The sequence below is a fragment of the Podarcis liolepis genome (assembly GCF_965112155.1).
Source record: "Podarcis liolepis genome assembly, chromosome: 4".
Taxonomy (NCBI): Eukaryota; Metazoa; Chordata; class Lepidosauria; order Squamata; family Lacertidae; genus Podarcis; species Podarcis liolepis.
In genome coordinates, this window is record NC_139558.1 from 92,888,903 (window position 1) to 93,032,406 (window position 143,504).

General features: G+C 43.4%; 3 protein-coding genes across 66 annotated transcripts in view; 2 read left to right on the forward strand and 1 right to left on the reverse strand.

The window, feature by feature from the left end:
• Positions 1 to 5,541: 5,541 nt before the first annotated feature.
• Positions 5,542 to 72,142, forward strand: PICALM (phosphatidylinositol binding clathrin assembly protein). 14 transcript variants are annotated; one of them, XM_083499574.1, is made up of 23 exons: positions 5,703 to 6,289; positions 31,841 to 31,983; positions 34,461 to 34,536; positions 35,123 to 35,225; positions 39,366 to 39,459; positions 40,023 to 40,134; positions 42,585 to 42,691; positions 44,713 to 44,754; positions 45,387 to 45,472; positions 46,491 to 46,614; positions 47,492 to 47,628; positions 48,799 to 48,899; positions 52,087 to 52,233; positions 53,137 to 53,220; positions 55,416 to 55,523; positions 56,324 to 56,455; positions 56,555 to 56,585; positions 57,247 to 57,346; positions 59,939 to 59,962; positions 62,237 to 62,296; positions 63,552 to 63,656; positions 68,915 to 69,017; positions 70,530 to 72,142. In XM_083499574.1, the coding sequence occupies exons 1-22, from the start codon at positions 6,160 to 6,162 to the stop codon at positions 69,005 to 69,007; spliced, it is 2,139 nt and encodes a 712-aa protein (XP_083355700.1). In that variant the 5' UTR covers positions 5,703 to 6,159; the 3' UTR covers positions 69,008 to 69,017; positions 70,530 to 72,142. The 14 variants fall into 14 exon arrangements, with proteins under 14 accessions (XP_083355706.1, XP_083355708.1, XP_083355704.1 ...); XM_083499580.1 differs by lacking the exon at positions 59,939 to 59,962 and having other exon boundaries at positions 5,542 to 6,289; XM_083499583.1 differs by lacking the exon at positions 52,087 to 52,233 and having other exon boundaries at positions 5,702 to 6,289.
• Positions 72,143 to 73,599: 1,457 nt separating this feature from the next.
• Positions 73,600 to 90,529, reverse strand: CCDC83 (coiled-coil domain containing 83). Of its 2 annotated transcripts, none has more exons than XM_083499823.1 (11): positions 90,396 to 90,529; positions 87,441 to 87,588; positions 83,690 to 83,774; positions 81,849 to 82,017; positions 81,563 to 81,730; positions 81,264 to 81,355; positions 80,945 to 81,013; positions 78,097 to 78,218; positions 75,938 to 76,005; positions 74,674 to 74,852; positions 73,600 to 73,984 (listed from the first exon to the last, which is right to left on the reverse strand). In XM_083499823.1, exons 2-11 carry the CDS (start codon positions 87,557 to 87,559, stop codon positions 73,808 to 73,810), a joined length of 1,248 nt encoding a protein of 415 aa, XP_083355949.1. In that variant the 5' UTR covers positions 87,560 to 87,588; positions 90,396 to 90,529; the 3' UTR covers positions 73,600 to 73,807. The 2 variants fall into 2 exon arrangements, with proteins under 2 accessions (XP_083355949.1, XP_083355948.1); XM_083499822.1 differs by having other exon boundaries at positions 90,266 to 90,423.
• Positions 90,530 to 102,524: 11,995 nt separating this feature from the next.
• SYTL2 (synaptotagmin like 2) overlaps positions 102,525 to 143,504 on the forward strand; it is a 61,795-nt gene continuing 20,815 nt past the window's right edge. For 4 of the 50 annotated variants that reach the window (XM_083499100.1, XM_083499105.1, XM_083499146.1 and 1 more), the window contains exons 1-8: positions 102,569 to 102,725; positions 120,241 to 120,636; positions 132,227 to 132,375; positions 135,614 to 135,746; positions 138,355 to 138,436; positions 140,044 to 140,131; positions 140,801 to 141,670; positions 143,088 to 143,504. The exon at positions 143,088 to 143,504 is cut by the window's right edge and continues 3,741 nt beyond it. In XM_083499100.1, coding sequence (XP_083355226.1) covers positions 120,536 to 120,636; positions 132,227 to 132,375; positions 135,614 to 135,746; positions 138,355 to 138,436; positions 140,044 to 140,131; positions 140,801 to 141,670; positions 143,088 to 143,504 — 1,840 coding nt within the window. In that variant the 5' untranslated portion in view covers positions 102,569 to 102,725; positions 120,241 to 120,535. Of the gene's footprint in view, positions 102,923 to 106,026; positions 106,167 to 120,240; positions 120,637 to 132,226; positions 132,376 to 134,506; positions 134,652 to 135,613; positions 135,747 to 138,354; positions 138,437 to 140,043; positions 140,132 to 140,800; positions 141,671 to 143,087 lie in introns of those variants that run through there. The other 46 variants (XM_083499113.1, XM_083499124.1, XM_083499117.1 and 43 more) reach the window with 34 other exon arrangements.

Genomic DNA, 143,504 nt, shown 5'->3' on the forward strand with positions numbered 1-143,504 from the left:
AATAGTAACACTTAGAACTTGGCCCAGGAGCAAATTGACAACCAGTACAGATCTCTGAGTCCCGGTGTTATATGCTGGGTAGGCCTCACTCCTGGTGGGTATGTCCGCATTACAGCTTACTCCGCATCCACTACACTCCCACTGGGAATTTTTGAAGCCACATTCACTCTACGTTAGCTACAGTCCATACCAATCCTATAGTTTCTTGACAAATGCTGCTGTCTGATCCAATAAGAAAACCGCATGCAGTATAAGTGATGAGAACATACCCTAACAGTCATCATTGTGCGGGGGCGGGGGGGGGAATGAATGCACAAACACAGATGACAGTTAAATGAACAGGAGTTCCAGTGGGGTTTCAGGGATAGGGAAACCAAAAAGATCATATATTATGGATGAAGACGTCCCACCACCCTCTGATGCGAACAACTCTGTGCAAGGAAGCTTGAAACGCACCCGAGTGGATGTGACCTTTGACACTTTGTTAAAGATCCCTGATTTCTCCTGGGCTCCTTCTCTCCTTCCTCTACTCTACTACCGTTCCCATAATTCTCTAGGAAGAGATGATGAGTTTTAAACCTGCTTAAGTCCAGTGAAGATGATTGAGAAGAATGCCAAGCCTGAAAACATTAAAAATTTGTTCACCTTGCATAGGTCAATGACATGGTTAGCTATATACAATTCCAGTGCAATTTCATTTTTTCCTTTTGATCATCTCCCTTCCTAATTTATTTCATGTCACATTCTGTAAGCTTGTCTGACTTCCCAGTTAAAATTAAAAAGGGGGGAAGGGGCAAAAGACTAGCAGCAAGCCTAATTTGCCAAATAAGATTGGATCACTACGAAGGAAATAAAATACCCCTTTCCATTCCAGGCTTTATAAAGCCCATCTAATAATGGAAAACGTTTTGCTAAGATTGTGAATGGCTTCTGTGTCTTCAAAATGCAGTCATTAGTTTCTGGCCATTAGCAACTGTCAATAATACTTAGCATTTATATTATAGTCCATTCCAAGTGTCCCAAGTGCCTCTCATACATTATCTCCGTAATCCTTCAAACAGCCCAGTGCCATTAACATCTTCCTCCTCCACATATTATGCTCCTCTCAGTGATGTAATTCAGGCTAATATTTTCTGGAAGAGGACAAACAGAGAATGTTGTCGTGACTTTCCCTACCCTCAGGTTTTATAGGTGTTTTTGATAATGTGTTTCAATAGCCAGCTGTGTGTTGGAGCATTATCTGGTCATTTGAATCACCCCAAGGCCAGACATTATCAACTGGTCAAGACAAGAAGGCTCTGGACACATTGCCGACCTAAAACACAGCTATATTGTTCTTTTGCTCAATTTGGATTGAAGTTATAATAACTGACAAGATGAAAGATGAAAAAATATTTTGTAATAATTCCAGTGGCACCTTTAAGGTCAACTAAATATAAGCTTTCAAGGTATGAGCTTTCGTGTGTAATACACATTTCGTCAGATACTCTGAAGCAGAGGTCGCTTCAACCTTATGACTGTCGATGACTGTTATGGCAGTCGGTTTCACAGGGAAGGGCAAGGGATTTCTAAAGGGATAGATGACCAAAATTAGCTTTAGCATGTATAATGGGACATGAATCCAATATCTCTATTCAGACCAGGTCTCTCCATAGTTTTTAGTTTGGTAATGAGTTGTAATTCAGCAACTTCTCTTTCAAGTGTATTTCTAAAATGCTTTTGCAATAAGACAGCTACTTTAAGATCTTGTATAGATTGTCCTGGGAGATTGAAGAGTTCTCCTTTTGGTTTCTCTGTTTTATGATTCCTAATCATAGCTGTCAACTTTCCCCCTTTTTTTAAGGGAAATCCTATTCGGAATAAGAGAATTTCCCTTAAAAAAAGGAAAATGTTGACAGCTATGTTCCTGATGTCAGATTTATGCCCATTTATCCTTCCCAAAAGGGACGTGAGTGGTGCTGTGGGTTAAACCACAAAGCCTAGGGCTTGCCTATCAGAAGGTCGGCAGTTCGAATCCCCACGACGGGCTGAGCTCCGGTTGCTTGGTCCCTGCTCCTGCCAACCTAGCAGTTCAAAAGCACGTCAAAGTGCAAGTAGATAAATAGGTACCGCTCTGGCGGGAAGGTAAACGGCGTTTCTGTGCACTGCTCTGGTTCGCCAGAAGTGGCTTAGTCATGCTGGCCACATGACCCGGAAGCTGTACCCTGGCTCCCTCGGCCAATAAAGCGAGATTAGCGCCACAACCCCAGAGTCAGCCATGACTGGACCTAATGGTCAGGGGTCCCTTTAGCTTTTATCCTTCCCAAACTATTGGTGGGAGTGCACCGGATGCAGCGTAAATTGTAGGTCTCATCATTGCTGCACATTTTAAAATCCCAGTTGGATATAAATATACTGGGAAAGGGTCCTCCATCTTGCCAATACAGTGGTGCCTCGCAAGACGAAAACAATCCGTTCTGTGATTCTCTTCGTCTAGCGGTTTTTTCGTCTTGCGAAGCAAGCCCATTGACGGATTAGTGGATTGGCGCTATTAGCGCTATTAGCAGCTTATCGGATCAGCTGATAAGCGGCTTAGCGGCTTAGAAAAAGGGGGGAGGGGAAAAAACCCGCAGGAACTCGCAAGACATTTTCGTCTTGCAAAGCAAGCCCATAGGAGATTCGTTTTGCAAAGCACCTCCAAAACGGAAAACTCTTTCGTCTAGCGAGTTTTCCGTCTTGCGAGGCATTCGTCTTGCGGGGCACCACTGTACTTTAGTCTCAAGCTACTCTCATGGACTTAACTGCAAGAAGAAACCTAGTACAGAATGTTTGGGGCCTGGTAGGGGAAAACAAGGAGCATAATAAGATGCAGAAGATGAGTGAGAGCCAACAAAGGCATCTGGAAATGGGCTTGGTCATGGTTAGAGTAGCAGCTGAGGATAATAGATAGCAATGACAGTTCTTTGGATTGTCTGATTGCAGCCAAGTGAGTGCATGGAAGGTTCCTGAGCTTGTTACAGTAGCATCTTCACATTCTCTGAGGTGTTGGCCACCCGTACATTCTAGCTAACAACTCTGTATCGGGGGGGGGGGATCTAAGTTGTTTCAGCCTTCATGCAGCTTTCCGCCTCCAGCACTGAAATGTCCTCCTCTTTTTCAGAGCTTCAAGTTTCATAGACCTTTGCAGTTGCCCACAGAACTGTGCTGCTCAGATGCAACGCACATGACCCATTAATCCCCATTAGGATGATTCATGCCGAACAAGTCTTCACTTGGATAGTTTACCACATGGATATAATCTTTTATCATGTGGTGGATGTTTGTCATATTATGTGGTGATTCAGTTAGGGTTTTTGTCCTTAGGTCATGAGTTTTGCTGTGGTGTCTGCAACGTGCTGGTTCAAAATCCTGGTCAAGTCCATACAGTACCTGTAATCTTAAGTACAGTCAGGCATAAGTTGAACTGAAATCAATACGGCTTACCCTCAGGTAAGCAGGGCTAAGAATGGAGCCTTAGATGGGAAAGCCATACACAGTTCAAATCCCTGCTCAACCATGAAGCTCCCTTTGAAACTATAGGTTTCTACACCATACATTTTAAGCTCATGGCTTCTCCCAGAGAATCTTGAGAATTGTATATCTGTGAGGGGTAAACTTCAATTCCCAGAATTCTTTGTGGGAAGCCATGTGCTGTAAATGCACTCGCAATGTAGGGTTGCCATATTTTGAAGAGCAAAAAAGAGGACACATTTGCCGACTTTTCACTATGGACCTCTCTGATGACTCTCCTTTTACATACCCATGAGAAAGAGGACATGTCCTGGAAAAAGAGGACATATGGCAATCCTATGACTTAATGATGGTATGGATGTGACCATGCTTGCCTGGATGCATACATACTGGACATGCAGACACAGGGGTCCACCTCCTCAGTCGATCTGTGATGATCCACTGAGGGGGGCTCATTTCCCTGCCCCACTCATTAATGATCAGTCTTAAGAGCAGGGAGGGGTTATTTACATCCTCATTATTGGGCACCGGAGCTACCCATACATTCCCCCCACCCTTGCCACCACCAAAAATTAGTCAAATCTTGAAAGGGAGGAATTTGCTTAGAGGAGAAGGGGTTAGTCACCCATGCCAAAGAGCATGGACAACTACGTATGGAAGAAGCTGTTCTGTTAGGTATTGGGGGAAATAGTGAGGTAAAGATGAGCTCCAGGAATCACAAACATATCCAGCCAGTTGTGTTCCATCTTCACTGGCTGTCAATACACACCAGGCTTTGATTCAAGGTGCTAACACTTAACTATAAAACCTTGTGATGACTAAAGTCCCACACATCTCAGACAATCATTCCTTACGCATCAACTCTAAGGCTGTATACGCATTACTGACTCAAACCACAGCTAGGTTGTTCTTTTTTCCTTTTTTAATAATATTTTTTATTGGTTTTACAATTTAGTTTTGCATTCTCAAATAAGAAAAATACAGTCCAAAAGTATAGAATTCTCTGAATTCTCAGACTTCCATCCTCCCTTTCGAGGGGTCCACTAGTGATCATTTTCAGTGCATATCATATTATGCTCCATACTGTATATCCATAAATCTCTATTTTCTCCTATAGTTCTTTTCACATTGCATTATTTCAATGCTGCTAACGTTTTTAACTATTTACAGTGTTCTGTCAAATATATTACAAAATTTTTGCGGTCTTTGTTGAAGTTTTTATCCTCCTGCTTCCTGATCTTTCCAGTCATTTTGGCCATCTAAGCATAATCATGTCATTCTTTTTTCTAACTTGGGTCAAAGCTGCTTTGCAGGGAAATGCATCAAAACGTAGAATTTAATTAAAAATGAAAGGATAGACATGGGTTGTGTTCAGTGTCATGTGTGTGCACTATTTCCCAAACCAGCGAAACGTATGAGGAACAGTTGATTGAGCTGGGTATGTTTAGCCATGGAAAAGAGGAGACTGCAAGGAGATATGTAAAGGACTGACACATGGAAGGTAGAAAACTTGTTTTCTCTTTCTCAGGAGGGTAGGACCTGAACTTCAATATACTGTAGCCTTATGAGGCTTTGCCCTCGGGTGGGAAAAATATTGCGCCCGGGAAAGGTACCAATATTATGTTTTACAAAAAAACCCCAACCCCATAAATTCAACCCCGCTTCTTTATTAATCCCTCATGAGCCACGTCATCATCGCTTTGAATGCGGTAATTTCTGCAGGTGCTTGTGTACTTTGCCTAGAGTCCAAAGTAAAGGGCGGGTTGCCAGCAGAACAACAATATGGGAGGCAAGCCAGGCACGTATGGCGACAGGCCCATCTTCCCCCCTTTTGGGCGGGAATATACCGAGGCCGAGATATTCCCTCAGGCCCTGCGACGGTTACAAGCCCCCCCCCCCGGCTCAAACCGTTGGTGACCGTTGCCGATGAAAAAGAGAACGAGGGAAGGCGGGGGAGGAAAGAGCGCGTCGCGCGGCAACTCCCGACCGATTTCGTCACCGCGTTCCTGCTTGTTACGCGGGAGAAGGGCGGGGGCAAGAAAGACGCATTGCCGCGGGGTGGGTGCGGGGAGGCGGGCCGGGCGGCGAGGGGGAAGAGCGGCGGCGGCGGCGATGGAATGTCACGTGGCAGGGGCGGAGGGGGTGTGGCCCTAATTTTTTTAAAGAGCATGTCACGTGGCTAGGCGGGGGGCGGGCGGGCGATAGAAGGGAGGGTGGGGAGAGAGAGAAAGAGTAAGAGCGTCACGTGATGCCGGAGGCCCGGAAAGCTCTGAGGTGGAGCTGAGCGTCTCCTCCGTCCGCCATTTTCCTGCGGCGACCAGCTGTGCATGTGTGCGTGAGGGAAGGAGAAGGGAGGCTTACGGTGGCGGCGGCGGCCGAGCGGCAGGCCGCGGTAGTGGTCGAGGCCGAGGAGGCGGGGAAGGAGGAGGAGGAGGAAAGAGGAAGGAGGAGAAGCCTCTTCCCGGGTGACAGGCCCGGCCCTTCCGAAGGCGGAGCGCTGCCGGGCGTCCTCAGCGGCCGCGGCGGCGTTGTTGAGTCCAGCCGGGACCGCCCTCCTTTCCTCCCTCCCTCCCTCCTTCCTTTTCCTTCTCCTCCTTTCCCCGTCCCTGCTTCGCCAGCCTGGTTGAGGAATAGCAGCGGCAGCGGAGTGTCTCTGAATCCGGCACCGCCATGTCTGGGCAGAGCCTGACCGACCGCATCACGGCGGCGCAGCACAGCGTGACCGGCTCGGCCGTGTCCAAGACCGTCTGCAAGGCCACCACGCACGAGGTGATGGGCCCCAAGAAGAAGCACCTGGACTGTGAGTCGAGACGGACTTCTCCTCGCTCTTTCTCTTTCCGTTTCTCCCTCCCCCACCCCCCGCCCCGACCTTCGCCATTCTCGCTGTCGCCTTCTCTGCCCTCCCCGCCAACCTCCCCGAGCTGCCCGTCCAGGCCCGGTTTTATTCGCCGGCCAAATACTGTACTTGGATTGCAGTTCCTGTGCTTTGCTACAACATCTCAACGTAGGACCCCCCCCCTTTTTTCTACTCCCACTTTTCCACCATCCTCTCTGAAATGAGAGATGAAACGAGACGGCACCCTCTTCTGGTTTTTACTCATTTCATTTATTTAGCCTATTAGATGCTTGGTTTCCAAGCGACATACATATAATATATATATGCACGCACACGCACATATACATATGTGTTTGTGTGTTTATGTATGTGTGTATAGTACCTATATACACATAAACACTCTACCATAAGGGAATAAAAAGGTGATCATATGGTACATTAATATATCGTGTAACATGACACTTAAGAAATGTGTTCAGTTCTGCACAGCATCACCTCCCTCCCCCCCAGTTTTAATTTTTACTTTTTTTCTATGAAGCTTTATACCCCTCTTTCCCCACAGTGTTTGGCACCCTCTCATCTTAATTTAAGGAACCTGTTACCTCACAGTGTGATTTTGGCCAGTTTGGAATATATGTGTAATTGGTTTAGAAAGTAAGGGTCTATCAGTGGCTTTTAGCCGAATGGTTGCTGGCACACAAAAGTGGGGAATGGTGATTGTCTTCATGCAGGCTTCCTGGACTAGATTGGATTTTGGTTGGACCTAGTAAGACACATGTTGTGTTCTTCAACTTTGGTCCCCAATCTTTCAGTGGTTTTCTACTGTGTCATCTCTTAAAACGTTTTTGATCTCTTGGGAATCACATCATTGCATTCTCTTGATACTCCCCCCCCCCCGCAAAAGTACAGTGTCTACTGTAACCATGCCAAACCATTGAATTGTTAGTTGATCTCCTCCAGATGTTTAACCAGTGCAACTTCAATGTTAGTACATACCATTTTAGCCTATTGAAAGAAGTATAAGGATTAATGATTTAATTAGCTACAGCTGCAGCTTGTTTCCTGGCTATTTTATTTTTCTTCCTATTCTAATGGTTTGTCAGAAACAGTATAGCTGCTGCTGATAGTAACAATAATAACTCATTTACTGAATTGGTTAACTATTAGACTAATCTACCAATCAAACCAATTAAAGTTTCAGTACAACCATTATCCTTAGGCATTTTTTTCCAGTGTGACACTGAGTAGTTCACCACTTCCTTTATGAAACTTGCCTTTGTTATTTGATATGCTACATCTTTCCCTTGGCACTGTAATCTTCCTCCTAACTGATAAATGAAGCACACCTCCTGATATTTGAAATGTCTCAAACCTGCCTTCATTCTCCTGACAGTCTCTGTATATGTAATTTGAGCCTGTCTCCATTACCTTGTTACTTATTTCAGGTTTCTCTTTCCATTGTACCCCTTGTCTAGTGTATAAATCAGGGATAGCGAACCTGTAGCCTTCCAGATGTTACTGGATTACACTTCCTATCATTTGTGGTCATTGGCCATGCTGACTGGGCTGATGGGAACTGATCCAACAACTTCTGAGGAGTCATTTCTCATTCCTGCTAATAGAACGTGACTTTGGCAGCAACCACTTACTACTACTTCTGTGGCCTAGCTGCTCATCTTCAGGAAATTCTGCTCAGAAGAGGAACTGACACCATCTACTTCTGCATTCAAGTTACATTGTATCAAGATTTTAAATGTTGAAGTACATAAGTAGAGCAATTGTATCTTTAGCTTTGACAACTTTCTGAGAATAAAAGTTTTCTAAGTTGCAGTTTAGAAAAATAACAACCTTCCTGCCAGGGCTGCTTGCAGAAAATTCTCAGAATGTTTGAGTTTTGCAGACTGTATATGTCTAAGTGGACATGTATGTCTCTGTACATACATGAGAGATATCACCAGTAGCCTCTTAAATTGATTCTTCTGTACCCCTGTTGAAGTGAGAATGGTTTGGGGAAATGACTACTTAGAAGTTGGAATAATGTTTATGCCATCTTGGCACCTTTTGTTAAAGCTTGAAATATGGTCATGCGACCAAATAAACACTTAAGCACTTGAGGGTCCAGCTGTGTGATCCACTGTTCGTCTTCAAATGTCTCCATACTCAAGGAGCTTAATAAGGGACTACTAGCTGGTGACCCTTCAGATGTTCTTGCACCTGAGCTTCCATCATCCCTGACCTTTGGTCATGCAAGCTAAAGGTAATAGGAGCAGGAATTCAGTAACATCTTGAGGGTTACAGGTTAGCCACCCTGAAAATGTGTAGCCATCCATTTTGCAGGGTGGATTGAGGCAATGGAATTTCACTTTGAGTCTGGCACCTCACCCGTTGATAATTCTGGCTGCCTCTAATGTGAGATCCCCAAGGAAAAAGCTAATACGTAGTATTCCAAATGTATTCCTTGCCTCGTAGTTTCATAAAGTTGTGAATGCCGCTTTAAGGTACTTGGTTCCTCTTTTGAGGGTCCTGTCATCTGTTTCATTTCCTACTTTGTAATATGATGGAAATGTCTATGCACTTTTTAAGTTACAAGTTTGCATAGTGAAAATAAGTTTGAAGTCTTCTGCTTCTTAATGGGTGTGTGGGCTCAGTATTGAAGTTAGTGGGTTGCATGTGACTGATGGGAATCTTAACATTATGAAGCTCTTAATAGTCTGATATCACCAGGCTTTGAGCAGCACCATAATGGAAGTAATTTTTAATTCTGCTGTATTATCAGGACTGTTGTGTTTTGTATGTTTATGAAATTGTCCTATGGATGTAGAACCTGATAGTGGGTGCAAATTTTTGTACCCACTTTGATTTTTTTTTTTAAAAAGGTGAGCTTTCTGTGCTCAAGTTGCAATTGACCCCAAACTCCATGTTCTTTTATTCTATTTTCCTCTGATTCCTTGTTCATTAACCCCCCCACCCACCAGATTCTTATGAAAAAGAGTGCTTATATGAAAATATATTAGTTTCACTATTTAGTTTTTTTGGCAGTTTTAAAAATATATAATACATAGTCAGAATTTCCATTGACATTAAAGGCTGATGGAACAGCTTGGAGAGGTTCCATGCATGCTCTTACATTTGGTTTGAGAAGATTTTTTAATGTGCATCTGAACAGCAGGTGCATGATATGTTCTTTGAAATTTTCCTGTAGAAATCTCCTGATGGCAGATGAAAACAAACATCCTTATCTGCCTAGAAGAGTGATCTGCAGCTGTAGAGAGTTCCAGCTGGTTTCTTATCATTTGTCCTACAGATGTTTCAAAGCCTGGTCTCTGCTTTAAAGCTTTTGCACCAGGGGTGGGGGGTGGGGAGTTAGCTTGCTGCACCCTGCCAGTTTTAGAAGTAGAGGACAAATTGTTGGGTTTATTCTTTTGTGTTTGTCAAGCAGGTAGAGTACTCAAGTTTGTGGTTCTGATTTGGAAAGATTGCACTAACACAGGCTTCCTCAAACTTGGCCCTCCAGATGTTTTGAGACTGCAATTCCCATCATCCCTGACCACTGGTCCCGCTAGCTAGGGATCATGGGAGTTGTAGGCCAAAACATCTGGGGGGGGCGAGTTTGAGGAAGCATGCACTAACAGCTGTAGGTGTTGCATGCCATAATCTCTTTGGGAAGACCTGGTGGCTTAAATCTTGTTCATATGCAGTGGCATAGTATGGGGGAGCACAGGGACGGTTGCCCTGGGCACAATGCCACTGTGTTGCAGTGGTCCCAAAAGTGTTGCATGGCTGGAAAGGAGGTGGCTTCCTTTCCAATTCCTCCACAGCTGGGATGGATCACCAAATCAGATCCATGTCCTTTGCTTACAGATGCTGTGTACCACATGCTTCTCGCACAATTGCTGGCACTGCTGGAGCACCCAGTGGGAACAAAGGTGGCCACATGAGCCTTGATTGGCAGTGTGTTGGCTCCTGGGTTGGACTGGCAGAGCTTCTTGTGAGTGCACTATGGAGAGCTGAAGTGGCTGGTGCAGGGTGAGTTGTGGCACCTGAGGAGCTCTAGTTGAGCGGGTTGAGTCTGCATCCAGCACCTCCTGGGCAAGCCTGTACCTCAGAGTTTATGCTAAAAATGGGGGAGGAAGACCCATGGCAACATGCTATCCCCCTTCCCCAATTTTGCACCTTGCTCTGGGTGCTGGCAACCCACACTGTGCCACTGTTCATATGTAAGGTCTGAGCACTATATGTGATATTGGAAAGAAAATTTCAGCCAAGTCACATTGTTATGAGATGGTGGGAGAATGGCTACGCTTTCTTCTTAGCATGTAATTTACTGGCTCACTATTAATTCATGAATGTGATGATGTTGTACTCTGCTTGTGGCTATACTGTAGCTTTCATTGCTTAGAACAGTCTTTCTCATCCTGGTGATACTGATGCTTTTGACCACAGTTATCACCTTCCTGGACCATTGGCCATACTTTCTGGAGCTGATGGGAGTTGTAATCTCAGAAATCCTGGGAGGCAACAGGTTGGGGAAGGCTGGTTTATAGTTATCTGGAGAGAGCTGGCAGATGGTTCTGTCTTCCTTTACAGAGTTGGAAGTGGAGGAGGAAGATTTAGTCTTTTTTTTTTTACACTAAAATGTGTCATAGCAACTTCCAAAGAAAGTAGATTGCCTTTAGTCTCCTTTAGACTATCTTAGAAAACTTGTTTGCTAGTACCCGTAACTATCACTAGTAATTTCCCTTTAAGATAACTTTTAAGTACAGTGGTACCTCGGGTTACATACACTTCAGGTTACATACGCTTCAGGTTACATACGCTTCAGGTTACAGACTCCGCTAACCCAGAAATAGTACCTCGGGTTAAGAATTTTGCTTCAGGATGAGAACAGAAATCGTGCTCCAGCGACGTGGTGGCAGCAGTAGGCCCCATTAGCTAAAGTGGTGCTTCAGGTTAAGAACAGTTTCTGGTTAAGAACGGACCTCTGGAATGAACTAAGTACTTAACCCAAGGTACCATTGTATTACACAAATGAAGGCCTAGATTCTGAGTGAGGTATTCCATGCTATTTAATGAATGTGTATTTTTGGTTTCTATATTTTAAAAGCATCTTTAGTAGTGTAACTGTGTTCATGTGAAGGTTGTTGGGTCATTCTCAATAAGGTATTGATGGTATGATGAGGTGTAGCTCTGTCTAGGGTGACAAACAATACATGTCTCTGAAGTGTGTCTGACACAGGCTGCTAAACTATGCCATCTCAGAGGTAAATCTTAGTGAATTCCTTGGGTCTTACTCCCAGGTAACTGGGATTAGGATTGCAGTTTTACTAGCCCAATTAAAGTACCTTGCATTTATACATGTATTACTATTAAAACTACAAGGGAGGGTGCTCAGATATTTAGCATTCAATAAAAAGCCCACATTGACTCAGATTGGTGAATTTAGTTTTCTAAGGTTCTCTTGGCAACGAAGTAAAAACTTTATGAAGGCTTTCAAAGCTGGAATCGTGGAGTTCAAGGAGAAACATCTGGGCTTATGAATGCTTTGGACTTCCAAAGCCTGATTGCACAGTGTTCTTCCTTATTTGCTCTCTGTAAGCAGCATGTGGATACTGAATGGCTAATCCCTTAACTGACAACATTCATTTGATACTAGAAGTATTCCAGCTTCCTAGTAATGCCTTTTACCATATGGTCTGCTGCCTCTGAAATCCTGGGATTGAAAAATTCTTCCTTTGCAATCTTCCACTATACCAAGCACCTAATCTTCCTTCCTTCCTTGCTTAAAGCATAATTAGTTGAGGAAATAAAAGTATTCTTATGTGTACATTATATGTTTAGATTGTCTTGTGTCTCAGTTGTAATTGCTTTGTGGGTTGGAGTGGAAGAGGATCTAATTCTATAGGGGAGAAAAATCTCTTGTGGAGATGGTCTGGCACATACAGTCAGCCTGGCAGTGTTGTTCTCCTTTCACAGGAATTCTTGAAAGTTGGGCCAAACCTGAATTGTGTAATTTGTACAGCTGCTCAAATTGGGATTGATTGTATAACTTCAGACCTCACACACTTTAATATTTGAATTACAACATGTGGAAGTATTCCATGAAGTTTTTGGAGAGCATTTTATTTGCTGGATTTGATGCTTGTTTCCTAGAAGGCATGTGAAAACTCCTTCAGGTATAAAAAAAAATTATTGTTTCAAATTACCAATGCCAACATTGAGGAGGGAAATGGAAAGTTTTGTCTTATGCCAGGATTAGGTATAACCAGCTCCTAACCTGCATTGCCCATCTCAATGCAAATGAACCACTGTACGGTATATTCAAACATAAAGAGTAAAAAAACAACTGTTTCAAAGTGCAATCCAAAAATTACAGCGCACACTGGAGTGTAAAGTATGTGTAGACATTGTATTCCAGCAACTGAAACTCTTCATTATTCTAGAAAAAATATGCTGTTTCATGAAATCACAATCAAATGACATCATGTAAAACCTTTTTTGCAGACTTGGTTATTGACAAGTAAGGTAGCTTTGGCCTCAGTTCAGCTTAGTGGGGAGCATTGTTGCTGAGGTGTAATTATCCTAGTTTAAAAGATTTTCTGTCTTAACAATATTGCTGTTAGAATACTGTCACATGCTCTATGCTACAGGGAAAACCTGAGAGGAGGTATTGGCGAAAATTTTCTAATTCCTTTCAAACTTAAAACTGTGTTCCCTGATTTAATATCGCTCACTGTAAAACAGTTCTAAGCTATTAATATATCTGCATGTACAATGCATATAGATTAATGCTTCCTGCTGAATCCTTCAATCACAGGGCTGTCATGCATAACTGCTCTAGTCTGTGTTCATCACAAAAAGGCAGATTGGTCCACAGGATCTGATATCAAATCCCGTTTGAGCTGTGGACTAATTGGCAACAGACAAATCACAATCTGTCTCAGTTTCGAATCAGAAGGAGGAATAATGACCACCTTGTTGCTTTTTTTAAAGGCATGTGCAGCATTGTAAATCAAACATAACAGTAGCTATTTTTTTTTTTCCAAGCAGTAGCTAATTCTAAGCTCAGGCAGCTGGTCTGTTACATCAATACATCAAGAGCTTTCTGTACTACTGTATATACACCTCACCTGGCTCGTGCATAATATGTGGTTAAGGCATCAATATTTTTGTGTTTCTGGCTGTTCCTTTTAATATTCAAAGTACAATTTCACCTCACTTTAAAAAAGCTTTCTTTGAAAGCAACCTCCTCCCCAAGCTTCCGAAAAGTTCATGATCAAGCATTCATTTCCCAATACCGAAAATGTTTTGGCAGAGTATTGGGCACAAGAAATATCATTTGAAATTGCGTCGTGTAGCAAGAGGGTGGACCCTTCTGCTAGAGAAAGCGAAATTAAGTTGAAGGACCTCAGCTGCTGTAAACACAGAGAAGAGGGGAGTGCATGAGTCAAGACTTGCTACGGCTCATGAAACGATGATCAGAATTTGTGCTGGGTCTCTGTTGTAATGTGGGTGTCAAATAAAGTAACAAGATGTGCTTAATTCATTGTGGAAAATGAGGATGGTAACATGGACCTGCAACATGCCTACTTCTATTGGGCATCTGTAAAAGAACTACATTGCTTAGTATCACCATTGACACAATTTGTGTTGAGTGTCTCACATTTTAATCATTGGCAATTTTGAGGCTTTGCTGTGGTTTGCAGCACTGCTTTATTTTGTTTAAAATGTTGAAAATATTTTGTTCCATAAGTAAAACTAGCTAAAACTTCCTCTAAAATCAGTTACGACAACTAGACAGATTTTTTTCAACATCTCCCCCTTCACCATTTTTGAAATATTCAATTAACTCTTATTATTTTAGTCAGGGTTGAAATAGACTTGGATATCATCTCAAATATTTAATTTTGTTTGATTTTCTTGTAAACTGGGTTCTGATTTTTTTTTTTAAAAAATGAAAAGCAGTGTATAAGTACTTGAAATAAATTGAAAGAAATTTAAAAATGAGATTAGAATATTGTCTGATGCTATGTTAATCCAGGTATAGGAGATGAACTCATTATTTAGGTAGAAAACAATCTTATCCAACAATAGATAACTTTTGTCAGTTGCCTAGCAATAAATAAAATCTAGAATCCATCAACACTTCTTATAATGAATAAATCCCTGACAGAGTATATATTCCTTGATTAGGCACCTGTTAACATTATTGTATTGTCTTTCATGCAGCAAGGGTGTGCAGAAAAATCTGAATCCTGAATTCCTGGTTTACAGCATCTTTCAAGCCACTTGTCTACATGCTTGTTTCACTTAATACTGCATAGATAACAGACTATGTAAAGTTCCTGAGTGGCGCCCTGTGACTTGGCAAAGGGCAAACCCATTTGGCTCTGTATTCTTGGTACTTTTGGTGGTTAAGTGGACAGTACCTAGGGCATGAAGTCAGCCCAAGGGTTTAGGTTAGGTTTTAGGTTTCAGCCTGCAGCCCATGCCCATATTAGATTGTTACCCCATGGTACTGTAGAACCTTACACTTCTTTCGTACAGAGGTGCTTATTTCTGTTCTTGCATAGTATGTGTGCTACAATTTTAATTTGAGATCTTTTTTTGGCATGGCACTCAAGGGACAAGGAATACTTAAATGTTCCCAGCTTCTGAGCTACACCTTTCCATATTCAGGTCAGTGGTAGTCAAACAGGCTCATAAGTAATCTCATTCCATCTTGATTAGATATTGATGATGAGCATAATGGATGCTGTAAAACTAGTACTGAAGTATTGTGTTTAAATGTCAAGTATATGCTTATTCTCTATATGAAAACTTGGGCAAAATATGCGTACTGCAGTGGCAACTACTAAAGGCAATTTTTTATTTTTTTTAAAGGAAAACTGGGTTAAGAAAACTAGAGGCATGTTCAGGTATTTGTCTGACCATGTGAACATTTAAAGTGTGAATGCACATGCAGATGTCATCCCAATGTCCTTGTGTACCTCATGCTTCCCCGGACCCTGACCTTCACTGTGTTAAACAGGGGTCTTGTATTTGAGTTCAGTTAAATGTTATTAGGCATACAGACACATACCATAGTAGGGGTGGAGATGAGGGTCTCCGTTAAAACAGGGCCGCTGATGATGCTAGGCATTTTACTTGAGTTACTTGAGTGATAGCATGTAAAGCCCCCGACAGAGTGCTTTCTGACCCTTGCTCTTTCCATGATAGTTTTGTAAAGTTATGAACAACTTCATGCCACATGTGCTAGGATATTTTTCGCAGTGTTGGTTTTACTTATAATAGCTTTCTGCCTGCCTTGGGCCTAACAAAACTGCCTCGGTCCTGTATACCCGAAGGAGCATCTCCACCCCCATCGTTCAGCCCGGACACTGAGGTCCAGCGCCGAGGGCCTTCTGGCGATTCCCTCATTGCGAGAAGTGAGGTTACAGGGAACCAGACAGAGGGCCTTCTCGGTAGTGGCGCCGACCCTGTGGAAACCCTTCAGATGTGAAGGAAATAAGCAGCTATCCTATCATTAAAAGACATCTGAAGGCAACCCTCTTTAGGAAAGTTTTTAATATTTAATGCTGTATTGTTTTTAACACTTGATTGGGAGCCGCCCAGAGTGGCTGGGGAAACTCAGCCAGATGGGCGGGGTATAAATAAATAAAATAATAATAATAATTACAACTAAATACTACTTTCTTGTTCAGTAGTTGTTAGCTGTACAATGAGCAATCCTAAAGAGTTAATGTCATGGCAAATTTTTGTTGCACCTTGGTTTAAACAAGCAGTTAAGATTTGAGGGCTTCTTATTCTATGGATAATTTATATGGGTCAGTTAAGGCATTTGCTATCTTGGGTGTATGGATGCATGTTCTTTAAGACTAAAGTCTACAGATTTTTGGCTTTGACAGGTTACTGGTGGCTTTGGGTCTTCTATAATGGTGTTCTTGTTGGACCCGTGACACTGTCAATACAATTATTGAAGCCCTTAGACTCAAACAAAAACAGGATTTTCCCTGCCTTAAAAATCAACGCATTGTATGCCAACATGTGCCAGTTATACTCCATATGGATGGAACTACTTTCTGACAATTACGCTTTTCATGAAAGCAAAGCAATTTGATATTCATAATGCTCTGTCATTAATTCTTTGACTTACTGTGAAATCCTTGTTGCAAATTAGATATTTCAGACTTTGTACTTTGCATGCTTGGTTAGGGTATCTGGTGGGCTATAGGTTTCCCATTCTTGACTTGGATATATTTCAGATGCTGCTGCAAAGCAAAACAGTTACTTTATGCTTGAAATGATGGTCTGATTTACTACTTCTTGATGGAGTTTTTACCTGTTGAGTACTGCTCCTGCTGGATAGTATTTTGATGCAATTCTGCAGTATGCTCAGCTAAATAAAATTATTGGGTTCTGTTGCAAAATGATGCCAAGAAGGATGCAAGGAAGGTAGCTCTGTGGGCAGAATGTGGTATTGTAACATTGGAAGCCAAGTGATGAAAGACCTGCCAATAGTATTCAGAGCAGAAGCAGCATACTGCTTGTAAAACACCTTCTTAGATTACGTTTCTGTTATAGTATGTTGGTTAATTGTAATTGTCTCCTTGAAATATGGCCACACCAAATGGCATTGTTCCAGAAACCTGCTGAATCTTGGTATGCAGAGTCGATACCATCAAGGAGGTTGTACATTGTCCTTTCTCATATGCCCATAAATCTTACCATGAAGTATCTGTCAATGATTATTTAGGATATCTTGTTTTAAGGCTGGTTGTTTAACCTGTTGCATACTTCAGTGCTGCTGTGCAAAGCAATGGGTTAATAATGATCTTTAGGAAGAGCGATAAGTGATTGTATTAATATTGGAGGACTCCTGAGGCCCTGACGTTAAAGATTTGTGCAACAATACTTGATTAGCATAAGATTTTCAAGTCCTCCTTCTTTGTCAGGCAAGCCAGGGATAGACAAAATATTGATCTTGATCTGCTGATTGACTGTTTGGTTATTTGTGGTATATCAACAAGGATTTATGCCTCCCAGTTGTTCAACAAGAGTAACAACAACAACATGACTCTTCCCTGGCCTAAATTTTATAGCTGAAATGATGGAAACTTGGGATAAGCAGGAGGTTGTTTGTTTGTGTGTGTGTGTGTGGGGGGGGGGTAATAAGTTCCATTTTAATGTTGGTGATCAAAACAAATTCCTGGACACAGAATTTAATTATTTAAGTGCTTTTTTGCCCCAGGCTTTGGTTGATGGACCTCAAGGTTTTAGAAAAAAACAATCCTGATCCTGCAAGTCTGAAGTCTGCCCACCTCTGAGGCAAGCCACCTCAAACTTGGGTCAGTAGCTGCCTCTGGTATGATGAGTTAATAAAAAGTGGGGTAAGAGAAGCTGTACCTTTTAATGTTTGCCTAAAGGGCCTCTTAAATAGCAGCTTTATTCTGTTTGCCTTTCCCAGTTTTATTTATTGAGAGCTGATGCATAGTGCAGCATGTGGTAACTTTATCTCTGCAACAAGTTTTAATCATAGCATATAGTACAGCACAAAGTATTGGCTGTCTACCAGCTGATCCCTTATTTAAACCCAGAAAATGATAAATCTCCCTAGCACAATTTATAGCTTGAGATAAAAAGAATACAGCAAAGAATATTGTGAAAGTCAGAAAAGATAAAAGCAGTTGGACGTTTTTTGATGTTAATGTTGAAAAAGACAATAAAATGGCTCATCAATGTTAAAAAACAGAAATGTTTTTGAAAGGTAGACCAATGTGTGTGGTGCTTCAAAATACTGAGGAGAGACTTTGTGTTGTGACAGTGGACTACTAGACAGTGCAGAAGAGCCTAATAATAAAAAATATTAGCTGAAAAAGGCCCATCTAGTGCAGCTTCCTCTTCCTGCAATGGCTAACTATGGGAAGTCCATAAGCAGGACCAAGAGCAACAGCACTCCCTCATTCATTTTCTGATAGTGGAGGTTATAAATAGTCACCATAAGTGGGAAACATTGAGAACCGTTTTTCTCGTTCCCTGCTTTATGTAACATGGTATCTGATAAATTGTCCAACTATGGATTTTGGATTTACCTAACTCAAGATACTCCTTTGGCCTGCATTTGTACTCAGACGTTTGAACAAGGGAACAAAGCTGAGTTTACTGAGGTATGCCCCATTTTGAATAAAAGTAAGTTGTCTGGTTTTTCATTCCATTTTTTTGACAGTCTCTTATGGAAGTCAAATTGTGTACTGGAAAAACTGATTATGGTAACAGTATATATCATACCAGCAGCAAAATTACAATAGACCACAAACACATTTTGACTAATCTTACCTTTGGCACATAAGTCAGCTTCTGTCAACAATTTAAAAACCTTTTGGGAAGATCTTTAGTATTTGGAATACCCCATATTATTTAACTGCTGATGTTCACATGCCTTGATTTTGTGTTCATAGAATCATAGAGTCGGAATGGTCTTGGAGGATCATCTAGTCCACAGTTAATCACAGTTGTGGTGGCCAAGCAGCTTTATTTGTGAAGCTGGTGGTTAGGGTCCATGCAGTTCAGTCCATTTCATGTTTACTCAGAGGCACATATATTTCCAATATTCATTGTTGGTATATTTGCATAGTTGACATTAATGATGGACTTTGCTTTGATTCTCTGTGTTGCTTTCTTAGATAATTGGGTATATTTTTTACTGTTCACATACCTCCTGTATTATCATACTAAGTTGTTTCAGCAGATATGCCTGGGAATATATGTAACATTTGAACTCTGGCATGGCTTTTCATCAACAAGAGGCCATACACCCCAAACTACTTAGCTGTGTTAAGCAGTTCTTCAGTGAGAGCCTAGCTAACATGCTTTCACCATTGACCCTTGGCTCTGCAGGATATATGAAAACTTGAATGGAATTTGTTCTCTTTAGAAAAAGGCATGAGTCGGAAGAACAGCTGAAGTTAACTTTGGATCAGTAACCTACATGGCATATTTTAAGTCTTGTCACAGTTTAACTTTCTCAGCAGCCACATAAGTTTCCTGAGGCCTTAGCGCTTCATCATTTTGAAGTCTGTATGTTGTTGGGGAACATTACTGTAGCCTGTACAGTGCTACAGTTCAAGTGCTATTCATTCCTTTTATGACATCAGAGGCTCTTCAAAGAAAGGAAGTGGTTCTCATGATATTTTTGGACGCCTTATTTTCAGACTTTTTGGGTTTCAATAAACTTGATGGATGGCGGCTAACAGATTGAGATTGAATCCTGACAAGACAGAAGTACTGTTTTTGGGGGACAGGAGGTGAGCAGGTGTGGAGGATTCCCTGGTCCTGAATGGGGTAACTGTGCCCCTGAAGGACCAGGTGCGCAGCCTGGGAGTCATTTTGGACTCACAGCTGTCCATGGAGGCACAGGTCAAATCTGTATCCAGGGCAGCTGTTTACCAGCTCCATCTGGTACGTAGGCTGAGGCCCTATCTGCCTGCAGACTGTCTCGCCAGAGTGGTACATGCTCTGGTTATCTTCCGCTTGGACTATTGCAATGCGCTCTACGTGGGGCTACCTTTGAAGGTGACCCGGAAACTACAACTAATCCAGAATGCGGCAGCTAGACTGGTGATTGGGAGCGGCCGCCGAGACCATATAACACCGGTCTTGAAAGACCTACATTGGCTCCCAGTACGTTTCCGAGCACAATTCAAAGTGTTGGTGCTGACCTTTAAAGCCCTAAACGGCCTTGGTCCAGTATATCTGAAGGAGCGTCTCCTCCCCCATCGTTCTGCCCGGACACTGAGGTCCAGCTCCGAGGGCCTTCTGGTGGTTCTCTCACTGCGAGAGGCCAAGTTACAGGGAACCAGGCAGAGGGCCTTATCGGTAGTGGCGCCTGCCCTGTGTAACGCCCTCCCATCAGATGTCAAAGCGATAAACATCTACCTGACATTCAGAAGACATCTGAAGGCAGCCCTGTTCAGGGAAGTTTTTAATATGTGACATTTTAGTGTATCTTTCATCTTTGTTGGAAGCCGCCCAGAGTGGCTGGGGAAACCCAGCCAGATGGGTGGGGTACAAATAATAAATTATTATTATTATTATTATTATTGATCAAATGCAATGATCTCCTGGTTAAATGGACACTAATCCATGAGCGCTTATGCTCCAGTACACTTGTTGGTCTTTAATGTGCCATAGGACTTCTAGTTTTAGCTACCACAGAGTTAAGATGGCTCTTCCTTTGCAAAGTAATGCATTGAATGTTTTAAATCTAATTAAATAGCTTACTGTTGGTGGATCAGGGTTGAAGAGGGAATTCCTGGCCATATTGTGATACAGATTTGGAGGACAAGTAACCTATAGCATGTTGAAGCCTATATTGCTGGGAAATGCTCTTATTTGAAAACCTGGAGAGCTGTTGTCCATAAGTATAGACAGTCTGAAGCTGTCTTGCCAATCATTGCAAGAACTAGATTTTTTTTTAAAAAAAAAATCCATATAAACGTAAATTGGCCCACATCTGTGCACCTCAGTTCTGCAGAGCTGAGGAATAGCCACTGAGGTGTCCTTTGTGTGATCATACTGTAGAGCAGGGGTGCCCAAACTTTTTCCAAAGAGGGCCAGATTTGATGAAGTGAACATGCATGAGGGCCAACCAAAGTTGTTGAACTCTTTTTAGGATTGAAGTTGTTGAGCTTTTTATACAATTTTACTGCAAAATTGTTGAGCTTTTTTTTTACAGTTTTACCACAAAGTTGTTGGAGCTTTTTGGGAGATTTTACCCCAGGAAATAAACTGCCACAGGGGCCGGATTAAACTGACTGGCAGGCTGGATTAGGCCCCTGAAACAGACTTTGGACATGCCTGCTGTAGAGCTTACAGGAGGAAGGGGAGAATCCTCAGCAAGGCCATCTGGCTTCTTGTAATGTACCTGCAATGGCATTTAATTGAAGTCTGGAGAATTAAGTACCGTACTGAAATTTCTCGCATTACCATCCAACCTGTGTTATTGGCAGTACTCAGTTTATGGAACACTCTCCCAAGTGACATTCATTTGGCTCTCGTGGTAGGTACATTTAAACAGGCATTTTTATTTGTCCAAGCTTTTTGATCTTAATTGAAACTGGCTTTTATTGGGGTATGCTATAGTCACCCACTGTATCTGATTTGTGATTCTGTGGTTTTAATGGCTCTCATTATAATGTGTCTTGTTTCCCCTAGTTGATCTTTTTTGCCAGCTCTGGATTGGAGGAAGGGTGGGATATAAAAATAAATCCTAATCTTTAACCTGGTCCTCCCTATTTTATCCCTAAGTGGCCCTGTGAGAGAATTTGGGGAGAGGGAGAAACTGACTGGCCCAAGGTCACTCAGCAAATTTCATGGCTGAGTGGGCGTTTGAACCAGGGTTTCCCTGCTTCCTGTCAAACACTCTAACCATTGTGTCATGGTTTTTTCAGATTTTGTGAAAATTATGTAAACCCACCCCCGAATGTTTGCATGCTTTGAAACAAACTTGCTGCTGAAGCAGCTTTCCCCAGCTGGTGCCCTCCAGATGTTTTGGACTTCAGCTCCCATCAGCCCCAGCCAGCTGAACAACATGTTTTAAAGAGCAGTGTGGCAAGGAGGGCAACTTTAAGCAAACCTTGAATGTTGTCATTTGTACACTGAACAATTCTAAGTGTAGCTACCTGCTAGTATGGTGAAGGATGCTAGATGATGACTACCAAAAGGCTTATAATTAACACTAAGACCTACATTCCTTTTGTTTTAATAACAGGAAGAGAAGTGAACTTTGATTAGGTGCATAGTTGTCTAAAACTTCCTGGTATTTGGATTTAAGACTTTTGATGTCAAAGTCTGTCTTGCCTCTGCTTCTTCAGCCCCTAGGAATGTCTTTTGTCTTCCTCCTACAAAAGATATTTACCCAAGTGATAAGCCTCTTAGCTAATGTTGCACTTACACCCTTTCAGGATTGTCTTGTCATTAAACCGTATGGATTCCTGCATTTCCTGTAAAAGTATTTTTGGATTTGTTTGAGATACCTGCAAAGATCTGACAGGTTTTAAGATGAATAATTGTGTGTATAATTGTTTATGACTCTATGTTAACCTGAATTGACCTTTACTTTCAAATGAAAATTGAAAGCAGCCAAATTCTAGTGCTGCATCTCTCTCCCCCCCCCCCTGTCTAGCCTAATGCCAGTCAGTTTGAGTAGTTGATTCTTGATTAGCTGCTTTTGAGCTGCAAGGTACAACCGGAAGGCACATAACATATATTGCAGCTATTTTTTGCTTTGGAATCGGCTGCTCTCCTTTGGTGAGTTGTGATTGCCCCAAGAGTAGAAATGTGCAAGTATCCCTACTGGCTCATGAAGCTCCTGGCAGCTGCCATAGTACTGTGTTATCTTTCCCCAGCTAGCAAAATATTTATGGGTGCCCTGGGAGCTGCTCCCTTCCATTTATTCTCTACCTCAAACAGTGAAAAGAAATATCCATGGAATCTGGTTCTGTACACAGTTATTTTCAATATATATTCAATAAACGCTTTCCAATCTTCTTTAAACGTATGTTCTTCTTGTTCTCTATATGTTAAGTCTGCAAGTTGTGCATATTCTGTCAACTTAAGTTGCCAATCTTCTTTGGTTGGGACCTCACTCATTTTTCATTTTTGGGCTAATGAAACACAGGCGGCAGTTGTTGCATACATAGCCTTTCCTGACACCTGGGGATTTCAGTCTGAATTATCCCCAACAGAAAGGACTCTGTTTTTTTTGGTGTTGTTTTTTTTTTGGGGGGGGGGTAATTTTAAAACTTTTTCCCAATTCATTATAAATCATTTCCAAAATTCTCTTTTACCCTTTTACATGTCCACCACATATGAAAGAACATTCCCTCCACCTCTTTACACTTCAGACACTTATCTGATTCTGTCTTGTAAATCTTAGCAAGCCTACTTGGAGTTAAATACCATCAGTGAATCATTTTCAGGTAGTTCTCCTTCAAGAATAACATGCTATAAATTTTAAGTCGCTTTTCCAAAGTTTCTCCCAGAGGTTAAAATCTATATTGTGTCCTATATCTATCAGAACTGTGACAAATTCCTGTCCTACTCTCACTGGCTAATACACAAGGATGCTACTTTATTTAAAGAAAAACAGTCTGGTGTAGGATAATTGTATGATAATTCCTTGCCCTAGACTCTGTCTTGTACCAAATAAAATTAAACACACAAGCTCTAGGCAGAGCACATCTTTTACGACAAACCAATCTGAATTCTTTGTTAGATTGGTAGTATGCACCCGCTCTTGTAAGAACAAGTTTTTGTTCCAAGAAGTACATGTTATAACAACTGTCTTGTTCTAGTTAGGATCTTGGGCATTTCCATTTATTTTTTAAATGGGATGGCAGAAAAGGTTAAAGAACTATAAATAGCACCTAAATTCACCACCTTGTAGCTCTTATGGTTTCTGTAGTTGTAAGGTAGACTGAGGGTATATCTTGTGTTCCCTGTCAGAAGGAGGTAGTCAAGGTTTATTTTGATTTTAAACTAACACATGTGAAATTTGCAATGTAAGGTTCAAGCCAGCTTGCTCCCACCTCATTCTGCAAGGTGTCTAGCTCATTTGCTTGAGTAAGATATAGTGAAAACTCAGATTAGAACTCCTTTGGTATATCCCAGATGCACCCAGGATATAGGAAAAGCTAAAGGTCTTTATTTATTTATAATAAACTGGAAGAGAACAACATTTTCTCTTGGTGCTTATCTGTAAGAACATGAAGTTCTACTGCATCGGCAAAGTCCATCTAGCTTGACGTTCTGCTTCCAACAGTGAGTAATAGGATGCCTCCAGGAAGCTCAAGCGGGGCATGCAGTCAAAAGCTGTCCCTCACTGCTGTCTCTCCTTCCTCTGAACGTGGAAGGTTCCATTTAGCTATCATGGCAATAGCGGTGGATATTTAGTATACTGTTCCATAAAGCCACCTTCAATAATGTCAGCATTATAGATACATAATGCTTGACGTTTTACATGGCATGCTGGGCTGATCAAGTCCTGGGTTGTGTTTAGAGTGTTGTAGCCCAGCTATCCATGGTGTCATTAAAGCATTAACTGCATCTGGCTTAGGGAACCAGATCCTTATCCACACCCCCCCACACCCATGGGCCAACTTTGGCAGGTGATGAGGCCACCCTCATGTTCTATCACCTGACATCATGATAGCATCAAGTGGCTGATAGATGGGAAGTCCTACCCACCTGTCAAAGTTGATCTGCGGAGGAGTGGAGTTTGCTTCACCAGCACATTCCCCAGGCGGAAAGCCTCATGAAGCAGCACCCATCAGGATTGAACTCTCTGCTCAATGGCAGATGAATGAAGAGTTCAGACCTACTGGCTGCAGGGATCTACTTTCCCAGTGTCTTCCCTGCAAAGATTGAATTAGCAAAGCACACACTAGCAAGATTGTATTTTGTTCACAAACTGGTGACAGAGGGATCAGTCCTGTTGGTTGCAGGTCTGCGTCACCGGTGCCTTTTCCCACAAGGAATGCATTGGTGAAGCAACACCCAGCAGAATTGAATCCTGCCATCAGCTAATGTCTCCCACTGGTTGTGGTTTCGGGAAAGTGGCCTCCCACACCTACATTAAAATATTATAGCAAACTGTCAGTGGCATACAAAATAAATAAATAAAAATATATGAAAGCTTAAACTCAGAACAAACTTGGTTGGTCTCTAAGGTGCTACTGCACAATTTTTTAATTCTTTTTATTTATGTTGACTGCATCAGACCAACACGGCTACCTACCTGTGTCAGTGGCATAGTGTAACATTGGAAAGTGTCGATCACTTCTCCTACCGTGGCAATTACCTTTCCACATTGATGCCAAAATTCAGCGTCGCCTGAGCTCTGTGAGTGCTCCTTTCTTCCGATTGAAGTGCAGAGTGTTTGAGAACCAGAGCATTTGCAGGGAAAACAAAATGCTTGTTTACAAAGCTATTGTACTACCAACCTTGCTGTATGCATGTAAACATGGACCACTTATAAACACTATCTCCAACTTCTCAAAAGATTCCATCAACAGTGTCTCCAAAATATTTTACATATCGCTTGGGAAGAAAGGCAGACTAATGCCAGTGTACTGGAAGAAGCAAAGATCACCCGTGTCAATGCAGTGATTCTTTAAAATCAATTTCTTTGGACTAGTCACGTGCGGTTGCCTGATCATAGTCTTCCAAAGCAACTACTCTATTCCGAACTTAAAAATGGAAAGCATAATGCTGGTATTCAACAAGAGGCTTACAGACTCTCTCAAGGCAAATCTTAAAAAATGTAATATAAACACCGACAATTGGAAAACACTGGCCTGTGAGCACTCCAATTGGAGAATAGTCTTTACCAAAGGTGTCATGGACTTTGAAGGTGCTCAAACTCAGGACGAAAGGGAAAAACGTGGTAAGAGGAAGGCATGTTTGGCAAACCCTCACCATGTTAAACTGCCACCTGGAAACCTATGTCCCCACTGTTGGAAGGACGTGCGGATCCAGAATTGGCCTCTACAGTCACTCACAGGATCACTGTTCATGGTGACAATCTTACTCTGCTACGAGGGATCACGGTAGAAGTCCCTTAAAGTGGTCCACTGTGCTTGTGTTTGCAGCTGAATACCTTTAGTGAAAGATGTTACTGTTTAAAAAAACTTTAGATAAGCATGTGTTTGCTTCACATGTTTTTCCTGCGACTTTCCACACCTCACAGCAGAGCTAAGAGACCTACCTAACTTTCAGGGCGGTAACAGTACGGTAAAAGTTTTCCCCTTCGTGGGTTTTGAAGCAGAATGGTATTGGGACATGAAATTTTTAAAAAATGCTCCCTGGTGATACTGAAGCTTAAATTAATTGGAAGATGGAAGTAATGAATTTCTGAAGGGTCTACATAAAAATACTGAAACCTTATGGATCTTGAAATTTTGGGGGCTGTTAGGTACGTTTTCTTAGTGGAGGAGCACTTAGTCAATTGGGCTTCGGTGGCACGGCAACAGTGGCCCCATTAGCTAAAGTGGTGTTTCAGGTTAAGAACAGTTTCAGGTTAAGAATGGACTTAACCCGAGGTACCACTGTACACTTGTTTCCTGTTCCCTCATCAGCACTCCCAGTTAGGTCCTGTGCAAAACATGCTAAGGAAACTTGGAAATAAACAGAAAGGGGGACTTTCATCACTCCTAGGCAATTCCCTGGATGATCCTTGCTTGTCTCCTTTTAGAAAAAGTACACGGAAAAGGCAACTCCAGTCTTCTCAAAATAGTCAAGGAAGTTTTTGTTTCACAAAATTATAGTGAAAAGGCTTTGAAGGAAGGCTGTTCTACACTCGTTCTACACTGTTCTATACTTTGCTTGGCGAGGAGGCAGAAACGTGTTTTTTGTTTCTACCAGTCTTGTGTAGGTGTTGCCCTTTGGACAGTTGCATCTCTTAAATTACTTACGTGGCTAATTATCCCCCACAGAGATGAAATAATGGCCTGATAAAGATCAAGGTGAAACCAATTTGATAAGGCTATAAAGTTCAAAGGGCCACATAAAGAGGTAGACAGGTATGGACTATGTCTTACTGTTCCCCACCCTTTTTATGGTATTAATGTGCCTTTACCTCACAGTATATAAAGTTATGCATAGGGCTTATTCCCTCCTGATAATTTCAGGTCAGTTGTCAAATGAAGTAAAATGTGAAGTTAAACATCAAATTCTCTAATTCTTGTCGGGTCCCTCCCCTTAATTTGTGTGTGATGTTTCTGTCTGCAGCTTTAGGGACTAGAAACATGATTTTTAATTGAAGTTGTGAGACTCGGAAATCTGAATTCAGCAGAAGAGAGTCAGGAAGTTGGCTTTGTAAAGGAGAGTTTGGGGATGCTGGACTAGATAGGGCTCTGGTCTGATCTAGCACAGCTCTTACATTCTTAGAGCCCCAGAAGTGGTTTTTTTGTGTGGTGACGAAGGTGAGTCAGTTAGTGAGGAACTTAACAAGCTGGAGGAAAGTGGAGCTCAGTTGCTGCCCTTTGGGTCAGTCCCTAGAGCTGTTGTGCAGATCTTGCCATCAGTTTTTGAGATGCACTAAATGCATGTGACATGCTGCAGTGTCTATTAAAACAGGGCATCTTGGTTTTACAGTGGTAAAGAACTTAATTCTTTCCGGTGGTCCGTTCTTAACCGAAACTGTTCTTAACCTGAGGTACCACTGTAAAACCAAGATGCCCTGTTTTAATAGACACTGCATCATGTCACATGCATTTAGTTTAGCTAATGGGGCCTCCTGCTGCCGCTGCGCTGCGGCGGCGCGATTTCTGTTCTCATCCTGAAGCAAAGTTCTTAACCTGAGGTACTATTTCTGGTACTACTATTAGTGGAGTCTGTAACCTGTAACCTGAAGTGTCTGTAACCTGAGGTACCACTGTACTTGGTTTAAGGCTGCTTGTACCACAATAATTTATCTGCAAAATATTACAGGACTTTGTATCACCTTAACTATAAAAATAGGATATAATTAAAATTTGAATACTTTTTGTATGTCCTGTGAAAATACCTCCAAGCAGCAAATTGGCATGGGCCATTTGTTTAAAGGGACCCAAATTTCTCCTCTCCTCTTTTGTACTTAAATATCCTGGTCTTTTAAAAGTATTCTTTTGCCAGTGCTAGCTTAAAGGGTTTTGACAGGAAATGAAGCTACTCCTTATCTTAGTGTTTTGCTCTTTGAATAGCTTATTACTTAAGCATGATACATTTTTTGTTATATGTTAAATGTGGTTGAACTGAAGCTTGAACTTCATATTATGTTTGATTCTACCTCTAAAAACTGCATCCCTGTATCAAATTTCTCCTGTGGAACATTGCATAACTTATCTGTATCAGGATATTGTGCATCTGTATCAGGATATTGTGTTTTGCATTTTCCTGCCCAGTATATCATTGGCTGAGGTAAACCTTTGAGATATCACAACACTGCTAGGTGTGCTGAATCATTACAGGGTAGAAGCGCAAAACGAACTTCACGTGGATATATCATTTTAGGCAGCGGCCCTATACTGAACTTATCTTGAAAACTGCTTTTAGTCTTTGTACTAGCCCTACAGCATTGTAGAGTTTCTTCATGTTCAGAAGTCATTGAATCCTTTCTGAACAGGTGTGGAAGACCAAATGCTATGTGTGCTCTTTTTAGTTAAATTTCCACAATGCCCATCAAACCTTATGAGCTCTTGACATGTCCAGATGTGGTGTGGGGAGGGGGGCTTCTTTCCCAGAGAATGGTAGATTGGAGACTTAAAAATGCTTCCAGATTATTGGATATGAATGAGAACATTGTATGAAGTTAAACTTGGAGACGGCAATGAAAACACAGAAAATATGCAGACACTGGGCACAAAACTAATAGTTTTGGCATGTGTTTGGTCTGCAGCTTGCTTTTGTAGGTGTGAATGATGTAAGCCCCAACCAGAAGTTGAATCCAGAGAGCTTTGTGTTTCCTTTCCTATTTTACAAACCCTCGTCTTGAACCAGCACATAAGTAACACTCTCCATATGGCCAAAACTTTAAAGGTCTTTGGAAGCTAGGTGTTTATAGCCCCTTGAGTCTTGAACAAAACCTATAGAATAGTGCATCTTTATATAAAGCTGAACAGTGGTTGGATTTGTTACAATTTACTTCAGTTGACAGCAACTGGAAGCTAACATTTTAGTCAGGAAAGTTGGAGGCAGGAAACTATTTGGGCTGGTAAGGAAACAGTGAATACTACATCAATGAGTATTTTTAAGTCTTTATTTCTAAGACTCCATTTACAGAAGCTTCAGGCAAGAAGAAAACCAAGGGTTAGCTTCTGTGTGTGTTTTTCCTGTAGACTGTTTTGCTGTCTTCTGCCCTTGCCTCCTCCGTTCCCTTCTTCCTGGGCTCTCTAACATTAAAACCATTAAACTAAATCTTGGCAGCCCGGCTAGGTTAGATGACTATAATGCTGCTTTAACATTTTTAATCTGCTAAATCGCTTAAGTATTTCTATGGCTGCCAAAGATAAGTCTCTAACTTTGAAGAAAGTATTGGTGTTGAGCTTTATTCTTGCTAATGGTCAAAGCCTTTGGCTGGCTTTTGTTTTCCTTGTTTCTGTTTTATTTTGAAGGGAGAAAAGTTGGGTTCTCACATGATTCCAGCACCCATGAGTAAATTTAAGCCACTTCTCACATTAGGCATGTATTAATCTTTGGAGCATAGTATTGCATTCAGTGCTTGCATATGGAAGAGTTTAGTTTGAAGTGGCCCTAGCGGCCCTAGCGGTATACAGATATTGTTCCAAACATGACTCATTTTATGCAGCACTTCAGTAGGGAACTAGAATTGCATTTTTTTTAAAGGAAAGTTGCTGCTTGTGAAACTGTTGGAAAAGCTACTTTGGTGCCATTCAGATGTTACTCCCCCCCCCCCCCATGGTACTTAGGGTGAAATTTGCAGTGGCTTTGGGTCCACAAAGAATGCAAAATTGGATAAGGTTTTTGCCATTTTCTGCTGTGGGGAAGGAAGTATGATCATCAAAGGCAACTTCCCAATCTTTCTGTTGGTACAATCTGTCTGAAAATAAACAAATGACCTGCTTGCTATGTCTCTAGCCTGTTGAGTCTGCTTTGTCTTCTTATTCCTCCTTCAAGTCCTTTAACATGGCTAAATTCCTCATGAGTTGCATACTTGTGGCTTGGAGCAATTGGCCTTGCTATCACTCGGTCTCCAGAAATCAAGTGTGCGTGCGTGTGTGTGTGCGCGCGCACACACACATACACTGATATAGTCAACTAGCCTAATTTGGCTGTATTGGCAGAACTATTGGAGTAGCATATTGTAGGGCAGGGAGGACTAGTACAAACTGGCTTTCACAAAATAACCATTTTGATTTTCAAACTGCTGTGGCTTCATGCATGAAAGACAATCTTACTTGGCTACAAGTGATCGCCAAAGAAGAATGTAAAATTTTCCATGTACAGCTGTCTTTTGGACCTGGTAGTTCAGTAACATGTGTTGACGACTACTGTGTATACTACAGGCTTTGCTCAATTTGTGTTTAGGAACTGTAGCTGGTGCCAAATGTTGCTTCCCTGTTTTATTAACATGGTCAGATTGTAAAGTTAAGTATGCTGGTTTTGGTTTAGATATCTGATTACTACATGTAAAGATCTAGAATAGATGGTCTAAGTACAGTAAATTTGAGTCTTCTCTCATATGAAACCCCATGATTAAAGTCTTAAGAACCTTTATTTGGGGTTCTGTATAACCATGAAAATAGATCTGTGGGCACATGGAACAGCCCCTGTTTATGGCATGCACTTGATAAACTTCTTCAGGCTACATCACTTTGCAGTTAAGACATCAGTATGAACTTTTCTTGTTGGCTATATTGGGGACAGGTCTGGGTGGATTCTTGTGTGAGAAGAACGAACCGCCACTTCTAGAGGTGTCAGTGTGCATCTTCTGCATTTTATACTCTATTTTCATGAATACCATGTGCTATTTCTGTTGGCATACGTTTAAAAGACTGTTTCAATAGAGATGTTAATGAATTTCATATGTTAATTTTGCACTGTATGATGAGTAATTGCTTTTTGCTGCAGCTATCACCCATCAGTTTCACTGAATTTTGGTGTGGTGAGGATGAATAGAAACTGTTCTGCATGCTGTTCATAAGTTTTGTCAAACTTTTGTCTCCACCCCCTCTTCTTCTGAACAAATAGCTTCCAGTGCATACCTCATTCTAAAGTCTTAGTTACCTGCTTCATTTTCTCCCCCCCCCCCCAAACTGTTGCTATCCTTCAGGGAATCTGAGGAACCTTGTGCATTTGCCAGGGGATCATTGCATTGTGCAGAGGATACTGGGGCATATGCTCCAGAGTGTACTGTTACTCTTGGGTCTCAGGCTCCCTGCATCATCTGAAGGTGCCCTGGAAATCCCACACCAAATGAGCAGCTGTGTTCACATGTCATAGAAAGCCATAAACTTACTACGACATATCAGCTTGCTAGTGCACACTGCTGAATCACTCCTGTTGCTTTCTTCCCTTTGAGCTGGGAACAAGAAACTGCACACCCTGGTTTAGTGTGACTATTGGAACCCAGTCCTTTTTGTCTTTCTCACCAAACAAACCAGGTTAAACCAAAATTTGTTACTGACTTAGCAGTTCTGGTTTGTTTGCGAGAACAAACATGGTTTGGTTGTATGCTATTTTTGTAAGTTGCTTTGAGTTTTCGTAAAAAGACTAATCAGTTTAATAAATAATAATATTATAATAATGAGCCTTGGTTGACACATCATGGTTTATGGCTCCCAGCTAGATGAAGGGAGTAATTCAGCAGTGTATAGTAGTGGGCTTCTGCTCCATAGCAAATCAGTTTATGACTTAGCGTGATGTGCAAATGCAGCCAGTAGTCCATAGAATTCTCTCCTCACTCATTGAATGGAACCTGTTGCTGTTTTAAATATCAATGAGAATTTCTTTGTGTTGCAGATTTAATACAGTGCACAAATGAGATGAACGTAAATATCCCACAGTTGGCGGACAGCTTGTTCGAAAGGACAATGAACAGTAGCTGGGTGGTGGTATTCAAGTCACTCATCACAACACACCATCTAATGGTGTACGGAAATGAGGTAACTTATTACTGCAGATCACTCATACATTAGAGAAATGGCTTATTCAGTGCAACCTGGCTTTTTGCCCTGCATTGGGGATAATGAATGGCATTTAAAAACAGCCTGAGGCTTAACTAATGCATGTTCCCTGGCAAAAATTGTGAAAGCGTATTTGGATGATGTTGGTCACTTACATGCCATAAATAAGTTTGTAAGTGTCTCTGAAACAGGGATTGGTAACCTGCATTCCTCAGGACTTCAGCTCACATTAACTGAATCCAGCATGGCCAGTGGTTAGGGATCTGGTCAAAAGACATTGAGGATATAGATCAAGTGTGAACAACTTGATCTATAGCATTTGTGAAAATTGATAGTGTTAATTTTGTCTACAGCTATAGAACTGAACTATAGAAAATTCAGAAAGGGTGGGAACAAGTAATAGGGGCAGTTTAGAAATAATCAGCTTGCAATAATTTCTGAGGAGTAATGTTACTTTTTGCATTCCACAGTCTTCCTTAGGTTCCGCATCTCAAAACAGGTTTTTTGTTTTGTTTTGGTTAAATATATATCACCCCTTCAGTAAAACTATTAACACATTTGTTCAGTTGTGCATTTCCATAATGCATGTGATCAGTCATAACTTGAGAAAATGCTGAGGATAGTGTTTGAACATGAATGATTATTTTTTATTTTTCTGGCTACATATTGCCTGAATTCATTTATATCACAGAACCATAATCCTTCCTGATGAAGGGGAGGGGAGATGAAGTAGGGCATTTTGCAGAACAATGGTGCCACATCACCATGTGAAATACATTCACGATCTCATTCTTAAAACACTTCCTTACCTCATACTATGCTATTACAAAAGTTTTATTTATACTGCTCAGTTCATGTATTTGGCATTGATGAGGGTGTAACCAGAGAAGGAAAAGGCACTTGTGGGCTGGCTGATGAATGAATGGGACTAATATGAGTCATTTGAAGTCTGCATCATTTACCACATGGTTAAATTGTTTACTGGCTAAATGTCACCAATGCATGTAAGTTCATTCACTGTTCAGAGTAGGTCATAGTTGTAGTGATCCAGTCTTCTTGTCCAAATGGGATTCAATGTGTGCTAGAATATATATTTATCTTAATATATTCTTTTGCTGCTTTTTACACCAGTGCTTCCAAGTGGCTTATAGTACGACAAAAACAAACAAACAAACAAACAAAAAACCAAGAAGAAAAATATAAAAACAGCAGTAAAACAAGACCTAAAATGCTCACCCAGTATATACTGGGGGCTGTGCTTTTGCTTGCATTTCTCACCAAACTCCGCACTCCCCTTTAAATCTTACCAATCCCCCGGCTGAATGAAGGGTTGCAGCCATGAGAAAGATGGATGGTCTTCCTTTGTCCACCTTGGGTGTTTACGTTCACATCTGTGTAGTCAGTCATTATAGGACTCAGGCAAAAGGAACAACGGGGCAGGGTGTGTGCATTAACGGCAGCCTTGGAACTCTGGGGATGTTGCTTTTGGCCCAGTTGCTTCTCCTGAGGTGTGCTCCTTTATCCTACATGCTGCTGACTTATCTGCAATGCCTGGTATGTGGTGCAGGAGATAGCAGTGGATCCACATGCTGGCTGGCTGCCACTTCTGGCCATTTTCCCCATTGCCACAGTGCTGCTCTTGCATCCTGATCAGCTGCTTGGGATGTGGAAGCAGCAGATGATCTCCAGGCTGGCTGGGGATGAAGAAGATGGCCAGTAGCAGTGACAGCCAGCCTTGGACTGTGGATCCTTTGGGTAGACATCCCAGGGCTGGCAGACAGTGGAGCCAGCAGAGCAGGGTGGCTGCTGCATCCTGTTCCAGCTGTTTGTCTGAAGCTCAACTGGGCTGCCCACTCACTGCCTCTCATCACTCTATACTTCATATTGCCACTTGCTGTGACCAAGCAAACTGCAGCATGATGACACTATTACAAGTTAAATATAAGGAAATGAAAGAGAACACACTCTGCCCACCCCAGTTAAAAGGATGAGCACAAAAATATTTGTATTCAGAACCAGCCTTACATTTCTTGAGACTGTATGCACTGTGGTTCGACTTACAAGGTGAATACCTGTTTTCTACTTCCAGGATGGTATTCCTGTCTAAATAGCTCTAGCTCATCAACTTGGATAGTTCGCTTTAAAAAGCAGGCATTTGAAGTGCCTTTGGATCCGTGCGTGAGAGGCTAGCATGGGAACTGCTCTGGTTTGCTTATTTGGATTGGACAATTTGAGAAGATTACTCTTCTGACATTACGCCAAACTGTAGTTTGAGACCCAAACTGTGCTTGCTGGGCTAATGAAAGCTGTAATTCCAAAACCTGGAGGGTATCAGATTGGGGAAGCCTGGCTTATAGGCATTCTGACCTAGGTCACTCTATGTTAATGATAAGATACACAGAAAGAGCTATGTACAATTCCAGTCAAATAATCCAAAGTCTTTTTATCCCTTCTAGCGTTTTATCCAGTATCTGGCTTCCAGGAACACATTGTTTAACTTGAGCAATTTCTTGGACAAAAGTGGATTGCAAGGTAAATCATTTGGTTTGTTTCAAGTGAGTCATGACATCCTTGAAGGTGTCTTTATTGCAGCATCATTGCTTCGGGACTCAGTTATCATTCTGAAAAGTGTAACCCTTCTGGTGGAGACCTCTCCCAAGTGCTTAAAAGATATTTGGACTTCTCTATATTCTACAACAGTCTGCAGTTGAATAGTAAAATGTCCACATCCCCCCCCCCCCCGAATTAACATTCATAAGGAAATTCATTAACATTCATAAGGAAATAACAGATAACACAGACATCATCTTTAGTATGCAGCTAATGAAGCTGGCCCATAAAATGATTTCTACAGTTAGAGAGTGAGATGTACAAGTTCTAATTTAGTCAAAGGAGAAATGTGGGAGAAGAGGAAGCTCAGGGCATGTCTGTGTGTAAAATCACTTGTAAATGGAAATCTGTGCTTTTAATTTATTTGATTCTCACAGTAAGTTAGATATATTTGTCCATAGGGTCCAAATGATGATCCTGTGAATTTAAATTGTTACGTTCTTAATGTTTAGTCATAAGTGTTCATGCAAAACAGGGAGCTAATTTGTTTTGTCTTTCTCTTCTTTAGGGTATGATATGTCCACATTTATCAGAAGATATAGCAGGTATTTGAATGAAAAAGCAGTTTCCTACAGACAAGTAGCTTTTGATTTCACAAAAGTAAAAAGAGGGTAAGGATTACATTGTCTGGAATAAATTTATTTTAAGGTGTAGCTTACCGTTTATAGCTTCTGTTCTAATTACTCATAAGTTTACTTACCGTATTTTTCGCTCTATTGGACGCACCGGACCACAGGACGCACCTAGTTTTTAGAGGGGGAAATCAAGGAAAAAAATATTATCCCTCCCCCCAGCCCCAAAGAGCAACGGACAGGCTGCATGCAGCCTGTCCACTTCTCCCAGAGCTTCTCGGGGCTGCGGGGGAAGCCCGGGTTCCCCCCCCCCAGCCCCAAAGAGCAAAGAAGCCAAGACAGCGTGCAGGATCCATAGCCGCGCAACCTCTCCAGCCAGGAGCTAAACCTCTCCAGTGCAGCTAAAGAAGACAAGGCAGCAAGCGCGATCCATCCCGCTCACTGCCTTGGCTTCTTCTTTAGCCTTGCGCAGCATCTTTAGTCTTGCGCAACGGGATGGATTGCGCCCGCTGTCCACCGGGGCTGGACTAGATGACTCCTGGGGTTCCCTTCCAACCCTGCAATTCTATGACCTCGGAAGGTGTTTGGGGTCTCCACCACTGGAGGCTTTTAAGCAGCGGTTGAGGGACCATCTGCCTGGCATTCTTTAGCTGTGATTCCTACATTGTGAGGGGGCTGGGCTAGATGACCCTTGGGTGGCCCTCCCAACTCTATACAGTCCTACAGTTCTGCGGCAGGAGATCCACAGCCACTTCACACAATGCCCACTCCCAATTTTCATCTGAGAGACATGTGTCTCTCAGTACCCCCCTACCTGCCACACTTCCCCCACCCCACTTAAGCTGAGGGAATTCCTGCCCAGAGAAACTCCCAGCAATCAAGGAGGAGGAATCCGCTGCAGCCGTGAGCAGCGGAGGATCCATGGTCCCCTTCCTTCCCTCCTCCGTGGTTGCTTTGAAGGAGGAAAGTGGGAGAGGAGCTGCTTACACAAGTGTAAGCTGCCCCCCTTCCACATTCCTGCTTCAAAGCAATTACGGAGGAGGAATCCGCTGAAGCCTCGAGCAGCGGAGGATCCATGGTCCCCTTCCTTCCCTCCTCCGTAGTTGCTTTCAAGCAGGAAAGTGGGAGAGGAGCTGCTTACACGAGTGTAAGCTGCTCCCCTCCCACTTTTCTGCTTCAAAGGGAGCCCGGGAGGAGGGAATCTGCTGCAGCCTTGAGCCGCGAAGAGGATCCATGGGTCCCCTCTTTCCCTCCTCCGTGGTTGCTTTGAAGCAGGAAAGTGGGAGAGGAGCTGCTTACACGAGTGTAAACTGCCCCTCCCACTTTTCTGCTTCAAAGGGAGCCCGGGAGGAGGGAATCTGCTGCAGCCTCGAGCAGCAAAGAGGATCCATGGGTCCCCTCTTTCCCTCCTCCGTGGTTGCTTTGAAGCAGGAAAGTGGGAGAGGAGCTGCTTACACGAGTGTAAACTGCCCCCTCCCACTTTTCTGCTTCAAAGGGAGCCCGGGAGGAGGGAATCTGCTGCAGCCTCGAGCAGCGAAGAGGATCCATGGGTCCCCTCTTTCCCTCCTCCGTGGTTGCTTTGAAGCAGGAAAGTGGGAGAGGAGCTGCTTACACGAGTGTAAACTGCCCCCTCCCACTTTTCTGCTTCAAAGGGAGCCCGGGAGGAGGGAATCTGCTGCAGCCTCGAGCAGCAAAGAGGATCCATGGTCCCCTTCCTTCCCTCCTCCGTAGTTGCTTTGAAGGAGGAAAGTGGGAGAGGAGCTGCTTACACGAGTGTAAGCTGCTCCCCTCCCACATTGCCGCTTCAAAGGGAGCCCGGGAGGAGGGAATCTGCTGCAGCTTCCCCCACCTCCCGCAGAAGCTGTGTGCTCTTTAAAGGGGCTGTGCGGCTTCTCCTGGCTTTTCTGGGAGGTGGGGGGGATTCCCCCACCTCGTAGAAAAGACCGCAGGAGCCGCGCAGCCTTTAAAGAGGGTGCCACTCTTGGGGGCTTTTCCCCCAGGAGGGAGAAGGTACTGCTGCAGCCAGTCAGTCCCTTCTCCCTCCTAGAGAAAAGCCCGCAAGAGTGCACGAAGCTTGTGTGTGGCTCTTGAGGGCTTTTCCCGCCTGCCTCCCCCCTGCATTCGCTCCATAGGACGCACACACATTTTCCCTTGCTTTTTAGGAGGGAAAAAGTGCGTCCTATGGTGCGAAAAATACGGTAAATGTAAAAATGCAACTTCAAACGAATAATTGACCTCTAGAAGGTTAAGTCTTGCTACCAATGGAACCAAGATCTGTTTTTACACCACTGTGCTTTGTGTTCCAGCTAGGTAATGATTTGGTTCCCAGGTGTTTTTTATTCGTATGTTTTTTTAATTAGAAGGCTGTGTGCATATGTGTGTGCTTTTGGGAAAGGAAGAACTTTGCAGATCAGAGGGTTGATGTAGTGCTGATCTAAATAACTGCAGTGAGTTTTGCAGCTTCCACAAAACACATTTTGTCAAAACAGTCATATTAAATTTGACAATTAAAAGTGCCAAGTGACAAGCAAGTTTAATTAAGAAGTAATTCTGGACTTGAAGTTGGAAGCTCAATATTTTTTATTTTATTTTTAAGCTGGCAGCAAGGGCTTTTAAGTTGATGAAGGCTGAGAAAGGAAGGCAGTCTTCGAAAAGATCTTTGGATATAAAACTCTTAAAACTCAAAAGTATATACTAGAGGGGATCAACATTATGGAGCGTATTTGAATGAGCTTTTAAATGCTGGTATTTGTCAAGTAGTCTGGGAGAAGAAACATTCCAAAAGCTCTTCACCAGTAGCATCTGCATTTCCATAGAAGTCCAGCCCTTTGCTCCTACCCCTGTGCCTTGTGCTATCAGGCTTTTATCCTGTCTCTGCCAACCCTGCGTCTGTAATCACTTGCGATTGCAGTCAACTATGTGACTTGTTCTACACGCGCAAGGAAGCTTTAGATTTGTGTTATTTTAACAGCAATGATCTGTGCTGTGTGTCAAATTTCTTTTGAAACTTTGGAAAGTTTAAAAGGCAGTATGTGATATGAACATAAGAGCCTTGCTGCGTCAGACCAGATGTCAATCTAATCCATCATACTGCTTTAACAGTTACTATTCATTGCTTTATAGGAAGTTCATAAGCATTATTACCTAAGAGCAGAGTAGATTTGAGGGGTTGAAGGGGACAGGAGGAGAAGTTCCTTTGCACAAGCAGAACAACTCACACAGTGATTTCATTGGACACCAGCTGATACAACTTGTACTGAAAGTAGTTCAAAGGTCTTGTGACTTCTGTGTTCTTGAAAATTTGAAATGACTGACGTTAAGAGTATAAAAAAATAGAAAGATCAGTAGAATTCTGTTTTGCCATTTTTGTTCCTTTAATGGAGTCTAAAATATTTAATAGTGATGACACACCCTTAAAAACTTGACTGAGACACTTAGGAACTTGGATAGCTCTTGAGTTACTCTCAACTTAGTAATGTTTCTCTTGCTTGTTGATCTTCTTGCTTGTTTTCACAGCAAGTAGAATCATAAAATCATAGAGCTGGAAGGGATGCCAAAGGTCATTTAGTCCAACACCTGCCCCCCCCCATTCAATACTTTTGAGTTTTGAGAATCTCAGCTAAAGCTTCTGTGACAGATGGTCATCCAACCCCTGCTTAAAAACCTAGAGTAGGAGTGAGTTAAGTAGTTTAGCTCACAAATACAATCCATACGACTACACAATAATTTAAAATATTATAAAATGCCTTGCATATCTAAACATGAAGTTACCAATATCCAATAACTTAACATCCAAATGAAACTGCAAAACTTTCCAGCGTTAGCACTAAGCCCCCCTTCCCCCAAACCATTTACACCTAGAGTCAAAAGGCCAGAAATACCATGGGAGTTCTCCTTGCAGGCCCCCTCCCCCAACTCCTGGGGCTGGAAGTTGGGGCAAGACATCCAGTTTTCCCTGTTGTATTCAGACAAATTCCATGGTCTGGGCAGAGAGCAAGAGGCCTCCTATTATCCTTACCTTACCGGTCTGGCCTATTGCTTTTATGCATGCACGTAGGTTGCAGGGGCAGGGAAAAGGGGAGGGAGAAGAGCAGAACACCCTGTGTCAGCCATCTCTGTGTGCATCATGCCAAATATGTTTTGCTTACTGATGTGTTTCTCACTTCTCCTTTGTCTTAGTGCTGATGGAGTCATGAGGACTATGAATACTGAGAAACTCCTAAAAACAGTACCAATAATACAAAACCAGATGGATGCACTTCTTGATTTCAATGTAAGTGTTTTAGTTACGGCATCGATAAAGACTAGACTACCTACTCCTGGTTTCATAAAACACTACCTCCTAATGCCTTATAAATGCCCTGTTTATATTTCTGCCCTTTCTGGATAAAGGTAGTGAAAAAAATGTTAGTCTCCTATGAGGAAGAAAATGTTTGGTTCTAATATGTGTTGGTGATGCAAACGGTAATTTTTCTGAGTTGGCAAATGCTAAATATCTTAAACTATATGTTCTCTTGGGAGCGATAGACAGATGTTCTGATAGGAACCGAGAGACCAACTACAGGAGCAACTTTCCCCAGCACCTGCGTGGTAGTTGGGGGTCACTGGCACACACCCTTGTCGTTTGGAAAGCCGCTTGCGTGTTTTTAAGACTTGTGCAACTGCTGCAGAGTTCCCAAAGCCAATGAGAGCCTTTATTTCACCAGGTTGTCATGTCACAAATTTATAGTGCACAATGTCAAAAGGCAAGACCGATCTTTGCCCTCCATAATGAAGACAGGAGATAGCTGTGGATGTTTTTTCAAATTGAACTAACTTCTTTCTTCTCACCGGCAGGTCAACAGCAATGAACTTACAAATGGTGTAATTAATGCTGCCTTCATGCTTCTCTTCAAAGATGCCATTAGACTCTTTGCAGCGTATAATGAAGGGATTATTAACCTGTTGGGTAAATACTACTTTTTTTACATCTCTTCATTGTACTTAGTAGGCAAGACAGTGATCTTTGTTTTGACTTCCTGCAAGACAATTTTAAACTGCCTTAAAGAACTGCTTCTCTTTACATGTAAACAGAAATATGTAGGTGCCCAAACACAAGCTAGTCTGGAGTATTTTTGGCATGAAAAATGACTTGCTTGAACTATAATTTTCTTGTCCAGCTACCACACAACCAATCTGCAAAGCTGACAATTTTCTCTTTGGATCTTAGGGAAGGTGACAATTTTGTTAACTAATTTAGCTTTTGGCACTCTCTCTTTAGGGCGGCTTTCATAAGTGGAATTTGTGGGTTGGAATACTTTACACTTCCTCATGGAGAGCTGCCATACCTCCAGAGGAGAGTGGAGTCGGCTAGGCATTCCTTTGTGCTTCTGAATAGGGTTTGTCCCACATACAATGTGAAGAGGAAATGCTGGAGTTGATACGGGAAAGTTAGTGTGTGGCAGTCATATATGCATTTGTACAAATAAACAATGAATCCTGTTAGGCATGGGTAGGCAACTCTTTTTGTATGCTCCTGCTTCTCTTTAATGGCGTCCCAAGCAGCAGAAATACAGCAACTGAAGCACTTAATATTTGAAGGTAAAAATGTTTCACCTGAAGTATTTCCAGCTTTCAGGCTGCAGTTGAAAAGGACTGGGGCAGTCAACAAGAGCAACAATGGGAAAGAGCTATTTTCTTCGTGCTATAATTTGTGGGCTTCTCAGAGACAGTTGTTTAGCTGCTGTTGGAAATAGGATGCTAGGCTAGATGGACCTTGGGGTTGATTCGGCAGGGCTGTTCTTAGATTCTTCACGCAATGTATCTGCAATAAGATTAGTGCATGGTACGGTATGGCCCAGTTGTGCCATTATTATTATATTCACTTTGGTATACAGTATGTACCTACCTGCTAAATCTTTATGCATTGGGTTGTCCATACAGGAATGAAAGTTGAGCCAGTAAAAAAGTTGAAGCTACTTACTAGTACTTGGTAGGCCACTGTGGTTCTCATGGATTGCTTATAACATGAATGGTTGCTGTAAAGTAAAATGAGGATTGTGGTGCAGCATGCAGCAGAACATGCTCATTCACAACATTAGAATAACTTTGGGATTTTGTTTTGGGTTATATTTTGTTGAGGAAAATTTTCCTAGTTTGCCTGTCCCTTCTACACCATGTTGAATATTTAATTTCTATCTGAAATCATAATCATTGTGAGAGGGGGTGGTTATTGTTTTGTTTTAGTTTTATGTACTCTCTGGGTTTTTCCCGCATTTATATGCTGTGAATCACCCTGAGATATTTGGATAAAGCTTGGTATACTACTACTATACAACAAATGCTGACAAACTCCTGCCAAATAGGTGAAAGTAAAAGTAAATAAATCCCAAAGTGTGTGGATGTAAATAAATAAACTTGATTGAGTTTAGTCTGTGAACACTGAAAATTTCATTCAGTAACTCCACAATTTTGACACTTACTAGATTTGCACAAGATTAATACCATTCCCTTCTGGCTGTTGACACCCTCTATTTTGTGCATTCACTGTAAAATCGATTTCTGGACTGAAGGAGTCACATTGCAATCACTTTTGGGTGTCTGGTTTTCTGCCTGCTCCAGGGAAATGGTCACCGTTAACAAAATCAGGCTTGAGTAAGAGGAGTTGTTCTTTAGTGCAAATTCTTAACATGCTGTCGTTCTTCAGTAATATGTCTAGAGTGACTTAAATACAGCCTTTGCAAATGCAGGGTTTTACTTTCTAACTATAACCATAGACTTATGATTCTAACTTTTACTTCAGTCTGAGAACTTGAGGCTTCCTTCTATGTCTTACTTTGAAACTGCTGTTCCTGCACCTTATCTCCAGCTCTTGAGCCTAAACATAAACACATGATAGAGTGAAGAAGAGTTTGGTGAAGGGTGAAGGTTATCCATTTGCTTGGCAAACACCTCTGATCTTTGTGACTGGTTTACTCATTTGGCTGGTTTGGATATTAGGGTGAGCCATAGCTGAGGTTGGCAAAAATGAACTTAGCCCAAGCTTGCACACTCACCCCCCCCTCCAAAAAAATTAAAAACGAGCTTGGCTGCACTGAGAACTTTAGAAGCTTTTGCTTCAATTTCAGATTAACTGCAGTTTGTCATGCTGTCCAAGTTGGGGGTTTTTCACTAACCATAGTTAAGATTAACAACAGTTGAGGGTTTTGGGTGACACACCGAACTGCAATTAATAAAAAAAGTAAGCAAGCTTCAAATCTCCTTGTGGCTGCACCAGAGGAGGGGGTAATGTGCAAACCAAGGAGGTGGCTAGGGTAATTCTTGTAATGGTTTAGCATTTTGTTTAAATGACATCAGCACTATTAAACTGTAAACAAACACACTGATGACTCTTATTTTTTAAATTCTGTTATTTTGTAGAAAAATACTTTGACATGAAAAAGAATCAATGCAAAGAAGGCCTTGACATATATAAGAAGTTTCTGACTAGAATGACAAGGATTTCTGAGTTTCTCAAAGTTGCAGAGGTAAAACTTACTGGTCCATCCAGTTCTGTCATCATTCAAAATGACTAAATGCTATTAATGAGAGTTTTATGGAGATCAAATGGTGATCAATATTTTTGAACTAGAATGCTTAAAGTGAGCTGAAGACCCATCCACACTAAGTTAGGGTGCAGGGAGAATATTGGTTCATTCAGAGCTGCCTAGGAGATCGATCATATGACACCAAGTAATATGTGTGAATGAATCAGACTTGTGGTGGTGTACACCCAAGTATTTTGAGCTGTTACATATTGAATGGAAGGATGGCAATCCTGCACAAGTTTCATCCCTGCATGCCTTTCTTAGATAATTCCTCACATGGACAGAAGTATACAGTGGTACCTCGGGTTACATATGTTTCAGGTTACATACACTTCAGGTTACAGACTCCGCTAACACAGAAATAGTACCTTGGGTTAAGAACTTTGCTTCAGGATGAGAACAGAAATTGTGCTCCGGTGGCAGCAGGAGGCCCCATTAGCTAAGGTGGTGCTTCAGGTTAAGAACAGTTTCAGGTTAAGAACGGACCTCCGGAACGAATTAAGTATTTAACCCGAGGTACCACTGTACTCATGTTTTGGGGTGGAGAATTGTTTCATCTTGCATTAACTTAATATGTGTAATGCTATTTCTAAGCTTCAGTGACAATGAATGGGTTTTGAAGGGACAAATGGGATAGTTAGGGGAGAAGGGGGTCTATATCAGGGGTTGTAAGCCCATAGTCCACTTCATGCCCACAAAGTTGCTTGAAATGCTAGCCCACAGCATATTTGGTGGTAACTTTTCTCCTCCTGTTTCACCACTGTTAGAATGTCAAAGCGCTCTAGAAGCAGGAGGGAATGCTCCTTCCTGTTTCTGCAGTGCTTTGACCTACTAGCAGTGGTGACATGCAAAAGGATGAAACTTTAACCATTCCCACTTTTTGTTTTGGCTGTGCCCACTGCTGGCATGCAGCCCTTTGGAGGGTTGCCAACAATGAATGCTGCCCTCAGACCAAAGAAAGCTAGTCATTCCTGGACTATATCTATTGTGATATCCAGCTCTCCGCACCCCCTAAAAAACCCCTCAAAAGCATTTGCTGGCAAGGGTTGTATATGCGTCCTCACACCACCTGGGACAAGAAGTTGAGCTTGGAGCTCTCTCCCCTTCCCCGTAATAACACTGCAGATGGGGATAAAATGACCTTTCCACTTGCTTTTTTCCTGGGCCCCTCTGCCTCCCATTAACCACAGCTGTAGAAGAAGCCTCAGTCTATTTCTGCAACTAAGGTGCAGTGCGTGGTGAGTTGGGTCACAGAGAATGTTTGTTCTGAGCTCAGTCTCACATGCACCCTCCGACACACACATTCAGCTCATTGCATTGGGGAAAGAATGAGTGGCAAAGGTTCTCATAAGTTCTCTGCTCTGCTCCCTGTTTCCCGCTGCAGTTTTTTGTAGGTTGCTCTTAATGTAAAGGTGCAGTCTTGATGGCAGCAGCAAAGGGGTGTGCACAAGCTTGCAATTTGACCAAGATTGTAGTTCCAAGGATACAAACAGCCATCAGGAGTCCAACAGGAAACCTGTTTTATTAGCATTAACTTCGCTTATTCCATTGCTGAAATAAACTGTACTGTAAACAAAAGGCCATTCCTAGTAACTGGTCAGGATAGATTTTGATCACTTATTCTTCAGAAAAGAGGCTCTTCATCCCCTTCTATAGCATATGACACAAAAAGTGAAGGACTGCAGAGCTGGTAAAATCTGCACGTGTTTTTGGCAACATCATTAAAAATGACCTTGGCTTCTTTGGGCGTTATTGATATATACCGTTGACACACTAAAGTAAGCAAGTTTATATTTTTCTTTACAGGTTGTTGTTTTCTTTTTCTTGAGTGATACGATCCTTCATAGTGTGTAGAACAGCCTTTTTTCCCTTTCATGTTACCTTCATTGTGCTTTCTTCATCCTGTCTTTAGCCAAACATGGTTAAGGCCTATATCTTATTAAATCTATTTGTTGTTACAGCAAGTGGGGATAGACAGAGGAGACATACCAGATCTTTCTCAGGTAGATGATTTTATGCATTTGTCATGCATGTCCGTTTGGCCTTTCATAATCAGAAGACCTTGGTGTAATCACTAATGCTTTAATTGGTTGTTAAATTGGAGGGTTTTTTTTAAAAAATGGGGTTTGAATCTGTTGTTGGTTCCATCGTCAGTTGCTCTGTTTCAAAGCTAATGATCCTTGCTAAACTACTATACTTTGAAGCAGTAGATTGCTAAATTTTTTAATTAGTTTAAATTCTGCAATAGAGGTGCAGCTGTCTATATAAGCATTTGCACCCAAAATACTAATTTAGGTTGGCAAAGATTAATAGTGCATTAACATGTTTATGTGGCTTAGTAGCTGCTTTCAAGTTTTACCCTTGGAACATAGAGTGACTACTCATTCATGAATGTGCCATTTTTTCCTTGTGCTGTCCTTTTGTATTTCTCTTCAATGCATGGGTGGTTGTTGTTTTTTAAAAATGAGCAATCTAGGGCCATGTGTACCATGCAGCATTTTAAATAAAATTTCGGTGATGGTGCTGTTAAGAGCTGCTGCCTGTATTTACCTGCTTATTGTTGAATTCTTTGCGACTGGAGGACCTGACATTTTTTGCCTTTAATTTCTCAAAGGCTACTGATTTTCTTTTGTAGGCACCAAGCAGCCTTCTTGATGCATTGGAACAGCACTTAGCCTCCTTAGAAGGAAAGAAAATCAAAGACTCTACTGCTGCAAGCAGGCATGTTTTAAATTCTCCTTGTAGTTGGCACCATATGTTGGGCAATGCTTGAATATTCCTCAAATATGCTTCACACGTGTCCTTATTTGTAAAAATCGAAAGAACGTTACTTGTTCAGGTGTTCTTATCTGGGTGCAGTCATGGTAACACAACACCCTCTGTTATTTCCAAATTTGAACATTTCCTACGTGGCCATTTACGTTTTCCCAAACATCAAATATAAATGTAATAGGTGATGTAATTAACACCAGTTGATTTCAGCAAATCTAAAGTGTAATGGTTTGAGTTTCAAGCTGGGACCTGGGAGACCAAGATTCAGCCAGGGTTCGAATCTCTGGGTGACCTTGACCAGTCAGTCTTTCAGCCTAACCTGCCTCACTGGGTTGCTAGCATAAGAAGAGGGAGGGAGAACCATGCATGCCACCTTGAGCTCATTGGAAGGCAAGGCAGGATATGCTGCATGACTTGGCTGGATGCAGCCTGCAACTGCTAGAAGAACTCAACCTGCTTATCTCTGCAAACCAACCACAACAGCAGTGCCGAAGGTTGTGGCAGCAGCTTTCTCTTGCCTTTGTCACCAATATAGCATTGGTCACACACTTTGAAATGAACTGATATAGCTTCTAGACTTCAGGACCAGTAAGGAAAATGCATGTGATCTAGGCTAGACTGAAGTGGTGTCTAACAGCGCTATGTCATTTTATCTCTCGGAAGTCCTAGAGATTGTGTGCTGCTTTGACTTTGTTTGTACAATCAGGCCAAGTGGGGCACATTCCATTGTGAATAAACTGAATCCTGAAATAGACGGAGCATGGCTGACTTCAAGTGTTTCCATCAAATATGTACAATCTGTACAGAAACACAGGCAAAATCTGCTTCCCAGGGTTAAGTCTACAAAAGAAAAAAGAGTCTTGTATGTTTATAGGTTGGAATAAAACAAAGCGGAGCTCTGTTGAGCATCTTTCTCTGTTGTGTCGTCTGTATAACTGCCAGGTTTCCTTCTGTCAACTTTTCCTAGGGCTACCACTCTTTCCAATGCAGTCTCCTCCCTCGCAAGCACCGGCCTGTCGCTCACCAAAGTAGATGAAAGGGAAAAGCAAGCCGCACTAGAGGAAGAGCAGGCACGTTTAAAAGCTTTAAAGGTGGGCATGATTTTTGCTTTGTACTGAGTGTGGTATATAGGCTGCCTAATGGTTGCACAGCAAGTATGAGGGACCTCAAAGCTCTCTGTCTAGCTCTGAACTCTGCCATCCCCTCCAGGACACACCCTTCGCTTGCCTTGCTCTGCATCCTCCCCTATTGCTTGTGCTTCTGAACTATGATAATACCTCTTGCTTGCCTGGATAGAGGGAGCTGTATGTCTGACCACACTCACCACTGTATGGAAAAAGATTTCCCACCCTTAGTATATACAGTGTTCAAAGACGAAAAAGCAGGCTGTGTATATAAAACAGTGGGTCACAGTTGACAAGGATGGCTTGTTCACATTCATTTAAAAGCTGCCTATGAATACTTGGGTGGTTGGAACAAGCTTTCTGTCTCCCAAAAGTTGGGGGCTATATACCGTATTTTTCGCTCTATAACACGCACCAGGCCATAACACGCACGTAGTTTTTAGAGGAGGAAAACAAGAAAAAAAATTCTAAACAAAATAGTGGATATATGATTTTTGTAGTTCATGCTGTGGCCACAGACCCCTTACTTTCTAGGAGGAAAAAAGTGAGTGTTATGGTGCAAAAAATACAGTATATGAAATTAGGAGTAGAATATAGGATTATTATTTTCAAAGCCTTTAGCCTGAATTTTTTGTATACTGGACTACTGGGTCACACAGAGAACCATTTATAAGAAAATGTAAAACCACAACAATGTACACTGTTGCTCATTTGTAGTTTGCCTGCCCCCTTTTAGAGGTCTTAATAGAGCTATTTGAGGGCTTTGTTCTGCTTAACTTTATCAACTGCCTAAGCAAAAAAAAAAAAACCTTTGTTTTTTAAAATTGTCTTTATTTCCCATCAGGAACAACGTCTAAAAGAACTTGCAAAGAAACCTCATAACTCCTTAACAACAGCCTCCTCTCCTGTGTCTAATGCAGCAGGAAGCATAATGACTACACCAGCCATTGACATGTTTTCCACACCTAGTTCTTCAAACAGGTATGCCCTTGATATATGTCAGAACTGCTCATAATTGGGGAGGGGGGATTTTTTGGATTTTTTGTTTTTGCATTAAACAGGTTATGGGCAGGGGTTAACAATATTCAGTGCACATTGCTGATCCAGCATTGATGATCTCCATTCTGCAAACACACATGTATTCTCTAGATCAGTGCTTCTCAAGCTATCTGATGTGGTGGACCACCTCCAATTCACCAGGGACTGTTACCATATTTGGTCCCTTTAGCTTCCCATCTAACCTGGATTGTGGTGGTCACTGGGGATTGGCAGCTGATGGGGCATGGACTGGCACCAGTCTGTGGACCACCACTTTGAGTAGCACTGCTCCAAACTCTATAAAGCCTCTCAAAAAGATGTAAAACTGGAGTTTTAATATGAAATTGATTGCAGTGAAAAGCACTGTGTGTTCTGGTGCCACATGGATACCATCACCAGCAATTGTGGACTTGACCTATGAGCACTGCTTTGTTATAGAAGTGCTGGAGGAGAACAGTACAACAGTCAGTGTACTGTTGATGCAGTCTGATACCCAGAATGGTTTGCGTGGTGGGACCTCACTATATGACTGTGTGCACTGTTGCTTTGACTCTAAGCAGCAAAAATAAACATGAGTTTAGCCCAACCAAATGAATGCCTCATTACATCTGCATTTCTGCAAACTGCAAAACTTGCAGCATAGCCTTTAAAAACAGAAGAATTATTGGCAAATGAAACCTCCTAAGTATCTGTGTGAATCTCCCACTTGTGCTATATATTCAGTGCAACTAGTAGGAGCAATAAACCTGTGCTAGCATGTGAAGAACCACACAACTAATTTGATGAGCCCAGGGAGTCATTGTGCTTTTGTCACTCCAATGGTATGCCTCCCTCCTTCCAAATAATACCTTACAGCAGGCTGCCTTTGATACTGGAAAGAGATGGGGGTGGCTGCGGTTCCAAAAGGAAAAAGTCAATCCCTCTGGGCATGTTGATGCCTCCTTTTGATCCTGGCCTTGGATATCCAGTGAGCTAAATTCTGCCACATTTCATGCATGCACACACATTCCATTTAGGAAAACACTATGATAGTTTGAATAGCTTTGCTAAGTTTTATGAAAGAAAGGCAATGTTGCTCAAGTCTTTGATAGTTGCCCTCATCTGTTTCCATAGTACATCAAAGCTGCCAAATGACCTCCTTGATTTGCAGCCAAGCTTTCATCCGTCTGTGCATCCTATATCCTCTGCGCCACAAGTAGGAGGGACCTGGGGAGGTAAGAAACTGACAGTTAAATCCCAGTTTTGGTTACTTCATAGTCACTCATAACCATCAGTAATATTTCATAGACTCTTAAGCTTTCCTGCCTTGTTAAATTAGGTAAAAATATTTTTTTAAAAATGTATGGGACAGATAATTCTTCACACCGTATTTTGAAGGATTGGAAACAAAACATGGTGTATCATAGCACATAGCTTAACTTCCTGTTCAGCCCCAATCATAGTTGTATCTTTGTAGTCATTGTGAGTTATTGTGAGCCTTGATTTCAGGTAAGTCTGGACTATGGAGCGAAGTCCAGAGTATCAGAATGATTCACCTTTGCTCTGCAAACACTAATTTGAAATGCTTGCAGGGCCATCTGATTTCCTGTAAAATCTTACGTGAACATCCCAGAGCTGGTGCATTGCACAGGCCTTGCCTCCAAAGGCAGACAGCTTAGAAGCTCCTTACATGCTGGGCCACCCCTGACACAAAAGAGCTCTCCACCTTCCCTGGATTTAACTTGCACAGTTTCAACAAGCCTGCCTTCATGTGTGTATGGCTAAAATCACACAAGTCAAATGTGCATAAGATGTGACCTACCGTGTTGCACTTTTCAGTTGCTTAAGCCATTCAGATTAAATTAATCCATTTAATACGTTGGGTAATACCTCAACACCTCCCCCCCCCAGTGTAATATCAACCAATCATTTTATTTGTATGCTGCCTTTCCAAAATTAAAACCATGGTCAAGGCATCTGTGTACTAGGCAAAGTTGCTCATGTTGGGGCTTCATTCCCTCAAACGAGCCTTCTTGCAGCAATGCACCTTCTATCATGTCCTCTGCCCCACCCCCCGGAAGTATATGCAGTAATTTGGCCAAGTTGCCTTTAATACTTGTCCTTTCTTGTTCATAGCTTTGACAGCTTTGCACTCTTTTTCTCTGGCCGCAAAATATTTTGTGGGATAGTGGAGGGCCAGGCAAGATGGTAGACATGTTTTTCTGGTAGCTTCGTTCATGCTTGTAGTTGCTGAAGTAGAATAAGCCTATTCTGTTTTTGCGGACAAATCCTTGCTGAAAATGTTAACTAGAATTATTTAGAAATGGGTAGAATTTTCTGTATGAAGAATGTAAGCCTGCTTTTCAGGGTTTTTCTTTCAGAAGATGGTAGACCATGTTCAGATCTCTCCCCCCTCTTTTTTATCACTTGATAAATAAGTTCTACTTAAATGTAATCCGTACAGCAGAATTGGGAAATCTTTTGAGCCCAAGGGCCATATTTGATCATGGACAACCTTTGAGGGGCCAGAAGCAGCAGTGGGTGGGCCAGCAAATGTGGCTCTTGCCATTGTGCAGTCAGCTGCAATAGCCACAAAGAGGTTTCTTTGTGTATGCACACACCTCTTCATCTCAGCAAACATCATCACAGTTCATGGCCACTTTTCAGCCAGGCAAAAGTATTTGAGGAGGGTGTAGCAGAGGCGTGGTGGGATGGCACAGCATGGACAGAGTCCTGAGGACTGAGGAGAGAGGCCCAGAACGATACATTTGTCCTCCAGGCCTGAGGTTTTGCACCCCTGTCCTATAGCTGTGATTGGCAATTTGTTTTTCATTACCATTGTGCAGGAAGTAAACTTCTCAGCTGTTTTACATCTTGTTTTGGGGGTATCAGAAAATGGTTTTGAGAGGTGGTTCTGACCTGGAAGTTAAAGTACAGCCCAGGAAGCAGAAATGTGAGGGAGGAAAGAAACGTAACAAATTATGGGAAACAGAAATTTAAACAAAACTCTACTACCCTTATGATTGACCAAGAGTTTGAAGGAGAGTGGAAGCAAGTTTGAGTGGGTTGGTTGGTTAGAGTTGGAGCACGCTTGGCCAATTTAAGGCTTCAGTCAGAAATAAGACAAAATGGAGAGGGCTGCGGTAAGACTCCAGAAACTGAACAGAGCAGGCTGGAAACAGCTTTACTGCTACACACTGAACAGGGAAATAGTTTAGACAAGGTTTAGCTGGATGCATTTGCTTATACGTTTATTTGGTCTTCTGGTTGACTGATTAGAAAAAAACCCTCTCTAAATTACTACCTTACAGAAAACCTTTAGTACAAACCACATTTTTTTTGGTCTGATGTCTTGTTTTGTCTGCAGTCTTCTTCATCCCACACCTAATTTCCTCACCATCCTATCTAGTAAAGAGAGCTGGTTGGGCCACTAAATGCTGTTCCAGAGGCAATCAGGGATAAAAAATCATCCGCTTAGTAATAGCAGTGAAGACCAAAGGAGAGGTTGGGTTAGCCGAGTTACTCTCCTCCTTCTCATAGCCTGTGCCATCACATTGTGTTTTGAACTGAGTGAGGGCTGCATGACTTTAGCCTAAATATTAATTCTCTAGCAGCTTTATCACACCATGTTAAACCATAGTTAATAGTTTACCATGAATGGGCAGGTGGCTTCTGCTTTGCTCCTCCCCCAGTGCTTGCAGGAGCAGCAAACCATGACTCCTTAGTGTCGCTTCCATACCAGAGATGGTGGCTTGCTTTGCTACAAACCGCAATGTTAAATCAAGGTTTGTCTTGACTTACCAGTTGTGTTTTGTTTAAGTGAAACAAGCCACAATCCCCAGTTGGTTGAGCCAGGGATCATGGTTTGTTGCTTCTGCGAGGGAGGGGGTGAAGTCGGAGTGATCTGTGCATAACTGCGAACTATGGTTTACCATGGTGTGTGAACTGAGCCCAGAAGTCAAAACTTGAACAGCAAGGGGTTTTTTTTTAGAACTTGAGAGATAAAAAGGCATTTAAGAAAGGAAATTGTATGGGCATAGTGAGGGCTCATGGCAAATCTTGGGAAAAGCCCAGGGGCTGGGGGTGGATGATCCAAGTTAGAGGTGCTGCACTGAAGGGATTCTTCTATATCAAAGGTGTTGTGCAGTATGTTGTAGGTGGATTCTGACTTCCAGAGACCAGAGTATTAAGACAAGTGTCTTTTTCAGGAAATACCTGAATCAAGATAACTTAAAGAACGCCTGTTACCTCTTGCCAATAAGTCATTCATGTAGGTGTTGGGGGAAAATGCAAACTGATACTCTTAAAGCAAAACTGACTTACAGAACTGCTTATGCCGTTCCTGATTACTAATGCACAGCTAACCTGGTCCCCCACCCCCTTTCCTCTTCTTCTCCTTCTTGCTCTGCTTGGACTGCACAGATCCTTTCACTTCTACTGCTGACACTGTTGATGATGCCGTTCCAAGCCTAAATCCTTTCCTCACAAAATCTAGCGATCACCTCTCTGTCTCTTCTGACGTACTACCCACTTTCACTTCTAGGACACCAACTCATGAGATGTTCGTTGGTAATGTACCATCTGACTGGCTTTTCCCTTTCTCTTAACTATCAGACTATTCTGGGCAAATTTAGGATTTTCAAAAGAGAGAAAAGAGTTTGAGTTCACTTCCCAGTTGTAAATACATGACCTACAGAATGTAGTTCAGTGGTAGCTGTGTAAATTCAGATGGGCAACTACTTAGGGATTGAGGGTGGAGAGAGGAGACTTTATATTCCTTCCCAGCTTTATTGTTTTATCTAATATTTGTAAAACAACAACAAAAACAATAACACCCAGAGGTTACTGAATTGGGGACAGTTCCCCCCTAAAAGCAGGCAAGCCTTTGCTACAGGCATATCAACTACAGTGTTGCTCATCTAAATGAGCCACATATACTGTGTGCAGTATGCAGTTCATGGGGTAATATTTATTTCCAGCTATGTACCCTTGGCCGCATGGAGTTTCCATTCCAAGCTAGATGTGGCACAATTTGACCTCCAGAAGCGTAAATTCTAAGATTACCATGTCATCGTATGACTTTCGATTTAACTCTTTCTGGTTCTCTAGATCGCTTCAATCCATTTACTGAATCAAACCCCTTTGTGGAAACCAAATATGCATCCACTTTTCAGCTCTGTCACTTTACTTCAGGTATAATACAAATGCCTTGAGGGTTTTACACTTGCTTGTTTTCAGAGGTGTAAAACATGGCATTTGATGATGTTTCCCCCCCCCCCCTGTCTTTAGATAGTGTAAAATCTTCCCTTTTTTTAGAAGTTGTTGCTAGATTGCTTGTGTGTGTGTTATAGGTCACGTAGTTGTTGTCTTAACTTAGTGTCCAAATAATTTGTTAAGCAGATAAGAGTGTCCTGTTCCTTTCTTTCTGTAACTGTTCCTTCTTTGCTCTTCTGCTTCCTATGCCTTTATCAGATTCTTTTTGTGGTCCTCAAGCTTATCCTCCTAACACTTCCCATTTCCGCAGTGAGCCCTCAACTGTAGCTGGCCTATTTGGAGGTAGGTAAGAGGCTTTTGAAGCCCAGGAACTTGGTTTAATTATGTAAACTTGGGTAAAATTATGCAGACATGCCCATTTCAGTTTGTAAGCAAGCTGGAGAGTTGTACAGTATGCATTTCATCAGCTGATAAACACTTAAAAATAATTCCAAAACTGAAGCATCAAAATGGGTCCAACTTGTTTTTAAAAATAACTTAGCCTGTCCTTGCTGGAAAGGTTGCAAATCTAAAGACTGCTTTAATCACTTTTTCCACTGTATCACTTTTTGGTCGTGGAAAATCACAGATTGAAATGAGTGGCAACTGACAGCGATTTGGCGGGTGCACTTCTAAAGCACCCAGCATGACGTTATAACTTGAAGCCACTGTCTTTATTTTCATTTATCCTGGAAATGTTTTAGCTTTAATTATAAGAACTTTGCAAACATTGATCCCATAAAACAGGCAAATTGCACAAAACAGGCACATTGGCCTTCTCATTAAGTTGTGTCTGTGTGTGTGTCTGTGTCCTTGTCCTTGTTCGTGTCCTTGTCCTTGCAAGCATGCACTGCTCTCTCTGAAATGGGCCAACTGTACTTAGTGCAACAAGTTCTCTTGTGGAACAGTGCCCAGTGCTGTTTTTGATTTAGCCATCACAGTGCTAGCGTAATACATGTGCCAGTCTTGAGAACTTAAGGACCATTTGGATCAGATCAAAGTCCATCTTGGGATGCTCACAAGCAAGAGCGTGGTAGTGATGGCCTCCCCTTGTTCCTCATTGAAGTTTGATCCATTTCTGTCTTGATTATCGATAGCCGATAATGAGAACTGAAGCATCTTGTTATAACAAATTCTGTTGCGTTTTGCCTTTTATCCTGAATCTGCTGAAATTTCACTGGCTGCCTCTCATGCTGTAGTCAGTGCCTAACTTCCAGTGTTCTGCTGGTCAATACTGTTCATCACTATTAAATTCTATTGTGCCCCTGTTGTTTCTTCTAAACTGTCTTCAGTTTTCCTTTGTAGGGAAAAATGCTGCATCCTGTATTGACTTTAGTGCCTCTCTTCTGTGCTATCTACAGCTTCATAAACTAGGCTGGGGAAGCAACCAGAGTTGCTCACACTATACAAGATGTTGAAAGGACCATATGTTTATATAATAAATGTGTATTTCAGTCCCTTGCCACCTTGGTCCACCTTCATGTTTCCCATTTCTTCTGTTGCATGGTACTGATCTGATTAGGGGAGCCTTCCGGAGCAGACAGTCTTCATAGGATTTTAGCAGTATAGTGTCTCATATAATAAAATGAGGAAGCCTGGTGCTATATGCAGCTTTAGCATTCTGCCTGAAGAAACTGGTAGCTGCTACATGTTAAACTACCGAGTTGCTTTCAGTGCTGAAGTAGCCATAAGCATTCATGTAATACTGCAACTAGATGAGTTTTTTTTATATAAAAAAATCTTATCCATTTTAGCAAGAAGTTCCCAAGTCTCTAAAAAGCAAAATAGGTCATATTGGTGCCAGGTAGAAATGAATTTTAAAACACGTGCCTGACCATGCTTATGGGCATTTTATTCAGAATCCTCAAGATTAAAGTAGGTGATATGTAGGTCCTAAGTCCTGTTGATATGTTTGGGATGTAGCAATTTATGTGCCTAGGAAACTGTCTGAAAATGGGGGGGGGGTAGGGGGTAAAGTTGGGAGCACCAGTGAGTGATTTTGAATACAGCTGCATCCCAGAGGTGACAATTTTGCAAGTAGTAAACTGAAATAGGAAACTAGGAGTCTATTATCGCTTCAAAATAAATCTGCTCTCAGATAGTATAGCAGTGGCAAAATTGAATAACTGCACCAGGCCATCTTGTTTTGAAAAATTCTGCCTTAAAGGGCTGAAACTGAAAAGGCTTACTAGTACTGCAGAATTCTTGTTGTGAAGCCTACTCCAGTGTCTTTTTTTTTTTTTGCAGGGGGGGGGAGGTGTTGTTGCTCCTTGCCTATATGCAACATGCAAACTTGAGTCCATCAGTTCTTGCCTCATGGGTTATTCCTCTCCAGTTGCAGTAACATGCAGTTCTGCAAAGAAAGCTTTCTTTGCAGGCTCCTTTTCGATGTCTGAATGCCCATAATCCTTTTATGGCTATAGAGCTGCTACTTACATGCAAGTTGAGAGTTCACATACTGCATATAAATAAGCTCTTTTTAAATGTCTTGTTTGTAGGGTTCACCCAGTCTCCTGTTGCTCCATCGCAGCCCTCAGCAGGCCTTAATGTTGACTTTGAGTCTGTGTTTGGCAACAAAACTTCAAATGTACCTGTGGATTCTGGTGGTAGGTCTTCCTTCCTTTCTTTTTAAAGTACCCATTTTTTAAATACTGCTCAAAGATGTGCAAAAATCGCACTGGGTGATGGAACATTTGGTGCCAGCCTTTAAAAAGCTGTTTGGAGCTTTTGGCTTGTTAAAAAGAGTTAACACTTTTGTTTTGGATTAAGCTTTCATGGACAACTTCCTATGATGCCTCAACCTTTTCAGAAATATGATAAAGTAGTTTCTCATCCACAAAAGCTTATGCTACAATAAATCTGTATTGTTGCTTGAGACATTTTACTGAAACAGCAAGGAAGACTAGGCCAGGGCCCTGAAAAGGCCACCAACTTTGCCTTGACTTCTGTCGCAGAAAGACAGCATATACCGTATTTTTTTGCACCATAACACTCACTTTTTTCCTCCTAGAAAGTAAGGGGAAATGTCTGTGCGTGTTATGGAGGGAATGCCTACGGGTGGCAGGCCTACGGATTTTCCTCCTCTAAAAACTACGTGCGTGTTATGGTCGGGTGCATGTTATAGAGCGAAAAATACGGTAAATGCAATCAATCAATCAGTGTTTTCCTGCTGCTGCCTGTGGCAGAAAGACGGCATATAAATCAACCAGTGTTTTCCTGCTCTTACAATTTCTGTTTGGATCTTGGGTACTGAATGTATGGATTTTCCATTTCTTCACTTCAAAATAACAGTAGCAACAATTGCAGCTTTATACCATTTAGACTTTAAAAATACTGATTTTAAGATTTCTCATGCTACATTGATATGGATTCCATTGCATGTAATACTACTTGGCTTTTCTTAAAGGGTTTGATGAATTAGGTGGACTCCTAAAACCGACAGTGGCCTCTCAAAACCAGAGTCTTCCAACTTCAAAAGGTCCACCTAACAAGTTAGTGTTGGATGATCTGGATTCATCTTTAGCCAATCTTGTGGGCAGTAAGTATAGCTTATGTAAAGTTTACAGTACCAACTCTTTGGATAATTGAAATAAGTGAATGGACAGCTTCCAATTGTTTATTTCTTGCTTTGTAACAGATCTGGGCATTGGAAATGGAACAACTAAAAAGTGAGTATTTCTCATTGCAGCAGTATGCAGGTGTTTTAACCATTGAGCACATCTTTGCAGCAATTTTGTACAGCAAATGCAGACTAAGGTTCTTGAGATGAACCTGGCAGGGAGGATGTAACACTGCCCCTTTCCTCTCCCAGGTTTTCCATTTCTGAGTAGGATAGCAAATGTCTTTGAGGGGGGTGGGAGCAGGAGAACTCTGAATTAGGGAAGCTGTATATGAACAATTATTCTTATCTATCCATATCTTGCAATAAATCAGTTCACCTCAAGATTACAGACTTCTAGGTACCCAAGTCCTATTATCCAGGGACTGTACACTCTCTTTGCCTGCTTTCTTGCTTCTTTCTGCATGTTTGCCTTAGACTTGGCCCCTTTGGCCTATTTATGTGAGGCTTGAGCCAGTTGTGTGCTGGTGTCTCTAGAGTGGTGTGCATAAATGGATAGTATTTGCCTTCATTTTTATCTATTTTTGGAGGCTTGAACAGGGAGATGTTGAGGTACATGGTTTCAGGATGAGAAATATTGCTCTAACCTTGTTTAAACTTCATTTATTTTTAAACGTGTCTGCTAGAAAGACAGCTAGATTCCCCTCCATCCCCTGGATTTAAGATCTTTCTTTTCTTTTCTTTTCTTTTCTTTTTTCTTTTCTTTTAAGTGATGTGAACTGGACACAGCCAGGAGAAAAGAAACTAACTGGAGGCTCCAACTGGCAACCCAAAGTTGCACCAACAACAGCATGGAACACTCCAACAATGGTAAGCAGTTGCTGTAGGCATATTGAAAGGATTCCAGCAGCTCAAAATATACTGTGAAAGTGTAGGAGGACTATAGGAATTTTGTCAGGAGAGGCAGAGAATCTTAGAACTTATTGTGGGAGCCTAAAACAACCTGACATGTTTCATTTAGGTGATGTTTAATTGGATATTTATTGGCTAGAGTCATCCCAGTGGTGTCAGGTTTGTGTTTTAAGGTTAGCAACCTGGGGACTCAAATATACTGTGCATATCCTTGAGTGATGTAAAGGTCTCATGGCATCGACAGCCTCATGACAATTGCACAGAAAAATGTGTATCTAACCTGGACTGCCATACTCGAAACAGGTTGAAGTTTTAATCCATTTATCTCACCACTATGGTACTTCAATATAAGCATACACAAAAGGGGTTGAGATGAATTCTAAGCATTGATTATATCAGGGATGGAACGGAGGCAACATTCACTGGTGGGCAACTTTCAAAGGCCTACATGTCAGTGGTAGGTGGAGCCAGAGGCAAAAGTAGGCGGGGCAACATATATGACTATTCCGTTAGTACCATAACTGGAATCTAGCCTGTGTAAACGCCAGAGATTTCTACACATGCACGCAGACAAGAATCATTATCCTAGTTGAAGGATACATTGCAGCCATGTGGAATCGCCTGAAGAAGGTGCAGAGCAGGACCACATTTGAGGGACATGGCCACATTTGGCCTCTGGGCCTGAGGTTCCTTACCCCTGGTTCATATGAAGCCAGGAAATAGCTCAGGTGAAATGGGGAAGTCTGGCTTAGTACAAGCAAGGAATGAAGCACTGGAGCCATCCCAAGGGGATGAGTGAAGAAGGAATGCTCAGACCCAGCACTTGTTCACAGCTTTATGAAACATGTATTAGGAAGCCAGGAAAGATGATTTAAATCAAGAACAAAGTTTGTGAGAGAGGTTGCACTGAGAGAGAGCCTGGTTTTGAGCGAAGTCTGCCAGTGATTTTTGTTGACTCTGGATTTGAACCCAGGTCTCCTTGTGCCAAGTCAATGCCCAATCCACTGCACCATGCTGACTTTTAGTAAAGGTATATTCTAATGAGGGAAGCATCATAATTTAAAGTTTTATTTAATCATAAGCCCTGTGAAAGGAGACCTATGTTGGATATTAAGCCTTCACCAGAAGCTGTGTATTTTGAGGTGCATTGTTCCTTGAAGCCTGAGCAATCTTTTAAAAGAGAAACAATTGTAGTCTCAGTAGGTCATAAAGGACTTGCAGGGGCAGGAGCCCTCCACATCCCAAAAGTGCTCTAAAAGGTTCCGAGCTGTGACTTCTGCAGATCCATGTGATGGCACAAAAGCCACAAAGGAGGATTTGAATTGCACTAATAAGATATGGTGTAACTGAAAGCAAGGCAGGGAGCAAAAACTTCATGTCTGATGCTGCCTGTATTGTCATATAACTTGTTAAGAGAAATTGGAAAGAGATGCCTCATGTGTTCCATCAGTTGCCTTCTTGCTGTTGACTTGCCTGCAGGAAAATAATAATAGGTGACGGTTGCTAGCCTGGTGTATTTTTTTAACATGCTTGGAAGTGGTGGCTCATAATCATTTACCAGTAGGTATATGTGGCTTTTCAAGTAATAAATACTACAACTCTGGGCAGGCATGTGTGACAGGAGAGGATAACTGTCGAAGGAGGGCTAGTGTTAAAAGCTACAGAGAACAGCTTTTTGCCTCTAATACAATCAGGATCAAATGCGTAAGGCCACCTACACTGCTATGAATTAAGCATGTGCTAACTGCTAGACATTCTGGCCTGCCTGTGCTACTATTTTTGTGCTTTAAAATGGGAACTTAGTGACTGAACTGGGCACCATTCCAGCCATGTGTATTTTGAGATAATGGTCATTTGACAACGACCTTCAAATGCCACTTTCCCACCCAATGTTAGCTGTAACCTTTATAAACTACTTGGGAGAAAGACACTCGTAAAAGGAGGGGCGGCTTGAGTACCCTGTCCTTCCCTCCAGACCTCTCCAGCAAATGTTCCAGCCCATGCACTAGCCCTGTAAGGGAAATCTGATTCAGAGTCCCACTTTTCATTCCTGGAGACAGTTGATTCTAAACGTTTAACAATTTCCTTTTAGGAGCTGTGCTGAACTGCCCTGTGACACAGCTCCTGTCTGATAAGTCTCACCTGAAGCTATGAGATTCCTAAATGGTTTTCATGAGCTGTTAGAATAGGAAGGACTAACTCACTTCCATTCATCCTCTGCCTTAACTCTGTTTGTCCTGTTCTGGTTCCCTTGTGAATGCTTTCCCTTTAATTGGTACCGGTAGATTCCAGTATTTATGGAAAACTTGCCAACACAAAGCATGTGAAAAACATGTACAAATGCAGAGGTCGTGTTGTGGCTTCGTCAACCTTGTCTGTGTCCTTTTTACCAGATGCTTAAGTGGCTTTGGATTACAAAAATTATATTTTGGGGAGGGGTTTGAACTCACTTTTTGACTAAAATGCTCTGTGTGTATATTCTGTTGTGTAAGTACTCATTTCTAATCCAGTGTTATTGCATTATGTAATTGTTCTTCCGGGGGAAAACAGAATGGCATGCATTTTCCACAATACGTAAGTGAACAAAACCTGCAGCCTTTTTTTTTTCTTTTTGCAATCAAAACTGGCATGCTGATATTAACCACTACAGCAGAATCTCATAATCCTGCTATTCCACACTTTTTTTTCTCTTGAGTTAAGATCTTTGGGCATGACGACAACCTTGAGCAGCTTCTATCTAGCTTATCCAGATCTCAAGGTGTTCTGTGGGCCTCTTTTCTCCAATGATGGCATGGAAAAATACTAAGATGATTTTTCTTGCTTTAAACTCTGCCATTTGCTGCGAGATAGCTGGTGCGTGTGTCTGTATTGCCTTTTTAAAAAAATGCATTTGGTGGATAAATCAAACAAAAAAAGGCATTTGTGCGTGTGAAATAACTGCATGAAACTTCACAGGCTTCTGTTCGACTTCACAATTCACTATCTGTAGACTTGATTTCAAATAGGGAGAGACCAATACGTCCCCAAATACTAAACCAAGTGAAAATCCTCACCCATTTGGTTGTGTATCTGAAAGACTTACAACTTTTGAATTATCCTTCAAAGATGGGTGGCATCTCCCTTCAGCACTAAAAGGACAAGTAACAGTGGTTAAAATGACAAGTCAACCTAATTTCTCTTGTGTCAATAAGAGCTAAAGAATGAAGTAACTAATGGGTTTGTTTTCCAAATGTTTTAAGGTAAGTTTATTCATTGACTGTGGGGTGTTCCCTCACTCCCGCTTTTCTACAGCTACCGTGTGTGTGGTTCACCCCATCTGCTTTACACGTGGATATTGCAACTGTGTTGTTTTACATCAAAAATCTTAAGCGACTTTAATTCTTTAGCTCTTAACTATAGTGATCCCAGTTTAGCCCAATTGGTTTCTCCTTCCATGTTACTGTTGGTCTTTCCCTGTATTCTTTTCATTGTGGGGAAAATCCTAAGCCAGCCTTCAGCTCCTAAAAGCCTAGCAAATGTATGGCCATATGTATGCATATGCATAATATTTTGCTTAATGGCTGTATTAATATTAATCATGGTCATTTCATTAACCATGTTAGCCAATAGCAAGTTGGATTCCATTGTCCAGTGTCTATTACAGTTCAAAGGAGTAAACATTTTTGAAACACTGTATGGTTCTTTTCTTCCCATCCCTACCCCAGAGAGTAGGAATATTGTTTTTGGAGAGTTAAATCTCCTACAGAAACAGTTCTTACAGATTAAGGGCATGATACAAAACAATGCTGTTCTATTTGTCCCTAAGCTCAGAGGGTTTGTATAAGAAAAGTTCCAGGATTGCTTGTGCGCATCTATATTTTTCTGCTTTGCCATATTTTTTTAGAGATTCCTCCACTTTCTAGGACTTCTGTATGATGCAAGAGTGTCAAAGCCAGAGGGCTTGAGCAGAGTTTCAAAGTAGTTACTTCAACAAGAAGCCCAGTTCCTGTAATAGTTGTATTCCATATGGAACTGCAGATTTTTTGAAAAAAGTATCAGTGGTTTGGAGGAGGTGGTAAGCTTCATAAGTTACCCTCCTACTGTCAAGCATCACAATACCTAGAGAACACCCCAGTCTGTCCCCTTCAGATGCTGGGAGGTCTTTTTGGCTGTGATATCTTTGTTAAAATGGGATTGTAACTTGCGAATTAATGTAAAATAACTTCTTGAACTATTTATACTTCCATATAAGTCTCCAGGGCAGCTGACAAGATATGCCAAAACAAACAAACATCGAGTCCTATATCATATAGAAACATGCCAAATTTTAAAACTCCCTATAAATGCTGTAAGCAGAAACAAACTTTTTACCCGGTCCTTTTTAGAAAACTCAGAACAGCTCCTGTTCAGACAGGCAGCTGTTTGCTTTATGCTATAGCCTGGGGTGTTCCTTGACTATTCAGCTACTGGTTGCATGAAGCCCATCAAGTGAGGCTTTGTTTGACAGCACTCGACTTGTTGTTTTGCGGAAGCATCTTATTATTATTATTATTATTATTATTATACAGGATGCAAGGTTCACATTGTCTGTAAAGCAATCCTGGGCCACAAGTGATGCCCTCCCAACTTACTGGGCACCAGCTATATAGTGTGTTACCTTGTATGTTTGCAGCCATGTTCAGCTAAAGAAAAACTAATGGCTTACCTGCAAGGATGTTACCATGATGCTCAGTGGCCAGTTTCTGGCTCTATCAGATATCAATTGATCAGCTGTCAGAGATGCTCATATTTACAGTCAAAAGCATTTCATTGCTGTTTGTGAAGCCTTTTCCATTTGCATGCAGCTTAAGGTTGTCTCTTTCTCATTAGGCACCACCTGTCATGGCCTATCCTGCTACAACGCCAACAGGAATGATGGGGTATGGAATGGTCAGTAAATGTTTATATTCATTTGAAGTATTTTTAGGAGCGCTTTTATCGTAGCTTGTAGTATAACTGCTCTTTCCATTTCCTTTGGGTTTCTGTGTGTGCTTGCAACACATAGGTTGAACAAGATGCCACACACCTGGCAGATTAATTTTGGCCCCACTTGTTTGTTTGTTTTTTGACCTAATCTTAATGTTCTTTACTTCCACCTATTTTCTGTTACAGTGACTACTTTAAAAATAAGTTCCAGAAAGCCTTAGCATTCCTCAATGAGACTATAAGGGCGAAATGAGCTCCTTGAAAAATAGCTTCCCCCACCCCACAAATGTGCAGCCATACAGTGTGTGTTCTAAGGGCATTCTGTTCATACAGAGCAATTATGAAGCCTAGCAGGTTTGGCCAACACCACATGGGAACAGTATCCAGCCTAGAACATATGTAGAATCCTCTGGCAGACATAAAGAGGCTCCTACCAGGCAAGATATGGAGTTTGTTTGAAACTTAGGAAGTTTGAAAGAACTCCTTTTTATGGTGACACCCTTGTAGCTTAGCCTCAAATGTTGGACATGCCTTGTGCTAAATGCAACAGGAAGCTAAACTGCAGATTAGTTCTAAAGTGTTCAGGGCTAAGTGGAAAATCATTGCCTCCTTAACAACCCAGCATTTGAAATCTAACTGAATTTCTATTTGGCCCCCTCTGCAGTCTTCTGATCCTTGGTAAAGACACTTTATCTGAGCAAACTTTAAATTTGCCTGTTGGTGTTTTAATGGCTGGTCTTAAGATGTTTGTTGATTTTAATAGCTGCTGTTTTATTTCCTCTTTAGCTTTTTAAAATGAAAACATCTTAGCCTGGTACAGGAATGAATAAAGTGAAAGAGCTTGGTATATCACACTAGATGTTGTTCAAAGTTTTCAGCTCAATGTAGAAACGTGAAGCAGTAGCCTATCTAAAAGGGTGGAAAGGTGCATAAGAACACAGACCAAAAGTTCCCAATGTTTGGTTGCTGGAAGCTTTTTTAAATGTTCCATTAATTATTTCCTTTACAGTGCCACTAACTAAACTGAAGAAGTGGTATCTGAAGAAGTGTGCATGCACACGAAAGCTCATACCAAGAACTAACTTAGTTGGTCTTTAAGGTGCTACTGGAAGGAATTTTTTTATTTTGACTAAACTGTACAGTTGGAGGCAATTTCTGGTGGTGGTCTCTTTTAAAGAGCTGTGCATGAAATTAATTCTTTGCTGTTCTGGATTTTTAGCCATCCCAAATGGGAGGAGTACCAGTAATGACGCAACCAACCTTAATATACAGCCAACCTGTCATGAGACCTCCAAATCCTTTTGGTCCTGTATCGGGAGCCCAGGTAGGTGTGGAGCTGGCCTACAAAGCCGTATGCTTCTGGAAGCTCACAAGCTAGTCAACAAGGGCATTGTGTGTATATTTGGTCATGTTGTCAGGCGGTGCATTACTTTTGCTTCAACCGTTAAGCGTGCTCAGCCCGGGAAACTTGCAGACCCAAGGAAGAACACGTAAGGGAGAGGACAAAATAGGAATGGTGAAGATGGGATGGAGGAAAGCTAACAGTGCCAAAAGGCCCTTAGCAAGCAAGGTGAGGATAGTCCAGGAAGAGATGGTGCTGAAGGAAAGTTTGAGAAGTCATCTTGTCATTAGAAGAGAGTGCTTTCAGGTATTAAGAGACAGAGGATGGTAAGGAAGAGGGAGCAGCAGTTCTTCATAGTTAGCAGTGGCAAACATTGTAGTGTCCCCCTCCCCATGTTTCTGGACTACAACTCCCATGGTTTCTAACACTGGCCGTGTTCACCGGGACTGAGGGGAGCCAGAGTTCAGCATCAGAAGAGTAGGCAGCAAATAGTACTGTTCGGTTTTCTGTTGAAAAGCTAAGCTAAGGTGTCAGAGTGGCACTGTTTTTGGCAGGGGTGTTCTAGATCTTTATTAAAGAGAGAAGAGCTGATAGGAAGAAAGTCTGGTTAAGGCTGCAGATAAAACTTAGTTTTTCTAGGTGCCACTTCAGGAGTGGCATATTTCCTCCATTAATGGTACTACTTGGTACAAAACCACAGGCTAGCCAAGTGTAGCAGGCACTGATCGGTGGCATGCATGCAGTTGTTTATCTGCTTGTACACATTCTGGGAAGGAGTGGCCAGTTGTGGGTTCACATTGCGTTTGTACACAGCAGAAGAGATGTGTGTGCAATTGTCATGCTTGTTCATTTGTTGCAGGGAACTTTTTGCCTTTGAAATCAGCCCTAAATTTGCCCTCAAAAGGACCCAAGCTTGTTCGAGTAGGATGTTGCTTGGTGGAACATACAGTTCTCCTTTTTCTATTATAGTATGGAAATCAAGAGGTTTAATCATAGAGTCTTGCCTGCTGTAACTTTTAAACTACTTCTTGCTTTTTTCTGTCACACACACACACACCATTTTCATCGCTTATATTTGCACTGTACTCTGTGGCTCCTCTTTTACTGCTTATGTAACGTATTCAGAATTTGAGACAATCTAGAGTGGTGGGTACAGGCTCTTTAGCTGTGCGTACTTGGAAGTTGAGTGTAGGACATGTAGGTCTTTCAGATCTGCCAGCCATTGGACTGAGAAATATTTGACACAACTCACCCTCCTAGCAGGTGCACTTCAAGTGAAAACGCCTGCTGGCCACTGCCACTAAACTTTGCTTCATTGATGTTTGTCCATGGAACATTCCCTGATGTAACCCTGCATAAAATGAATCAAGGCTGTTTGGTGGATTGCACCCATTGGTGATTTATTGATGATATGTTGAACAGCAACCTAAAGCTTATTGGTTCAGTAAAAATGAACAAAGATTGTGTGTTACTAAAGGGGTGTGCTTGGCCGAGAACTCCAAAAGTAGTGGCACATATATAGAGATGGAAGAAAGGAAGTTTGATATCCTGAGGCCCAAACTGTTCCCTGATTTGGATGTTTATAGTTGTTTTCCCTTTTGAAAGAAACAGGTATATTTGTTCATGTTGACCTAGGTATTATGTGAATGCATCCAGTTCTTAGTAAATATTAGGTTATAGGGGATGGTTTCTGTACTTCCCTGGTGAGAAAGTGTGAGGTTTGACTCTTGGGAGTTATTCCTGAGATTGAGATGGGATGTCACAAGCTGAATCCTACAGTGTCCTTGAGTCTGTTGAATAGTTTCCTAAAGCAATGGAAGGTGCAGTGGCTTTCACTTGTAAGTCTAAAATAGCTTTGGGGGAGGAGCTCTATGTTCCTCAGTAAGCAGGGAATAAGAATTTGGCTGTTCAGCTGGATGCATAAATTAGAAAGCCTTCTTGAAGATGGGACTTTACCACTTCAGAATGCAAGTAGGTACTAGCATTGTTGGGGAACATTTGACATGTAAAGGACCCACTCATAAAAATCCTAGTAACATCAGGGAGAAGACCCGGGTCAAATCCTGCTTGGTAGTTTTGTTCTAGACAGTGGAAGCATTATGTCGTCTGCTGTTCTTCCCCGGCACATATTCAGAAGTGATGACATGTCTTAGAGCAGTTTCCACTATGCATCTCTTGTGAACGTCTAGATTTATCTTAACTGTGTACATAATGGGTGAGGAAATAGGTTTCCTCTGGAAACCCCAGATGTTGGGAAATGTACCCTTTAATTGAGGCACTTGCTGAGTTTGCTGCTGGATGGAGCTGTTTGTCATTCCTCCTTACACTCTGCTTTACTGTGCTGATGTCAGATTTATTAGCGTTTCTTGGGCAAGGGAACAAAGGCCCGTTGTGGGAGCCTGTTTGCTGCTCTGAACCCTGGCAGTATTTGGCTTCTTGCTCTGCCCCCTGTTCCTCCACACTAGACGCATTGTGTACCCAGCGCCTGCTTCAGGGTTCTGAAAGAGCGTCTCCCCTTTGGTCACCTGTTGGTCTTGGCAGCTCTTTTGTTAGCAAAACTGCACGAGCGGGAGTGCCTTCCACAAAACACGAACTGAGCATGTTGCAAAACTAACTTGAGTGGATGAGTCTTGACTTCCATCAGTGCCATGAAGCTGAAAGAGACCATTCATGGAACCTCCCTCCTCTTCATTCATCTACATAATTTTTGCTTTCCTCTTCCATATCCACTTAATCATCTCCAGACACCGCCTACTAGAAAAAAAACAACATTTAGTTTCTGCCTTGTCTAGCCAATGGTCCCTTAAACTCAGAAACTGCAAGCCCTAGTTCATGGATTTGGCTTCCATGCGGTAGGAGGCTTGTAGCAGCCAGCAGAGATGGGGAGCATGTTGGGACTCCAGGAATTATCTGGAGCACCAGTTTCCCCATCCTCAAGCTACCGGCTCCCCCCAACTGTAGCAGCTCTCCATAGAGAGCTTGTTGCTCCATAACTGTTGCAGCAACAGAGGGAAAAGGAAGTCAACTCTCTTGTTTGGTGTGCTCTTGGAGGTGAGCAGGGGGCACAAAGGTTGGAAGGAGCTTCTTCACAGGTGGCTGTAGCAACTGTTAAAATATTTCAGCTACTATAGCCACCAGGAGGCTTCTCGCCACTTGGAACATTTAGAGTGCTGGGTGAACCAGGACTGCGTCAGGGGCTGCATCTTACCTTTTTCATGTGTGGAAAATGGCACCTGATTGTTCCCGTGATTATGCTCTCTCTGTACAAAAGGGGAGGCGACTTCTTACATTCAGAAAAGAATAATTATCATTGTTCAAGGATTTTGATTATAATAACTTCCTTGGGAGTGGCTGATACGATTTGATTCTTTCGAAGAGAAGCCAAAAAATGTTACCCAGTCTCAAAGAAGGCTAGTAGATGTGTTTGATTAATTGATTTTATATAAAAAAACACAAATCAATTGGAGGGTGTGCATGTGTTTCTATTTGAAATAATCAAATTGGATTGCCATCACCAAAGACTGGAAATGCACTGGAAAATCTTCTCCACAGCTCTGAAGTTGCCTCTTCTGTCATTAAGACCTTTCCAATGTGCCATCTTTGGTCACAGCTGGGAGACCTGCCATAAACATTTAGGAAGGGGCTAGTTGGATGGTGAGGGCTTGGTAACAGGTCTGAGCAGTGGCCATGAAGTGGCCGTATCTTAAAATAACTGTACGTGACAAATAGACTACATCTTGCATGAAACAAGTATGCTGCCAGTGAACGGCTATGGGATGTATAGGTTAAGCAATTGCACACATTTATGCTGTGCAGATCATTTGGGCGATAAATGTGACCGGGGGGAGGCAGTCCCTTGCACTTTGTGCAGGATTGTGCACTAACAAAACAGAAAGAACTTACCCATCTGTCAGCTGCATTTGACTCTCCCTCTGGTGGATGTTTGCCGTTCTGTGTTGATCCAAGCAAATTGAGGAAACTGAATTGTTTGGGCGTGGGGAGAGAACATTCCGGAAGAACAAAACAAAAATACACAGAGCATAGTAGAGCTATGGAATTTGCTCCCACAGGAAGTGGAGACGGCCACCAACTCTGGATGGCTTCAGAGGGGGATTAGGCAAAATTGTGCAGGATCAAGTGTCAGTGGCTACTAGCCGTGATGATTGTGTTCTGCCTCCGCTGTTGGAGGTAATGCATCTCTGAGAACCTGTTGCTAGGAATTGCCAGTTGGAGTGCTCTTGTACTCGGGTCCTGTATGTGGGCTTCGCATGGGCATTGGTTGGCTACTGTGAGCCCAGGATGCTGGACTAGATGGGTCTTTGGCCTGTTCCAGCAGGGTCTTCTTATGATCTGATGTTATGCTCTTAATAAAGAGAGTCCTGGGCTTGGATACAAAGGGCTTCTTCATGCATGCGTCAGGCTGCCCAGTGGATTTTCACTTTCTAACACTAGGCTTCTCCTCCCCGCTCAATTACGCCATGTAACTATTACTGGAAATCAGGTTTTCTTTTCTTAAAAAGTGTGCCCATGCAGAATGCGTTGCTGCTGTTCAAGGAACAGAGTAGTTGGCTGTGCAAGTCTAGTTTGGCCCATGTTTGTCAAACTCATCCCTTGCAAGCCACTTCTGTCCTTCAGGCCCTACTTTCCCCCTGTACCAGAGAAAGTGTAAGACCACAGCAGTGAACAGTGAACAAGTGTTTGTATGGTATTTTTCATGGTTAATGTTAATACAGATACGTATATTTCTCAAGAGAACATAAGGATCTATAGCTAGACTCATGCGGCCCTCTTTCTGCTGCTTATGCAGCTTTTGGCGTCTAATGCTGCACGTTGGCCATCCATGGAATGTAAATAAGTGTTAAGTAAGGCCTGGTTGTCATAGGTTGTTTTGAAAGCTAACTTCAGGTCTAGCTTCTGCTGTTTTCAGAAACACACTCTGTTGTGCCTAGTTGGGACTGGTAACTATTGGAGACCATTGTCATACCTCTGGATAAAGTGCTGGTGATTTCTGCCAGTCACATGCCAGAAATTCACCTTTACCTATAGGCAGTCTACACCTGTCATACCATTGGGGCAGATTTCAACTTAGCATGCAATCAGACCTTTTCTTTTTAACCAGCCCACTTCAGTCCTAACTACCTTTCTTAAGCCCTCCTCTCCATCACTACATTTTCTGCCTTCATATTTCTGTCATTGAGGCCTTCTTTTTCTCTTTCCTTCTCTGACATCTTCTTTCCCAGCTGTCTGCAGCATCCAGCCCATCCACTCAGAGTCCACACAGAGCTTCAGGGAAGGATCCTTTTGCAGAGCTCTCCCTCCAGGATTTCTTATAGGACAATTTAGGTATTGCATGTTAACTCTGGGGGCACTGCAAGCTCGGATAATGCCTCGTTTGCTAACGTCCCTAGCAATATTCATCCTCACATTAAAATGGCACAGTCTGGGGCTTTGTAAATTTGCATGTTGTTATTCTGTGACCTGCTATAAACCACGGCTGCTAATGTGGGATGCAAGAGATTATTATTATTATTATTATTACACCACCCTTCATCCAAAGATCCCAGGGCGGTTCACAACAGAGAAATACAAAATGAGAATGCATAATAAAAAACAAAAACTCATAGCCCCCTCCCACAAACACCTTTAAAAAGGCCGGGTTGACAAGAAACATTTTCACCTGGTGCTTAAAGGTACATAATGAAGATGTCAGGCGAGCCTCCCTGGGGAGAGCACTCCACAAACACGGAGCCACTGCAGAAAAGGCCAGTTCTCATGTTGCCACCCTCCAGACCTCCAGTGGATAAGGCACATGAAGAAGGGCCTCAGATGATGGTCTCAGGGTCCATATGGTTCATATGGGGAGAGGCAGTCCTTGAGGTATTGTGATCCTGAACTGTTTAGGGCTTTCTATGTCAAAACCAGCACTTTGAATTGGGCCTGGAAACTCATTGACAGCCAATGCAGTTGGACCAGGATTGGTGTAATCCTGCTCAAACCACCTTGCCTGGTGAGGAAGCTGGGCACCAGATTGTGCACCAGCTGAAGGTTCCAGACCGTCTTCAGAGGCAGCCCTACATATAATGTGTTGCAGTAATCCAACCTAGAGGTTGTCCAGGTTCTCTGCCCTTAATGCCAGACTTCTCATGCACCCCAACCCTCTTTCCCCATGTGAAATAACTGAACCTCACATTCTCCAGAACAGAATCTTCACTAGCCCTGCAACTGTGAGCACATTGTGGGAAGAAGGCAAGTGGATTGACAGGCTGTCATTGCATAATTCGTTCCCATTTATTGGAATGTTCATGCTCCAGAAAATGTACATTCCCTTTTCCCCCTACCTCTTGTCAACACCTTTGTTTTGTTTTGTTTTTTGCATAGCCTCCTAGGTCTAAAGCCCTGCTCTCTTTCAAGAGAGATGTGCTTTGACTTACTATATAGAAATCCATAATCCCTTCTGCAACTGCCATAACGCTGTTTTCTGTTCATTTTATTGTCACCTGAAGAAATGACCTGAGATTCCTTCGCCAATTTTATGACCGCAGTTTCCCATCCTCTCGGCTGCAGCTCAAGGGTTGCAGCCCGCAGTTTAATTGCTTATCGCCCCAGAGGGCGATACAAGTGCAGTCGTTGCCAATGTGCCCTCTGACTCTCTGGAAATGGGAATAGACCTGCACATTCGACATGCGATTAGGAAGTGCTTCCAAATGGTCTGACCTTTGTTATTCTGAAGCACTGTATATCTCTGTATTCCTGGTCTGCCACCTTGGAACCTATGGCCAGTGAATGGACATTTGGAGGGGGAGGGCAGGTTAGTTGTGCAAATGCATAAAATGGATGCCTTTCTTGTCTCCTCAGATACAATTCATGTAACCGCACCAGAAGGGGTGGGACAGGAACAGTTCCAGAAAGACCCGTGCTCGACAACAGACCCTTCTTTCCAGCCAAATCAGAACTGATGCCTCAGCTCTCCTCTTCACTAGAACGGCCTGGTAAAACCACACAAGGCCCCACGACAGCAGTAGGAGCACCAACAACATAGGGAAGCCTTGAACCCCCGCAACACTCTCGGTATAAAACCAAGAATTGCCACAATTTTGGTGTGGGATCTGTTTTTCTTTTTCTTTCTCCCCCTTCCTGGTGACTTCTAATCATGTCAGTAACTCGCCACCTGTTTTAACACTCTCCGTCAATAACACACACACACACAAAAGGAAGCCTTTTATTTTGCCACGAAGGGTACAACAAGCACCTGGAACTGCCGCTTGGAACGAAGAGCTGGGCATCCTCTTACCATTAACTCCAACGACTTTCTCTAGGGGATCAAATCCGAAAACACCCTTTTAATTCTGCCATTTCCTCTCTGCAGTCATCGCAAATGTTAGACTCAATAATGGAAAGTTTTAACTTTTTAAAAAAAGAATTATATATTCCGTTTGCATAGACATTCCTTTATGTATTATTGTTTGTATTTATTTATGATTATCAGTTTAAGTAACAATGTATCACAAAGCCTCCTTTGCGGGGAAATGAGCGTGGATGTATACAGTATGTCTCCCTTTTGGAGTTTCTTTTTCCTCCCTTTCCTCCCTCCCTCTCTCCCCATTTTTATTCACGAGAACTATTCTGATTCAGAGTGCATCTTCACTCCAGTAACGCACCCAAACTACACAGAGCACTGAGTACGTTCAATGGTCTGAAAACACCAATTGTCCAATCTCCATGGGAATTAGTTCTGTTAAGGATTTTGGCAAGGGGTGGGGTGGGGGGGAGAAAAATAGCTGACTGGTTGGGAGGAGCACAGAATTTCTCGACCAGATGTTGGTGCTTCTGGGATGAACTTTTTTCCTTGCTTTGTGCTTGGCATGTCATTTATCTTACACTTGACGTACGGCCTTTCCAAAATGAATGTGAGGAATTGCTTTCATTTTTAAAGACTTTCCTTCTTCTCTGTACAAAAACCAAGCAAACCCCGATAAAACTTCTGAGGTATTACGTGAAAAAAGCCTTTGATCTTTTCTTCTTCTTTATTTGCTAGTGCCAGCTCCATGATCATGTATCGTGAAATAGAATAAAAACTCAGAAGAGAAGTTGTGTCTTTACTAAAGGGCACAACCCCAACCACCAAGTTCCCCAGCAGAAGCTCCATTCAGTCCGGTCTGGTGGGGGGCTTGTGCAGGAGAACTTCCTGGTGGGGTTGGCCTTTCAATGTTGTAGGAATCCTTTTAGTTTTTCTGCAGAATTTGAAGCAGCACTGTTGATCGGTGCTTTGTGTAAATACAATCATACCAGTTTGGGTGGCATCTGGGGCCTTAAGAAGGATAGTCAAAAGGCATGAAAGCAATTCTGTACATGAATTAAGCATACTTGCTGCATTGTCTCCGCAGATTCTATTTTTGTTTAAAATGTTTAAAAGTACGTTAGCAAAAAAAAAAAGGTGGATTTTCAAATAAAATGCATCTTCCACAGAACTTCTGTTTATAGTATAAAGGTCTACAATGGTGGGTTGGGATGGGGGCGGGTCTGTTTGGTATGTGGACAATTTTTAAACACAGCTGAACATGGTTTGCATTTAAGGCTCAGCTAGCCTTCTAAATCCAATTTCATCAAGTCCTGTGCTCAGATTAAACCCTTTGGGGGTGGGTGAATTTGCCATTAAAGGGGGAGTGCCTGAATTGTGCCAACTTCACACTTGTGCCATCTTCTTCTTGTTTTGGTTCAGCTATGCCCAATGACCTGTCAGGATTGAGGTAATAAAATTTGACTGGGCGGTACTGTTGAGGGCTGTGTATTAGGGAAAAGACCAGACTGGAATTCTCCAAACGGTGCTTTTCTATGTTAGAGGGAACATTCCTCCCTCCACTTCTATAGGGATGCCTGAACTATTGAAAATAGGTTGCGTGTCCAAGCCTTGATGGTAACTTCCACAAAAGAAGCAGTATTTGTGCTTAAGACTGTGCTTACAAGTTTGGGACCGAAGCCCTGCCAGCTGAAAAAATCAGGTGGTCAGCCCTACACTGTTTCTCTACACACTCAACCATGCCCAAAGTTGTTTGTGGATGTTGAGAGGTCCTCTCTCTCCCCTTGTATTCATATGGAGCCTATCTCTCATGAGGTACCTAACTACAGCAAAGCGCAGCCAAGCTTAGCCGAGCAGCGCTTTGTAGAAGGAGCTTTGTTTAAGCCACAAATCCCATTGTCCAGCGGAAAGGAAAAGCCAGCTCAAATGTTGTGTGCTAGCTAGCAGTTTTTCTTTTAATCAGAATGGTGGAAGCTAAGCAACTGAGAAGCCCAGATGAGCAGAAACCAATCTGAAGTTGGCTACTAGTGGAGTCAGGGCCGACAAAAGGAACATTTTCACACAGCACATAGTTAAGTTGTGAAATTAACTCCCACGAGAGGTAGTGAGAGTTACAAACATGGATATCTTTAAAAGAAGATTGAGCAAACTGAGGGATAAGGCTGTGTTCTCCCTCCACTCTTGGGGGGGCACTGTTTCATTTAATCTTCACACCCCAAGGTGATGTACAATGCTGAAGATGTTGCAAAGCAACATAAAGAACTTGAGTTTTAAAATACAGTAATGCAAATTGGGTGCATGTGACAAAGACGCACACATCCCGCTGGAAAAACTTGTCAGAACAAAAAAATATAGATCTACATTTGATGTGATCTCGCCCCTTTCTACAAACTCGCAAGGCGGTTTTAAACAAGCCACTATCCTGCAGGTTGGTTGTAAGAAGAACTGAGGACACGTGTGAAGGTCTTCGATGGCCCTGAAAACACTGGTAAATGTAAGTTGGCACCATGTCTTGTGCGACTCATGGGTCCAGGAGCACTGAGGATTTTTCTCCAGTCGAATGGTATAAAAATTTCATGAAATGACTAGATAAACCTTCACGGAAGGCAAAAATAAAACCAGAGCCACTTGCAATAGTAATTCAGATCCTGTATTTGGTGCACAGGAGGAATGGGAATATAATATACGCAATCTACATACCCTTGTAAATGTACCCAATATTAACATCTTTGCTATGCAAGTCAACATTTAAGTGTCATACGAAGGGTGGGGGAGTTCCAACAACCGGAAGCCTATTTTTGAAAAAAAAAAGCAGTAGCCTCTACCTTCCTCACTCTCAATGAAATATGGATTTGATCATCTGGTAGGTGATGCGCTGCTGAGGCCGGCTGGCGTCATATTTTTCTTCAAGCTTTGTTCTGCTTGGCATTTCCCTGGCATCCTCGTGAACTGGCATAGTCTGGCCCACCGTAGTCATCAATTTCACTGCCAGGGGCCCCAAATCCTTGTACTCCTGGAGTTCAGAAGGACACAGATTGGCATGTTACCCAGTAGAAAACATTCCGCCCTCTCCTGCATCTTAAAATGACCATGGCATAACCGAATAAGCCAATCTCTGATAGAAATAACAACAATCCACAATCCCCACGCTGGTAGTGGCTGCTGCTGGAGGAGTACTAAACAGCTCCTGTTCAAATCCTTGCTCACTGGGTAACCTTGGGCCACTCGACCCAACCCCTCAGGGTGGCTTGTGAATAAAATGATGGGGAGAACTGTATATGCTGCCTTGGGCTCCTTAGATACGATAATTAAACGAGCACCCAGGCACAAAGGGCCATCTAGCCAATTTCCTGGGGTGCCAAAATTTCAAGAGTGGCTGCCTCAACCCTGCAAAATGTCTTAAGTGAGAGTGCAGGGTGAGATCTCTGCGTTCCGGGTGGACTTTGTTGATCATGCACAAGGGGAGGAAATAATATCCTGGTCAACTCCTGACCGTTTTTAGGAGCTATGTTCCTGAGGACATGATCAGGCTCCAACGGACTGTGTGTGTGTGTGTGTGTGTGTGTGTGTGTGTGTGTGTGTGTGTATTAAAACAAAAACCAGTTTTAATTGCCCAGGTCAGCACAAATCTTTTGGGCACATTACTACCTCGCCCTTTCTACCTAAAATCCTAACGTAGAGAAGAGGAAAGTAGATACTTGCCTTGAAATCATTTGAGTCTTCGTACAGGATAGGGGGGAGAATTTGACCAAGAGAATCTGTTTGCATTTGAATCACTTCAAAACTGTCATCTAGCAGATTTTCTGCTGTCTCCTGTCTGTCTTTCTGATCCACGTTGAGAACCATTTCCGATATTAATGATGTAGTTTCAGCTTCCACTTCTGCAGAGGCGAGAGGAGGGAAAACACTTTCTGCAATACTCCTGTTAATAAAACTTTGCTGCAACAATGGCGGTGGCGGAGGGGAGGGAATTCCGTCTATTACTGCTTGCTGGGCTTTGAAATTTATTCTGCTATGCAATGGTGGGTGGGGAAGCTCAGTTCAAGGGCCACATTGTTTCCTGGGGGAACTTCTGAGGGCCATATGCCAGGGCTGGCAGGGCCGGATACAAAGCTGGACACCTTTGTACAGTAGGCTAATTTCTCCCCCTCTGTCCTCCATCCAGACTAACGAGGCATTTTTTTAAAAACCCAGTTATTACCAATGCACAACTAGCAACACTGTTCATGACCTGGATGGAATAATAGGACTGTAGCGATGGAAGGGACCCTGAGGAACATCTAGGTCAACCCCCTGTAGTGCAGGATCTGTCCCACACAGGGACTGAACCTTGGCATTATCAGCAACATGCTCTGACCAACTGAGCTGATGTATTTACCCGTGTTCCTTCTGACAGCCAAATGAGAATAGTACAGCCTGCCTGGCCCAGTCTACTGCACTTGGCCTAACCGTGCAGCGATCAGCTGTTTTATCAGGGATGGGGGTGAAAACTGAACATACCGGTAACACCCATTTCACTCTCGCCCGTGAGAAGCTTGCTGGCAAGATTATTGCATTTTTAGGACAGCTTCAGTCCTACAGCAAGTGGAATGAAGAAAGGCAATACACACACACAGGACATATTTTGTGTGTGTGTGTGTGTGTGTGTTTGTTTTCCTTATCCAGGTAGGGATTTGCACACTATTAAGTTTTCTTCCACACTTGTTTGACCCTTGCTTGCTAGGGGCAAAAGCACTTAACCATACAGTAAGGATTGAGTTCCCCTTCACAAGTGAGGCAAAGCATGGCAGAGTTGGTTCTTAAGTCCCAACTTTCTAGCTTTCCAGTTACACCAGCTTCCAGGATGTCTACAGTGGGATATTTCTCACCGAGAAACTATCACAGGGCTGTGAGGGCCATTTCTTAGGGAGGCAACGCTGTAACGTCTGCATCACTATTACAATGAACTCAATAGAAAGGGGATTACCAGAAAGGCCAGCATATTCCTTGTCTCCAAGCATCTGCAGGCCAGCTCCCTGGGTAAGAAATAACTTTCTGGAAAATTAAAAGGAGAAGAAGCAACATCAAAAAGTTTGAAATTCTGTCTTCTCTTGTAACAGAGAACGGTGGCACATCTTTAAAGTGCATACTCAAGTTGTTGCCACTGGAATTATTCCCATGCATGACCTGAGCTCCTGTTAACGTTCATATTTTTCTTTAAATACTTATAAACTACGCTTTCATAGAAATACACAAAGGCAGTGAATAAAACTACAATAAGGCCATTGAACATGGGACCTTTTGCATGAAAGCATACATTCTGCTACTGAACAACACCCTCTCACCTTCGAAGGCAAGGATCAGGTACCTTTTTGGTTCCCCGGCTCAAATCTTCATCAGGATTGGCCATGTGGACCAAATTTGGCAGGTGGGTGGAGTCGCCCACCTGATGTCACAACGACACCACATGATTTGGCCACCTTGAAGTCCCCAAGTCGGGACTTCAAAGCACCTTGCTAAAGCAGAAGGGGGGAACCTAAGTTTTAGCAGCGAGGTTCAGTGCAAACCCCTTTGCAATCATCATGGGGCTTGCAGAAATGAAGTGCTTTCTCCTGCGTTTTAGGAGGAGCTTCACTGCAAAACTCTTCCTGATTCATTAGCTGATGAGTGGGAAGGTTATAAGGCCTGCTCAGTGTGGCCCATGCACCAGTTAAATCATGTTGCGTTGGCTGAGCATGCCAGTTCCCCAAAAGGAAGTGACTTGCGTAGCCAAACTAAGCAGGATTGGGTGGGTGAGTGGGAATCCTGCCCCCTTGCCTTCTTTAATTTACCATTTAAAATGCCTTTTGTTTCATAATTGGGATGGTTAGTCAGCAATGAAAGCGGGCAGGACTTTTCTTTCCTTGCCAAGAGCAATTTGCAGCGACTCCAGTCAGCGTGGCAATGATAGCTACTCGTCCAAATTACTGATTAGGGGAGACGACTCGTTTATTCAAAATTAATGTGAAAGAGAAGAGCTGCAGCTTGTTAATTCTGTCCTTTCCATGCCAATGCTGCTGCTCTGAAGGATATTTTTCTTCGTAATTATCAAGTGGCTTACAGCTTTATATTTAGCTGTTTGCGTGCACATTTGTTTATTTATTCGATTTGTCAATCGCTTCCCATTAAATGTCTCGATGCGATTTTGCAGCAAAAGAGCAATAATAACGCCTATTGAAAAACAATTTCAAATCCGGTACAGGTATGTATAGACTAGGAAATCGGCTTGAATGTCTCCAACAGGTGCGGAAAAGACAGGTGCCTGTCAGATAAGCACTGGTAGCTTACATTGGTAAGTGCTACCTTGGTTCTCAAACGCCTTGGTTCTCAAATGCCAAAAACCTGGACTGAGTGTTCCAGTTTTCGAACGTTTTTCAGAAGCCGATCGTCCAATGCGGCTGTTGGCTATTGTTTCCAGGGCACCTGCACCAATCAGAAGCTGCGCCTTGGTTTTCGAACATTTCAGAAATCAAATGGACTCCTGGAATGGATTAAGTTTGGCGCTTTTGTTTTTGCTATTTATTTTGCGTTTTTGAAGCTTTTTCAGTTAATTTGTTTTTGTGAGTGTGTGGAATCCAGTTCAGCTACTGATTGATTGATTGATTGATTGATTGATTGATTGTGTGACTGTGGAAATGGATAAAAGCCCCCCATCTTCAGTGCAGGTAAGAAAAAGAATGAATTTTAATTTTTATCATCTACAATACTGTCTTATTTATTTTATAGTACAGTACATTGATTATTGCTTTCATTTTATGGATCAATGGTCTCATTAGATAGTAAAATTCATGTTAAATTGCTGTTTTCGGGGTTGTTTTTAAGTCTTGAACAGATTAATCCATTTTGCATTACTTTCTATGGGAAAGTGCGTCTTGATTTGGGACGCTTTGGTTTTCGAACAGACTTCCAGAATGAATTAAGTCTGAGAACCAAGGTACCACTGTATGTGTTTTAGTAAATAATAAAACATCAGGATTTTTATTTATTTAATTTTTTTTAAAAAACTATTTGGCATACTATAGTTTGCTCAAGGGCCAAAGAGTCAAGTCAACTCTTTAGCTCCTGTGCTTCATCAGTGTTTGTGCAATGCTAGGAGAACACCTTTACCTGGGAACTTTAAGGAACTGCATCCTACGCTCAAAGAGTTTGTTGATGAGGTAGATGTTCTCCTTCTCCAGTTCGTGGACCGAGGCTTCCAAATCGCTCACTTCCTTTTTGTACCCTGCCACCTGCCACGAGATATGAAACCCTGTGTTGAAGTCCTTTGCCTTCTGCCAAACCAGACCGTTGGCCCACCGAGACAGCCCTATGCTAGGCATTCAAACTGGAAGCAGCTCATTTCTGCAGGTGGCCCAGCTGTGTCCCTACCTGGACAGGGACAGCCTAACTTCTGTTGTCTATGATCTGGTAACCTCTAGGTTGGATTACTGAAATGTGTTATATGTGGGGCTGCCTCTGAAGACAGTTTAGAAGCTTCAGCTGGTGCAGAATTTGGTGGTCAGGGGCAAAAGAGTTTGAGCATATTACAGTGGTACCTCGGGTTAAGAACTTAATTCGTTCTGGAGGTCCGTTCTTAACCTGAAACTGTTCTTAACCTGAAGCACCACTTTAGCTAATGGGGCCTCCCGCTGCCGCCGGAGCACAATTTCTGTTCTCATCTTGAAGCAAAGTTCTTAACCAGAGGTACTATTTCTGGGATAGCAGAGTCTGTAACCTGAAACGTCTGTAACCCGATGTACCACTGTACACCGATCCTGGCCCGACTGCATTGGCTGCCAATGAGTTTCCGGGTCCAATTCAAAGTGCTGGCTTTGACCTATAAAGCCCTAAAATAGCTAAGGACCACAGTTCCTCAAGGACTGTGTCTCCCCATATAAACTGTCCCAGACTCTGCATTCATCATCTGAGGCCCTTCTTCGTGTGCCACCTTCACGTGCGGTCCGGAGGGTGGCAACATAAGAGCAGGGTCTTTTCTGCAGTGGCTCCCCCAGGGAAGTTTGGATGGCGCCCTTATTGTAGACCTTTGGGCGCTAGGCAGAAACGTTCCTCTTCAACTCTGCCTTTGGCTGATTGACATCCGATGCCCTTTTAAATGTGACATGTGGACATTATTGTTTTTTGGTTACTCTCTTTCTTTACTATGTATTTTGTGGTTTTTATATTATAATTCTATGCTGCGAAGGTCATTGTGGTTGCTGACCTTGAGCCAGACATCCTGGAGAGTGAAGTCAAATGGGCCTTAGAAAGCACTGCTAATAACAAGGCCAGTGGAAGTGATGATATTCCAGCTGAACTATTTAAAATTTTAAACGATGATGCTGTTAAGGTGCTACACTCAATATGCCAGCAAATTTGGAAAACTCAGCAGTGGCCAGAGGATTGGAGAAGATCCGTCTACATCCCAATCCCAAAGAAGGGCAGTGCCAAAGAATGCTCCAACTACCGCACAATTGCACTCATTTCACACGCTAGCAAGGTTATACTTAAAATTCTACAAGGCAGGCTTAAGCAGTATGTGGACCCAGAACTCCCAGAAGTGCAAGCTGGATTTCGAAAGGGCAGAGGAACCAGAGACCAAATTGCAAACATGCGCTGGATTATGGAGAAAGCTAGAGAGTTCCAGAAAGACATCTACTTCTGCTTCATTGACTATGCAAAAGCCTTTGACTGTGTCGACCACAGCAAACTATGGCAAATTCTTAAAGAAATGGGAGTGCCTGATCACCTCATCTGTCTCCTGAGAAATCTCTATGTGGGACAAGAAGCTACAGTTAGAACTGGATATGGAACAACTGATTGGTTCAAAATTGGGGAAGGAGTACAGCAAGGCTGTATATTGTCTCCCTGCTTATTTAACTTATATGCAGAATTCATCATTCGAAAGGCTGGGCTGGATGAATCCCAAACCGGAATTAAGATTGCCGGAAGAAATATCAACAACCTCAGATATGCAGATGACACAACCTTGATGGAGGAAAGTGAGGAGGAATTAAAGAACCTTTTAATGAGGGTGAAAGAGGAGAGCGCAAAATATGGTCTGAAGCTCAACATCAAAAAAACGAAGATCATGGCCACTGGTCCCATCACCTCCTGGCAAATAGAAGGGGAAGAATTGGAGGCAGTGAGAGATTTTACTTTCTTGGGTTCCATGATCACTGCAGATGGTGACAGCAGCCACGAAATTAAAAGACGCCTGCTCCTTCGGAGAAAGGCGATGGTAAACCTAGACAGCATCTTAAAAAGCAGAGACATCACCTTGCCAACAAAGGTCCATGGTTTTCCCAGTAGTAATGTATGGAAGTGAGAGCTGGACCATAAAGAAGGCTGATCGCCGAAGAATTGATGCTTTTGAATTGTGGTGATGGGGGAGACTCTTGAGAGTCCCATGGACTGCAAGAAGATCAAACGCATCCATTCTTAAGGAAATTAGCCCTTGGTGCTCACTGGAAGGACAGATCGTGACGCTGAGGCTCCAATACTTTGGCCACCTCATGAGAAGAGAAGACTTCCTGGAAAAGACCCTGATGTTGGGAAAGATGGAGGGCACAAGAAGAAGGGGACGACAGAGGACGAGATGGTTGGACAGTGTTCTCGAAGCTACCAGCATGAGTCTGACCAAGCTGCGGGAGGCAGTGGAAGACAGGGGTGCCTGGCGTGCTCTGGTTCATGGAGTCACGAAGAGTTGGACACGACTAAACGACTAAACAACATGCTGCGAACTGCCCCGAGCTCTATGAATGAATGTCGGTATACAAATTTAATTTATTGTTATATTATTATTATTATTATTATTATTTCCACCCAATATCCTTTGAACTGTGGGTGTCGGGGAGTCAAACTGTATGTTCCACCTCTGACCACCCACCACCCTTCCCTGTCTAGGAAGCAGTGGGAGAAAATCGGTCCATCTAGTTCAATACTGTCCACACTGATTGGCAGTGCCAGATATGTTTACCTCCTCCTTCAACCACTCGTATTCTTTAATCTCCCGGCAGCTGGTCTTGTCGATATGCTTGACAGCATTCTGAGGAAAGAAAGCGTGAAATCGCAGCTGAAGATGGAACCTTTGCATTGAAGGAAGTGATAGTTTAGACAGGATACCCACAGAAGAACATCCAAAACTTTGAACAATAAAAACACAAAACTTCCTTCTATATATCTATTTTTACATTTCTTTTTCGCTTTCCCATTTAAAAAAGAAAAAGAAAAAAAGAAAGTGCTCCGATCATGCCCATAATGATCAAAAGACTAGAATTGCAAAGCCTTATCAGTACCTCAAGCGCCCATTCTTTCTTCAGCTCCATTTGCTTCAGCATGTATCTGTCGGTTCTTTCCTTTGTCTCTTCCAGGGAAATCCTAAAAAACTCTTTAGGGGTGAAAACAAGAAGACAACCCCGGCCATCAGAAAAGAGAAAGATAAAGCAGAAAACGGGGGAATACGTTTTAGAAGAGACTGAAATACGTGTTCCTTTACGCGCACGCTGGAAACGATAATTATTTCTAGTTCTTGGCGTCCAGGCCGACATCTCTGGTCTTCGGTCTCTGGTTTAAGTACAAGCCCAGGTCAACTCACCAGTCATTTCCTCAAGGTCTTCCTTCAGCTTCTGGATGTCCTGTTCCAGGCACTCGATCTGCTTGGCGTGTTCGGCGCTCCCGACGTTTTTGTACGCCAGCCAGTAATCCACTTCGGCTTGCTTTTGAACGAGTTTTTGTTCGAGGTAATGTATCTGGCACCGCATGTCTGGAAAAAAAGGCCGTGTTCGGAGTGACGGCCTTTGCTTACCCAAATTGCTAATGAGAAATGATCATCTCCCCCTGGGATTTGAGCTAGCAACTGAGGGATTTCAGCGCCAGCTCACCTTTAATAAGTTTTTCCTGATCCCTAACATACTGCCACTTCTCCTTCATTGCTTTTTCTACATCGTCTCTGGTAACAACTTCAACTTTCGCCAACGCCTCTTCCTGCTCCTTCAGGGCGGCTAGGAGTGCTCGGATGTGCGAAGTCTGTTCGTTCTTTAGCTGCTGATTCTGAGGGGAAAAGTTTTTTGAAAAAATGTTACTTGTTTCACTTTAATCGTGCCTTTTCTTTGGGATGGTCAAGCTGGCTAGCGAAGCAACATCCAGTGGTACCTTGGTTTATGAACTTAATCCGTTCCAGAAGTCCCTTTCTATAACCGAATTTGTTCTTAAACCGAGGCGTGCTTTCCCTAATGAGGCCTCTAGCCGCCGGTGCCCTTCCACCATCTGACTTCCGTTCTTAGACCAAGGTAAAGTTCTCAAACCGGGACACTGTTTCCGGTTTTGCGGAGTTTGTAAACTAAAGCATTCTTAAACCGGACTGTTCTTAAACTGAGGCACCACTGTATATCGGAATACATTATGGGAAGGTGGGGTATAAATTGCAAACGGAAGCAAGAAATTGCAGAATCGAATAGCCAAAAAGCAATTCACAATAAACCAACATACCCCACCCCCACCCCTGTCCGCCTCCTGCAATGGTGACAATTGTCAGAATAATCCAGTGGAAATAAATTGATGGATCTCTATCATTCTATTGCATGCAACAGATCTACTTATATACATGCATGTCATTTCCCTGAGTCCACCGCCTGTCTAACAACATTACCAAAGAAATTAGAGTAGGAATTTTTATCCCCTATTTTGGTTCCCAAGTAGCTTCCAAACTTGCTAGTAACTACACCAGGCATAGGGAACCTATTTCTCTCCATATATTGCTGAACTGCATCTCCCATCAGCCCCAGCAAGCATGGCTAATGGCCAGCAATGATGGGAGTTGTAGTTTTCAACATCAGGGGGACCAAAGTTTCCCCACACCTGAGCTACATCATAATAATAATAATATACAGCACCCATTTAGACCTCTCCAGCCCCCTTCCCTTTAGACAGTATTGAGCTTAGATCAGACACCCCCAAACTCAGCCCTCCAGATGTTTTTGGAGTACAACTCCCATCATCCCTAGCTAACAGGGCCAGTGGTCAGGGATGATGGGAACTGTAGTCCCAAAACATCTGGAGGGTCGAGTTTGGGGGTGCCTGAGCTAAATGGACCAATGATGTGATTTGGTATAAGGAAGCTTCTTTTCTTCCAAAGAGAGAGGGCAAGTAAACAGGCAACAGCGAGGACAAGGAGCCCCCCCCCAACCGTATGGGCAGAGCCCCTCTTCCTCCTAATCCTGGAACTAGCACTGTTTCCCATCTCCTAATCTACCTGATCCTTTGAACTGCAGATGCTGTCTTGCCTATGATTCCTGGAAGACCAGCTCCCTGCCTTGCAGGCCTTTTTCCAACTGGCCTGGACTGACTCCAGCTACAAATGTGGAGGCTGCTGAGCAGACTCTCTGGCTGGGGTGCTGTTGTTGGGGGGTTGTTGCGGGGAGTTGCTGATGTTGGTTTTTTGAATCTTTATTTTAGACCTTGTTGTATGCGGAAGTTGTTCAGTTCAGTTATGCATTTTTTAAATCTTTTGAAATTGTATTACTACTTCTGTTGCAGGTGTGTATTTTTTGCATGTTGTAAGCCGTCTTGGGCATGGTTTGAATTGTGGAGGAGGCAGCATACAAAGAAAATTATCTATGCATGTGAATAAACCAACTGGGGTTGAACCTAGAATCTTCCGCTTGCATGCAAAGCTGAGCTGTGCTCCCTCCCCAAATCAAAACAGAAGCATATGTTTACTTACCCTTTCTTTGTTTCGGTCATTCAGCGCTTCCAAGTTTTTTATTTCAAAAAGAAGCTCATCGATGATCTCTTCCTTTATCTGAATTCTGAAGATAATTAAATGCAGAGGATAAGTGATGGTGCTACCAAGAAAATATGCTACCCGAGCCTCTTCGAGAAAAAGCAGGATACAAATAAATTCAACATTCAAATATTTGTGCACTATATTTTATTTTTAAATACACTTCAGTTTAAAAGAAGTGTTAAGACACAAATTCATGTATCCAAAAGCATGGAATATGTAAGTTTCTAGACACCGCAGGAAGCCAGACTGCTCTTGTACTTGCATTCATCACAGGTTTTATTCCTGAAACGTGACGACATTATACCTTTCACACTGAGGTTCAGCTCCGAGGGCCTTCTGGCGGTTCCCTCCCTGTGAGAAGTGAGGTTGCAGGGAGAAGGCCTTCTCGGTGGTGGCACCCGTCTTGTGGAATGCCCTCCCACCAGATATCAAGGAAATAAACAACTATTTGACTTTTAGAAGACATCTGAAGGCAGCCCTGTTTAGGGAAGTTTTTAATGTTTGCTGTTTTATCGTGTTTATAATATTATGTTGGGAGCCACCCAGAGTTGCTGGGGAAAACCAGCCAGATGGTTGGGGTATAAATATATTATTATTATTATTATTATTATTATTATTATTATTATTATTATTATTTCAGATTCTCCATGCCAAAATTACTGTGGCAGCTGTGTTCTGCTTCTGGTGTGAGAGGCATCGTGCCAGAGGCAGATTTAGGGCAGTGTGGCGATAGGTTCCAACCCACCGGGCGCCAAGCCCAGGGTGTCACAACTACGACATAGCAAATTGAGAAGAATGGAAGGCAAGAGGCAGGTTGGGGGGGTGTCACAGAATTCTGGCCTTGCACAGGGCACCGCTGAAATGTGAAAGACCAAAGTCTGCCCCTGAGTATTCCTCTATCAGTTGCTGAGAATCACAGGGGTAAGTAACCAAACAAACCCCTGCGTTGCAAAGAGAATGTCAGCAATGTCTAGGCAACACGATGACCATGTCCATATGCAATAGACAATCTTTTATAGAATTCCTTCAAACCATAACAAGTCCAAAATGAAATCTTTAGTCTCAAAGTCTCTGAAAATCTTTAAATGAAGCGAGGTACCAGGCTTTGCACGATGAAAGACAAGCTGTGAAGCTTTGTGTATTCAGCAAATATGATGTCCAACTCTGAACAGTGATTCCGGATATGGACTACTGTTTCGTAGAATTCTTTGTCAGCGTGGCGGGAGGATATAGAATTGCTTCATAAACCCATCTTATTTTGAATGAATGTATGTAAATGGAAATATCAAATGCTGTGGAACAGTGCTCATGTAATAATGTAGTCACTTGTTATGCTTTGAAGGAATTCTATAAAAGATTGTCTATTGCATATGTACATGGTCATTGTATTGCCTAGACATTCCTGATGAGAATCACAGGGGGGCAGACATCTGGTTGGCCCCAGGGAGAAAAGGATGTTGGACTAGATAGGCCAATGGCTGATCCAGCAGACTCTTCTTATGATGGGGGGAGGGAAAGTCCTACTACCCACAAGTGTACAATAAAGCACAGGAACCAGTAGCCCCCCAGATGTTCCTAAAGTGAGGTTCTTAATTTACTATACATACTGATCACATGCAGGGAGGAGACTAATAGTGGGTTGGTTCAACAGTCAAGAAAGTGGTTTCTGCACATGGTGTAGAGTTGGGGTCAGCAACCTTTTCCAGCCACGGGCTGGTCCACCGTCCCTCAGATCTTGTGGGGGCCAGACTATATTTGGGGGGGGGGTAATGAACAAATTCCCATCCCCCACAAATAACCCAGAGATGCATTTTAAATAAAAGGCCACATTCTACTCATGTAAAAACACCAGGCAGGCCCAACAAATAACCCACCCTGCTAAGGAGGAAACCCTACACAAATCCAGAGTGGAATCCCTAAGACAGTTGGATGGCACCTTGCACGCCTCCTTCCAGCAACTTCTGCAGCCCGGCTGGTGCCAAATGTTTTGCTCTGCTTTCCTTTATGTCACATCAAGAGGGGTCTTGCCATCAGGCCAGCCCATGATCTCCATACACACCGCCCAGGCTTGTGCCCAGGGCCGGATTTAGGTTTGGTGAGGCCCTAAGCTACTGATGGTAATGAGGCCTTTTATATGTACAGCTGTCCTTTGTCAACAACAAATTGTTGCTGTTTTTTGTGTTGAATATATGCTATATGGTAATTTATGGACGTAATAGGTATCTAAAGCCATTTACACATGCAGAACCCGTCCATGCAGAATGTAGGCAACCTTTATACAGTGGTGCCCCACAAGACGAGTGCCTCGCAAGACGGAAAACTCGCTAGACGAAAGAGTTTTCCGTTTTGGAGGTGCTTCGCAAGACAATTTTCCTATGGGCTTGCTTCGCAAGACGACAATGTCTTGCGAGTTCCTGCGGTTTCCCCCCCTTTTTCTAAGCTGCTAAACCGCTTATCAGCTGATCCGATCAGCAGATTAAAAGCCGCTAAAAGCCGCTAATAGCGCTAATCTGCTAATCCGTCAATGGGCTTGCTTTGCAAGATGAAAAAACCGCTAGACGAAGAGAATCACAGAACGGATTCTTTTCGTCTTGCGAGGCACCACTGTATAGAAATGAGCAAACCAGTGATATTTTAGGGAGCAGGCTAGCAGGCGGGACCCATTGCTTACCGTATTTTTCGCTCTACAAGACGCACCAGACTATAAGACGCACCTAGTTTTTGTAGGAGGAAAACAAGAAAAAAAATATTCTGAATCCCAGAAGCCAGTACAGCAAGAGGGATCGTTGCGCAGCGAAAGCAGCAATCCCTCTTGCTGTTCTGGCTTCTGGGATAGCTGCGCAGCCTGCATTCGCTCCATAAGACGCACACACATTTCCCCTTACTTTTTAGGAGGGAAAAAGTGAGTCTTATAGAGCAAAAAATACAGTACATCATAGAAGCCTACACAACACAAGACACTGTTGCTGGATGTCAGGGTACTGCCATCGGAACAGGGTGGGGAAACAGAGGAGCAGTTGGGTTACAGGGAACCTCCGAATATCTTGCGAAGCAGTTACTCTTCCTGTGGTGAGGAAAGCCACACCTCCAGTGGGGAAGAAGGGAAAAGGACCAGAGGATGCTGCTAGGAGCCTCAGCACCGCTCCTGGCCAAGCCGGCCAGGAGGGAAGCACGCCTCTTCCGTCGCCCACCCTGCCCAGAGGTGTAAAACGCAAAGAAGAAAGGAAAAGGCTGGGGGTGACGAAGCTCTTATGTTGGGCGAGGACCCAGAAACAACCACTCCCGGATTCTGCTAGTGATTGAGGCAGACATGAACTTGTGGCTCCGCACTGTAAATAGTTTTGCACCAAAATAAAACCTGTAAAAGACAGGTCTGAGTCCTGACTGGTTACTCACGAGCAACCACCACTGCCATCTGACACTGTATGTAGGTTTTATTTTATTTGTTTTATATCTTATATTTTGAAAATGTACGTCCTGGGTTTTTTTTCCTTTACATTTTTTGGGGCCCCAAGAGAGTGGGGCCCTAAGCTATAGCTTGTTTAGCTTATACGTAAATCTGCCACTGCTTGCGCCCCAGGGAGGTCACTTTGGTACTGCAAACAACAGTGGTTCGACTTCAGCTCAAGGGGCATACTCCTTTGCTTCTCAAGACAGTTGGGTGCCAACAAGCAACGACAATACCTACTGATACTCTAGCAGAGCTTCTGGAAAATAAACTCGAGGCTCTTTGGACATGTGTCCTAAGGGCTGTTTCCTCTTCCCCTTCTTCTCCTTCTTCTCCTTCTTTTTCTTGTCTTTCGCCATGGTTTAAGTCTTCAGAGACTGAACGAGACCTTGGGGAAGCAAAGAAAACACATCAGGGCAGCATAGAAAGGTTTTCTCTTGTTTTCCCTGTTCTTACTTTGTTCTGAAACCATTGCATGCATTCTGCAGTCACAGCACCAGTGCTTTTTGGGGGGGGGCACAGGGGTACACATTTTGTAAATCCAAGTTTGGCCTCATTGAGGGGCAGTATTTCAATATGAGTGGGAAAATGAGAGTACAGTGGTACCTTGGTTTGCAGACTTAATCCGTTCCGGAAGTTTGTTCCAAAACCAAAGCGTTCCAAAACCAAGGCACGCTTTCCCATAGAAAGTAATGCAAAACAGATTAATCCGTTCCAGACTTTTAAAAACAACCCCTGAAACAGCAATTTAACATGAATTTTACTATCTAACGAGACCATTGATCCATAAAATGAAAGCAGTAAACAATGTACAGTGGTACCTCGGGTTACATACGCTTCAGGTTACATACGCTTCAGGTTACAGACTCCGCTAACCCAGAAATAGTGCTTCAGGTTAAGAACTTTGCTTCAGGATGAGAACAGAAATCGTGCTCCGGTGGCGCGGCAGCAGTGGGAGGCCCCATTAGCTAAAGTGGTGCTTCAGGTTAAGAACAGTTTCAGGTTAAGAACGGACCTCTGGAATGAATTAAGTACTTAACCCAAGGTACCACTGTACTTCAGTCACACAATCAATCAATCAATCAATCAATCAGTCAGTCAGTCAGTCAGTAGCTGAACTGGGTTCCACACAGTCACCAAAAAAAAGAAAGAAAAAGAGCCACAAAAATGCAAAATAGCAAAAACAGACAGCACTCAGTGTAACACTCAAAACAGAAGTGTGGCACTCAAATCAGAAGCGTAACACTCAAAACGGAGCACGTTTGGCTTCTGAAAAATGTTCGCAAACTGGAGCACTTACTTCTGGGTTTGCAGTGTTTGGGTTCTAAGTTGTTTGAGTACCAAGGCGTTTGAGGACCAAGGTACCACTGTACCCGTAAACATTTTTTTTAGAAAAAAAGCACTGCACGGCACCGTGTGTGAAGTGCTGAAGGCAGATGATTTTAGACCCTGGACATAATTAATGTTTTCGTGCATTATGACGTATCTGAATACACAATTTAAAGTATTGGGTCAAAATTACCATACCCAACAGAGCAACTGCAGGTCCTGCAACCTGCTAACATTTATACAACATGAGCTCAGAGACCCCAAAAGTAATACAAGACTCCTGTGCTTTTAATAATGGTAAGGCAGTTAAAGCAAAAAGCAACCCCCCAACTAGTTTTAAAAACACAACTCTTGTAAGGAATTCTGCCTGTCTATTTAAAAAATGGGTTGTCTCTTCAAATAATCTCCCTGGATTTAATTAGGCTTTGCTGTCCGTTGCCCATGCAAGTTTAAAAACAGAGGCAAAAATTGAGGTGATTATCCCTTATCGTCCTTTGGATTGATACTTATTACATTTACATATTGACCCAGAGATAAAGTCCCGACCAGAAAAGAACAGCAGATTAAGTTGATGGATTATGCTAAAATGGAAAAAAATGTCTGGAAGAATCAGAAATCAGGAAAACCAAAATTTTAATAAAGAATGGGGAAAAAATTATATATAAACCACTGTAAACAGTTAAAATTGTTAGTAGGATTGGAATAACACTTGTAGTTTAATGGTGAATTTTGGATATAATGGAGATGTAAAAGATTTGGATTATTATAAAAGATGCCGGAGGAAATGATTAACTGTAGGACCCACAAAAGGGAGGAGAAAAGTCCAGGAGATTCTTTATGTTGTATGTAGGGCATGTTATTGTAAAACTGCAATTTGAAAAACCAAATAAATAATATTATCATCATTTCAAAAAAGATATTTATTATATTTATTCGCCGCTTTCCGCAAAACAAAAAGAAGTCTTACAAATATGGAAAACACAAAACACAAAAATTTTAAACGAAGGCTATTATCGATTGCTATTGTTTGTTATATTTATTCATTGCTTTCCCCAAGCAAGCCTCGAAGCAAATGTCATAGAATGCTCTGGGCCCTCCAATCTCTCACCTATGAGACGACACAAAAACCCTGCACAAACACTATGCAATAGAATGAAAAGACCATTATTCCAGCCCCCAACCCTCTCCCCTCCCTCCCCCCCCAATGTCTATGGCAACAGAGTCTCACACCGAATGTAAACTCTGAAAAAGACTCTCTGAATTGGAATTGCTGACTCTATATGTCCTTTTCCTTCCTTGTTTGTTTGTTTTAGATCACAGAAAAATAATGTTATATATATATATATATATATATATATATATATATATATATATATATGAATGAAACTGCCGCTCCTCCAAGACATTTTTAAAAAGTTTTTAATTGAAGATTTTCCTGTGTTGCAAAATAAACAGAAAAGGGAAAGTACACAGAGTCTCCACTTTCGATTCTGCGAGTCTTTTTCGCAGTTCCTCCAAGACATCTGAGTTTAAAGGCTTGAGTAAAAGAAAAGAAAAGTGGTTTTTTTGGGGGGAGGGGGTGGCCAAACCATGAAGCCACGGGTTTAAAAGCAACCCAAAGGGCTCATTGATAAGGTGCGTAAGACAGCCGTTCCCAACTCAGCCTAGGATTTGAAACCAGATGCGCAATAGAACAAAAACTTTGCACAGGTGAGAGCAAGACTATCAATTGGTACCTATAGCTCAGTTGCAGGGGATGCCCCAATGCACAGGTGTCTCAACATCAGGATTGCGTCATTCCCTTCAGGGGTGTCCCTGGGGGAGCTTCCCACCCCCCCCCACCGCCGCCCAGGGCAGAATCCTTACCCTATTTTTCTCCTGGGGGCTGGTAGGCAGAGTCTATTACCGGCTGCTGCCTCCTGGTTGGTTCCAGACATAAACTCTCCCGGTCACCATGGTAACCGCATCAGTATGGCCGCCCACAGAACTCCCCATTGATTAATTGTTTCCTCCTCCTTTTTTCATTCAGAGAAAAGTCCTTGGCAATTTTTTTGTTGTAAAAAAATTAATAAATGGGGAAACAGCTCCCTCTTGTGCTTCATTGAGGAACCTCCACGTGGAAAAGGCAAACATTCAAGGCAGCGCAAAGGACAGGGGGAAAGCCTTAGAAGTCAGCGTTGTGATAAAGATTTTAAGAAATAAAAAACAGCATTTTGTAGGGCTGTGTTTGCCTGTTACAGGACGCCAGCCTCTTAGTCATCTGCCTGTTATTCCTGGCCTTATTCTGACTTGTTCTGCTGTGAAGCATTTAGGAAATGACAGGCGGGGATTAAGAGACTTAAGAACTGCACTGGTTTAAATTTAATGGTTTTTACCTGTTTGTCATTTGTTTGTTTGTTTAATGTGCATGCCACACTTTGTAGATCCCAGAGCTGTGCACAACATAAAAAATTCATATAAAGGCATATTACTTGCTGTGTTTTTGTCATACCCTTTCTCCAAGATCTTTCTCTGCCCCCAAACCTCCATTTTATCAACACAACAAACCAACAAGTTGGGTGATGTTGGGAGATGGTAGCTGTTATGTACTGAAGTTCTCACCCTGGGCCAGCAGGGGGATACTGTAGATAGTTATGCAAATGAAGGATCGAAAGTGACGTTCAGTGATTGGATAGTTTTAGAAAGTTGCTACAGTTACGTTGTACTGGAGCTCTATATAAGCAGGCTGACTGAGCCCTTCAGTTCAGTTCTGTTCTGGCCTCTGAATAAACAAGAGCTATTTGAAGAATCGCTGTGTCGTCTGATATGTTCACCCACAACTTAACAGTAGCTGCTTCAAGTAACCCTCCAAATTCATAGCTGCGGGAGGGTTTGAACCTAGGTCTCTCTGGTCATGGTTCAACACTAAAAACTGTAACAGAGGCTTGTTACCACTTTTTCTTCTTCTTACCGCTATACTCATGAGAATAGCCTGACCCTCAGACATGTAGCAAACCCTCATGCTTGCCTTCATAAATTTAAATTTTAATTTTTGTGTCTCACCGCCTCAAATCCACAAGCATTACAAATGCGAAATGAAACAACTGCCAATTAAAACCATCAAAACGAAAGCAAATTTAAACTAATCAGCTCCTGGGAGGCTTGTCAAATATGGTCTGTTTTGTTATTTTCGTTCTTATCTCATTGCTTTAGAATAGTGGTGGCGGAGTCTACATCCTGTTCTTTTCCAGTCAAGTCATTTTTTATTTTTATTTTTTTGCAAGCTGCTACTGTGCAGCCGGAACTTCTCCTGCTATTTGATTAAAGGTTTTGATAGTTTCTGGTTTGTGGGTGGCAAAGTGACGGGTGGCGAGTTCGAGCTTCCAACTCCCTTGGGGGTTGGACTCGATGGCCCTTGTGGTCTCTTCCAACTCTATGATTCTATGATTCTATGATTCTGCAGGAGTTGGGTGCACAGTTGAATTCTCCATAGGGAACTTGGTCCGGTGGGCTTAAACTCGCCACCCATCGGTTTCTGGGTGGTGAGCTCACACCTGTCTCCTGCAGGGATCAGTAGCACAAAGTGGTTTGCATCAATGCTTCAGCTAACCTGGCACATTTCCCTTCTATTGTAGTAGCAGTTTCAATGCAAACATCTTTGTCTGATGTCCCCATTCATCAGCTGATGGAATCACAATTTATTATTATTATTATTATTATTATTATTATTATTATTATTATTATTACAGTAATAATAATTTATTTATAGCCCGCCCATCTGGCTGGGTTTCCTCAGCCACTCTGGCGGCTCCCAGCAGAATATTAAAAACAGAATAAAACATCACACATTAAAAACTTCCCTCAACATGGCTGCCTTCAGATGTCTTCTAAAAGTCAGATAGTTGTTTATTTCTTTGACATCTGATGAGAGGGTGTTCCACAGGGTGGGTGCCACTACCAAGAAGGCCCTCTGCCTGGTTCCCTGTAACCTTATTTCTCAGTGAGGGAACCGCCAGAAGGGCCTCAGAGCTGGACCTCAGTGTCCGGACTGAATAATGGGGGTGGAGATGCTCCTTCAGGTATACAGGACCAAGGCCATTTAGGGCTTTCAAGGTCATCACCAACACTTTGAATTGTGCTCAGAAACGTACTGGGATCCAATGAAGATCTTTCAGGAGTGGTGTTAAGTGGTCTCGGCGGCCACTCCCAGTCACCAGGACTGTGCTTTGCTCCAGCAAAGGAATAATTGGGAGCTCACTTTAAGCTCCCGGTTGTTCCTTTGTAGCCACTTGTACCTGCTCCACACCTGATGATGTCACGTATAATGTCACATGTCAGAGTGGATAAGCGTGGTTTGGGGAAAACAGCCTCATGGGCCAAATTGGGACCCTTCTGGGCCAGAAGTTCCCCACACCCGCTTTATATCTTCAACACACACACACACCAGGCAATTGTGAGGCACACACAATATCACATGGACGACAATAGGAGCAGTGGAAAGGCGCCCAGATGAATGGAATGACTCCTAAGGAGAACATAAGACTGAACTGGAGGATATGTCTGTGTGCCCCAAAGTGGTCAGGAAATATTTCAAATAGTATATTCAAATGGTATATGCAGACATGCTTTTCCGCTTGGTTAAAAAGCACCAGTGAATCTAGGTGGCGCTGCCTGAGTCATTTATTAAACCATCTGCTTTCTCGCTCTCCAAGATCTGTTTTGCAGGTTGACCGGTGCTACCACATTCTCTGTCGAAAGATCCACTCCTACAACATCAATATTTGCCAAAGGTGACTTTCCCTTTGCTGGAGAAGGAGGACGTTTGTTTACACTGCCTTCCTGTCTATTAAGAACGGTTCACTTTCAAACAGCTGCTGGATTCTGTGGAGGTGGCAAGACCGTGCCTTTAAATCAGTCGCCATTGTCATTTGCTACGAGACAGGGCGGCCCCTATGAGCTTTCTGCCTGGCCTCCAGCATTAGTCCTCAGCCCAAGAAAACCGATACCTTATTCCCTGTAGCAACTTACTCCCAATGAGTCAGGGGCTGCCAACCATTTTAGTCACACTGGCACGAGTGATGGAAAGATATGTCAGTTTTGATTCTCTCCGTTGCTGATTTATCCAATCTTAAATTCAGCGATCAACATTCCTGAGGCAATTTGTAAATTTTACTCATCCAGTGCGAATTTATCCTAATAAGCATATTTGTATGTAGTTTGGACTACAAAGATTTGCCACCAATTCCCTCTAATATAATGCATTTTGTATGTCATTTTCATTAATATATTAATTTTATGCACTTCCCCCTAATAGTTTTTATTGTACGATTAAATTTAAATACAACAAATAATATATATGGAGAGAGAGCGCACACATATTTTTTGCAAGCACCATTGCATCAGAGAACTGCATTGCAAAATTCAGTTAAGTGTGACTTTTGAAGGACTGCTGTGTTTTGGGTATTCCTTTGGAAAGTGTGAATTAGGTAGGTTTACCTTTATATGCAAAAGGGGTCAAATTTCTTTCCAATTCATAGGTGGGCACATTTGGATTTGTGAGTGAATGCCATGAGTGTCACCCTCTTTTCACTTCTTTGGTTCTCCCCAAATCAGTCCCTGCCTCCCAACACAGAAAGAGTAAGTGTGTGTGCACACACACTTTACTTTTTCACTTGACCTGGACAAAAATTGGATCCAGCACAATCACTCTGTATCTTGAAAAAACCCCAAAATAAGAAGTGGGAGAAAGAATTCACCCAACTTCCTCCCTTCAGCTCTGTGTCCTTTTAAGAAGGTAACCACTCTCACCCCCCTCATGATCAAGCAGATAGTGAGCAGGGGGATCCCAAGGTCTTGGGGGCACCAGGGGAAGACCTCAAGAGCATCACTGCACCCAAGGGTGCCACCTTGGCAACAGGGGCAGAAGAAGGGGGTGCAGTGGGGGTGGGAGAGACGTGGTGGCTTGGGTGCGCGCAGGCTTCCTCCACCACTGCTTGGCAACCCTGGCTAGATGTAGTCATGGAGGACTCGGTCAAAAAAACTTCTGTCCCTGTTCACACTGGAGCCAGTGAGTGGGAGAGGAGAGTCACATTTGAAAATATTGGGTTTCAAGATCTTCTTTGGCTGCAGTTCAGCTATCATCCGCCATTTTGTTTGCCCGCCAATGCATTGGCCCAACACAATGCCCAGTGCACTGTAGGAAAAACAAAATGGCAGCCATCAGGAGGCTGCCTCTGAAGTGATTTGTGGCTCCTTCTAATTAGAAAATAATATAGTCCACAGCTCTGCCCCGAGGCAGAGCCCTCCACAAACCTTAAGGGAGGGGGCGCCCATCCATCGCTCAGCAGACAAGACCAATGTGGAAAAAGATTTCTTGTCACATCTCAAATGAGAGTCTTGAGGCGGGGGGATGAAAGTCAATGGCCAGAGTATCAACAGTTAGTCAAATGACATATGCTGGGCTAGGCCTGCAAACAGATGACTCAAGCTGACTCAAGACGCTCGATTAAAGCATTTATTGACTAAAGGATGATAAATCAAACATGACAGGCACGCCATTAAGAATCATGAGAACTAGAAACAGGAGAGAGGCAGGCTTTAGGACTTGTACCTGAAGGAGCATCTCCACCCCCATCGTTCTGCCCGGACGCTGAGGTCCAGCGCCGAGGGCCTTCTGACTGGTTCCCTCATTGTGAGAAGCAAAGCTACAGGGAACCAGGCAGAGGGCCTTCTCGGTAGTGGCGCCCTCCCATCAGATGTCAAAGCAATAAACAACTACCTGACATTCAGAAGACATCTTAAGGCAGCCCTGTTCAGGGAAGTTTTTAATGTGTGACATTTTAGTGTATTTTTGGTCTCTGTGGAAGCCGCCCAGAGTGGCTGGGGAAACCCAGCCAAATGGGCGGGGTATAAATAGATAAATAAATAAATAAATAATTCTTCTTATTATTTTTGTTGTAGCATTCGTATTGGGAGCTTTGCCTGTTCCAGGCCTCAGGAACGGACCCATTTTAACTAAATGGAGAAACATTATTTCAGGCCTGATTTCTTTCTTTCCCATTGTGAATGCGAGTACCTCAGCTTCACTTCCTCCACCCCCATCCAGCTCACATCATTAAGATGTCCCGAACATTATGACTGACCATTAAGGCAAGCCACCCAACAGCACTGTTATCAAAGCAAACCATTTGCGAAGCACTTGCGTCTTGCAGAAACCCTGAACATATAGCTAAAATAGGAGTTCCTTCAAACGCCCCAGCTTCCTTGAAAACTGAATTTTGCTAAATCTGAACTGCTAGGAGACTTCGGTCTTACAGGACCTTAGTTGCAGTAGAAAGTCATTTGTGTAACACCGGCTAAACCTGAGTTGCTAAACAGCTCAGAGAAAAACTTTAACCCTCCCTGAGTTGGGCCCAACACTCTACAAATCCCCCCTCCCCATACTACCTATATCAACCTCTGGATTTAGAAAAGCATTTATACGCCGCTTAAAATATAAAATATCTGTAAGTGCTGTACAGAAAATTAAAAAACACAAATATTATAAAGATATACAGACACCCCCTACACTTAAGTGGGGGTTACATTCCAGGCCCCTCCATGCAATAGCGAAAATCTCGGAAGTGGGGAGCACCCTCTAAACGCCCCTTTTTGCTGTTCTCCAGCTCTCTTTCCAATCCAGACAAAAATATCTAGAGTTGGATCTCTGGAGCTGGCTGGAGGCTGCAGGATGTGCAGGAAAGCAGCTGCTTCTGCTGCGCTGCCCCAAGTGCCAGCCGTTAGGCAGGGAGGCCGAGCAGCCCTTCTACATCTATGGCCTCTTCTGGGCTTTCTGTGCCCTTACTGATGGGCTCTGGGGTCTCCTCACAAGCCACAAGGACTCTTCAGCTGTTTCCCACCATTTTCTGGTATGATTCAATTAATTTGTTTCCCAGCACCACGCGTATATGCAGTTGTGTGTGTGTCGATCGCACATAAGTGCCTGTACAGTTGTACCTTGGTTGTCGAACTTAATCTGTGCCGGGAGTCCATTCGACTCCTGAAATGGTTCGAAAACCAAGGTGCGGCTTCCGATTGGCTGCAGAAGCTTCCTGCACTCAATTGGAAGCCATGTAAGCAGCATCAGACATTCAGCTTCCAAAAAAACGTTGGCAAACCGGAACACTCACTTCCGGGTTTGCGGCGTTTGGGAGCCAAAACATCCGAGTACCAAGGCGTTTGACAACCAAGGTACGACTGTACAATAAAAGCATCACTGCAGGCTACTAAGAATAGCAATCAGAAGCGAAATAAAACATTCTAACATAGAAAAGGTATGTCTCAACTGCAATAATTAAGGAAAGCCTTGGGGTGGAAAGGTGTGTCTTCAAAAAATGACCAAAGCAGTTAAACCAATGGTAATAACAGAGGCGGCATCATACTAAGCGGTGTTTTAGCAAATTTGCTCACTCCTCACTTTGATTTTGGGGAACTGTCCCTAAATAAGTAAGGACAGCTAATGGCTCGACATGAGGGGATATAGCAGGAGATGCTTATCCTGTTTCAGAGATAAAAAGTGGGGAAACGGTTTTGCTTATCTCTGCTGCTAAAGCCTGGGGTGGGAGGGAGATGGCAGCCCTAGCTTCATGCAAACTTCCATGGAGTGTTACAAGTTTTATTACTGCAGCCTTCCAACGGTGCTTCGTTCACAGGCAGAATGACCATCTTAAATTGTGTGATCAAACTTTTAAAAAGTCAGTTTTGGTTTCGTTCAAATGCTCTGGGGCAGGTGAGGTAGGGGAGGGCGTGGCAAGTTTTGTTGCAGCTCATCGAGCAATCGTGCATGCTTTTCACACTCACTGAGCAATCGTGCATGCTTTTCACACTCATTTGAGCAATCATGCATGCTTTTCACATTGAGCACCAAAATGGTAGGAATACCTTTGCTTATACATTACAGCATATGTATCCATGTTTGTTAACTGATGTGGTTAAACTTAAAAAAAACCCAAAACCTTAGACTGAGTTTTAGCACACATGAAAAACTTAAAACAAATCCTTCTTTCCTGATGTATAGCATTTGGACTATAATGTAACCTAAATAGAAAACTATTTTTAGAAATATTTTTCTTCCAAAAGGGTTTTATTTTAAAAATCCGATTTAAATGAGAAAAAAATCCGATTTAAATGAAAAACAATCGATTTAAATAAAAAAATATGCTTTTTTATTTTAAATTTTTTTTTTTATTTTTATCCACCCTGATGTAGGAGGAATGCTGAGTGTCATATAACTACCTTTATAAAATCAGGGGGTGGGGAGCGGGGAGCTCAATGAAGGCCAGATATAATCTAACCTCCGCATAAACAGGTTGTCTGGAATGGCCTACAGCCCACATTCCCTGCTGTGTTTGCTTTCTGAATGCAAGGTTGTTGTTTTTTAATGTAGGGGAGTGCTGAAAAATTCCACCTCCATCTGCAGCCTGAAAACATAACAGCTGATTTTATGTATGCAACAACAGCAGCAAGAATACTTATTGCAAAGTATTGGAAGACACAAGATCTACCTACCCTGGAAGAATGGCAGATGAAGGTGATTGACTACATGGAATTGGCAGAAATGACTGGCAGAATCCGAGACCAGGGAGAAGAGTCGGTGAAAGAAGACTGGAAGAAATTCAAAGACTACTTACAGAAACATTGTAAAATTAATGAATGTTAGAAGGATGTTGGATAGAAACTAAGCGGTTTCCAGCTGTAATGCTTTAAGAGATATGAAAAAAAAGAGGTTTTACAAATGGGTAAAAGTTTAATGGTAAGGATTTGCTGAACTAACAAATTGAAATGGAATACAAAGAAGGGAGGTATGAGGAGGTCCGAGGAAATAAGTGTATGGAAGTTATGTTATTGAAAATTAATGTGTGTTTTTAACTGTTTTTTATTTTGTATGTTTATTTTTTTTTCTTGTTATATCTTAAAAACTTTTAATAAATATCTTTAAAAAAAGAAAAGAAAACGAAAACATAACAGCTGATTGTACCATGTGTTTTTTTAAGACTGGCACTTCAGGACCACAATCCTTTCACACACATACAACAGGTCTCCATCTGCTGGGGGAAGCATTTGAAACTTTCCCTAACAATGCTGGGAGAGGAGAAAGCTTCTTCCCGCTGCTGCCCAACCAGCGTTTATCTCCTAGCTGAAAATATTCCCGCTTGGTCAAAAACAACCACATATTCTTCCTATCTGCTGCATGCTGCCCTTTCTGCTCAGAATACTGACACGACCACATTCCATCGTCCCAAGTCAGGCCAGAGAAAGAAATGCAATTAGCCTCTTCTAAAACAAACAGAAATCAGCTTAACTTCCTTGTTCCAGTTTATGCAAACCCTCAAATATATCAACACCCTGGTTTCTACTTTAGCACAAGAATTATGCATCTTCACTGTGATGGACACCCCCAGATTTGGAGCTGATATTGGTTCAGCTGCTCCGAGGACCCTAATTCCCAACGTCTAGTTTGTAAAAATAATAATAATGAAGTGTCAGTACAGTGGTACCTCTGGTTGCAAACGGGATCCGTTCCGGGGGCCTGTTTGCAACATGAAAAGAGCGCAACCCGCAGCAGCGCATCTGCGCATGCACAGGTTGCGATTCACCGCTTCTGCACATGCGTGTGACATCATTTTGCACTTCTGCACATGCACGAGCAGTGAAACCTGGAAGTAACCCTTTCCGGTACTTCTGGGTCACCACAGGATGTAACCTGAAAGAACGTAACATGAAACGGACGTAACATGAGGCATGACTGTACAGTGGTGCCTCGCAAGACGAAAAGAATCCGTTCTGTGATTCTCTTCGTCTAGCGGTTTTTTCATCTTGCGAAGCAAGCCCATTCACGGATTAGCGGATTAGCGCTATTAGCGGCTTTTAGCGGCTTATCTGCTGATCGGATCAGCTGATAAGCGGCTTAGCGGCTTAGAAAAAGGGGGGGGGGAAACCAGCAGGAACTCGCAAGGCATTGTCGTCTTGCGAAGCAAGCCCATAGGAAATTCATTTTGCGAAGCACCTCCAAAATGGAAAACCCTTTCATCTAGCGGGTTTTCCGTCTTGCGAGGCATTCGTCTTGCGGGGCACCACTGTACTCAGGAAAGATGCCCTGGTGTGATTAGGGTTGCAACCAGTGTGATTTTTCTAGAAAAAGAGGCGCTGTAACTCACCGTGAACACCTCCCTTGTTCTCTTATAATGGCAATGGCACCCATCTGAGAGGTGCCAGAACTGTTCTGAGTTCTGACAAGTTCTGGCTGAAAAATAAAACCCTGGTTGCAACTTTTTTTTTTAAAGGATTCCTGTATTTTTTCACATGGCAGAAAGCTGAATTTTGGTTATTGGTACGCATGTACGTAATCCCAGACTTCAGCACAGAGGAAGCCAAATCACACATGAGATTGAAGGCTGAACAGAGAGAATTTACATTCCCCCTTGGCACACTTGAGTAACTGAACTAATAAGAGGGGATGTCCTCTTGTGGAGCAGGAATTGGTTAAGTAGCAGCAAACAGAGCAGGAATAAATGGACAATTCTACAAAGAGATGTTGGACGTGCAGAAAGATGAAAGAATATTGGGAAATGATTTATAATGAGCTGAAAAAATGTTTAAATTTACCTTCCCCCCCCAAACCCTTTTTGTTGGGAATAACCCAGACAGAAATTCCTAGGTGCCAGAAATGTTTCTGTATGTGTGCAAGAAGAGCCGCTGAGTGTTTTGTTGCAGCCCACCCCCAAAGGAAGGGAGTGATGTCCCTGAGGAGATTTCACCCCTCCCATATCCAAGAATCTGCTGATGTTCTCTGCTGATTCTCCAGAGAGGAGGGGGCGGTTTCTTCTCTCTACTTATTCCGCTCCAGCCTCACATCAGAGAGAGAGAGAGAGAGAGAGAGAGAGAGAGAGAGAGAGACTGAGTGTTAGAGAGAGATCGTGTGTATAGATAAGGTTGCTGCTAAGAGCAGCTGCAGACACTCAGTGCAGTTCAGCATTTTCGTTTAGACCTCATTTAGCTCTGTACATAGTTGTGTATTATAGTTGTAGATAGAATAAAGAAGATATTATACAGAGCTGCTCTCCGAGTCGTTTATGCTCTGCTGTACTCTGCTGTGCGACGACTGTCTTCTTGTTGGAGTGAATCCGGTGCTCACAACTCTAAGCTCACAGCACTTTGACCAGTTCCTGTGCAGAAGGTGGTCTCTGGAAGTGCTACCCAGCTCGCCTAGCCCAGTCGGGGCTGAAGTGTATGAGTCCAGTTGGTGACACTGGCTCAGGGGCGATGCTGACAGTCCCTTGTAAAAGAGGATTAGCAACTTAAGATGTTAATATACAGGTTCAACTTACAGAATAAGAGACAAAGAAGATATATTTAAAGAAGAGTGGAAAATGTTGATTGAATGTATGGAAAATAATTGTGCACAGCTGAAAACGCTGGCAGCGTTAAAATAAATTCAAGAGAGGGAAAATGATATTTGATCGATGTAAATGTGGAAAATTGATTTGAATGGCTATAATAAAATATTGGTTGTTGGGAAGTCATTGGATGTTTAATTTGATATGTAGAAAAATGAAAACTCAATAAAAATTATACATATATATACGTATGTATGTATATTTATATGTGTGTGTACAGTGGTACCTCTAGTTACGAACTTAATTCGTTCTGGAGGTCCGTTCTTAACCTGAAACTTTTCTTAACCTGAGGTACCACTTTAGCTAATGGGGCCTCCCGCTGCCGCCGGTGCACAATTTCTGTTCTCATCCTGAGGTAAAGTTCTTAACCTGAGGTACTACTTCCAGGTTAGCGGAGTCTGTAACCCAAAGTGTTTGTAACCCAAGGTACCACTCTGTGTGTGTTTGTGTGTGTGTGTATACATCAGTGTGGTGTAGTGGTTAAGAGCGGTAGTCTCATAATCTGGGGAACCGGGTTCGCGTCTCCGCTCCTCCACATGCAGCTGCTGGGTGACCTTGGGCCAGTCACAGTTCTTTGAAGTCTCTCAGCCTCACTCACCTCTCAGAGTGTTTGTTGTGGGAGAGGAAGGGAAAGGAGAATGTTAGCCGCTTTCACTGGCCTGCGACTGCTCCAGTTGGAGAACAGCCTTTACCAAAGGCGTCATGGGCTTTGAAGATGCTCAAATGCAGGATGCAAGGCAGAAACGTGCTAAGAGGAAGGCACACTTGGCAAATCCTCACTGTGATCAGCTCTCGCGTGGAAATCAATGTCCGCACTGTGGAAGGAAGTATGGATCCAGAATTGGCCTCCACAGTCATGGCCTCATTGTTAAAACCGTGTTTATGGAAGACTATCTTACTCGGCTACTAGTGATCGCCAAAGAGAGAGAGAAAATAAAAAGTAAAAAGTAAGAGAAACACAAATGGAGAGATGTCAAAAGTGAAGTCTCCCAAGGATCAGTAGTAGTAGTAGTAATAATAATAAAATAATTTAATTATACCCTGCCCTCCCCAGCCAAAGTTGGGCTCAGGGCAGCTAACACCAGTAAAATTACAGTAAAAACATAATTGGGGGGGAGACCAATTTAAAATACAGGTTAAAATGCAATTTAAAATGCAGTCACATTTTAAAAGTAGCCCATAGATCAAAACCATGAGGGAAACATAAGGGTCAGGCTGAGTCCAAACCAAAGGACAGGCGGAACTGCTATGTCTTGCAGGCCCTGCAGAAAGATGTCAGGTCCTGCAGGGCCCTAGTCTCTTGTGACAGAGCGTTCCACCAAGTCGGGGCCAGCACTGAAAAGGCCCTGACCCTAGTTGAGACCAATCTAACCACCTTGCAACCTGGGACCTCCAAAGTGTTGTCATTTGTGGACCTTAAGGTCCTCTGCAGGGCATACCAAGAGAGAGTAGGGAGACCTGAGCTTTTTAACCTGTTCATCAATGCGGGAGAGTTAAGAGGAAACAGTGAGGTGGGGGCAAGCTTCCTTGAGGGCGTTCCCACTTTGCCTCCGAGGGCCCTCCTAGTCCCCGCTGGCCTCTCATTGGTCCAGAGGACCCAGAAGGGCGGAGGGGGGGCGGCGTTGCGCCTGCCGCGCAGGCAAGGGCGGGCGGCGCACCTTTCGCCTTCTTTCCCCGCGAGGCGCCCGGCTGCCCTTGGAGCTTAGCGCGCGCGCCCCGCGCGGCTGAAGCGTCGGAGGGCGGCTGCAGTTCGGGGCACATAAACAGAGGCAGGAAAGAGGAGGTAACGCTTTTACGCTGCTCCTCCTCCTCCTGGGCAGCGCGAGCCTCGGAAGTTTCTGCCGCTTCTCGCTTGCTTTCGGGAGTCGCTGCTGGCCGCCTCGGAAGCGGGAAGGGAAAGCGCTCGCGAGCGCCCGGGGAGCTCCTGAGGCGAGGCGGCGGAGACGGCGCAGGTGCGCTTCGCAGGGGGGCGTTGCTGAGGTAACGAGGAGGGGAGGGGGATGCACCAGCCGGGCGGCGAGATAAGACCTGGGGGGGCGGGGCCGGGGGGCGCGAAGCCCCCTCCCCACCTGGAGGGGCAGGAGAGGGATGCGCGTGCGCGCAATAGAAGTTGGAAGATAAAAGTTCTGCTTGCCCCATTGGAACAATAACGCCGAGTTTCTCTCTATCTCGCTCTAGGATGCTGTCAATCTTTTTAAAAAATTGTGCTCCCCCCAATAGGAACCAACTCCCCACCAATAAAATATTTGTGACCCCCCCCCAAAAAAAGTTAACAGGCATTGCCATTCAAATGGTGTGCATGTCCCGCATCTTGTGATCCATCATGTGGACCAGGTCTTACCTGGCCTCCCCCCCAATATTTTATTAAGGTTGGCTCCCCCCCCCCAGGGGAGAGCCAGTATGGTGTAGTGGTTAAGAGCGGTAGTCTTGTAATCTGGGGGACCGGGTTCGCGTCTCCGCTCCTCCACATGCAGCTGCTGGGTGACCTTGGGCTAGTCACGCTTCTCTGAAGTCTCTCAGCCCCACTCACCTCACAGAGTGTTTGTTGTGGGGGAGGAAGGGAAAGGAGAATGTTAGCCCCTTTGAGACTCCTTAAAGGGAGTGAAAGGCGGGATATCAAATCCAAACTCTTCTTCTTCTTCAATGTTTTTAGCCACCTTGAGTCCCTGTCGGGAAAAAGGAGAGTGTGTCCGTAAATATATAGGAATAACCATAGGATGATTTACTCTGCCCTTAAGGCGTTGCTGCCAAATAGATAGGAATACTGTCTCTCTCTCTTGTAGGAATGGCATTTGGAATGCACTGGGCTTTCGGAATGGCTGTTGATACATGCTAAAGTGGATTGGAGTGCCGATTAACATTATTTTTATTTATTAAAATTTATGGTATATCCTTCCCTTCCTTCCAAAGGAGCCCATCTGGGGCAGCAATAATCTACCTGTCTGACACCAGATTACGGGTGATATTCAGTGCTAGCCTTACTCAGAGAAAGCCCATTGAAGTAAACGGATGTCTAACTTAGATTCATTAATGTCAGCGGGTCTACGCACTTAGCTGAATGCACAGCTCTCTTGTGGCACTTTTGTTCTGTTGAAGTAACTCACAGAGTGAAGAACAGTAGTAGCCCAATGGGTAGAACATGAAACTCTGAATCTCAGGCTTGTGGGTTCAAGCCCCACGTTGGGCAAAATATCCCCACATTGCAGGGGGTTGGACTAGATGACCCTTGGACCCCTTCCAAGATTCTATTATTGTGTGGAAAGCTTCCAGCCAAGAGTGCTTAGGACTGTAGCAAGTTCTCCAGCAAAGGACAGAGAGAAGAGGGCACTGGCGTTTGCAGTGGATCAATATCTTGCATCTAAACCTCCAAGCTGGGTTTGTCAAAGTTTCCGCCTGAGGGAGTAAGGAAACAGGAAAGCAGTAATAAACATTTTAAGCTAAGCTAGTGGCTCTGGAATACATGCCAGCTCTTGGTTTACTTCCCGCAAAACGAGAGTCGGGTGTATTAAAGCAAACTTTTCAAAGCCTCAAAGCAAAACCATTCCCATTGCTTTTTCCTGGGGCTGATCCAGGTGTTTTTGACACATGGAATTCATTGTTGTTTCCAGCCTGTTGTGGAGCAGCTAGACATATTTAGCCTAAGGTAGCATTTCTGCTGGTGGATCTCAGAATTTTCGTGGCACTTGTAAAACAGGACTATTTTGTCCTACTGGCGCATGAGATCTCTCACGCAGCTCTCTTAAAACGAGAAGGTCAGTGTGTACACCAGGTGAGCACAAGCCCATCTCCTCCCTCTGCAGGAATGTCCTGACATACAGTGAATCTTAAAAATCGACTTAATTCAGATCTTTGGAGCGTGTGCGCTCCTGTTCACCGATGCTGGGAGTAGGAACATAGTACGCCTCTGAATCAGATCATTCTTCCATCTAGCTTAGCCTTGTTGCTACTCTGGCTCTGGTTGGCCTGTGGCCAACCCAAAGGATTTTGCTGCCTTAGGCGAAGGACAGTTCCACCTGCTGAAATCAATTGGACTGGGCACATGAACCTTACCTTATGCATTGGGATAACGTCATGCATTTAAGGGCAGCCTAGGAGAGTATAGGACAGATTGTGTGGCATACTCTGTACACCCAGGCAGCTGTCTCCTTCTACCAAATGATAGGGCTGGCCTTGTCTTCAGGGTTTCAAACCAAAGTTTCCCTAGGAGAAACTGGAGATTGATTCCTGGGACTTTCTGCATGCAAAGCTTTCCGTTCCTTTAACTTTTGAGAATGAGGTGGAGGGGGACTTGGATGAGAAAACACAGGTGAGCAGATTATCTTTTCTACAGCAACTAGTACAGGACAGTGGTACCTCGGTTTACAAACTTAATCCGTTCTGAAGGTCTGTTTTTAAACTGAAGCCATTCTTAAACCGAGGTGCGCTTTCCCTAATGAGGCTTCCTGCTGCCTTCCACCATTCAGCTTCCGTTCATAGACGGAGGTATAGTTCGCTAACCAGAACACTACTTCTGGTTTTGCGGAGTTCGTATACCAAATAGTTCTTAAACAGGGCTGTTCTTAAACCTGAGGTACCACTGCAGTAGATACTTTTCTAGTAGTATTTCTCAAACTTTATTCTCCAGCTGTTGTTAAACTATTACTCCCATCACTGGTCCTGCTAGCTAAGGATGATGGGAATTGTAATCCAATAACAGCTGAGGACCCAAGTATGAGAAACACTGCTAGGGTAGGGCTGTGGAACATGCACGTTTCCAGGTGCTATGCAGTGTTAGAAACTCAAATATATATAATCTAATCGCCAAATGGCGCCTTAAACCTGGGTTACAGTCTCCACAATGGGATGTCTAGGCACCTTTTTTGGTTTTTGCAGTGGACTTTATTATTATTATTATTCATTTAATTTCTACACTGCTTTATATTATAAAGATCAAATCTGTTATAACACATAAAAACAGAGAAATGAAACGACCCAGAATAAAACAAATTCAAGCCTCAAATGACAAGTTTGGAGATCCTTCTCTAAGTGACATTTCGCTTTCCCCAGTTGCCAACCAGGCATCCTGAGATCTCCACATGGTTGCAATTGGACCTGGGCCAGTTGCAAAATGCTCCTGACGCCTGGCCAGTTTTGAACAGCGTGCTGGAGTACACCTGCCATTTACCCGGGCTGTGTGGTTGGAGTTGATAGGAGTTGTAGTCCTGCAGGATACGGAGGGCCACAGGTTTGCCACCCATTGCCAAGTTTATATTGCTGATTAATACAGAATAGTTGGAACCTTTGAGTTCTGTCTTCTTGGTTCCTAACATGGATTTTTATTTTTTCTACTTTCAAAAAAGGTGGATTGGCAGTTCTCTCCCCCCCCCCCCCCCCGGAATAAACATGAATGTGGCAGTTCCGAGTTACTGCCCTGCTAGGGTGTCTGGCTTAATTTGCAGATCAAAAGTAAATTTAGAAACAGAGGAAGGCGCCCTATACTGAGTCTGGTCCATCTATCTACACTGACTGTTAGCATTTCTCCAGCGTTTGTCTTTCCCAGCCTGCTGTGTGTTCATGCTTTTGTGTGGAAGCATCTGTGGAAAACTTGGGCTACCGTGTGAAGCAAGCATGGGGAAGCTTGCTGGGCTACAGCTTCCATCATACTTGACCTATGGCTGCGCTAGTTGGGGCTCATGGGTTCTAAAGGCAAGTCTTCAGGTGCTTATCTCAGAGGCTGAAAGCATTAATGGCCCTTGCAGTCTGCATGCACTTGAAGCTTCAGCTTGCATTGGTTTCCCCATTGTCGCACGGCTTATGGCGATACTGGCAGCACTGGTCACGCCTGTGTATTCTGCACACCAGCTTCCTTGTGCTTGTAAAGGTGTATCCTTGGGCAAAGATACCTGCCCTTTCCAGGGAAATATTTGCACACCTGACCCGTGTATCCAACTTGGGAGGGTGTTGGCGGCTTTCCTGCATGTGTGTCATGAGTTTGCATGTTCTGAGCACTGTGCCCTTTTTCAGTTTTTTTGTTTTTTTACCTTCTTGAGAGTCTCTGTAAAAATTCGAATTGCACAACTTGCCCTGTTCTCATGCCCCAGTTAAAGGAAAAATACAAATGTTAAAAACAACCTTATGAAGAATTCTTCTGAGTTCATAACCTACTTGCAGCATCAGGAATTATTTTAGCCTTCCGGCAAGGAGATGAATGATGGATCTGAACGCTGCTCTGCTTGTCACAGTCTTATCTCTCTCTTTTCTCCCTACCCGACTTGTAAACATACTGTTCCAGATTAGTAGTTTAAAAAAAAAAATAGAGGGCAGGGCAAGAGACTTTTATGACTTCTGCCTTCTATGGAAGCACATTTATAGAATGGAGATTAACCAAGAACCCGAATGGAGAGATGGAAGTCAAGGGAACCCGCTGTGCTCCACCCTCTTCTGAAGTCCCGGGACCACATGGCAAAAAATGTATCCGACTTTCCTCTTGGCAGAACTGCCATGTCTGAAGTTATTTCTGCTGTGCAGTATCAGCTATGGAACTGAAGTTCTCTGTTGTACGCCCAGAGATGAAATGATGTACGCCGCTTTGTTTTGTGTGTGTTTCTCAGGGTTAGCATGCATCTGTGGAGGGGACATTAGAAGCCCCGTCCAGTGTTATATCCTGCTGAAGGTGACATAAATGCAGGGCCGGATCAGTAGAGGCAGATGGCACCAGTTACTTCTCCTTAGCTTGGTGGATGGAGCCACCTCTCTGTCGTCAGCGCTGCCAGAGATCCTTGCGTTTCAGATTGCGCCTCAGAGGGGGGGGGGTTCCCTGGTGCATATTGTTGTTGTTGTTTAGTCGTGTCCGACTCTTTGTGACCCCATGGACCAGAGCACACCAGGCACCCCTGTCCTCCACCGCCTCCCGCAGCTTGGTCAAACTCATGCTGGTAGCTTCAAGAACACTGTCTAACCATCTCGTCCTCTGTTGTCCCCTTCTCCTTGTGCCCCCAATCTTTCCCAACATCAGCGTCTTTTCCAAGGAGTCTTCTCTTCTCATGAGATGGCCAAAGTATTGGAGCCTCAGCTTCAGGATCTGTCCTTCCAGTGAGCACTCAGGGCTGATTTCCTTCAGAATGGATAGGTTTGATCTTCTTGCAGTCCATGGGACTCTCAAGAGTCTCCTCCAGCACCATAATTCAAAAGCATAAATTCTTCAGCGACCAGCCTTCTTTATGGTCCAGCTCTCACTTCCATACGTCACTACTGGGAAAACCATAAAAATACAATTAAAAATGTGAATACTTAATGAAATGGATGTGCCAGCTCCTGTCTTCAACCGCAAATCTACAGCCACACCTGGATGAAGCTCAGTCCACGGATCACAGTTTTAGAACTGCTTCTCTAGCCTGATGAAGCGTTTTGCAGACCCTGAAATTCTTGCACACGTTTTGGTTGGCCTAATAAAGGTGTCGCTCTGATACGGAGTTTGGATTCCCCCCCCCTATATACTGTATGCTGTTTGCATGATTCCCTGCCCTGCCCTTCATCCCAGTGAACTGGTTGTTTCCAGTTCACTTGTTTTTGAGAGTGTCTCGTGGAATTGGCTGTTGCTGCAGTTTAGTGGCTAATTCATTCCGTTCTTCATTCCTGTAGCCGGGAGTCACCCACCTTCGCCCAGGCATGGTAACTTGCTATGTGGGATTCTGGTCTCTCTTAAAAGTATGCTGTGTACCTTTTCTCAGGTGTTTTTTTTTTTTTTAATTCATTCTAAGCTGTAACTTGATCTGAACTGAAGGTGGTAAGAGGAAGAAGTAAGCTGAGAGAACAAGAACGTGACCCCTTTTGTTGTTCTGCTTTCACAGTCTTAATGCAGAACTCGGTGATGAAGCTTATTATGTTATCCTCCTGTGACCTAAATGGTGGAAACACATGGTTTACAGTATTCTACTTCGGTCAGACCACAGCTGGAATACTGTGTCCAGTTCTGGGCACCACAATTTAAGAAGGATGTTGACAAGCTGGAATGTATGCAAAGGAGGGCGATCAAGAGGATCAAGGGTCTGGAAACTAAGCCTTGTGAGGAACGGTTGAAGGAGCTTGGTTCCCCATCTTCTTTCTCCAAACCCTGGAAAATTTTCCTCTGGAGAGTCATGGAACCCCTCCTAAATTGTGGGGGGCAGCTGGCTTCATCATGCAAGGCTGTAGGAGGAGGAGTTGTGGATAGACTTGCTGTATTATTACACACATAATATTACCTCTCAGCAGCAAAGGTGCATTATGGGGTGCATTTGAGCAATCTGTTAAAGGTGGAACTTTGGTCATGTTAACAGAGGCATAGGCCATAATTATAGGCTGACGGAGGAAAGCAAGAATTGACTGACAACTGCTTTTGGTTTCCTTTAGCCTTTTTTTTTTAACAAGTGTCAGCATGTATGAGGACAGATTGGTCTATAATATAGTTATGTCCTCAGCTGGTATGCAGAGACTGCATGTTGTCGCAAGACCGCAGGTTGTCGCAAGCAAAAGAATGCTCCCAGGTGGAATTATTGAGTGCTTGAATGTTAACTGATTCCTGCTTAGCACTTTCAGCTAAGGTGGATTATTTCCGTTTGTATACCTGCCAGGAAGTCACTTCTTAGTACATGCAAAAGGCCAGACTTAGGGCTTATCCACTCCTACCTTTCTCCAGCTTTTTCCAGGCACAGGTCCTGACTTTAAACCTCCATTTCTAGGCATGGTTTTTCTCAATTTGGATTGAAAATTTAGGATAGATTTTCTGTGGATTGATGTTTGTTCCGATTGAGCACTAAAGAGCGGGTTTTCGTGCTGAAAGCTCTGGGGTAAACCTCCGCCCCCCACAACAACAACCCACACTTGGACAAGGAGCTTTAAAGTGCAGACCTCATCATAGAGTTGGAGGGGACCCTGAGGATCATCTAGTCCAACCCCCCTGCAGTGCAGGAATATGCTGCTGTCCCATACGGGGAATCAAACCTGCAACCTTGGGGTTATCAGCACCACACTCTAACTAAAAGAGCCTAGAAAGAGGAGAGGAAAGGTAAGTGTGGATAAGCCCTTAGTTCCGTCCCTTTCACAGCTGGCACAGTCTGGAGACATTGAAAGCTTTTGCATCCCTTAAATGTTTTGCTGTTGGCTGTTTCTAATGGCTTTTGTAAAAAGGTAAAGGTACCCTGGCCCGTACGGGCCAGTCGTGTCTGACTCTAGGGTTGTGCGCCCATCTCACTTAAGAGGCCGGGGGCCAGTGCTGTCCGGAGACACTTCCGGGTCACGTGGCCAGCGTGACGAAGCTGCTCTGGCGAGCCGGCACCAGCGCAGCACACGGAAACGCCGTTTACCTTCCCACCAGAGTGGTACCTATTTATCTACTTGCACTTAGGGGTGCTTTCGAACTGCTAGGTGGGCAGGAGCTGGGACCGAAAGACGAGAGCTCACCCCGCCGCGGGGATTCAAACCGCCAGCCATGCGATCGGCAAGTCCTAGGCGCTGAGGTTTTACCCACAGCGCCACCCGCGTCCCTTAATGGCTTTTGTAGTAAATCATAATTATAAATAGGTGTTTCCTTGGCCTCGAGTCTGAGGGTTTTAGAGAGCCTCCCATTCGCGAATCTGGATCCTTCAAGGCAGATGGGATCACCCCCCTGTCATAATGAGAATGTATAAAGGGAAGTCATACCTGCTAGCTACATAAAATCTTGGGAATAAAATGGGCTGGTAATTTGTTCCCGGCCTAAAACTTGGCAATCACTGTTGGACCATGACAAACCATGCTTCTGTTTTAAAAGCATGAGAAATACAGGGTTGGTTGGCTCTAGATAAGTCTGGAAGAGGTCGGCCTGGGGTGCATGCTTGACATTTCTGCAAAAGAGGAAGCAGTCGCCTGCTTGTTTTAGACTCATCTTTGCAACAAAGGTCCGTCTAGTTAAAGCTATGGTTTTCCCAGTAGTGATGTATGGAAGTGAGAGCTGGACCATAAAGAAGGCTGATTGCCGGAGAATTGATGCCTTTGAATTATGGTGCTGGAGGAGACTCTTGAGAATCCCATGGACTGCAAGAAGATCAAACGCATCCATTCTGAAGGAAATCAGCCCTGAGTGCTCACTGGAAGGACAGATCCTGAAACTGAGACTCCGATACTTTGGCCACCTCATGAGAAGAGAAGACTCCCTGGAAGAGACCCTGATGTTGGGAAAGATGGAGGGCACAAGGAGAAGGGGAGGACGAGATGGTTGGACTGTGTTCTCGAAGCTGCCAGCATGAGTTTGACCAAATTGTGGGAGGCAGTGGAAGACAGGAGTGCCTGGCGTGCTCTGGTCCATGGGCTCATGAAGAGTAGGAAACGACTAAACAACTAAACAACAACAATTGTCCTGGGGAGAAAACGCAATGTGAGAAAATGAAACTAATAAAAGCAGTCAGGAGGGAAGGGGCAAGGAGAGGAAGAGAGAGATCTTGTTTTGAATTCTGCACGTCGTAACAGGGATATAAATGGACAGTTTCGCCAGGTGCTACCCTGAGGTTACTCTTAGAGTCATATAATTTGTAGAGTTGAAAGGAAACACTAGGGTCATCTATTCCAACCCCCTGCAGTGCAGGAATATTTTGCCTAACGTAGCTAACCCATGGCCCTGAGATTAAAAGCTCTACCAACTGAGCTCTCCCAGCTGTCATAGTCCCATCTGTAACTCTTCACTGAAAATTCAGAAGTGAGAGATAAGAACCCAAGAGCCTGCTAGCCCATCTAGTACAGCTTCCTGTTCTCACAATAGCCAACCAGATGCCTATGGGAAGCCCCCTGCAGGATCTGATCACAACTGCTCTCTCCCCCTCCTGCAGTTTACAGCAACTGAGATTTAACAGCACAAGCCTATATACATAGGCATGTGGAGCAAAGTGCCATTGAGTTTCAATGGAGCTTACTCCCAGGTAAGTGGGTATAGGATTGCAACCTGGGCAAATGTGTGTGCTGTTGTGTGCAATGTAGCTTCAGTAAATTCAGTAAAGAGCTAGTTTGGTGAATGAGCTGGGCTAATCTCCCTTAAAAATCTGATCAAGGTGCAGAAAATAAAGAGGAGACTGCTGAAATTGTAAGAATAGTTGCTGGACAGTCAGACACACTGGCAGGATTGAGCCATAAGAACCATAGAGTTTGGCAGAAGATCATATCATTTAATCTGTTGCTACTAGTCTATTTTCTTTGAATGATAAATACATGGAGGCTGAAATCCGGGAAGGTAAACAAAGGCAGTTCTTCCAAAGGAGATCCCAGCCACCGTCCTTGTTGCTGGGCTCAGGTCTTGCAACACATCCCTTGCCAAAGGCTCAAGGAAGGCAGAGTTGTGCCATGGCATTAAAAAACAACAACCCATATCTTTGAAGTTGACGGCCAGTTCCGGCTCATGTTCAAAACAGAGCTTCTGAGTTACACTGATAAAGAAACAGGAAATTTAGAGTCGTGATGATAGGTCTTTCACTTTCTGGAAGTGTCACAATCAACAAATCTATAAAGGTACATTGGCATTTTGTAATTCCCACACTCTGTTTCTCACATGACAACGTCAACCAAATTTCATATAAGCGCAAGCAACTTGCTTGCTCTCCAGAGTCTTACAACCAACAATATAGACTGTCTCACCCTTTACATATCTAATAGATCACTTAGCTTTGCAGGAGAGGGTGCCTTGCAGATACCATATTATCAGGAAGTGTGTTTTGTTCTGTTGGGCGTTTTGTGTGGGGGCATATACCCTTTGGAACTCCCTCCCAGACTCTTACAGCTCAATCCTGCCGATGGGTCTTGCTGTCAAGTAATTGTTCTTACAATTTCAATAGTCTTCTCTTTATTTCCTATTATTATTCACTAAGAATAATGAAAATTTTTGCATCATCCCTTCCAAAGCCTCTAGACCACTTAACCATGTGCAAAATAGGAAAAATAGTTTCTTACAAAAACACAGGAGGATAGTGTTGGTCCATGTTGTGCTATCATTCTACAAATGGTAGAAATGTATTATTATTATTATTATTATTATTATTATTATTATTATTATTATTATTATTTTAAATTAATTGAGGAGAACAATGTCTTGGAGAAGAGGTAGGATATAGCTGTAGTAGTAATAATAGAGATTAGCAATTGTGTTTCACTGGTCATCTGAATACTAGTAAATAATAACAGGCGTCAACAGTTGCATCTGTCTAGTGTTGATTGAGGACTTGGGAAGAAGTTTTGGCTCATGCCTTTATTATTAGTTGTTGTTGTTTAATTGCATTTAACAGCAGCCTTTGCAAGAGGTTGCAAAGAATGATCGTATGTCTAGATGCGTAGTCAGCCTTCACATTTATTACAATGCTCAAAGGGTGGGGTGATATTCAGTCTTGTGAACTAAATGCAGTAGCCCGCAAAGTGTTTTAGTGCAGACTGACTGCTGCACATATTGACTTTCATTTAAAATAAAAGCATTCTGGGCTTCATGAATGTCTGTGCTCATGTGTGTGTGTAATTTTGAATAATGTAATGTCAACATGGTAAAAGTTGGAAACGTGTGTGTGTGTGTTAAGACTGAATTATTATTATTATTTTCCAACTCCATAATTTTAAAGGCTGTTTTTCAAGGTCTGGTGCAGTTCTTAATGCCTAACAATTTCTGAGGGAAAAATACTGCAGAGCAAGCTGAACACGCTCACCAGCTATAATTTGACATCCTCTGTGTTCATGAAACTTGCATTTAAGGCCTTAATTATGTGCAGCTAGATGATGCAGATTAGTTGGTTCCAGCCCGCAATTGTGTGTTCTAGCTTGGCCCATAAGAGGCTGAAGAAGGTCCCGCCCTGGCTTAGCTAACAGTCTAGCTTTCAAAAAAGACTTCAAAATCCAATTTTAATCAAGGTGTGGTAAAAGGTTTGCAAACTTTTAGTTGTAAGGTAAAGGGGGAAAAAAGTGTTCCATTCGGAAGGAGCAGAGCTTTAATGTTCACAGTATTGTTACATCTCTCTTTTGGGTTTTGCATATTGAATCTTGGTTCTGCATAAACCAGGTTTCTTCCCTTTGTATATAGTTAGTTCCCAGGTGAACAGGAAGTACTTGAGGAGGTAACTTCCTGTAGAGGTGAGAGGAAGGAGGAAGCGATTGTGGGCTTGGAGGCCCATATTGGTGACATTTCAGCCCACTGTTTTGATTCAAAATGGTGGCTTGCATCCAAAGTCTGCCACCCCCATGTCAGAAACATGCATGTCAAGTTTGGTGACAATCTTTCAAGAGGCAACCAAACCTATGCCCCCCCAAAAACAGGCCAAGTCACGCCGAAATGATACTTCGAACTGCCCTCTTGAATCATAATGGTGTTCAGCATCCGAACATTGACAGAGATCACTGCTTCCCACCTCAGGAACCCTTGTGCTAAGTTTGGCAATGATCTATTGAGAGACAAACTATTTTCCAAAATAAGAAGTTGGTGACCTGGTGTGAAGGGAGGATAAGAAATACAGTTAAAAAGGATAGATTAATAATGTGTTATCTTGTTTCTCTGTTTCACCTGTAAAGATTGCAAAGTGGTTTACAAATGAAATCGTCTAGATTTTGAATGGCTAGTTGAAAAGTAGCTTATTGTGGTTACAAGGAATGCTTCATAAATACAGTGGTACCTCTGGTTACGTACTTAATTCGTTCCGGAGGTCCGTTCTTAACCTGAAACTGTTCTTAACCTGAAGCACCACTTTAGCTAATGGGGCCTTCTGCTATTGCTGCGCCGCCGCTGCTACCGCGTGATTTCTGTTCTCATCCTGAAGCAAAGTTCTTAACCCGAGGTACTATTTCTGGGTTAGCAGAGTCTGTAACCTGAAGCGTATGTAACCCGAGGTACCACTGTAGTCAGGTTGGAAGCCCAGGGCTTTCCCCTCAAAAGTGTGAAGATGTCTCTGCGTTCCTCAGGTTTCATCTGTATAGTTTCATTGTCTCCATTCTACCTGAGATCCTGTTAACTGAAGATGCCAAAGAGTGAACATGGAACCTTCTGAGTGCAACAAAACATGTTCTCTGTCGCTCTGTGATCCTCTCTTAGAGTAACGTTTAGGCTTACCCAGACATCTTCAGGAGAAGAAGAGGCTAAAGACTAAACTCTACACAAATCCAGAGTGGAGTCCCTAAGATGGTTGGATGACACCTTGTATGCCTCCTTCCAGCAACTCCTGTAGTTGAGCTGGTGCCAAATGTATTGCTCTGCTTTCCTTTGGACAACATTAGTGAGGATCTTGTTGTCTGGGCAGTCGGGAACCTCCATACACTCCCCAGGCCTGCACCCCAGAGAGGTCCCTTTAGTGCTGCTACTGCAGCAAAAACACCGCAGGAGGCAGCAGTTATGAGTTACCGGTCTCTGCAGCCACAGCAGGTGCTGTGATTCTCCAGTAGTTTGAGTTCACCCACAGAGACACACTTCATTATCTTTTGAGATAGCTGGATGCTAACAAGTGGTATTTTAACATCCCGATTTGGCAGCCACTTGCTTGCTCTAAGCGAGACCCTTCAGTCTCTTAGGCTGCCCAACATTTTGTGGCAGAGGAGAGCACACGAAGAACTTTCCTTGCAATGAGAAATTCTTAAGAAGATTAGACCTAAGTCCTTTAATGTGAGGTGCAGCTGAAAGCCAGGAATGAACTGGTGCTCTGCTTCTGCGTAAAAGTTAAAACGGTAATTACTGGAATGACTTCTGTTTAGCACCTTGCATGTGACAGAAGGTTACCTACTCAGAAGACTTAAGTAGAAAATTTGGCAGGTAAAAACAACAGTGGGAGTTCTGATAGCGAAAGATCAGTGATGGGATTTAATGGAGATAAGAGAGGGAGGGATGATTGGTAGTCTTTATAACCTTTCTAGCAAAGTACGAGAGATTCAATATAAAGAAATATTATCTGCATATTCTGGAGAAAATTCAAAGGGAGCAGAGGGAGAGGTTGTGGCCACTGGGGCAAAATCCCTATAATAGTTTGTGGGAAAGCTGTTTTTGGCACTCCCCTTGTCTTTTGCTTTCCATCATTCCTTCTTGCTAGCTCACACTTAATTGCACAAACCCAGACGTCTGATTAAACCCCTTGCAACGTGGATTTTAAAATGTGGTTTCTAGCGTGGATTACTTGTGCTCTAGGACACTCGTGGAATGCTAATGTCAAGTTTCGTTACCAACCCTGGAAGTTAAACGTGAAATGCTTATGAATGTCTCTGGACCCTGGACTGTCCTTCTGACTTACTCACAAGTCATAGTCTTAATCCCTTGGAGTTATCTGAGGTTGTGGCTGTACTTTGGTTGAAAGTTTTAACCCATTGCTGTGTGATAGCATTTCCAGAAGAGCAGAAAATGCTAATAGGACTGTAACAAAAAGTGCCTTTTTGATCCAGAAGTCTTCAATCAGTGATTTAAGGCTTAGGATTCCCCCTTTCCTTTTAACTGAGTATCTGTTAAGGATGGAAAAAGCCATGTTGCTAGTTGTTGCTTATGGCTCTCTTGTCTGGTCTCAACCTCCCTTCCAAGTCTGGCTGTCCCAGATGCAAACTCAGCAGGAAAAGTTGAACCAGACTGTTCCAGGCTAGTGGTGGTGGTGAGCTTCTCTGCTTGTTGCTTTTGGAGCCTTTCCAGCTCGTTTCAACAATCGGTGAGGGAGAAAAGAAGCAATCTGGCTACTGGCTACCTGCTTCTACTTGCCGCGGCATTAGCTTGAACTCAAGCCACAAGAGTGGAAATGTGATAAATTGGTTCATTCTTCAAGTTTTTGCCAGCAGAAGTGGGCTTGATTATGCTTGTGTTGCTGCTCTGCGAATAGAAGCAGATTTGATTGCAGGCACGAGCCAGGGATATCTACCCATAAACCTCAGCAAAAGCCTCCATGACAGATGGCCATCCAACCTCTGCTTAAAACCTCCAACAAAGGAGAGCCCACAACCTCCTGAGGGAGACCGTTACCCTTTCCAACAGCTCTTAACTGTCAGAAAGTTTTTTTCTGTTTGTTTAGTCAGAATCTCCATTCTTGTAACTTGAAAGCATTGGTTCAAGTCCTGTTCTCCAGAGCAGGAGAAAACAAACGTGTTCCCTCTTCCATGTGACAGCCTCTGAGATAATTGAAGATGGCTATCATATCTCCTCTCAGTCTCCTCTTTTCCAGGCTAAGCATACCCAGCTCCTCCTACAGCTTGGTTTCCAGACCCTTGATCATCTTTGGTCGCCCTCCTCGGCACATGTTCCAGCTTGTCAACATCCTTCTTAATTTTTTTTGCCCAGAACTGGACACAGTATTCCAGGTTTGGTTTGACCAAGGCAGAATAGAGTGGTGCTATGACTTCCCTTGATCTGGACACTAGACTTCTGTTGATGAAGCCTAGAATAGCCTTAGCTTCCCATCTCTGATCCAGCCTTTTCAGTATCACCTTCCTGTTGTTGTTTAATAAGCAAGTCTGTTTAAAAAGACTTCAGTACCATTTGCACCATTCCCAGAGGAAACCCCCGTAGAAAATCAGCGAAGCAGAAGTACTATCTTATTAACTCTTACTTGGCATGCTTACCATGGTGTGCATTTGGATATGTTGAGAGTGTGAGCTGGCAAGCCCCTGGCAAAAATCTCAGGCTTTCCATGAACTTGTGGCTGAACCTTGGCAAGCCATTGTCTCTCTCAAACATCTGTGAAATGGGCGTAATAGTCATGGTCTACCTTTTCAGGGTTGTTGTGAGGATTGCTAGAATAGCGTTCAGCGCTTTTTCGGTGTTCAGACCCCTTCGTGTTAAAATAATTATTACGTGGGAGGCTGTTCTGTGTTGAAATGAACATGTTCAACATGTGTCTGCATTAGAGCCCATCTCACCAGAGATGGGAGACCCATGGTCCACAGATATTGAACTCCCATCTTCACCAAGCCAGCAAAAACCAGTGGCCAGGGATGATGGGAGACGTAGCCCAATAATATCTGGAAACATATTTATACGATTTAAACTTACTTAATGGTTCTTTGTTTTTATATATTTTGTACACTAACTTGGCATTCTTTGCAACGAAAGGTGGTCTGAAAGAACAGCAAATCATTTAAATAGTGATCTCTATATTGGCAAACTCTATTTCAAAGCATTCCTAAGCTACTTACTAGTTAAAAATATCTATGCATTACGCAAAAATGCAGCATAAAAACATTAACACGTTGTTATAAAACAAGTACAGGCAGAGAAACAAAAATTGGGGGAAATTCCAGAGTTTTAAGAAGTAAAACAAAAAATTATTTGGAGAAGGGGAAAAAATGTATCAGGCCCAAACAGCCCCATGACAACTGAGAAGACTGACCTGGGATGGGGCGGAGGGTGAGGTAGGATAGGTTGGAATATCTGCAACCCTGAACAGAAGCAGTTTCATACTGCAACATTTTGTTACAGCCCCCACTTGTTCATGTATAGTACAATGGTACCTCGGGTTAAGAACTTAATTCGTTCTGGAGGTCCGTTCTTAACCTGAAACTATTCATAACCTGAGGTACCACTTTAGCTAATGGGGCTTCCCGCTGCTGTCGCGTCACCACCACACGATTTCTGTTATCATTCTGCTGAAGCAAAGTTCTTATCCCAAGGTACTATTTCTGGGTTAGCGGAGTCTGTAACCTGAAGTGTCTGTAACCTGAAGTGTCTGTAACCCGAGGTACCACTGTAACTGCTATTCAGGAATTGGTACCCTGTGTGAACTTTCATCAAGTGAAGTTTTTTAAAAGCAGCTTATCAGTCTAGCCTGCAGGAGGGTGTGTTAATGTTCTTGTTTTCCTCTTAGCTAGAGTTGGTTGTCTTGTGAGACTTGTGTCTTGGGCAGCCCGGAAGGACAGGCTTGGCTTCCAGCCTGTTTATGTTGCTTCAGAGTCAGTCATTAGCTGCTGGAATTTCCCCCCTTGAGGGTGTTGGCTGTAGCAGCTTCTTAGAAGCATTTTTTTATGGATGCTGCATCAATCTGTAGTGCTTACCCTGTACTGTTTTTTTTTCCTTGGAAACAACTGATTGGCTGGAGGATCATGTTCTTCTTCAGTTATGGTTAGTTACCACTTTTCATGTTTTGTATGGTAACTAAAGATCTCCTCACTCCCAATGAAGGTCGAATTAATCAGTTTGCAAATCGGCTTTGGCATCATAAAACTGCAAATTATTATTGGCATGCTATAGACACTTGTGACTAAGTGCTAAGGGCTTATCTATACAGTGGTGGTTGTTGTTTAGTCATTTAGTCGTATCCGACTCTTCGTGACCCCATGGACCAGAGCACGCCAGGCACCCCTGTCTTCCACTGCCTCCCGCAGTTTGGTCAATGCTGGTAGCTTCGAGAACACTGTCCAACCTTCTCGTCCTCTGTCATCCACTTCTCTTTCCCAACATCAGGGTCTTTTCTAGGGAGTCTTCTCTTCTCATGAGGTGGCCAAAGTATTGGAGCCTCAGCTTCATGATCTGTCTTTCCAGTGAGGGCTCAGGGCTGATTTCCTTAAGAATGGATAGGTTTGATCTTCTTGCAGTCCATGGGACTCTCATGAGTCTCCTCCAGCACCATAATTCAAAAGCATCTATTCTTCGGCAATCAGCCTTCTTTATGGTCCAGTTCTCACTTCCATACGTCACTACTGGGAAAACCATAGCTTTAACTATATGGGCCTTTGTTGGCAAGGTGATATCTCTGCTTTTTAAGATGCTCTATACAGTGGTACCTCGGGTTAAGTACTTAATTCGTTCCGGAGATCCGTTCTTAACCTGAAACTGTTCTTAACCTGAAGCACCACTTTAGCTAATGGGGCCTCCCGCTGCTGCCATGCTGCCGGAGCACAATTTCTGTTCTCATCCTGAAGCAAAGTTCTTAACTGGAGGTACTATTTCTTGGTCTGTAACCTGAAGCGTATGTAACCCAAGGTACCACTGTACTTACCTTTTGTCCCACTCTTTTTCCCTGCTCTGTTTCTGAGTGTTTTTGTTGCAGGGTTTTTTTGGCCTGAGCTTTCCTCTCGAAAACCTGCTCTTTAAAGCTGAATTGGAGCAAACGTCACTTTAGGTTTCCCACAAATTGACGTTTGTTCTAATTGAGCTTTAAAGAGTGGGTTTTCGAGGGGGAAGCTCTGGAACCCCCCAAAAAGGGTGGGTGGGTGCTTGTACACTGACCTTTAAATAACAGACTGTGCCTCGAAAGAGCGCAGGAAAAGTACAGTAAGTGTTGATAAGCCCTTAGTTAATAAATAATTCTCTATCCCTGCTGCCCCAAAGCTTTGCTCCCTTGGCCAAGAGGGCTGGAGCTTAATACTTCCCTCTTGCTTCTTCTCCGTAGGTGATGCTCACATTGGACTCCGGAGCATGCAGTTAATCCCATGAGCTGCTGAAGCATGAAGCAAGGCTCCCCTGTAACGTACATGTGATGTGAGCAATCCAGGAATGCAGCGCCTTATCCACAGAGCCACGGCGGCAGAAGCGCATCTCCTAGTTCTAACAAGAAAACAGAATTCGGGAACTTTTTAAGAACTGCCACTCGCTTTGGTGCACGGCCGCACACGCTCTTGGCGAAGGCTGCTAGGTTTCTTCTCTCTGTGTTGTAAGCAAAACGATTTCAATACAAAAATAGCAAGATGATCGACTTGAGCTTCCTTACGGATGAGGAGCAGGAGGCGATCCTCAAGGTGCTTCAGCGGGATTCAGACCTGAAGAGAGCTGAAGAGGAGCGGGTCAGGTAAGAGCCAGAAATTCCTTCATACTTGGACAAGTAGTTCAGTGAGAGTGAATGAGTGTGTAAGAGAGCAACCTGCTAAGTCTTCACCCCCTTCTGGATTGGCTCTGGCTTACTGCCACTAGTGAAGAGTTTTTCTTTCTTTCTTTCCATTTTGAAATAATTTTTATTTGGTTTTACAAGTATAAAATTATAACAATGCAAAATACATATCCATATTTGGAGATTCCTCTGAATCTCTGGACTTCCCGCCTTCCCCTCCATGGGTCCTACTGTCAACCTTTTCAACTACAGTGGTGCCCCGCAAGACGAATGCCTCGCAAGACGGAAAACCCGCTAGACAAAAGGGTTTTCCGTTTTTGGAGGTGCTTCACAAAACAAATCTCCTATGGGCTTGCTTCGCAAGACGACAATGTCTTGCGAGTTCCTGCTGGTTCCCCCCCTTTTTCTAAGCTGCTAAGCCGCTTATCAGCTGATCTGATCAGCAGATAAGCCGCTAAAAGCCGCTAATAGCGCTAATCCGCTAATCCGTCAATGGGCTTGCTTCGCAAGACGAAAAAACCGCTAGACGAAGAGAATCACAGAACGGATTCTTTTCGTCTTGCGAGGCACCACTGTACATATTATTCAGTAATCCGTATTTTATGTCACTCCATTATATCCATAATATTTGCTGCGCTACAAGTGTTATTGCAATCCTGCTAATGTTTTCATGTGCTTACATTGGTCTCCCAGGTAAGTTATACATTTCCCCAATTTTTATTAAAGTTTTGGTCTTCTTGGTTCCTGAGCTTTCTGGTAAGTTTTGCCGTTTCATCAAAAGTCCAACAGCTTAGTTTGCCATTCTTCTCTGGTAGGGACTTTGCCCTCTTTCCATCTCTGGGCTAGTTACATCCATGCGGCTGTCGTCACATACATAAAAAGCCTTCTCTTCTCCTTTGGAATATTGGTACCTACAATTCCTAATAGAAAAACTTATGGTTTCTTTTTTAAAAAATAAAAAGTTATTTTAAACATTTTTTCCAATTCATTATGTATCATTTCCCAGAATGCTTTTATTACCTTTCACGTCCACCACATATAATAAAAGGTGCCTTCTTTTTCTTTACATTTCCAGCAGGTATTTGTACTTGTCTTATACATTTTTGCTAACTTCCTAGGAGTCAAATACCACTGAAACATCATTCTCATATAATTTTCTTTCAGTGCACAACATGCCGAGAATTTCAATTCAGTTTTACATAACCTTTCCCAGTCTGAGAGTTGGGTAAAGGTAAAGGTACTCCTGACCGTTAGGTCCAGTCGCAGACGACTCTGGGGTTGCGGCGCCCATCTTGCTTTATTGGCCGACGGAGCCGGTGTACAGCTTCTGGGTCATGTGGCCAGCATGACTAAGCCGCTTCTGGCGAACCAGAGCAGCGCACGGAAACACCATTTATCTTCCCGCCACAGTGGTACCTATTTATCTACTTGCACTTTGACGTGCTTTCGAACTGCTAGGTGGGCGGGAGCTGGGACAGAACAACGGGGATGCGAAGTGCAACTGCCGACTTTCTGATCAGCAAGCCCTAGGCTCTGTGGTTTATTATGCCCCAAATCCCTCACCCAGTATATCATTACAGATTTAACCTAGTGAAGAGTTTTTCTAATGATGAGGTGCTTCACGGTGTTTTGGAGTACACCATCCATCAACCCCAGCCTGAGTAGTTACTAGGCATGGTGGCTATGTTCTACCTCCACAGTTGGAGGCTGTGTGCCTCTAAACACCAGTTTTCGGGAATCGCAAGCAGCGTGAGTGCTGTTGTGCTCCTGTTCTGCTTACAGGCTTTCCATAGGTGGGTCGTTGTGAGGACAGAGTGCTGGGCTAGATGAACCAGGCACATTTTGCACCTGGCCTTTGACCACTTGTGACAAAGTGAAGATGCCTGGGCGATAGGATAGTTGCTTGACATTTCCACCATCTGGGAATTATTGGATCTGGACTGTTTTCTCACCCCATCCTGTAGAATTCTATCAGTTATATTTTATCTGCACAATCAGAATTAATTTATGGGACCAAATTGCCTTTTCTATGAAGCCTGAGCAGGAGGAGTCATCATTCAGAAAAAGAGGTCAGAGTAGGCCAATCTATATGTGGACTGTACCTGGATCTTTATTTTCTCAAAGCTCTTAACCCAGCTCAAGGTTGTCGTCTGAACTGGCCAGATGTTTAACTCAGAATCAATCGCTATCAGTCCATCATTTGAGAAAACCAAGACTTTCGAGCTGTGTTGCCCCAAAAATGGCAACTAGGCATTCTTGTTTTGGCGACTGCAACCTTGGTTTAAGGAGTGGTTTGGTGCCTAGCTTATATATCCGAATTTCTAGCACTGCTTATGGCAGGCATGGCCTAACTTGGCCCTCCAGCTGTTTTGGGACTACAATTCCCATCATCCCTGACCACTGTTCCTGTTAGCTAGGGATGACAGCTGGAGGGCCAGATTTGGCCATGCTTGGCTTATGGCCAACGTTAAGGGATGATGGGAATTGTACTCCAGAACATCATGGAGAACAACCATTCTGTCTACCCTGTCCAGCAGTTATCGCGTGGGGCCAATGCTAGCATATTCGTAACAAGAGCATGCTGGCAATCGTAGCCTTGCATTCTGCAGTCAGAATCGCCCTATTCCAACGACATACGCATTTGTCTTGTCCCACTGTTGCATCTGGAGAAAGGCTATAAAGCCTATGAACATGAGTGAGTGTAGATTCCATCTGCAGCTATCCTGGTTCCATAATGCCTTTAGGTCTGTTAGAAGACTATTGTCTGTCTCCCACCATAAGCAATGTGATCTCCCAACAGCTTGCATACAGCAGATGCCAGTATTTCAGTTTATGGGGCGGGGGCCCTTTCTGTGTTATCAGTCACAGCATCACGCATCTAACAGCACTTTAGCTCCTGCAAAATATTAACGTACGCCTTTCTCAGTTAAGCTAGAGGAAGGTTCCTGCTGTGCATCAGTCAGGGTTTTTTTGGATGATAAAACATGGAAAGATGTGTGGATCCTGCTTCCAGGCCTTGGAACCCTCACCGTCTTGTGGTTGTCAGACAAGTAATTGCAGTGTAGTAACCCTTAACGATAAAAATAATCGGGCGCCTACTACTTTGACCGTTGTGGCCGCTGGCACCATGTAGTCTACAAGGAAGAAATGTTGTGGTTGCATTCTGGTCTTCCAGCTTTCCTCTCTTGACATGTAAGCCCTTGGAAAAAGATAGTCCTGTTTTTCACTTTGTTTGTTTGATCCTGGAAGGAGAATTCCGAGGTGGCTGGTGCTTTACCTCCAAATGCCAAATGTGTCCCCGCATTGTGGTACAGGCCTCCTCCCGTGTCCATGCTTCCATGCAGTTGTGTCTAGGGCAGGAATAGGCAGTTGTCCCCTGCTGCAAAACACAAAGTGAACCAACACAACTCTCTATGGAAGGACAGGATGTCTCTTACCCCTGTTTCGTTCTCCCATCCTCTGACTCACGCTGACTCTGGAGCTCAAATTAAAGCTATAATCAGTGGGGAAAGAAAGGAATGGGAAACGTATTGGACCTCAGTTCTGCTTTGCAAAAATTCAGAAGGCCCTCTGCATTGCGAACTGAGAGCCCTTTTGTGTTTGGTTTTATGGTGTGTTTGTAAATTGCCTCATGACTCCCGTGAAAGGTGATTCATAAATTAATACTACTACTTATAATCTAGGTTTAGCAAAACCTCTTGAAATTTTGCAAGACTGCTTAAGACTGGATTTTTGATTTTGAAATCTGGCACTCACCCTCTTTGCCCTTCCCTCTGAAAAATGAAACCTTAATGTCAATATATTCCTTCCACAAGAGCATCTCTCGGCTCCCGTGGTTCCCAGCAGCTGGTATTCAGAAGCATTTGCTGCCTCCAGCTGTGGAGGGCAGAGCGTAGCCATTGTGGGTAGTAGTTGTGAATAGCTGTATCCGCCATGAATTTGCCCAGTCCTCTTTCAAAGTCAGTGCCGCCTCCTGCAGAAGTGAGTTCCATGTGTCCAACTTGGTGGCCATCTGTGGGAGTGAGTTCCATGGTTTAACTATGCTCTGCACAAAGGAGCAGCAGGCCAGCAAGCCAGCAAGTTCTCCTGAACTCACGGAGAACAAGGCTATGTTCCGAACCACTGCTGTCGGAACTGGTGCCCCTCTGAATCCCAATTGCTGGGAATCACAAATGGGGAGAGTGCTGTTGCACTCAGGCCCTGCTTGTGAGCGTCCCATAACGGGCACCTGGTTGCCCACTGGGATGCTGGACTAATTGAACCCTTGACCTGAATCCATCAGGGCTCTCCAGATGGAGGTCTTCCGAGATAGCAGAACCTCCATTCCCAGGGGACCAGCCTGCCTCTGAATACCAGATGATGGGGGAAAACAGTTGGAGAGTTGATATTGCCTGTGGGCTTCCCATAATGGGCATCTGGTTGTCCACTGTGAGAACAGGGTGACGGGCTAGTTGAGCCCTTTGGACTGACCCAGCAGGCCTATTGGGTTCGTAAAACAGATTTTGATTTTTAAAACATCAACTTTATCCTTCGTGGTTCCTCTGACATTTTGTTGCCTTGGGGTTGTGTCCTGAAAACGCAATGTGCAATTAAATCACCTCTCTCGCTAAGGCAGCCTAGCCACTGTTGGGTCCATTGCCCTGGGAGAAGTGTGCTATATCCTTACTACTTTTGCAAAGCTAAGCAGCATATGCTGTGGTTTCACACTGGATGGGGGATGGAGTGTTGAGATTCCTGCGTTGCAGCAGGGTAGATGGGCTGGATGACCCGTGAAGTCCCTTCCAACTCTACAATTCTATTCTATTTATTTCTTGTGTTACTTAGCCAGAGTAGTCTTCCGTTATATATTGGAAGGCAGAACTACAAGTAAGCTCTGTGTTATGAGACATGAGGAACTCAGGGGCTGTGTCAGGTGGTTTGCAGATAAGAGCTGCCAGATTGAAAGCTTGTTTTCCTAGGCACAATAATTAGCGATGGAGAATTCCTGTGGTCTAGCGGTGATGCAGCATGCGAGTCAGGAGATCTCAGTTCTGCTGCTCTTTCGATCTGCCTCTGACACGCACCAGGGCCATGAAGCCCTTGCTAACTCCCACCCGTTCTGCCCTTGTGATGGGCACTGAATTGCAAACCAATGTGGAGTCTTAAGAGAATGCTTACTTTGATTTCATGTATTTATCTGGAGCTTTTGTACCCTGCGCTTTAGCCAGCAAGGTTCCCAAGGTAGCTTTCATACAACAAATTAAACGTGATAGTCCCTGCCATTAGGGTTACTATCTTAAAAAAAAAGACACCACGACACACAAGGAAAAGGGGATGGGGAGGGAAGAGGAAAGAATAAAACCCGAGCACCAGTTCTTAAACAGTCTTTAACAATTGTGCATGTTTAGAATCCTTCTGTTGCTCCAAATAATCTACGGAGAGATAGCTGAGTCAGTACAGCATGAGACTAAACTAAACTCAGACTAAACTCTTAAGAAGGGGAAGAAATGGAGGCAGTGAGAGATTTTACTTTCTTGGGCTCCATGATCACTGCAGATGGTGACAGCAGTCACGAAATTAAAAGACGCCTGCTCCTTGGGAGAAAGGCGATGGCAAACTTAGACAGCATCTTAAAAAGCAGAGACATCACCTTGCCAACAAAGGTCCGTATAGTTAAAGCCATGGTTTTCCCAGTAGTGATGTATGTAAGTGAGAGCTGGACCATAAAGAAGGCTGATCGCCGAAGAATTGATGCTTTTGAATTATGGTGCTGGAGGAGACTCTTGAGAGTCCCATGGACTGCAAGAAGATCAAACGCATCCATTCTGAAGGAAATCAGCCCTGAGTGGTCACTGGAAGGACAGATCCTGAAGCTGAGGCTCCAAGACTTTGGCCACCTCATGAGAAGAGAAGACTCCCTGGAAAAGACCCTGATGTTGGGAAAGATGGAGGGCACAAGGAGAAGGGGACGACAGAGGACGAGATGGTTGGACGGTGTTCTCAAAGCTACCAGCATGAGTTTGACCAAACTGCGGGAGTCAGTGGAAGACAGGAGTGCCTGGCGTGCTCTGGTCCATGGGGTCACGAAGAGTCGGACGGACACGACTAAACAACAACAAGAATGCAATGTCCCATCTAGTCCCGCTTCCTGTTCTTACAGTGGCCAACCAGATGTCTCTGGGAAACCAGCAAGCATGACACAACAGCTCTCTCCCCCTCCTGTGTTTTCAAGAAACTGCTAGCCATGCTGGCTAATAGCCATTGATATCTATGGATTTGACTAATCCTCTTCTAAAGCCATCCAAGTTGATGGCCATCACTGTGTGAAGTACTTTATCTTTCCTGAGCCTTCCAGCAGTCAGCATCATTCGATGTCACAGAGTTATAAGCGAGGGAGAAACTTCTCTCTATCCAATTCCTCCATGTTGTACATTCTTTTGTAAACATCTATCACATTGCCTCTTTCCTTTTTCTCTAAACCAAAAGGCCCCTAAAGCTGCAACTGAGAATAGAAAGGAAAGGAGATAAGAGAAGAATGTGGCTAAAAGGAGGAAGAAGTGAGTGTCAAAGGACCAGGGAGGACGGATGGAGGAAGCTGGCAGTTTGGGCGGGGAGGAGATAAAAAGTACAGGTTGTGTGTGAAAGGAGAAGAGATTTAGAAAAATCCTTTGAGAGGCACATGAGTATGGAAAGGGGCAGATACAAAGAAAACGTATTCTCTGCTTTGAGCCTCAGGATCATAAAATCCTTCCTAATCAATTCTGCTGAGTCACAATATCTCCAAAGCAGGTGTCTGTACTTTTCTTGTAGAAAAATAAGGAGCAACAGTGATCTGCTTAGGGCAGCCTTTCTCAATCTTGAGGTGTTGTTGGACTACAACTCCCATCATCCCTAGTTAGCAGGTCAGGGATGGTGGGCTTTGTAGTCCAACAACATCTGGGGACCCAAGGTTGAAAAAGGCTGGCCCTTAGGGCACACTGACCCACAACCACCGGAAGTTAGGCATATTGTTCTCAGCTGCCTTGAGTATAACATTACAGTATGAGGGAAAATGTATAACAGCCCTTCATGTGATCTACAGGGGCTTGAAAAATACAGGGCTTTATGTTTCTATAGTTGCATCCTTGCTGGTGGGGAGGTACTTGTAAAATTATGTCAGTGGCTTTTGTGCTGATAAGGCAGGGTGTGGTATGCATTTAGCATCAAATATTTACTTTTAGATTGTTACTTCGGCAATGGGTTTGCTTAAAGGGCTGCTATCACTGGCTTAAATGATTGTGTCAACAAGTCCTGATAATTCACTGAATCTGCACCTCCCAAGTATACGGCCTCTGAGAGTTTAGTCTCTACACAAATAGCAAATGAGTTGGTGAAACATTTCCTGGGTTTGACAGTTTCAGATCTTGCAGAAGGGGTGTGTGTCAGATGTTGGAATACTTTCCCCTAGTCCTTTAGGTAGCTCCCCAGACATTTAAGGATCTCAGAGGGTCAACGCCAGCACTGTTAATTGAATTTGGAAAATAATGGGCACCCAGTGAAGCTGAGAACTTTGTGGAGCGAGGGCCAGCTTTCTTCTTTGCTGTATTCTGTACCAGCTGCAAGCTCTGAACTTTCTTTAAAGACAGCTCCATGGTCCAGGATCATTGCAATAGCCCCACCACCCAGAAATTTTTGAGACTACAATTCCCATCATCCCTGACCACTGGTCCTGTTAGCTAGGGATGATGGGAATTGTAGTCCCAAAACATCTGGAGGGCCGAGTTTGCCTATGCCTGCCATAGCCTGTTTCTTTGATAAACAGAGTTAACACAGGAAGAGTAGCCTAATGGCTACTTCTTGTGTTTCCAGTTAAGCTGTCTAAAATGAGATTTAAACCCTGTGCTTTTAAACACAAGCGGTAAGCTGATTCTTCTGTCTGTTAACCCACATATGTGGGTCTGTAGGAAGATAAAATATAGTTCATTATGTTCCCTCACCTACCTAATAAAGCCCTTCAAGCACTAACCTCAGTGCTTTTACTAGCTTTCACACAGGATTAAAATTACTCTTCATTATTGCTCTGATCCCATAATTAACCAGCCCTTCCTCAATGAAAAATAAAAAAACCAGCCCCTCCCCTTTGGTACTTAACGCCGCAAGCAGTTTGGCTCTGAGTGACTCATCCTTGAGTTGACTACCTGCACTGCACCCTCTTGTTAGTCAGCAAGAGAACCTGGAGCCAAAGGAAGTGAATCAGGCATTTTCAGATGCATTATTACCCAAATCAGTGCCTTTCTATTGAAAGCAATTCAGACTGTCCTAGTGGCATTCTCAAACCAAGAAAATACCGTATTTTTCCGTCTATAAGACGACCCTATGTATAAGATGCCCCCTATTTTGGGGGACACAGATTTAAGAAAATGGGGGGATGTATCTGCGTATAAGGCACCCCCTAATTTTTGACATTATTTTTTAGGGGGGGGGAACCTTGTCTTATACATGGGAAAATACGGTAATCCGCTTCGATAGCTCAGTTGGTTAAAGCCTGGTGCTGATAATGCCAGGGTTGCAGGTTCGATTCCCAGCTGCATATTCCTGCATTGCCGGGGGGGAGGCGGGGTTGCGTTATATGATCCTCAGGGTCCCTTCCAACTCTGCAAGTCTATGACTCTATGAAAAAATTCTTCTGTTCCCCATCCCCCTCACCACACACACATTGGCTGTTAAGTTGTGGGTGAACATATCAGACGACACAGCGATTCTTCAAACAGCTCTTGCTTATTCACAGGCCAGAACAGAACTGAACTGAAGGCTTCAGCCAGCCTGCTTATATAGAGCTCCACTACAACGCAACAGTACCCATTTTCTGTAACTATCCAATCACTGAACGTCACTTTCAATCCCTTATTTGCATATGTGGACCTGAGTGAAAACTCTCTACAGTATCCCCCTGCTGGCCCAGGGTGAAAACTTCAGTACATATCATTGCCCCCCCCCAGTTCCCCCCCCTCATATCCCTTGCAAGGGGGGGGGAAAGGTTGCAATTGCAGGAATAGGGTGGGCCCTGAATACAACGCATCTCAGGGGTCAAAGGCCAGGGTAAAGAGGTTTTATATGCTCTGTGCCGTTGTAAAAAAGAATGGTGTTTTTATGATGTGGTGTCCTCACGCTCCATAAAAGCAACCATTGTTTTATAAAAACAGTGACGCAGGAGACAGAGCTGAACAGTTAGGAATCCCTTTCTGCATCGGATACTTAAAGCCCCTAAACTAGAATAACAAAGGAAGACAAGTCATGTGTTACAGAAACTGGAATTCCAACTTCCTTATGACCAGTCACGTTGATTCAAAGTGGTGCTTCATAACTGCAAGTGAGGAGGGCTGGCTTGAGAGAGTACATACGTTTGAAAGGTCACTCCCAAGTATTGCTATGAGTTTGTGGGTGCCTAGAAACCCCCTCAATTCCTGGGTTCCAGATCCTCCCCCTAAATTCCTGGGTCTCGGAGTTTAATCAATGCTTGGAGCATTGAGATGGGCTGCCATACGCTGAATTTAGCAGTGTCGAAACACAGGCCAAACCCGTTTTTTCCATGCTCATGAAATTTCATGGGAGAAGAGCCATTGTGGAGAACGAAAGGAAGGTACCGTATTTTTCGCCCTATAGGACGCACCGGCCCATAGGACGCACCTAGAAAGCGTGCAGCTTTGGCATCGCTCTGGGAGCTTGCAGGGCTGGAGGAGGGGGAAGCCCAGGTTTGCAGGGCTGGCGACAGGGAGGAGCAGGCTTCTCCCCCCCCCCCCAGCCTTCTAACCAAGTCGGGGGACAGCGGGAAAGGCGCGCTGCGCCTCCCCGCTGTCCCCCGAGCTTGGGCTTGCGGTGGGGCTCTCCTGAAGCCTGGAGGGCGAGAGGGGTCAGTGCGCACTGACCCCTCTCGCTCTCCAGGCTTTAGCGAAAGCCTGCATTCACCCCATAGGACGCACACACATTTCCCCTTCATTTTTGGAGGGGAAAAAGTGCGTCCTACAGGGCGAAAAATACGGTAATGAGCGATTAACAAAGCAGATGCTCTGTGGCGGGTGGCAGATGGGTATCAGCCCCTTCTTCCACTGTGAGACAGCAGAGAAAAAGTCTTAAACACAGCAAGCTGAGCCTCTGCATTATTATTATTATTATTATTATTATTATTATTATTATTGTATACCCCGCCCATCTGGCTGGGCTTCTCCAGTCATTCTGGGCGGCTTCCAACAAAATATTAAAATACAGTAATGCATCAAACATTAAAAGCTTACCTAAACAGGGCTGCCTTCAGATGTCTTCTAAAAGTCTGGTAGTTCTCTTTGACATCTGCTGGGAGGGCGTTCCACAGGGCGGGTGCCACTACCAAGAAGGCCCTCTGCCTGGTTCCCTGTAACTTGGCTTCTTGCAGCGAGGGAACCGCCAGAAGGCCCTCGGCCCTGGACCTCAGTGTCCAGGTAGAACGATGGGGGTGGAGGCGCTCCTTCAGATATGCTTCATTTCTTTTTGGATCCAAGATGGCAGCAGTCGGAGGAGCAGGACCGTCTTGGGGTGCAATGCTTTGAGCAGAGAGGCTCAGGTTGTATACATGTGTAAATAAACTGTACATCATAAAGATACCACACAGGAATGTGTACCAAAAATGCATATATTGCGGCACAGTGTGCATAACAATGCATGTATTCATGGAAAGAAAATACAAAGATGCGTCATACTGTTGCTTTGCAAAAAAATGTGTTGTGTTAAGCCAAATTGCCTCTTGAGATCCTTTAATGGGGAACATCTGTTAGTTCCATACATCCCTGAATTTCACTTGGCCTTCTCTTGAGGACTGTTTTCCCTGTCCTGTGGAGATCCCTGCCAGTAGAGGTTTGGCAAGAACTATCCCTCCCTTCTTCTAGATGTCTTTTGAAAACTATTATTGTCTATGCAGGCCTTCACAATATAAGTTTCCTCTTTTTACTCATTCAGTATGTATTATTAATGTTTTCATGGATACTTTCTGCTGATTTTATTCTGGTTATGTTGATTTTAATCTGGTTATGTTGTATGCTGCCTACGTACATTGGTGTGTGTGTTTTTTTAAAAAATGAAAGTGTACAGTCATACCTCGGGTTGAAGTAGCTTCAAGTTAAATATTTTCGGGTTGCGCTCCGCGGCGACCTGGATGTAATGATGGAGTGCGTTACTTCCGGGTTTCGCTGCTCGTGCATGCGCAGACGCTCAAAATGATGTCACGCGTATGCGCGGAAGCGGCGAAATGCGACCCGCAGACGCACGTACTTCAGGATGCGAACGGGGCTCCAGAACGGATCTCGTTCGTATCTAGAGGTGCCACTGTATATTATAAATAAATAAATAAATAAAAGATGTATATTGGTACTAAAATGTTGATGAATTTTCATATGGGCTTTAAAAACCACCACCACAATCTGATGAGAAGAAAATTACCTAAGATAAAGAATTGCGTGTGTTCCTTGCCTGGTCAGATAGCTACCAAGACAGTACGGTCAACCTTCCTTCGCTGCAAGGCATGTTTAATAATCTTTCCACCCCTTCCTCCTCTCCCCCCCAGGCATTTAAGTGAAAAAGTTAAAGATGAGATCCAAGTTAAGAACATGAGCGGGCAGTGGTTTTACGAAGCCAAGTCCAAGAGGCATAGAGAGAAAATTCACGGAGCAGACATCATTCGGGCGTCCATGAGGAGGAAGCCGTTTCCAACAGGTATGCAGTGTTGACTTAAAAAAGAATAAAAATAAGAGAGCTGTTTTGAAGTGAAGAAAGATGCTTGGCTCTCTGTGTAGAGCTTCAATCAAGAACAAAACTATAGACTCACAGAATTGCACAGGATGTTGGACGCCATCTTCTCTAATTATCTTAACTGTCTTATGATTTCTTTAAAATGTGAAGCTTATATTAGGGTGGGTTTTTTAAAAAAAAAAATTAATTAATATATAGTTGACTGAGATGCTAACTGAGAATTACTTTCCAGTCGGAAAGAAGCAGAAGTCCCGGCATGCAAGGTTGGGATAGCTCGGATAGCAGGCTTGTTGTTTTTGAATGTCTTAAGTAGATTTCTTTTTTTCAAATTTCGTTGTTCTGTATGGGACAATGACAATAAAGATTATCATATCGTTGGGTCTGCTAACCAATCAGTACCCAATAGGGGGAATGGATACAAAATCTTATGGAATATGCAGAAATGACAAAACTTACCGGAAGAATAAGAAATCAAGATAATAAACTATTTATAAAAGAATGGAAATGGTTTATTGAATATTTACAGATAAATTGCAAACAGATAAAAACATTGGCAGGATTATTGTAATAAGCTGCAGTTTCATAAGAGTATGTATTTAAAGTAGATAATTCAATGAGCAAATTAAATGAATTTGGATATGCAGAAGGTATTAAAAAATAAATTTAAGGAACCGCACAAAGAGGAGGAAGGAAGTCAAATGTTAAAATGTTAAAATGATTGTAACTTCGAGAACACTGTCCAACCATCTCGTCCTCTGTCGTCCCCTTCTCCTTGTGCCCCCCATCTTTCTCAACATCAGGGTCTTTTCCAGGGAGTCTTCTCTTCTCATGAGGTGGCCAAAGTACTGGAGCTTCAGCTTCAGGATCTGTCCTTCCAGTGAGCACTCAGGGCTGATTTCCTTAAGAATGGATAGGTTTGATCTTCTTGCAGTCCTTGAGAGTCCCATGGTGCCAACATGGTACCTGTGGGGCACATCTGCAGAGGCCTTCTCCGGTGGCCACAGCCTTCAAGCCTCCCAGCTGTAATTAGGCTTGAAGGAAGCATTATCTCATAGCCAGTAAAATAGGTTGCTGCATGTGTCTGGTGACAGTCTGTATTTGTGGGCCCAAAAGCGTTGTTTATCATCTATTGAATCTGTACCCCACCCTTCCTCCCAAAGGAAACCAGGGAGGCAAACATAAAAATGTCAGAACGCCACAATTTAAAATTAAAAAAAAATTAAAATGTTGAAAAACGATTTGAAGCGTTCTAAAAACAAATAAAAAATCATATACCTGCACAGTTATTGGCAACCTTTGTTTTGCATGAAACTCTAGGATCTTTTAATTTTATTTAGAAGATTTAAATCCCCTCCCCTTTCATTATTACTTTTGATCAAATGACTATCAAGGTAGCTTATGGTAGACAACAAGAGTACAGTGGTACCTCAGGTTACAGACGCTTCATGTTACAGACTCCACTAACCCAGAAATAGTACCTCGGGTTAAGAACTTTGCTTCAGGATGAGAACAGAAATTGTGTGGTGGCAGCGCAGCAGTGGCAGCGCGAGGCCCCATTAGCTAAAGTGGTACCTCAGGTTAAGAACAGTTCCAGGTTATGAACGGATGAACGGCAGTTAACTGAGCACCATACAAAATCCACACACACTCACTCCAAGCCCACACAAACCAATAATAACCATTTTATTATACATAATAAAAATATAATATAATATAATATAATATAATATAATATAATATAATATAATATAATATAATATAATATAATATAATATAATATAATATAATATAATATAATATCTGGGCAGCTTACAGCATACCTAAAAACATAATATAAAAACATCAAGCATTAAAAGCCTCCCGGTACAGGGCTGCCTTCAGATGTCTTCTAAAAGTTATGGAATCCTTTATCTCCTTGACATCTGAAGGGAGGGCGTTCCACAGGGAGGGTGCCACTACCGAGAAGTCCCTCTGCGGACTGTAGCCCCTTGGCTGATGGATCAGGCCAAGGGACGCTTCCCTGCAGCACGCTCGACAAACCCGGTGCAAAATGGCAGTTGGGGTCCAGTGTTCTTTCTGGAAGGGAGGGAGGAAGGAAGCACTTCGTAGCTCCTCCTTTCTCTGGCTGACGGATGGATGGAGCCCGGATGATCTCTCCACCTGCCTTGCTGCAATGTTCTTCCTGAGAGGCCAGGGGAGCAGCCGCTCTGTGGCTCTTGATCCCCCACCCGACGGCAGAGGTTCCAAATATCTCAAAACGCTTATTCGCAGCACCACGTAGACTTATTTAGGGAAGTCATTGCCTCAGGCGGTGATGGCAGCCATTTTTAAAAATACACTAGGCCAGTTCATGGAGATGAGCCCTTGCGAAATACATGTTTAGCCATGGCTCCTGCTGCCCCAATGCTCCAATACAGTACGCCGTTTTGCTTGGCTGCTGTAGAAAGTGGAATTCAATTATCCTTCAGCAAGGCTCTTCTTGTTTTTACAGTGATGCCCCGCAAGACGAATGCCTCGCAAGACGAAAAACTCGCTAGACGAAAGGGTTTTGCGGTTTTTGAGCTGCTTCACAAGACGAATTTCCCTATGGGCTTGCTTTGCAAGACGAAACGTCTTGCGTTTTTGCAAGTTTGTTTCCTTTTTCTTAACACCGTTAATACAGTTGCGACTTGACTTCGAGGAGCAACTCATAGAACGTGGTGTGGTAGCCTTTTTTGAGGTTTTTGGTGATTTTTGAAGCTTTTCCAAAACTTTTCCGACACTGTGCTTCGCAAGACGAAAAATTCGCTAGACGGAAAAACTCGCGGAACGAATTAATTTCGTCTTGTGAGGCACCACTGTAGATGTCTGGAAATTCAAAGGTGCTGTTGTACTTGTGGGAGTGACTTGCGTTGAGGGTCTAAGGTCTACTTAATGTGGATTTCTATGACATTTGTAACTCTTTCATGAATCCCATTTATCATAACAGGGTTTGTTCCAATGGCTTGTGCTTGTAAAGCATATTTCGCATGTTAAAAAATAGACCAGTTGTTTAAAAACCCCAGGAGTTATGAAACTATGGAAATGCCTTTTAAGACTTAGAATCTTGAATAGGCTGGAAGGTGGGTACTTAATTGCGTGCCAATTTAAAAACTCCTAGGTATCCGTAGTTTTGAGCATTTACAGAGAAAGTGCAAGATAACCTTTCCCCTGTTTGTTTCAGCAGAACTGAGTCAAAGTAAGTCAGACAAGATAAAGAGCAGCTGGGTGAACAATGTCAATAAAGAAGTTTTCACGCCTCCAGAATTGCTGGGTGCCATAAAAGAGGCAGAGGTGGAATCGAAATCTGATGAAAGGTTAGACACTCAGAGAAACGTGTTGATAACTTTGTTGTTATTGTTGTTGTATAAACCAGTTGGTGAACTGATTCAAAAAATGCAGCCTTCAGCATTGTGACTTAATTAACTGTATGTTTTAACCTTACCTACAGAATAATTTTCAGTGTGTCTCAGGGAACCTAGTTGGGTGACGTAAATAGTTGTTGTCGTGATATATCAGTATTGTTCAGCGAATAGAATTGTGTTGTGGGGGCTATTATAGTTGCCTCTGATGGCTTGCTTCTAAAAGACGGAATCTATTTGGGAGAATATCAGAAAGCAAAATACTGTAGTCAGAAACCGTGTTGTCTCGATGCTAATAGCGAGTATCAGCATCATTTGGTAAGCCTACAACGGCCCCTTTATATTCCTATTGTAGGTATTAATTTTTTAGTGGCCTGTTAGAATTATTTGTTATATGTGGCATGATGGGTAATGCCTCATCGGTTCACACACTGAACAGTTCCCCCCTCCCCTTTTTATTAGAGCAAATGTTAGCCCCATCCACACCTATAGACATTCTGGGTTAGAAAGGAATGTGCCTCAGATGTGAACTGCAATAAATGAAAATCACCCTTGTTTAAAGTGAGGGAAGGGCTGTCAATTTCATGAACTGTTCCTTTTCTCCAGAGTAGTATTTACCTACCTTTTTGTGGGTGGGAAGAGAGAAGTGTACTTTAAGTGAGAAGTCCTTTAGGTGTGTCGCACAAAGCTGACGATGGAAATTCATGTTGCTGAAAGTGTTGTTGTTGTTATTTTGAAGGGTGTGAGTGACCTGAGGCCCCCTTCTCTTCCAGACTTTCATAGTACACAGCAACCCAAGCTGGTCAGATGGAAGCAATCAGAGCAGTTGTTTCTTGTATGATTTTCCTCCTGGTTGGTTCCCTATCTACAACCAGGCCTGCTTCCCATCTCCTACATCATCCTAAATGAAACTTCAAGGACTGTCCCCTTATGGTAGTCAAGCTTGGAGATGGCAGAGGCGTGGAAGAAAGGTGTTTGGCTCCATCTGTCAACTGTGGCGGAGTTTTCCTGGGTGCAGCTGTCAAATTGTACTATAAGCCAAAGTAAATACCACTTGCCAGGATAAATGTAGGGAAAGATCAGAAGTGTTAGGGCGGAGGTTAATTAAAATAACTATAATGGATATTCAGAAAAAGAGTTGTCTGCTCATAGACTCAGAGAGTTGGAAAGGACTCCGAGGTTCCAACCCCCTGCAATGTGATAATCTCAACATGTGGTCCCCCATCCAATTTGCAACCATACCAGACCCTGCTTAGCTTTGCAAATGCGTTATCAATTTTATCACTGCACCACTAGGACAGCCCCAAACAAGTTGATACAGCTGGTTTCCATAAATTTGACTTCTGCACCTTTTGGCTTTACTTTGCTTCCCGTTCTGTGGTGCTTCCTTTTGTGGGTGTTTGTGCTAAGATGATTCAGAAACCGCACCTAGACTGCAGGCATGTTCCCTCCTTTGCAAACACAGTCATTTCTCAAGTGGATGCTTATATCTGGTTAGGAGGGTTTGACAGCCATCTTTGGCTTTAGGAACACAGGGTGGGGGGCTGCCTTTCACGTAGCCATGACTCCATCTAGCTCAGCATTATCAATGGAGTAGTGGAACTGCTCTCCAGGGTTTTGGATGGTCCCTGGGGCCTTCTGTGTATAAGGTATGTGAGCTATCGCTGAGGCAAGGCCCTGTGTATTGTTCTGCAACCATACTCTGTTCACCAAATCTTAGAATTGTAGAGTTGGAAGGGACTGCAAAAGTCGTCTATTCCACCCTCCTACAATGCAGGAATTACAGCAAAAGAATCCCTTTAGCCAACCGTTGCTTTAAAACCTCCAGGAAAGGAGAGTCCACATGACCTTCCATTCCACTGTCAAACTGCTCTTACCATCAGAAAGTTCTTCCCAATGTTTAGCTGGAATCTCCTTCCTTGCATTTGAATCAACTGGTTCGGGTCCTACCCTCTGGAGCAACAGAAAGCAAGCTTGCTCCATCTTCCATGTAACAGCCCTTCTTCACACATTGTGTTTCTGTCTCTTTTGTTTAGAGCTCTGGGTACTTACATGGAAAATTGGGGGCAGGAGGCAGTGCTTCTTTGTCTTGCAAAGTTTTGTGTGTGAATGTTCAGAATCGCTGCTTCATGTAGACATAACACAACCCTGCACTGCCTCAGCACAGGAGCTCTGCCTTGCTCAGTAATGTGTAGAAAAAGTGAGATCTTTTAAATATAGAGGTAGTAGACTTTCATATGGAGATGGTTGGAATTTCTCTGCAATTCTTGACTCGCAACCTCGCAAGCACTTTTTGCAAATGATGAATCAGATTGCCTTCAGTTCAAGCCTTTCTGATTCCTCATTTATGCATGAAGTGAGAGAGGGTGGAGATTTGATTAAATACATTGCGGGTGGGATAACTTGAGGGTCTGTGCACCCAGCTCCAAGGTCATAACGGCTGAAACTAAAATAGTTACAGATGCCTAGAGTTCTTTGCATGGGAGCCTTGATATGTAAACTAATTTCGGTGTGTGGCATAGCAGCCTCCAAGTAATGGGCTGGTTCTTCTTTTACTTTACAGCCCCAAAGTGTTCAGTGCAGCCTCTGACGCATTAGAGACGCCTCAAGAAAAAGCAAGGAAGTTAGCTGCCTCACCGTCTAAGGTGAGTTCATTGTCAGCGTCCTGGATGGAAGACAATGAGAAAACAATACGGGCGCCATGATCTCTGTGTTGTTGCCAAAGGAATTAAGTACATCAGGGGTAGGGAACCTCGCCTCACAGCACCCAGTGACCCGCCAGATCTTAAATTGCCAGGCCAAATTTGACAGGTGGGTGGGCTACCTGCCAGCAGACATCACAGTGGCGTCAGGTGATGAGCCTCTTTTGAAAGCGTGGCTTCAAAGAGGCTTGCTCCAGGATTATGAAGGGGTTCTCCATGAAACCCTTGCCAAAGCACATTTCCCACCCAATTTTAACACAGGTTTCAATGCAACCCCTTTCCTGATCCTGGAGCAATACATGATCCTACTACTCATCAGCTGATGGGATCAGGCGGGGAGTGTACCTTCCTCCAACAAATGAGCAATTGGGAGTTCGTTTTAAGCATCCTTTGAAACTATATCGGTATTCCCTCCCCCCCCCCCCATAAAATTACTTTGACATGAATTGCATAGAGAGTAGTGGAGCAACCAACCTTTGGAGCTGAAATGTGGACTGCAGCTATGGTCAAACCTGAGCAACAGTCACAGGCTGTAGCCTGGAAGTTCTGGTTAGACTGGAGATATTGGACATGTTCCCACACACTTTGGTATTTATTGAAGTGGGAGGGCCTCAATAGCATGCAAGCAATGCAGTGATCTGTAAATGGTCAAATATATCTCACTATAAGGGTCCGTATTTGTGTGTTCAATATTTGCTGTGCTTTGTTTTTTTAGCTGCCTGTTTGCAAATTATGGATCTGGTCCCATCGCTTGGTAGTGTGTGTGTGTTTAGGGATTCCCTCGTCTTTTAAAAAGCAGCAAGCTTTTTTTGTCCTCATTTTGGAACTCGGGTTGTACTTCTGGAACCCTGGGATGATAACCATTTCCTCCCTCCTTAAAAAAAATATTTAAATGGGTTTCCATGGTTTCCACTTACAGGAAAAATGCTCCCCTCAACCCCCCTTTTAATAATAAGAATTATAATTTATTATTTATACCCTACCCATCTGGCTGGGTTTCCCCAGCCACTCTGGGAGGCTTCAAACAAAACACTAAAATACAATAATCTATTAAACATTAAAAGCTTCCCTAAACAGGGCTGCAAGTTCAGATTTTTGTGTTGTTTTAGATTTTTCATATCCCGGGGTTCATGGAAGTCCCACTCACAGTAACTCAAGGTTCCTCAACATGACCGTTTCCTGCTGCCACCCATTTTCTTAGCATCCTTTTAAAACCACAGGAAGAAAAAGACAGGTTTATTCTTGGCTAAATGGTAAGCAGGGAGAGTGCTAAACCACGTCTGGTTTTAGCCAATGTGTGAAGCCAAAACTTGGGTTAACTCAGCACAGCATTGGAGTAAAAAAACCCTTCTCTGGAAGCCTGCACTTTCACCTGGTCCTGGTAAGCCATAGTTTGTCTTACTGTGACCTGCAAAACATGCTGTTACGTTTTCCATTTTCCTTCCTTCCTTCCTTCCTTCCTTCCTTCCTTCCTTCCTTCCTTCCTTCCCATGCTCTCTCTCCCCCAGTAATACTGTAGTGTTAAGCGGAACATTCTCATTTTGTTCTAGCAAAGGAAAAACCCATTCAATGAATCAACTCTACTAGAAGATCATGCAAAAAATGAGCAGCCTGAACATGGAATGGCGGTGGAGAAAGGTGAAGGTTTCTAAATACATAATCTGTGTTGTTTCTGTGGAGACACTGAAAACATGACCAAGTGTGACAAAATACGTTTACATTTTGGGTGTCGTGTTAATGACTCCATGTTCCCAAGGAATTGTTAGGTTTCCCTTTTTTGCAGTATGCAGAAACCTGCAGTGTTATGTACTGAAGTTCTCACTCTGGGCCAGCAGCGGGATACTGTAGATAGTTATGCAAATAAGGGATCGAAAGTGACATTCAGTGATTGGATACTTTTAGAAAGTTGTTACAGTAACGTTGTAATGCCAGCAGGCTGACTGAACCCTTCAGTTCAGTTCAGTTTTGTTCTGGCCTGTGAATAAACAAGAGCTGTTTGAAGAATCGCTGTGTCGTCTGATATGTTCACCCACAACTTAACATGCAGCATGAAGTGGAACAGTTCTCAGTCTGCTACATACGTAGATCAGGCCCAAGTTAAAGCTTAAACTGGTCCTGCCTTGTTACGTTGCTTTTTATTTTATTTTTTACTTTAACAAGCACGTTGATGCAATTCCATCCCCAAGACACGCAATAATGCTTTTACTTAGTTGCATGTCCCCCCCTTTTTTTGCAACTAACGTGTGTCCCTTACATGTAGTGTGTTTTACCCTTTGCTTTGTGTGCGCTTTGCATCTTGTTTTGCAGACCCGCGTTCGGTAGAAAACCAGCCCAAGGTAGACGTAACAAACCACAGCAGGGTAGAGGAGCCTCAGCAGGCTCCTGCAGAACCGAACGACTTGCGGAGGCAGGCAGGGAAGCCACCTGTGCCCAAAGCCAGGAGAAACATCCACAAGACATCAGACGTCAGCTTGAAGAGCGAAGAGCCCTTTCCCCAGGCTCCGAAAAGGATCAAGCAGGTTAACGGCCAGGGGTCTCTGCCCAGGGGCATCTTGAAGCGCAGCTCCAGCTCCAGCTCCACCGATTCCGAAGTGCTCCGCTGGAACCAAACCTTGGAGCCCTCCGGCAAAAGTGGATTGCCAGCCCCGACCGTCCTTGAACGTGTTGCGGAGAAGAGCCCGCCTCCTCCAGGCGAATCCGAAGAGTTCTCCGAAAACTCGTTGGAGAGGCTGAAGCAGGTCCGGTTCTCGTCCAGCGTCAGTAGGAAAGAGCGCCCGCCGAGCCTTGAGTTGCACGAGGGCAAGGAATCCGGGGAGTTCATTTTGTTGGACTCCGACTACGCCAAGGCCAATGGGAACGGAGCGGGCGACCCTGGTGCGCTTCAGAGTCGGCAGACTCTCCCGTCTAAGCCTCCTCGCGCCCATTCTCCAGCCTTAAACAGTAACACTGAGAGCCAAGGAGAGGGAACGGCTCCAGGTTCTCACAGTGCCAAGAACTCAGGTCTGCCACCCAACACATTGCAGCCTGAGAAACATTCTGTTGCGGGACCTACAATTCCAAGTGACTCTCCTAGCAAGACCTTCCCCTCAGTGAGGGAAGAACAAACCGATACCACGAAGCCTCAGATCAAAACTAAGCCGCCGAGCCTTGAACAGGACATCTCGAAAAGCACACCTGGTAAGAAATAATAGCATATCCCAGTGAGTTAACAGTTTAGTGAGATTTTTCAGGCCCCCGTCTAGCCCTGTCTGCCATTTGGAGATATCACTAATGCTTTTACTATCTTAACCCTGATCAGTTCAAGTCCTAACCATTTGCTTGTTTTCTCGCTTCCCATCGCCACATCCTGACACACTCGCTGATCACTTTTCTTCAAGATGCAGTCCTTTGGCTGCTGTGCTGCCACTGATTTGAAATCATATCAGAATTGGGGCGTGCAGGTTTTTAAGTCTTGACAGGGGCAAAGCTTGCATTTTGTGTAATTGGTAAGTAACTCTGTTTAAGGAGGAGGCCGAGGTTTCATCTAGCTGTTTTTGTTGTTTAGAATATGGGTAGGCAAACTAAGACCTGGGGGCCGGATCTGGCCCAATCGCCTTCCAAATCCAGCCCGCGGACGGTCCGGGAATCAGTGTGTTTTTATATGAGTAGAATGTGCCCTTTTATTTAAAATGCATCTCTGGGTTATTTGTGGGGCCTGCCTGGTGTTTTCACATGAGTAAAATGTATGCTTTTATTTAAAATGCATCTCTGGGTTATTTTGGGGGCACAGGAATTCATTCATCCCCCCCCCCGCAAAAAATATAGTCCGGCCCCCCACAAGGTCTGAGGGACAGTGGACCGGCCCCCTCCTGAAAAAGTTTGCTGACCCCTGGTTTAGAAAGTACAGCCAGAGTCCCCTCCCTCCACTTCCTGGTTAAGAACACAAGAGACCTGCTGGATCAGACCATTCCAGTCCACCCTTTCCCAGTGACCAATGAGATCCCTGCGGAAAACCCTCGAGCAGAACATGAATAGAATTGTAGAGTTGGAAGGGACCGTGAGGGTCACTGAGTCCAACCCCCGGCAATCTAGGAATCACGACTAAAAAGAGGGAGTTTTCCCTTGCTTGCATAGTTTGCAGTTGAGGCATCAGATTAAAGCTCATACGTTGCACCTTATTCTCAATAATTACTAGTTCACATTTATTTAAAGCCTATTACCATCATTGCTAACATTTCAAAGAAATTGATTGTTTTTTGGGGGGGAAAGCTTGTATTCCAGCTGGAACTGCAACCTTGAATTGATTAACCGATTGGCTGAAAATCTTTTCAATCAGGCAGTAGAATCCTTTTTAAACAAATGCGTTTTTAATTATAAATACATCACACGCCAGGCAACATCTTAGAAGAGGCATTTTATCCCCACTCCAATCCAGAAGGGAGTTGCCTCGGTGAAACTAGCTGCTGTGTTTGCAAATGCACTATCTTCTGCTTAGTCGCATGTTGATTTTATGCAGATCTGGCCCATTCATTACAATCAATTTGATTGACTGAGGCTTCTTTAATTAGGCAGTTTTGCAACAACAACAACAACAAAAATTGGTTGTCTCTTGCAGACCAGCAGCTGCCTAAAACAGAAGACCCTCAGGTGCCAAAAGTTGGCTCTGCAGACCTTGAACAAGGTAAGCAAGCTCTGGTTGAGGCTCCGAGTGCTAAAACTGTTTCCAAATCTGACAAATACACTGCTGAGATCTTGAAGGCAGCCGATGAGTCCATATCTAAGGTGCTCGACTGGTTTAAAAGAAGTTCCAGTGATGATGAAAAAGAGACGCTTCCGCAAGACGCAGGACTTGCAGAGGAAATGGATATACCCAAGGCAAGAGAATCTGCTGCAACGGCAAAAGATAAAGGCTGCAGTTCAGATATGTTAAATCTGCATTCTTCTGTACGTGAAGGAGAAGAGCCAACCAGCAAGGACTATCAATTCCACGAAATGGTAAACGTTCCAGGTGGGTCGCCGTTTACAAAGGATG

Coding starts and splice junctions, on each gene's coding strand:
- CCDC83 (XM_083499823.1), bottom strand. CDS start 87,559: ATGGCGAAAGACAAGAAAAAGAAGGAGAAGAAGGAGAAGAAGGGGAAG. Junction 81,014..81,263: donor AGAAAGAATGGGCGCTTGAG/GTACTGATAAGG, acceptor TTCTTTCCTCAG/AATGCTGTCAAGCATATCGA. Junction 76,006..78,096: donor CAGTTCCTTAAAGTTCCCAG/GTAAAGGTGTTC, acceptor TTAATTTTCCAG/AAAGTTATTTCTTACCCAGG.
- PICALM (XM_083499574.1), top strand. CDS start 6,160: ATGTCTGGGCAGAGCCTGACCGACCGCATCACGGCGGCGCAGCACAGC. Junction 35,226..39,365: donor TTCACAAAAGTAAAAAGAGG/GTAAGGATTACA, acceptor CCTTTGTCTTAG/TGCTGATGGAGTCATGAGGA. Junction 45,473..46,490: donor GACTCTACTGCTGCAAGCAG/GCATGTTTTAAA, acceptor AACTTTTCCTAG/GGCTACCACTCTTTCCAATG.